Genomic DNA, 144,179 nt, shown 5'->3' on the forward strand with positions numbered 1-144,179 from the left:
AAAATGCAAAAAGGCAAAATGGTTGTCTGAGGAGGCCTTACAAAGAGCTGTGAAAAGAAGAGAAGCAAAAAGCAAAGGAGAAAAGGAAAGATACTCCCATTTGAATGCAGAGTTCCAAAGAATAGTCAGGAGAGATAAGAAAGCCTTCCTCGGTGATCAATGCAAAGAAACAGAGGAAAACAACAGAATGGGAAAGACTAGAGATCTCTTCAAGAAAATTAGAGATATCAAGGGAACATTTCATGCAAAAATGGGCTCAATAAAGGACAGAAATGGTAGGGACCTAACAGAAGCAGAAGATATTAAGAAGAGGTGACAAGAATACACAGAAGAACTGTGCAAAAAAGATCTTCACAAGCCAGATAATCACAATGGTGTGATCACTCACCTAGAGCCAGACATCCTGGAATGTGAAGTCAAGTGGGCCTTAGAAAGCATCACTATGAACAAAGCTAGTGGATGTGATGGAATTCCCACTGAGCTATTTCAAATCCTGAAAGATGATGCTGTGAAAGTGCTGCTCTCAATATGCCAGCAAATTTGGAAAACCAGCAGTGGCCACAGGACTGGAAAAGGTCCGTTTTCATTCCAATCCCAAAGAAAGGCAATCCCAAAGAATGCTCAAACTACCGCACAATTGCACTCATCTCACACGCTAGTAAAGTAATGCTCAAAATTCTCCAAGCCAGGCTTCAGCAATACGTGAACCGAGAACTTCCAGATGTTCAAGCTGGTTTTAGAAAAGGCAGAGGAACCAGAGATCAAATTGCCAACATCTGCTGGATCATCAAAAAAGCAAGAGAGTTCCAGAAAAACATCTATTTCTGCTTTATTGACTACACCAAAGCCTTCAACTGTGTGGATCACAATAAACTGTGGAAAATTCTAAAGGAGATGGGAATACCAGACCACCTGACCTGCCTCCTAAGAAACCTGTATGCAGGTCAGGAAGCAACAGTTAGAACTGGACATGGACCAACAGACTGCTTCCAAATAGGAAAAGGAGTACGTCAAAGTTGTATTTTATCATCCTGTTTATTTAACTTATATGCAGAGTACATCATGAGAAACGCTGGGCTGGAGGAAGCAGAAGCTGGAATCAAGATTGCCAGGAGAAATATCAATAACCTCAGATATGCAGATGATACCACCCTTATGGCAGAGAGTGAAGAGGAACTAAAAAGCCTCTTGATGAAAGTGAAAGAGGAGAGTGAAAAAGTTGGCTTAAAGCTTAATATTCAGAAAACTAAGATCATGGCATCTGGTCCCATCACCTCATGGCAAATAGATGGGGAGACAGTGGAAACAGTGTCAGACTTTATTTTTTTGGGCTCCAAAATCACTGCAGATGGTGACTGCAGCCATGAAATTAAAAGACGCTTACTCCTTGGAAGCAAAGTTATGACCAACCTAGACAGCATATTAAAAAGCAGAGACATTACTTTGCCAACAAAGGTCCATATAGTCAAGGCTATGGTTTTTCCAGTGGTCATGTTTGGATGTGAGAGTTGGACTGTGAAGAAAGCTGAGTGCCGAAAAATTGATGCTTTTGAGCTGTGGTGTTGGAGAAGACTCTTGAGAGTCCCTTGGACTGCAAGGAGATCCAACCAGTCCATCCTGAAGGAGATCAGTCCTGGGTGTTCATTGGAGGGACTGATGCTGAAGCTGAAACTCCAATACTTTGGCCACCTGATGCAAAGAGTTGACTCATTGGAAAAGACCCTGATGCTGGGAGGGATTGAGGGCAGGAGGAGAAGGGGATGACAGAGGATAAGATGGCTGGATGGCATCACCGACTCAATGGGCATGAGTTTGGGTAAACTCTGGGAGTTGGTGATGGACAGGGAGGCCTGGCCTGCTGCGGTCCATGGGGTCGCAAAGAGTCGGACACGACTGAGTGACTGAACAGAACTGAAGTGCAAAACACACACATATACACACACACAAGCTACCTACTTATGATTCCCTTTATCTGTCTGGAAAAAGCAAAACTATGGGAATGAAAAGAGAGCAGTAGTTTCCAGAATTTACGTTTATGAGGGAGTTGCCTACAAAGGGCAAAGGTTGACTCCAAAAGATAGCACAAAAGAATTTGGGAAGTGGGATGATGAAAGCATTCTGTTTCCTACTTGTAATGGTGAGCATAGGACTCCATGCATTTGTAAGTCTCTTAGACATGTATAACCCCCCAGAAGTGATTTTATTGATTTCAGTCCCACTTCCTTTTTTTCTTAATGGGTCTGGCTAATGGTTTATAAATTTTGTGTATCTGTTCAAAGAACCAGGTTTAGTTTCATTGATCTTTTCTTTTTTTTTCTTTTTTTTTTTTTTAGTCTATTTCATTTTTATTTTGCTCTAATCTTTATGATTTCTTTCTTTCTTCTAACTCTGGGTTTTGTTTATTCTTTTTTCTCTGATTATTTAGGTGTAAGGTTATGGTGTTTATTTGATATGTTATTTCCTGAGGTAAGCTTTTATCACTATAAACTTCCTTCTTAGAACTGCTTTTGCTGTGTCCCACAGATTTTGGATCGTCATGTTTTTGTTGTCATATCTCTAGGCAATTTCATCTTGCTTTCTTCAGTGATCCATTGGTAGTTTGGTAGCACATTGTTTGGCCTTCATGTGTTTGCTTTTTTTGCAGTTTTTTCTTGTAGCTGATTCAAAATTTCTAAGGAAACACAAAAGATCCTGCATAGCCAAAACAATCTTGACAAAGAAGAACAGAGATGAAGGAATCATGGTCCCTGACTTCAGACTTACTACAGAGCCACAGTAATCAAGTCAGAATGGTACTGCAACAAAGAGAGACACATAGATCACTTGCTGTTGTTCACTCACTAAGTCGTGTCTGACTCTTTGTGACTCTAGGGACTGCAGCACCCAGGGCTTCCGTGTCCTTCACTATCTCTTGGAGTTTTCTCAAACTCATGTCCACTGAGTCAGTGATGGCATCCAACCATCTCATCCTCTGTCATCCCCTTCTCCTACTGCCTTCAACCTTTCCCAGCTTTAGGGTCTTTTCCAATGAGTTGGCTCTTCATATAAGGTGGCCAAAGTATTGGAGCTTCAGCTTCAGCATCAGCCCTTTCAGTGAATATTCAGAACTGATTTCCTTTAGGATTGACTGGTTTGATCTTCTTTCTGTCCAAGGGACTCTCAGGAGTCTTCTCCAGGACCACAATTCAAAGCATCAGTTCTTTGGGGCTCAGCCTTCTTTATGGCCCAACTCTCACATCTGTACATGACTGTTGGAAAAACTTTGACTATACAGACCTTTGTCAGCAAAGTGATGTCTCTGCCTTTTAATAGGCTGTCTAGGTTGGTCATAGCTTTTCTTCCAGGGAGCAAGGGTCTTTTAATTTTGTGACTGCTGTCACCATCTGCAGTGATTTTGGAGCCCAAGGAAATAAAATCTGTTGCTGTTGCTACTTTTTCCCCATCTATTTGCCATGAAGTGATGGGACAAGATGCCATGATCCTAGCTTTTTGAATGTTGAATTTCAAGCCAGCTTTTTCACTTTCCTCTTTCACCCTCATCAAGAGGCTCTATAATTCCTCTTCACTTTCTGCCATTAGAGTGGCATCATCTGAATATTGGAGGTTATTGATATTTCTCTCAGCAATCTTGATTCTAGCTTGTGATTCACCCAGCCAGGCATTTCAAATGATGTACTCTGGGAGTTGGTGATGGACAGGGAAGCCTGGCATGATGCAGTCCATGGGGTCACAAAGAGCTGGACACAATTTAGCACTGAACTGACTCTGCATATAAGTTAAATAAGCTGGGTGACAATATATAGCCTTGATGTACTCTTTTCCCAATTTTGACCCAGTTCATTATTCCATGTCTAGTTCTAACAGTTGCTTCTTGACCTCCATACAGGTTTCTCAGGGTTTGATCCCTGGGTCAGGAAGATCCCCTGGAGAAGGGAATGGCTGTCCACTCCAGTATTCTTGCCCAGAGAATTCCATGGAGAGAGAAGCCTGGCTGACTACAGTCCATGGGCTCACAAAGAGCAGACATGACTGAGAGACTAATACTTTCACAGAGATAAATGGAACAGGATATAAAGTCCAGAAGTAAACTCACACACTTATGGTCAATTAATCGATGACAAGGATGGAAGAATAAACAATGGAGAAAGCACAGTCTGCTAAATAAGTGGTGCTGGGAAAACTGGACAGCTACATATAAGAGAATGAAATTAGAACATTCTCTAATATCATATACAAAAATAAACTCAAAATGGCTCAAAGACTAAATGTAAGAACAGATACTATAAAACTCCTGGAGGAAAACACAGCAGAAATAAATCACAGCAATTTAAATTTAAACACAGAGCAAAATAAATCACATATTTTTTTGGATTCATCTTCTAAAGTAAAGGAAATAAAAGAAAAAAATAAACAAACAGGACCTAATTAAACTTAAAAGTTTTTGCACAGCAAAGGAAACCATCAACAAGACAAAAAGACAACTTACTGAATGGGAGAAAACATCTGCAAATAATATGGCCAATAAGGGATTAATACCCAACATATATAAACAGCTCATACAACTCAACATCAAGAAAACAACCCAATTCAAAAAATGGGCAGAAGAAATGAATAGACATTTCTCCAAAGAGGAAATGAAGACGTTCAACAGGCACATGAATAAATGCTCAACATCTGCTAATCATCAGGGACATGCAAATCAAAACCACCATGAGATATCACTTCATTTTGACAGATGCCTGTCAAAATGGCTACCGTCCAAGTAACAATTGTTGGCAAGGATGTGGAGGAAAGGGAACCCTGTACATTGCTGATGGGAATATAAATTGGTAGAGACACTGTGGAAGATAGAAATGGAGGCTACTCAAAAAGCTTAAAATAGAATTACTAGATGACCAAGCAATTCCATTTCTGGGTGTAGGTATGAAAAAAAAAACCCTAATTTGAAAAGATGCATGCACTGCAGTGGAACCTGTTGTTGTTCAGTTGCTCAGTTGGGTCCGACTCTTTGTGAACCCTTGGACTGCGACACACCAGAGCTCCCTGTCCCTCACTCCCACTTCTGAAAAGCCATGAGCATCTCTAAGACAGAAACCTTCCAGAATTCCCATTCCTCTCCCTAACTTCTAGTATACTTGAGAATCATGGTGCACATAATGTGCTTTGCGTGTAAGAGGATGCTGCATCCCTGGCATGGAATAAGGACTCCATAAAAACGTGTTCGATGAATAGACGCTGACAGTTAGCGTTAGTTGTGTGACCCCTCTTTGTGACCCCACGGACTGTAGCCCACCAGTCTCCTCTGTCGGTGGAATTCTCCAGGCAAAAATACTGGAATGGGGTGCCATTTCCTTCTCTAGGGGATCTTCCTGACCCAGGGATTCAACCTGGGTCTCCCACATTGCAGGCAGATTCCTTACCATCTGAGCCACCAAGGAGCCAAATGCTGACAAAATACTATTTCAACTCTTGTGCTCTCTACTCACCACCTCCAAGGTGTAAGACTGGAGGGGGAGCTGAGTCAGGTTTCACTAGAAATTACTGTGTCGACATAGACATCTGTGAAACAAAGTCACATCACTATTCCCCTGCTTTCTCATTAGGGGATCTCAAAGCACTATACTAACCTCAATTTTCCTCAGTGACATTTTTCCCTTCAGTGTATCTCACAGTACATTCCACATGTTCAGACCACATGCAAAGCCTGAATACCCTTTACCTGTGGCTGTAAAAAGCCGTTAAATCAGATTGGATATAAGTTCCAGTAACAACCTACTACTCCCGGGCCTTGTTTTTTCTTCGAGGATTTGGTTTTTCTTCTCCTAGGTCCTGTTCATGCTCTAAGCACTCACCTGTGCCGCAGGAAGCCTGACTTTAAATGGCACCCCTCAAATGCAGGAGAGCCAGGTTCTACCCCCCGGGTTCAGTAAGATCCCCTGGGGAAGGGAATGGCACATCACTCCAGTATTCTTGCCTGGAGAATCCCCATGGACAGAGAGGCCTGGCGGGCTCCAGTCCATGGGATCACACACAATCGGACACAACTGAGCGACTAACACACACACACACACACACACACAGCAGGTAGTGCGCCCCCACATCCCCTCCTCCACGCCCCGTCTTCTCACTCCCCCTGATCCTACTAAGTAGATCTAATGCTGTTTGATCTCATCTCCAATTCTTTGCGGTTTAGGGAGCTGTGCAGCCTTGATGTACAAGACAAATACACACTGTAGCTCTGGGCTTACAAAATCATCTATCATCACCCTGCCTTTGAACGTGACCAGTACATTGTGTGTTTCACAGAAATTAATCTGGTGTTTCGGAGGAGAAAGGCATTTCGGAATCAGTCTGCGTGCAGAACCCTTCCCTACAGACCCTGCAGACGCAGTTTCAACGCCTTTCGCCCCTGCTCAGCAAGTCTCAAACTTGACCTTCGAGAGGATTTCAAGGGTAGCGCCTTCCTCCCTTTCCCCGGTAAGGCCTCCTTCTGGGAAGCAGCTGCCTGGTACCAGGGCTCTGAGAACTGCACATCCAGGCGCTCGGACAAGGCGGGGGAACCAGAAGAGGCGCGGGTGGGAGGTGGGGAGGGGACCGAATCGTGGGGGGCGGGGGAGGAGGGGGTGAGCTGGAGAGGATGGAGGGAGGAGGAAGATTATCTGCATATGCATGAGGCGCCCGGCACTGCCCTCGTCCCCCCGCAGCTGCCAGGGCGGGAGCGAAGGAGGGCGGGGGTGGAGAGCGGAAGAAAGAGGCGAGGGCGGGGCGCCTAGAGTAGCGGCTGAGGCCGACGCCTGTTTGGAGAACGGAAGAGGCCATTTGCATGGCGCCCAGTGATTGGCTGAGGGCGGAGGCTGGGCCTGAGAGGCGACTCCTGAATGGCTCAACGGACAAATCGCAGGATTCGTTTGGCCGCAGAGAAGCCGTAGAGGACCAGGTCTGCGCAATATGAAGCCTGGCCGCGAGGGGGCGCGATGTCCCACCTTTGTTCTCGGGAAAGGCTCCTTTTCTCGCCGCCTCCTCCCGCCCCCCGTCCGTGTCCCCACCCCCCACACATACAGACACGCAGAAAGTGCAGAGAAATCCTGTGATCCAGTCAACTGGCTCTGCCCCGTCTATTAAGAAAGATGAACACTCCTTTCTCTTCCATCTCCTTCATGGGAGACCACTTTTCATTTCAGATTATCACAGCAATAAATATTCTTCGAGGGATAAAAAAAAAAGGCACTTTGCCAAAAGATAAGAGAATATATATGAAGTGGGTGGGTTATAGAGAAAGACAATGCATGTAGGCAGGGAAATAGGCACACGTATGTATATATGCACATAATCACCCTAAGAACACAAAACATGAAGGGGGGGGTGCAGAGACATACAGGAGAGAATACACATCACTCACAAGATGCTCACAGGTTATACACACTCTCCCACACACCCACTAACCAACACACCACCACCACACACACACACGGACCTCAGAAAAGGCATCCCAGTGAATTCACACGCAGTGGAAAGACTGCCGATAAAATATGAGAAGAATTTAAATGGCTCATCCCCTCCCCCTCCTAAAAAAATACTCAAGCCGAATGGTTCTATTTGCATAATACTAATATACACAGGACGCTGGCAGGGGCAAAAAAAAAAAAAAAGGCTCCATTTGAGGCACACAGCAGAGAATGCGTGTATACACGCGTGCGCGCGCACGCACACGCCCGCGCAACTGTGGGCGGGACACACCCACAGCCTGTGTCCTCCGCCCACGGGCACAAGCAGAAGACAGATGCCATCAACAGCGCTCAGCACAGTTTTCCAGAAAACACTAAACGCGAGAAAAACGTAAAGAAACCACCCTGCTCAGCCACGGAAGCCCTATTAGTGAACCCACGTTTTCTAAATACACACACACACACACACACACACACACAGAGGCTTGTCAGACAGGAGATTTGGGTTCAAAGAACTAGTGGAAGCACAATAGATAACAGAGCTAGAGCATGTCATCAGGTTAAACAACACTTTGAAACCACTTCAGCCTGGGATGGCTTCCTGGGATGCTCCTGAAAAATCATATCCAAGAAAAACAAAACATTTTCATTTATCCTGCTTTTCCTTTTTTCCCCCTCCTGTCCTTGTTTTTAAGACTGTATAGAAGAATCTCCCTTCCCCAAAGGAGGATCGCCCTTCCCCCACACACACCCCCACCCCCAAGCCCCCGTTTTTGTTTTGCGAGCTTTTGAGCTGTCCTGTTGATTTGCCAGGGAGGAAGGTGCTAGGGAGCGGACTCCCAGGCAGACAGCACCACAAAAGGCATTATTACACATTCCAAATAACAAGGGCTGTCTATATATTTACAAATCTGTTCAAATATTTAACCTCTTAACTTGCTAAATATCCCCCTCTTCTCCCTTGCTTTCTCTCGAGCTCTCCTCTCTCCCCTTTGCCTCCCTCTATCCGTTCCTTTTCCTTTCTTTTTTCTAAATAGGTTGGAGGCAAGAAGTGCCCTTCTGGGGTCCAAAATGCAGCCAGGGGTGCTGGGCTTTACCTGACCCTCTTTGAATGCCAATTTCGTTTCCAGGAAATTGCTCCTTTGCCTGCCAAAAGACCGAGTTGGAACCACCAGAGCTACCTTTTTTTCTAAAGGAGAAGCTTTCATATTGTCTTTCAATTTTAAACTGCCTCCAAAAGCCATCTCCTAAACAGGAGGGATTTTCCTGACCCTTTAGGAGTGCCAGCGCCTCCAATCCGGGATGTTTTCTCTACACTGTACCTCCAACACATCCAGGAACTAGTTAGTTGAGGGGCAACTTGCACAACCGAGAACCTTCTAAAGACAGCCAGGGAGTCTGGACAGTATTTGGTGACCCAACCAAGGCCAGGGTTTAGGCACATGCCTACTGCAGGAACCAAATCGGAATGCCACCGTTGAGAATGTCTTAGCGCCCTAATCTTTGCTCGCAGGACTAATAAACTCACTCTGAAGGCCAATGTAAAATGTAAAGTTGCATAGCAGTGGGCCTTTAAAACATGCACCTTAGATTAATCCAGAATGGAAGGGTTCTCATTTTGATGCATGAAGGGAAAAGAAAAGTTGTGCATGAGCTCAGCGGGAAGGGAGGAGGCGACCTCCTGGGGCAGGGACTCTGCTCACGCCCACCTTCCAGGCGGGGTTCCAGGAAGGTTCCACCTTCCAGGGTAGGCTTGCCTTTGAACCACCCACAGGCAACCTCACTCTAGAGTCTTCTGGCTTCACCCAGAAGTCTGCTGTGTGATGCAATTTAAGGTTCCCTAAGGAGGCTTCCCTGCGCCACTCTAGTTTCCTTTGCGTCCAAGCAAAGAATTGCGAGGAAAATCGGGTGCCTTTCAAGTTGACACGGAAAGGGACCCTTCCTCTAGGCACGTTTCCTCTGGCCTCAAATAACTTAATGTGTTTTGTTTGTTTGGGGAGTAATGGCAAAAAGTGAAACTAGATGTATGTTCCATGTCAGATTTGCCCAGTGGACCATATTTCAACTTCACCACCTTCAGATGTCTGTTCTCCTTTGAGGCGCCCTACCCACCAGAATGGCCAGAGAGCACCTTAGACAAACCAGCCTTCGCCTAGGACCCAGGCCCTACAGACTCAAGTTGGGGATACACGTCTGCGTGGTCCAAGAACTCCCCAAGTATCTCCCAGTCGCTGGCTCTCCCGAGAAGCTGGAACGCGCCCGCCCGCGCGGTAATGACCTTTGCTCGCGGCTGTCGGGGCTGGCACGAAGCGCCAGGGGCGCTCAGGGCCGCCCAAGCTTTGGGCAATGGGAAGGCGGAGCGAGGGAGAAACTCAGGTCTACATATGTTTTAAAGAGGTGTACTGAAAACTTTTACAAATGCTAAAGAAGAGGAGAAGGCTAAGTGAGTTGCTGTTTTTTGTTTTTTCTTAAGTATGTTTACTCTTTGTGCCACGCCAAACCCGGAGGGAAACATTGGCACTGGCTTCTTATGCTATGTATTCTGTAAGATGCCGTCTATTTGCAGGATCTTGAAATGGTCAGGCCGTTTCTCCCCTATTGCACAAATCCCTTAGGAAAACTGTGTTTGAGTTCCCACTTTTACGCTGATCGCTGATCGGAAAAGATACTCATCCAGAGACATTCTCTAAATCTGCGAAAGAATGAGGGCTGCTTGTCATGCGTCCTTCGTCTCCAATAACGTGTGCCACCCGATTAGAAGCAATTTAAGCAATCAAGGCCGTTATGAGAAGGGGGTGTTAAAAATAGGTTTTCTATAGCCTCAGCACTCTAATTCGGAAGAAAATCTAAAATTACATATGTATCATTTCTTTATATGAAATACATAATCCCAGTGTCTCCTGTTCGCTCTTTTTTTCTCCATGGTCCCTCCCCCATCTCCTTCCTTGCTTTAGGAAATTCCTAACAGAAGCGAAGTGTAAGGCTCCGATGGATGGAAGGGACTAAGGTTCCTAAAAAGTCTTTCTGAGACCAAACGAGAGGGTTTGTGCGGTGCTTGGCCCAGCCTTTCCTGGGGCTCCTCGCTGTGGTAGCGCCCTTCATGGTGGTTGCTCTCTGACTTTGAATCCGTGGTGGGCGAAAAAAATCCCTCAAAAGTCATGCCCAGAGCGGGAGGACCCCACTCCTGGAATCGAGTTGTAGAACCCGAGGCTCCGGGGGTTCGAGGGCTGGCCGATCGAGGGGGTGGGCTCTGGTCACTCGAGGCAAATCGGGCTAACTGCTGACACACGCGTCCACCTTGGGCGTCAGGGGTGCAGAGGAAGGCCGAAGAGGATGTGTTGGGGAAAGAAAAACAGGTACATGCTTCCAAACGAAACGGGGAAAGTAGAAATAAAAAAAAAAAAAAAAAAGTAAATCAAAACAAGAGATAGACCGTAAAGCAATGTCCTCTAGCGGAAGCAAGAACGCCGTCCCCTCTTCCCCGGGTCCCACCGGGTCGGGGCGCGTGGTTGGAGGCCCGGACTCGGGGCCGAGGGCGGGCGTGCCTGACGCCCGCGCCTCTTCCCCAGGCACCGGGTCGGGCCCTCCCAGCCCTGCGATCAGAGAGGCAACTTGACCCTCCCCGGCTCTCCCTAGAGAGCTTCGGAGAACGGCTCGGGACAGGGAGCGACGCGAAGCTGTCCCAACTTCCAGGAAGTGGAGGGCCGGTCCCCGCGCTTCCTGCGGGCGACGGTCCGGAGTCTTTGATCCCGTTGGTCACACGGGCCCGAGTTCTCCGAGGCGAGTTGTACTCAAAGCCAAACGCCTGAAGCCCCAACCCTGAGAGCCCTGGCAAGGGCGTGGAGGGCGGAGAGCTCTGGGCCCAGAGTGGCGGGGGGCGTGGGGCTGGGGGCGCCCAGGGGGTGGTCCCTGCACGTACAAGTGGACCCCAGCTTTCTGCAGGCCTCCAGAGTGGGAATGCATCACCTTGCAGTAACACCCTCCCGAACCCAGTCTTCTGGAAGAAACTTCAGGTCCAAACAACATCGCCTCTTCCCAACCGCTGAGGATAGACCATGAATGAAGTTGGGGACGATTCTTGTCTCAGAAGTGCCCCTGTTTTCCAAAACAATAGCAATTCTAGACGAGGAAGCGATGCCCCAGCGGGACAAGCTGACAATCTAAGTCTGGGTTTCTCAGAGTGTGAGCCCCAGACGTACACCCAGAGCAGAGACCAGGGCCCCCTTCCACCTACAGGCGACTCCGCACAGAAGGTTCTCACACACAGCTATGAAAATGTTGCAACATTAAAATCCTTCCTAATAGCACCTAATTTATTTCCTATTTGTTCTGCTTGTTGGTGTCTGATTCATGGACTGGAAACCATTTGATTTTTAGCAAATTGATCAATTTAATAATTCAAAAATTATTTCTGTTTTCAAATAATCTTTCCTGGAAAGTGATGTCGAAATTGTTTCTTGAAGTTAAAGCTTCGTGAAAATTGCTTTGAAAATTCCTTGAAAAAATAAATATACTCTATTTTTACACTATTGAATTAGAAATTGATGACATTTAAAAATGTATCGATATTTGGAATATTTATGCTAATAAGGTTTTTTCTGATCTGACAAATAGAGTTTACAAGCATTTATTAATTTATTTCCTCATTTTGCTACATAATGCCCTAATATGTTGGGGTAGAAATCAGAATAGATATTATTGACAAGGAATGGTGCCCTTTCAAAAGTTAAATTTGTCCTTTAAATCTACTCTTTTCATAAAGCAGTCTGAAAGCTCAGTACACACACACACATATGCATAAAACATAAAATTTTCTGTGCTGTAAATTAGCTGGATGAACTCAAGTCTTTCATCCTTACTGGGGTCTTGGTCTTGTTAATTTTGGAGATCGAACTAAATAATCTACAGTTCAAACATTGTAGAATTTATGAAATATTTTACTTAAATGTAACTTGTGGTTATATAATAGCAAAATATTAATATAAAATAAATATTTTCCTATTTTACACAAATACCTATATTTAAACTGTCTACTCTATGCAATATTCTGTTCTAACAGTCTAAGACAACTTTCTAACATGATCCGTTACCCTTAACGGTCTAAGGGACCATGAATGTACAGGAAGGATCATAAAGAATTTTATATATTTATCAATATATCTGCATCCCAGGTGGCACAGTAGTAAAGAGTCCACCTGCAATGTAGGAGACACGGGTTTGACCCCTGGGTTGGGAAGATCCCCTGGAGTAGGAAATGGCAACCCACTCCAGTATTCTTGCTTGAAAAATTCTATGGACAGAGGAGCCTGTCCATAGACTGTCTATGGACAGTCCCTGGGGTCGCAAATAGTTGGACACAACTGAGCCTGCGCACGCATGCATATATCTACTCGTCTGTAAATGAGGCCATATCTTCCACTAAATTCCCAAAGAGATTCATGATTGTAAAAAGTTTAAGAATAACTCATCTACCCTGGAAGCATTCATAAGCAAAAACACAGCCACCACCGTCATTGCATTTGCATTCCTTTGCATGTATGAAAGTGTTGCTTTTTATAGTCATTGAAGAGCACCAAATGTTATGTGAACTTCTAAAATAGCACTCCATCTCATTGTAGAAACCATCTTGGGAATGGTGTTATCTCTAAGACTTGTATGCCCCTAAAAAGAGCTTAAATCTTTCCTCCAGCTATTGAAGTTAGTGAATTAATAATACCTTTGATAACTTTACAGCAATCTCTGGAAGACAGCTAGTTTATTAAAGCAATTATGAGAATCACAAACTACACAGAAACTACAGTCTCTAGAAAGATCTTAAAAGTTGTCTTTTTCTCTATCAATAATCTTTTCTCTTTTCTCTTCCTCCGCTTCCCCCATCTCTCCTCTATTCCCAACACCCAGTCCACACTTGGGCCCATTCTTCCAGGCTGACATGAGCTTATTTAATCTGAGCAGCATTTTCAGGACTCATCAGCAGCAAATTACACCAACGAGTTTCTGGTTTTTTTTTTCATTTGACCCCAAGTCTACGAAATTAATTTCTATGCCGACCATTACAAGACTTCCTTTGGAAATATCAGTGACTGCACAAGCCATAGACAGATCAAGTGTAGGTGCTCCATATTCTGAATGGGGTTGGGTTATGTTTTCAATTGGAACAAGGTATTAAGTGATTAAACTGTGCCAGGAGACATAGCACTTTTATCAAGCTCTTTTCTTTCCAAGCAGGCACAGAAATAGTCAATCTCTGGCCCTGAAAGTCTCTGAGGAAAACTTGGAATGCTTCAGGAAATCATGTTTGCAATTAAAGCACTGGCATTTTTGTCATCACAGAATAAAGGCTGAATACCATTTTTGAAACTTTACCCCCCTCCTTTTTTTTTTTTTTTTTTTTAATTTCAATAAGCTGCTTAAGATGCTCTTGCATTCATTGACAGGATTTTTGGCACCATTCTGCTACTTTAGTTCACAACCATTTAATTGTTAAATGTTAACAGATTACAAGTGACTTAACAGAGACACAGTCAGAATTCCAGTTACCATTCTCTTAAATCCTACCACTGCCAGATTCACACAAGACAGAAGATCAAATACTGATTTGGGCACTGTGTTTTGCCTGCCTTTTTGTTGACAGAGGTAGAACACTGGTATGTCTTCACCTTATTCCCATCACCATACCTGGCACGTGACTCAGAGAATAAGTGAAATTAGCAAAATTTTAAGGAATAAATGTGCAGGTCAAGCTACCTAATGTCTATTTGACTACTTGGAACCATAGGAGAAGTGGCAGCTTTTTAGTGATTCCTATTATGGGTCCTTTATTGTAAGTGCTCTCAAATGAAAAATACAAAAAGAACACAATAAAATACTAAATACATATCATAAATCTGAAATAAAATTGTTAAACAGTTCATTATAAAATTCTTTCTAAGTCTTCCTACTGATGGAAATGGGGTAAGTAAAATCTAAACTTCCTTGGGAAGATCAGAAGGTGATAGTGTCCAGCATTGTTCTTAGCGCTGTGGATTATCTCAATCTCCTGAGAAAACCCTCTGAGACATGGACTATTATGACCATTTTACAGGCCAGGAAATTGAAGCCTGTAGAGGCTAACTTACTGCTCGCATCATATGATACAGATGATTGGTCTATGTTGGAGCCGAGATTCAAAATAGAGGCACTTTAATTCTAGGGACAGAGCTCTTAGCAATTAGACAATACCTTGTTGAAAGAAATATACAAACATGAAAACTACATAAATACTCAGAAATAGCAGATACTTGCTTCCAAGAATCCAAGGATGACACTTACGGTAAGTAAGTAGGTAGGTAAGTATATAGATTGGCAGGAAGAGTAACATGGGCTGTGGAGGCAGGTGAGCTGGGTCTATATCTTTTTTTTCCTGCCCCACCATGCAACCTGCAGAATCTTTGTTCCCTGACCAGGTTTTGAACTCCGGCCCTAGGCAGTGAAAATGCTGATTCTTAATCACTAGACTGCCAGGGAAATCCCATAATACTTCAAATTTTTAATCAAAGTAAAGCATATACCTGGTTCTAAAAAACAGTACAGAATGACTTAAAATGAAAAGCCACCAGTCTCCTGCCCTAACTTACTCTACTTCCATTATAGTCCCCCATCAAGAGTTTCTTTAAATGTTTTAAACTGTTACCGGTTGTTCTTTTTCTGATGATTATCACCATACTGTTAAACAATATGTTTATATGTCTATCATGGGAAATGCAGACATGGGTTACCTATACCACTTCCCATACCTTTCCCCATTTTAGTTTCTACATTGCCTTTTAAATTCCAAATAATAAAATTTCACATATATTTCTTGATACAAGCACCTCAGATAATATCCTTTGATTTCACACTTTAGCTCTCCTTCCATCTTTCACTACCCAAAGTGAATTCTTTGTATTTTGCATTTCTCTTGCCAAAATGGATGACATTACCTTCTGCTTTTTTGTTATTTATAAACTTTTTATAAGTTGAATATAAAATTCAAAATCAAAAAAGTTTTTAAATCGTTGTGACAGTGTAAACATTATTAATTGTACAACCATAAGGATATTTCATCTTATTTTTGTTTATCTTGGAAGTTCTATTGTCTTTTTTCCTTCAATTATCTACTGCCTCCAAAAATTTTGCAGTATCTAAGATGGTATCATATCTTTGGAATCTACTCTGTCTAAAACCTCCCTCCATAAGCCTCTCCTTTTCTACTCCAATTTTGACAAATTTCCCTCCAAGTTTTCTGCACAATTGCCAGGCTAAGGTTAAGTAATTCTTTCATTACTTTGTGGGCTATAGCCAATGTTTTCTACATAGGAAGGCAAGTCATTCTTTTCGTATCACTCCTTCTTTTTGCTCAAAGTAACCTCCTCATTTTACCCCTCATTTTGCTCAAGTAACCTCCTAAGCTTGAGAATGCAGGAGGCAATTTTTCTGAGTCCTTTCCTGTGTGAAACTGTTCATTATTAAATAATGTATCAAATATGAGTTTGCATTTATTCATTGTTCTCAACATTCAGTGGATACTTTCATGGCCTTCTCATACTGTTCATGGGGTTCTCAAGGCAAGAATACTGAAGTGGTTTGCCATCCCCTTCTCCAGTGGACCACATTTTGTCAGAACTTTCCACCATGACCCATCCATCTTTGGTGGCTCTACACAGCATGGCTCATAGCTTCATTGAGTTAGACAAGGCTGTGGTCCACGTGATTAGACTGAGACATTGCCAACAAAGGTCCGTCTAGTCAAGGCTATGGTTTTTCCAGTAGTCATGTATGGATGTGAGAGTTGGTCGATAAAGAAAGCTGAGAGCTGAAGAACTGATGCTTTTGAACTGTGGTGTTGGAGAAGACTCTTGAGAGTTCCTTGGACAGCAAGGAGATCCAACCAGTCCATCCTAAAGGAGATCAGTCCTGAATATTCATTGGAAGGACTGATGTTGAAGCTGAAACTCCAGTACTTTGGCCACCTGATGCAAAAAGCTGACTCATTGGAAAAGATCCTGATGCTGGGAAAGATTGAAGGCAGGAGGAGAAGGGGATGACAGGGAATGAGATGGTTGGATGGCATCACCGACTCAATGGACATGAGTTTGGGTAAACTGTAGGAGCTGGTGAGGGATAGGGAGGCCTGGTGTGCTGCGGTTCATGGGGTCACAAAGAGTCGGACACGGCTGAGCAACTGAACTGAACTGAACTGACTCATGGCCTTCAATTCTAGCTCCTGTCCTTGTCTTTTTTCCTTTGTTTCTGAAATTCCTATTTTGGGGGAGTTGGTTTTTGAGATTAATTCTTTCTTCCTTGCATTTCTATTGTATTTTCCTACTTGGTTTACTTTCCTTTAAATTCACTTTATCTTGGGACTTCCCTGGTGGTGCAGTGGTTAAGACTGTGAGCTTTCACTGCAGAGGTCATGGGTTTGATCCTGGTCAGGAAACTAAGATCCTACATACTGTGCAGCAAAAAAAAAAAAAAAAAATTGCTAATTTTTAATGCTAATGTTCAACCAATTGATTTTTTAGTCTGATAATCACATTTTCAAATAATGAAAGCATTCAGTTTATGCATAATTTCTTTTTCATAGCATACTATTCTTTTTTATGGCATCTTGTTCTTATTTTATGGATGTATTATGTTTTCTAATCTTTCTGTGGTATGAATTAGAATGTTTAAGTTTTTGTGGCTGTTCTTCCGAGTTACCTGTTTCCTTCATATTATTGCCATTTCCCTGCCTGTTTCCCTTTTTTTTAATGACTGGTTTCCTTGGCCTTTTTCACTCATATTGCTCGCTTTTCTCAAGCGATTAGAGATACTTGTTTCTGTTTATAATTAGGAAATACTAAAGTGGCTCACTGGTAACTCTCTGAACACTAGTAGGATCCTGTTTACCAGCAGTTCAATAAGCGAGACGTGATTGGGAAGCTGGCCACTCTGTGGAAGCGCACACACCTGCCACAATAGACAGGCCTTGTTCTGGGGTGTCACTGCCTTGTTCTGGGGTGTCACAGCTTCCCTTAGGACTCTTAAGTTCTTTACTTTATACATTTAAAGTTGGTTTTCTATAATCTATTAATGTTTTAGGAGGGTCAGACTGCCACATTGAGTTGGATGTTTATGTTTAAACATTTTAAAGCCTTTTCATAGTTTATACTTATGTCATACTACACCTGATTTATTGCTTTTTATTGGCAGTTTACAATTAATCATGAACCTGAGTCTAATTTACAGTAGAAATTGGAAAGGAAGTTCTAAGAAACAAGCTTTGATGATTTAAGTGGCCAAACATAACTCTTTTTCAAATTTATGCTTTGTAATATAAAATGGATATGAATGTTTATTTCTAGGGGGTCCTATGTCAAGAGCCTAGAAAAGATAATGTTGGATTTATTGAAATCTATTTATACCACACATATTTTCAAAAGCTACTTAAAGAAACTAAAAATCCTACTTGTAGCAAAAGCATATATACCAACAACTGGCATACCATTACAAAACAGATGTAAATTTGCTTAGCAACATAAAATATTAAGATTCTTCCTCAAAAGTATCTTTAGTACCTTGACAATGATCACAGCATTTTACTTGATACTGCAAATGATACACACTCTTTGACCCTCATTCATTTATTCACTTCATAGATGAGCTCCGCAGAGGCTGTGGTCACATCTATTTTTCACCACTGCTTCTCCAGTGCCGAGCACAGTTCTTGCACACTGTGGTCAGTTGATAAACATGCATCAGGTAAATGCTGGATGAACTATGTGTCCAGACGAGGTTCTAAAACTGACAGTCAGGTTTGGGAAATTAGATGTATTAACATGTATTAGGAATAAGAGTCTGCAGTGTGTGATAAATGTCATAGGGGTCACCTGAGCAAGTGCAATAATAGGCATTCAAAGGAAGGAAAGATTGCTCTAAGCCAGGATGATTGCAATATCAAGCAGAAAATGAGGGATGAGATTTTGATAGGTAGAAAGAAGAAAGGAAGAGCTTTACATGGAATAAAAGGTTTAAGTCAAAATAATATCTAGCTTATAAAATGTTTGTAGTCATTCAATATATTTAACTTAAAAAACAAAACCCTGACTTATAGACTTCAGAAGTAGTAGTTTCATAAAGAAGCACTGAATTCAGGCAGATCAGATTTTCTTCCTTAGATCAAAGTTACTGACTAGACATTTATACATAATCATCTTGGTATACAAAACCACATTCTTGAGGCAAGGGGAAAGAACTTCATACCACATCTGCTTGGCTTTGGAGCTAAATTAAAATATACTGCTAATTCAGTATTCAAATGTCCCTTACTTGGCTGTTTTGTCCACTTTTTGGAAATAAAAACAAATATCTCTAAGTATTCATTATTTTACTAAATTTTGGCAGTTTCAGTTTATAACTCTTAAATTTTCTTAATAAAAACAGAATGCCAGGATGTTTTAATATTTGTCTACAAATATCTGGGTGCTTGCATTTTAATCAAATAAAACACCAACGGGGATCAGACAGAGCTAAATGAAACTGGATGAAAATCCCCAGTAAAGCACTGCCTGCAACAAACTGTGACATTCAGAGCAGGTGGGTACACACACTTGCCACAGTATTTATTATCTGGTGCCCCCTTTGGAGTATAGTTGAGAGTCACCATCAATTTCAATTTTTCTGATAAGAGAAAGTCACATGTCAAAAAGACAGGCATACACATGGCTGTTTGGGGCGGGGGGGAAACGTAAAGAAGGAAAGACGAGGAGGAAATAAGAAAACAAATAACAGAAAGGTAAAATAGTCAAGCATTCTAAGTTCTTTACATGTATAAATTCATTTAAGAAGGCAAGCAGAAAGAGGCGGAAAATAAACTTATTTTCCTAGAAAGCTCTGATCTTCAAACAACATACAGTCTTCCCACTCGTGTCCATAAGGCAGTGTGAGGAACTGGGCCCTGCCTTACCTGTACTGTCGTTCTGAAGTCTTGGAGCTTGTCAGAAATCAGTCCTGCTTCATATGTTCAACGATAAAAGAGGCAGAGATATTCACTGGAAATTCCACCAAGATGGATGCGAAGAAATACTTGGTGCCTTTAAATTTTGGGGTCATGGGCACTCAATTCTATGAATAAATCCCAATGCAAATTCTGTTTCTTACACATTAAAAACTAGAATAGCATGCTGCTTTAAAAAAAAATCTATTTATAAGCTATATTCTAACATGTTAAATCCTTTTCTGAAAGAGCTACCTCATGCTCTTAAATAGAATGAAGGATCAACGGCATGGTGGTAAAAAGCAGACTGGTGAGAGTATTGAAAATATGGCCTCTACCCTTAGCTTTGGTTAAGAATCACCTGTGTGAAGTTACCACGTGGAAAAGGCTTTTTCAAACACTTAGTGTTGCCAAATATTTGCATACTAAAGAGCTATTAAAGGCCCCCCTCCCCCCACCCCACTGTTGAATTGGGTACACTTTTAAACGGACTTCTCTGCGTTTAGCTCTGTCCTGATGTAAGATTATGCTCTTAATGAACTAGTTGAATTCTACAACTCTAGTTCTAAAGAAATTAAATGTTTATAGCCATCACATGGAGAAGTTATGTACTAAGCAGGACATCTCAGCGGCCTAACATGTTAAAGAGCAGAATAATCTGTGTGCTTTACTGGAACCCCACATTACAAGTCACTATCCAAAGCACCTGGTCATTTTAAACTTCAAAGATGATGCCTTATCTTCCCTATTTTCACATAAACAGGGCTTACTGACACTCTAAACATGCAAATTGAAGTCCACCAAAATAGTGCAAGTTAATGGCAACGCAGAAAAATATCGTTAAAACCTGCTATTATAAAGTTACCGACTCTCTCAAAAGTACTAGCTGTTTAAAAATGAGTCTCTGTGTCTCAAAGGACTAAAAGGTTATCTTCTCTCTTTTCAGTGTCTCGGCCACCGTGTCCACTCTTATCCCACTTGTTTTTCCACTCCTCATAAACCTACACTCATTCCGATACCAGTACTCCAGTAGTTTTTTACACCACCATTTTATAATTCTGGCAAAGCCAAACAGCAGAAGGCTGCTCTGGGGTTTGCAGCATCGCCGAAAGGACACCCATGTGTCAGCGCGTCTCCAGAACAGAAGCTGTTAGCAATACAGCATCTCTGAGCGGAACACTCGGCGCCCCTGCGTGTAAAGGAGCTCCACCTGGGAAGATTATGGGCGCATTTGGAGGCTGTGCATAGTACTAAAAGCTCTGCCGAATCGTTCCACTGCAGCTGTAGTCAGTAACAAATTGAAGCACTTTATAAAATTTGTCACTCTTCAATAATTTTGAATCACTTTAAAGTGCTCATGCTCCAAAACCATAAAGTCTTTCTTAACCATTGCAAACTTATAAAAGGCACATCATCAAAATGACAGTAATCAACTCCTTCAATTTTAGGTGTGAAACTGTTCTGTGTTTTTTTTCTCCTTGTTTTTGTTGTTCACCAAGTGGGGGGAAAAAGAAAGAGGTCATAAGGACACGATGTAAAAAAATTCTCAGTTTTTCAACAGCACCAAGTAATCAAAATTCTAAGATGTTCTCAGTCTTGATTTTAGGTAAGATTCCCCTAAGGGGAGAGAGAGAGAGTGTGTGTGTGTGTGTGTTACATCTGTCCAGGAACCTAAACAGAAAGAGGCCATTCACAGGTACAAAGAAGACTGTTGATGCAAGTTTTGGGGCATGACCCTGCAATAACATGCTGTGTGTTAGGGAAAGTAAGAGGCGAGATAGCAAAGGAAATGGGTTATGCACTTTACAGGGTATGAGTTTCTTTTTGAGTTAAAATTAATTTCCTGTGGCTTAAACCACTAACTGAAGAGCATTAAAAGTGTCACGTCAACACAATTTTCTAGTTTACTTTTGTCTTTAAATCCTGGAATGGATCCCATTCAGATTACGTCCTTCAAGATAATGGATATCAGCCCCAGTTCAAAGTTGTCCACCTCCAAACCAAATAAATCTGCACATTACTTTCTAAGTGAGGGTGTTGCACCAGACTAGTGTAATACTGTCTTCCATGTCCTGGGACAGCTGGAAATTATCTTAGTTCCCCGACCAGGGATTGAACCCATGCCCCCTGTGATGGGAGCATGGAATCTTCACCACTGGACTGCCAGGGAAGTCCCCATCACTAATTTTCTAAATCACACCAAGTGTTCATATAGAACTTACACTCGAGTCTAATATGATTTTTTTCAAACATAACATGTGTTAAACCTTATTTTTCCTTCCTTTGCTTATATAGTTGGTGGAACTAGGAGAAATTTTTTTTTTTTTTTGAGAATTTTTCCCCCGTCTAAACAAGAGCACAAATTCCTAAGGGCAAGACACAAGCAAGCTTTTACTCTTTTGAATCCCAATGTGCAATAGACTAAATATGTCCCCCAATTTATGCAGAAATCCTAACCACCAATGTGATAGGAAGTGGGAACTTTGGGAGGTGGTAATTAGGTCCTGAGAGTGGAACCCTCATGAACAGGATTAATGCCCTTATAAAAAAGATCCCCGAGAGCTCTCTCGCCGCTTTCCCCGCAAGCCTGTGCTAGGACACAGCTTTAGATGGCTGTTTGCAACTCAGTGGGCGGGCCCTCATCAGAACCCGATGATGTAGGCATCTGATCTCAAACTACCAACCTCCAGAACCATGAGAAATAAATCTGTTGTTTATACATAGCCACCCACTCTGTGGCATTCCGTATAGCAGCCCAAACGAACTAAGACACAGCAGGAAAGAAACAGAGGGCCAGCTGAAGGGCCTAGCTTCTTTCTACTGCGGGTTGGCTACTGTTCACACCAGTGGTGAGGAAGGGGGATGAACTCGTTCCACAGCCTGTGGCGCCTGGGGAAAATGTGACCCTTCCAGGTCCAGTCAGGGATGGAGTACTGCTTTTAGCACCTCAATAGGTACGACAGTCTTAGGCCACCCAGGAAAGAACTTTCTCTACGGATAAGCCTGCTAAGTGTAGCTCCGGCTCTTAACCAGAATTTGACTTGCCCAAACCCAAGTAATCTACCACTGCTCTGAAACTAGCTGACAAGCCAATGACGCACATTTTATATACAGTGTTGTGCTGTGGGCTTCTCAGGTGGCGCTAGTGTTAAAGATGTGAAAGTCACTCAGTCGTATCTGACTCTTTGCGAACCCACCTCCAGTGCAGGAGACCTAAGACACACAAGTTCAGTCCCTGAGTGAGGAAGATCCCCTGCAGGAGGGCATGGCCACCCACTCCAGTATTCTTGCCTGGAGAACCCCACGGACAGAGTAGCCTGGTGGACTATAGTCCATGGGGTTGCAGAGTTGGACACGACTGACTCAGCAGCAGCTGTGCTATGCTCAGTCGTATCTGATTCTCTGAGACTCCACGGACTGTAGCCCGCCAGGCTCCTCTGTCCACGGGATTCTCCAGGCAAGAATACTGGAGTGGATGGCCATGCCCTCCTCCAGGGGATCTTCCCAACTTGGGAACTGAACCCATGTCTCTTGCATCTCCTGCATTAGCAGGTGGATCATTGAGCACTGCAACACCTGGGAAGCCCCCTCTATATGGTATTGCGGCCTTAAACATTGATAACCTAGGTGTTTCAGGCAGGTTTGTGTTTATGGCTTGGCATACTTCTTAAGAGACATTTCGATAACAGAAGAAAACCTCTTTGGATTTGGGCCTCTGAAGCCCCCTCAAAAAATCAACAGAGGGCATTTACCAACCCAAAAGCATGTAATTTTTCTTGATCAAAAAAGAACATTGATTTTGACAAGGCTAACACACTCAATGTACAACCGACTGATGTAGTGGAACTGTTCCATGTGAGTTTCCATGTAAGTTAGTGTGAACCTAAGAATATAGCAGAAAACAGCTATTATACAAGCTGCAAAGAGCTCCAGGGGTTGTGGGAAGGGTGCCTTCCTAGGAAGCAGCTGGAAATGTGTAAGAGTTCTTTGTTTCTGCTCTTTAATTATCTCAAGTTTTTTTAGCAGGGGACCTTCAGTGGCAATAGTGAGTAGGGAGTCAGGGATACCAAATATCTTGCAGTGTGTGGGACAGTCCTACAGTAAAGCATTTCCTGCCAAAAATACTGAACTAAACACGTGCAACAACTTAGGATAAAAGAAATCAAGCAAGGACTCTATTATATTCTTCTTCCAATGAAGCAGAACTCTTCCTATCACATATCCGGAGAAATGCAGATCAGTCTGGAAAGAGATAAAACATATCAAGAGACTGGAGAAACTTGAAACAAAAGTTAGTAACATCTTACGTTAGTTTTTATTTTTATTTTTTTTTATCCCTTAGTCATGTCCAACTCTTTGCGACCCCATGGACTGTAGCCTACCAGGCAACTCCATCCATGGGATCCTCCAGCCAAGAATACTGGAGTGGGTTGCCATTTCCTTCTCCAGTTACGTTAGTTTTTAATTCAGACATTTAAAAAGTAATCTTTGATCCCTTCGTCTTCTCAAATGCAGTCTTACTGAACGAAGGCATCAGGTGGGCAGAGCAAGGTGGGCATCCATGCTGGCAAGAGGGGGAGCCCTGCCATTGTCAGTATATATTGATATATATTTATGGATATGAAAATAAATATGATTGCATATTATGTATGTATGTATGTTTTCAAGTGTTAATGTCCTCATACTCCTATATTTATAGCTCTATCCCTTGTCCACTGAGAGAGCTTGGGAACGATGACAATCCAAAAGCTAATGGTTTCCAAATACCATTTTCCACTAAAAGAAACCAGGAAGATCCCATATGCTGGGGGGCAACTAAGTCCATGAGCCACAACTGTTGAACATGTGCTCTAGAGGCTGGGGGCCACAACTGCTGAAGCCCATACGCCTGCGAGCTGGGTCTCTGCAACAAGAGAAGCCACTGCAATGAGAAGCCCATGTAGCAACAAACACCCAGCACAGGTGGGAAAAAAACCTAGCAGTAATAGTAATCTTTTTTTTTTTTTTATTAAGGGTTTGTTATAAACCAGGCTATTTGCTAAGTGCTAAGGATGCAGTAGCAGGAAAAAAATCTCAGTTTCCTGCCATTTAATGTTTCTAGGCTGGCAGGGAAAATAAGAGTTGAACAAGTAATTTTAAGTGCAAGAGAGGAAGCTGCTCAACCGCAGAGGTTGAAGGAAGGTCCCCCTAAGAAAGGGATTTTTATGTTAAGGATGTAATGATGGGCAGGATTAGCTGGGTGATGGGTGAATGAGAGTGTGTGTGTGCTGTGGTGCCTGGAGATGTTGGACTTTGGCAACAGGATATCGTTGATATGATAAAGCTGTGTAAAAATCACCAGACATGCAGCAAAACTGATTTTTTATGATATCCACCACTAACACCACAGGACTTTAAAGTGTAGACACCAATAATTTAAGCTTTTCAACAAATGATTAAAATGAATTTGAGATATTATTACTGTTTAAGAATAATGTAAGGGAAGTGAAGAAGTGAAGCGACTTAGTCGTGTCCGACTTTGCGACCCCATGGACTGTGGCCCACCGGGCTCTCTGTCCATGGGATTTTCCAGGCAAGAATACTGGAGTGGGTTGCCATTTCCTTCTCCAGGGAATCTTCCTGACCCAGGGATCGAACCAGGGTCTCCCACACTGCAGACACTCTCCTCACCATCTGAGCCACCAGGGATATAACACATGTGTAAAGAGTAGAATAAATTTTAAAAGGAAAATGTTATGACATCTTGATCTTACGTAGCTCCTGCTGTCAAAGGAATTCAACATATTTTCACGAATTAGTCAAATTTTAAGCATTATTGTTAGAGTGGTTTATGTCTACTATTTTACACTTGGGAACACTGAGGCAAATGACTTGCTCAATTTTCACATCATTTTTCAGTTGCAGGGCCAAGACTATGTCCTTAATTTTTAACCTCCCACTCCAATGCTTTTTAAAATTATTTGTGTTGAAAATATATCAGCCATATTATCATACAGGAAAAAGAGGAAATTATTTTCTACTCTTTTCATCATAGAACCAAATATATTTACAAATTAAGAACAGTATTAAATACTCAGTACAAATATATAAGTACTTTAATCAGTGTCCACCTCATTTTTTTTCCCCACTGTAAGCCTCTCTTCTGTCCCAGTTCTTTTTGATGACCATTCTAGAGAATTTCACACTTTTCCCTTTGCACCTCATTCTCAAACAGAAATGAGCTCCTACTTCAATGATTCTTAACCTATTTTTAGCCACAGATCTGAGAATTTGATAAAAAGTTACAAACTACTTTCTCATCAAAATGTTCACACCCAGAAACATTTGCATGAAATTTTAAGGAGTTTGCTGAGCACTCTCCCTTCTCAAGGTCATTCATGTACCTCACTACGAAGCCCTGATCTCCTACGTGTCAATCACTGATAATTTCATCTTTATTTTCTTAACAACCCTGCATCAAAGGTAATATTTTCTTCATAAAACAGATGAGGAAACTGGGCCATATGACCTGGTATTGCTGGGACAGGAATCAATGTGTCTTTCTTTCCCTAGGTCCTTTCACCTACATATTCTAACCTACAAAAATAGGCTTCAAAACTCACTCAACTGAATCTAAAGGCTTACACTGAGCCTTCATCCATCCAATCAGTGTCAGCATGCCAAACCATTTAACCATTTTTCTCACTCATCTGAGAAAAATCAAGTTGAGGAAAGCTGCTAGACCTCGCGGGAGGCTTACAGAATTATTATTCTAAGTTATCCTCGTGCTATGTGGTCTCTTGCGGCAGCTTCCTAAAAACCAGTCCAGCTTCTAGGTTTCTGGGAAGCTATTTTTAAAAGTTCCCAGTGAGGAAAGGTTCCTTTGTCCACAGTTCCCATTCATAACTACCACGCTGATGATAACTAGGGAAGTGTTGGGCTTGGCTTTCTCAGCACTCAGCCTCCTCCTTCTGCCCCATTAACCTCCTGGGTGACAAAGCGCCCCCATCTCTAGAACCATCCCTGCACCTTTCATCCTCTCTCAGTTCTAAACAAAGAAGGAGCTATAGTAGAATTCTGGAGTAACTGTCTACACATAACTGAAAGTCAATCAGGTGAAAACACTACTTCAACCAGGACTTTCTTTCCTTTTTAAAGATTTGTATGTCTAAATGTGAAATAAAAATTTTTACCTTGTATTTCTATGCTTTAGCAGGCAGATGGACAAATGATTGTTGTTTGATTGGTTGACTACTGGAGCAGAAGAGTAAATGGCTTGCAGTCCCATAGATAAATTTAACATGGGTAGGTTCAAGTTTTGTGGATTCTGAAGCATAAGCAATTTGGGGAACTCTCTTTAAGAAACATATAAAACTATGCATAGAAAATTAGGTTAAAAAGTGAAGTTATTGAGAATGAAAAATCACATCAAATCACTATTACAACCTTGAAAATAATACAAGTGCCCCCAAATCCAGAAAAATCATATTTCCATCAGGTGACATCCCTCTGGCTGACATCTCATGCTGGATGAGTCAGCATAGTAGGAGTTAGGAATATTCTAGAAGCCAGGCCTATAGATGGCCAGCAATAGCTGTGCATGAAACAGATAGAAAACCATGTAAACACCCCCCACTAAAGCTGAAGGGTGTATACCTATAATTCAACTTCCCCTTAACTGGATGTCCTAGCCAGGCTGACACCATTCAAACTCAGGTACAGTACAACCAAGGGAAGTCTGAGTCTGAGCCAGCCATCTTAAACAACTGCACATTTTGCAGAGAATGCTAACATTAAAGAGATACAGGAAAACAAGCTGCTACAACTTTCTTCTTTTTGTCTATTAGCAAATAACTGTCTTCATCTCGGGCTATCACATGATTTTTGCCTTGGCAATGAATGCAGAAAGAGGCTCTACAGTTAGATTGCTCCTCTCCTCTTCAGGGCTCTGCCTAGAGCCCACCTCTAGGCTCTATTAGCTTCGTCTCTGGACAAATGTATGCCCGGTACATTTAGTGTTTTTTGCTCTGTTTCCTTAGCAACTACAGAGAGATTTATTGACTCTTTTTCATGGAAATAGAATAAAAAAATCTAAATTCATATGGGGCCACAATAGACTCCTTTTCTTTCTTTCTTTTTGCCATGCCACAGAAGGTGGGAATCTTAGTTCCCCGACCAGGGATGGAACTTGCACCCCCTGCAGTGGAAACTTGGAGCCTTAACCACTGCACTGCCATGGATGTCCCTGAAAAACCCCTTTTCTGAGAAGAAAAAAAAAAAGCTGGAGGTATCATACTCATTGATTTCAAATTATATTACCAAGCTGTAGTACTCAAAACTGGCTTCCCTGGTGGCTCAGCCGTAAAGAATCCATCTGCAAGGCAGGAGACTCAGAGACACAGTTTCAATCCCTGGATCAGGAAAACCCCCTCGAGGAGGAAATGGCAACCCACTCCAGTAATCTTGCCCAGAAAATCCCATGGATGGAGGAGCCTGGCAGGCCACAGTCCATGGGGTTGCAAAGAGTTGGACACGACTGAGCGTCTAAACAACAACAGTACCCAGTACAGAATGGTACCGGCAGGAGGATGGACACACAGATAACAGACAGACTCAGAAATAAACCTACACATATACACTCAGTTAATCTGGGACAAAGGAACAAAGAAGATACAATGGAGAAACGATCACTTCTTCATAAACGGTAAGAGGAAAACTGGACAGCTATGTGCTTAAAGAATGAAACTACACCACTACTTATATACAGAAATTAATGCAAAGTGGTCTGAGACCTGAAATCATAAAACTATTAGACAAAAACACAGGCAGTACTCTCACTGACATTGGTCTCGGGCAAGGGAAACAAAAGCAAAAATAAGTGGGACTACATCAGATTAAAAAGGTTCTGCACAGCAAAGGAAACCATGAACAAAGCGAAAACCAACGTACTGAAAGAGAAAAGATACTTGCAAATCATATATCTGATAAGAACTTAATATCCAAAATATATAAAGACCTGATATAGCTCAACAACAAAAAAGCCAAACAACCTGATTAAGAGATGGGCAGAGGACCTGAAGAGGCATTTTCCCAGAGGAGATACACAGGTGCCCAAACACATACATGAAAAGATGTTAATATCATCAGAGAAATGAAAACCAAAACCACAATGAGATACCACCTCATGCCTTTTAGAATGACTATTATCAAAAAGGGAAGAAATAACAAGCATTGAAGAGAATGTGGAGAAAACGAGACCAACACACACTGTTGGTGAGAATGTAAACTGGTGCAGCCATTACGGAAAACAACATGGAGTCCTCAAAACATTAAGAATAGACCTACCATATGATCCAGGTGTTCCACTTCTGGCTTTTTATACAGAAGATATAAAAACACTAATTTGAAAGATATATGCACCCTTATGCTCAACACAGCATTATTTACCACAGCAAAGATACGCAACAGCATAAGTGCCCACTGAAGGGTGAATAAAAAAGATGTGGTATATAAGTATGCAATGCAGCACTACTCAGCTATAAGAAAAGATGAAAACTTTCCAACTGTGACAACGTGGATGAAACGTGAAGGTATTATTTTATACTACATATAACAAGTCAGACAGATTAAGACAAACATTACAAATTCACTCATGTGGACTAATAACATCAACAAAATTAAAAAAACAAAACAAACACATAGACACAGAGAACAAAGTAGTGATTACTAGTGGGGAAAGGGTGTTGGGGGAGGGTGAAGTGGTTAAAGGGGGTCCAGTGTATGGTGACAGATGGAAACTAAACTTTCAGGGGTGAACATGCTGCACTAAATAAATAGAAGTTGAAATAAAATGTCATCACACATGAAACTTACATAAGATTATAAACCAACTCTACCTCAATTGAAAAATAAATTAAAACAAAATAAACAAAACTGATAAATTAGGGAAAAAAAAAAAGTTTCAGGAGAGGGATTCTGAGATATATCATCTACTTTTTCCCCCCTTCATCTTATAAGCACTCCTGCTCAAAGCAGGAATTAATTCAGATTCCCAGACTTCTCTAAGAGTGGTTTAAATAGTATTTCATATTGCTATCCCTATCCCTGATTCTAGAATATATCTTTTCCTTTCAATATTATGCCAACTGCCAAGTTTGAGGTTTCAGCCTTGATTGCTCTTAACATTAAGAGAATTGATAACTCTTAACATCTTGATTTGCTTAACATTCAGCAATTTAGCCACACAAACTCTTTCAAGGCAGATTTTTGTCCTTCATGAAGTTTTCCCTAAAAATCAACCTTACACCAATCCTTAACAAAGCACTTGCCATCCTGTGGCAATCATGTCTTCCAACTAGATTAGGAGCCACTTCAAGGCAGAGACTGTATTGTTCATTTAAATGCACATCACACATTCCAGTGGAAAACAGTAACCACTGTATGTTTGCTGTGTAAACTAATACACAACTGAATTAGAGATACACGTCACAAACAACATACACTCGGCTTCTAGAGGTGTGACTATTAGTGACAACACCTGAAACCTTCCCTTGTTTAACTCCCTACTGCCACATAAGGAGGCTTAAATTATTTTCAGATAAACTCAAAAGACTAGTCAGTGGAACTTTCAACTCATGTAATCTAGGAAGAAAAAAAAAAATAAACAAACCAGGTCATTCCACCCTAAAACCCAGACTAAAAACCCATGATGAACGCTTCTGGGGTTTCATTATGGGGAGATTTCTACCACTCACCTTCTGAATCCATTGCCCCCAGATGACGTACTCTCCAGAGTCTTCATTTCCTGCCTCACTGAGAGGGAGTTGATAATGCTCTTTTCTTGGATTCTGAACTTTGGAAGATTCCGGTATTTCCTTTTACTGCTAGAGAACAGCTGAGATTGTGGGCACTCGGCTTTTATTTGGTTCTTCTGCTTTTAAATATCTCCTTTGCTCAAGAGTGCTAGAAAATGTCAGAAACCTATCTAGACTCTTAGAAGTATGTAGAGATAGATGTAAGAGAAACACCATAAAGTGAGAGTATTTTGGCTCAGTCCAGGAGGAGGAGCAAACTTCTGGAACAGTTTTCAGGAAATGAATTGATGAAGTTTATGACTCTCAGACTTGGGGACTAATAAACTTTTTATTGTGGTAGTATAGTAAGTAGACCAAATCCACTATCAGCATCATTTCAAAGCAAAAGATATTTTAACATCACAAACTCAAGAAACAATCTTAAAATAAATAAAAGTTCTTTAAATTTTAGCAATTCTGCTTCATGAAAAACATACTGCATCGTCAGTTACATTCTGAAACCTAACTGGGAGCTCTGATCTTACTCACTTGGCATTTCTGGAATCTAATATTTATGTTATTTTTAAACAAACATTTAAATTCTAGAGCAATTTTAGATTACAGAAAAATTTCAAAGATGATACAGAGAGCTCTATATACACTAAACCCAGTTGCTCCTACTATTAACATCTTACATTAGTATGGTAGATTTATCACAACTAATGAACCAATACTGTACACTGTAATTACCTAGTAAAGTCTAGACTTTGTTCAGATTTTATTAGTTTTTACCAACTGCCATTTTTCTTTTCCAGGATCCCAACCCGGAGAAGGCAATGGCACCCCACTCCAGTACTCTTGCCTGGAAAATCCCATGGACGGAGGAGCCTGGTAGGCTGCAGTCCATGGGGTCGCTAAGAATCGGACATGACTGAGCGACTTCACTTTCCCTTTTCACTTTCATGCATTGGAGAAGGAAATGGCAACCCACTCCATTGTTGTTACCTGGAGAATCCCAGGGACGGGGCAGCCTGGTGGGCTGCTGTCTATGGGGTCGCACAGAGTCGGACACAACTGAAGTGACTTAGCAGCAGCAGCAGTAGCAGCAGCCAGACCCCAACTAGGATACCACATTTCATTTGTTATGTCTCTTTAGTTTTTGCTTGGTTCTAAGTTTCTCATAATTTCCCTGGTTTTGGTATTCTTGACAGTTCTGAGACATACTGACTAGGTATTTTGTAGAACTCTCACTTGGGATTTCTATGATGTTATTCTCATGATTAGACTAGTATTAGAGATTTTAGAGAGGAAGACCGCAACGGTGAGGAGGCAGCTAGAAATTGTAGAAGAGTATCAGAATATCAGAGAGGAGAGCTGCAAAGAGAGCGAGCTCTAGAGCCTGGCAGAGTTCTTTCTCATCTTCATCTGAGTTGTGATCAATAGATTCATCTGAGGAAATCACTCAATGCTGGCAGAATAATCACCAGAAAGGAACAGGCAGAAAAATCCTTAGGACTCAAAGAGAGGTAGAAGTAGTTCCTGTTTCCATCAGACCAAAGTGAAAAAGCTTTGTAATACGTGGGGCATTGGTACAGTACTCAGCAGAGTACTTCCTCAGTAACGGGTAAAAATTATCACTAACTTAAAGGGTGCTCTCATTTTAAAAGTAAGTCTCAAAAGAATCAAACCATCTCCTAGGTTTCCAAGATCGTGGCTACATTCCAGAACAAAGCTCAGAAATATTTAAAGGAATATAAAAATATCCAGCACCCAACAAGACAAAATTCAGTGTCTGGCTTCCAGTCCAAGATTTTCAGGATGCAAACAAGCAAGAATATATGAACCCCAATGACAAGAAAAACCAATCAATAGATACAAGTTCCAGAGTGACACAGAAGATAACATTAGTAGACAAAGACACTGAATCAACTGTTATAAATATATTTTATATGTTCAAGAAAGTAAATATGAACATGTTAAAGGGAGACATGGAGAAAATAAAGATCCAAATTGAATCTCTAGAGATTAAAAAAAGTCTGAACCTGAGATAAAAAATACACTGGGTGAGTTAAATACCAGATTAGACACTGCAGGGGGGGGGCGGAAAAGTGAACTTCAAGACATAGCAATAAAAACTATCCAAAATAAAACAGAGGAGGAAAAACAAAACTAGAAAAAAATGAACAGGTAAGCAATGAGTTGTGATAAATTCAATGTTTTTAAATAACAGATTAAAAAATTATTCTTTTGCAAGCCAGTTAAGTACAAAAATGATACTTCCAAATTCTCAAATAAAGTGACAAGACCAGAGTCATCTTCCATTAAAATGCTAAAACTGAAATCTACTACTTCTGCCAAGAACTTTAATATTCTCAAGCAGAATCAATACTTTAAAAGGCAAAGAAAACTTATAAAATTTACTGCATATATTTGACCATGTAACTGAAAAGCCTTTTGTGGTTGAGCCAGGTAACTTTTAAAGATCTACCATATTTTTCTTTCAACACTTTTTTTCTGCAGAAAGAGCTATCAAAAAAATTATTGTAAAATCCAACAATGCAATGCAACTGCATTCCTACTTCTTTCCTCAGGATGGAAAAATTAAGTCAATTTTTAACTTGGCCTGAGATGAAAACCTAGTGATCTAAGAAGCTCAGTTGAACTCAGTGCAATAAATATAAGAAACTATAACAAGGGATCATATAAAAATTTCTACAGATTAAGTACTTTTTCATGTGCTTTTTGTTTAACTGTGAAGTTATCTATATTTCTTGCCCATTCTTTTTTTGTTAGTAGTTCATTTATCCTGAACATGAGTCCTTTGTCTAACGTTTTGCAAATATTTTACCAAACTATGACATGTCTACTTTCTTAACACATTTTTTTAATGAGCAGAAACTTAATCTCTATGAAATCTTACCATTAAACGTTCTGGTTAAAACTGTGTCCTAAGAAACCTCTACTTCTAAAATGATCTAATATTCTCTTATTTCCTTTAAAAACTTTATATTTTTTACAGTGGAAACTATGGTGCCTCTTAAATTAATTTTTGTGTGTAGACAGGGATTCATAAAATAAAACATTTTATTCATTTTTTTAATGTGGATACCCAGTTACTCTAGTGACAACAGTTAAAGTTCCATTGTTGCTCTTTGAAAACTTTACTATTAAATTAAAAATTGTTATTAAAATTTTTAAATAAATTTTTTGTTTATTTCTATAATTCAGTTCTTTCTGTAATAGGATACTCAGTTTCAACAGACTATTAAGTTGACAGGTTATCAACTTTAGACGTCAGTCACTTACCCAAAACAGGTACACAGACCATGTACTAGAATGATAGAAATTTAAACATGTGGGGAAAAAATTGCATTTCATGTTTTAAGGAACTGTTAAAAATAGAAAAGAAACAAGTATACACATATAAACAAAACACAATTACAGTAATTCCTAATCTTATCATTGTCACTTAATTAAAGTAAGCCAACTAACATGGTTTCATTTGTTTAGTCTTTTGGAATTCCCATTAAGTACAAATTGTTTCACTGTAGAAGCTCAGAAACAGAATACATTTCAAATAAACCAAATAGATGTTAAAAAATATATCTCCCTCATATTTAATTCTTTAGTAATGGGTACTTAATATATTCAAACTGTGCTGTATATTTAAAATGTTGATATTATTAATCCAAATTCATCATCAGCTATGTTACCTTTGTGTAACAGAGTATCTGACACTATGAACTATGGGTAAAATCTGTCATACACACATCATATTGTCTACTACCAAATGGACACATCTTCAACTCTTTAGAAACCCTTTGAGCTAAAAAGTTATACTGAAATAAAATGTTACAATGTCCAAATTAAGTTAAAAAGCATTTGACAGAAAAACTAGAAAAAGTAGACTCAGAAGATTATACTTATTGCATATTTTAGTTCATTAGTAAATAAGAGGCCTTTGATTAAATGGTTATAATCCTTCCTGTACCATGCACCAACTGAAAAGGGGAATATACAATATTGTTAATTTATTTTTTTTAACCAGTTAAAAATAAATTTATTGATCCAAACTTATTGCCAAAAGACTTAAGCTAAGCAAAAACTTTACTTAAGCTTAATGCTCTTTTTAACTCCTGCACCAATGCCAGAAAATTCACCAGTATAATGTTGCTCTTCCCTACGAACTTCACGAACCTGGCCTCTTGTGTGAATTTTGGCTTTTCTGAACTTCTCCCGGTGTTTCCCTCTGGGATGCCAACCAATCTTCTTTCTCCTAGGTGTAAGTCCCCTGTTTCTAGCAATCTGATAAGTAATGGCTCTCTTTGCATTTTGATCTTCAAGAGCCTGTTCTTCGGTACTATTTTCTCCTTTCTTTCTCTTTAATTTTTGTCTCTCTTCCATTTCTTTATAGTATTTCAGTGCAGCTTCTTCATCAAAATCAGAATCACCAGAAAGGTCTGTAACAGCCAAGGCAGCAAGCAGAAGTCTCTGAAACTGGTTTTGGCTTGGCCTCCATGGATTTTGCTTTTAAATTCAGTTCTTTCTTTCCAGCACCACCTTTAAGTGTGAGCAGATGAGGAACTTCAGAGGACAGCTTCTGATCCACAACTGGCAACTTGTTGATCAAATTTCGGTAGGTAACAAGCCTTTCAATGACAGGATGTCCATGTGCAGGGGCTCTCCTAGCTTTCAGGATCAGATAAAAACTAATGTTGGAGCAGTAGTTCAAATAGAGATTGTATTTGGTCCTCAGGTATTGGCTTCCTTTTCCAGGGAGGATGATCTGCTCCACTAACTGTAGCCGTGCCTCCAGCTCATCCTTCATCTCTGTCAACTTCACTTTCAAGTCGTCTATCAGCTCCAAGAGCTCTGGAGATTCCTTTCGCAGCATTTTCAGCTTCTCTTTCACGGAAACTTTCGCCAAATCCTTCACGACACGTGTCTCAGCCTCATTTACCTGAGGTACCGGTTTTGCAAAAGCCTCCACCCAGGTAACTCCAAAATCGTCCTCTTGCAGGGCTTGGGCTAAGCGCCGCTGAATGAGCTGTGCCTTCTCCTCTCCCCTCTTCCTCCACTTCTTGTTGCCTCTGCCGGCCTCGGGACTTGGAGCCATAGTCCGTGTCGTGGTAAAGTTTTGTCTCTGACCCCACGACAAACTGGGATCCACAGAAGCCTCAGTCTCACTCTGCACCGAGCTCCCACCATCCTCATCGTCACCCGCCTCACTTTCTCCATCTTCATCGTCCTCATCGGCAACACCTGGGGCAAGCACCTCCTGCTCCTCCTCGCCATCCTCCTCGTGCCCACTCTCTATGTCGCTCCAGCCCTTAGCCAAGGCGGCCCGAGATCGGGCCTCACGGAAATCATCTACCTTATCTTGGTAGTAGCTCAAGTTCCCCGGGGAGGGTGGAGATTCTAAGCCCTCTCCATTTTCGTCCGCTGGGCCGCGACGTGCCTCAGCTCGGACAGCTGCCCACTTGGCCGCTCCGCGCGCGCCGCCCGGATCTTCCCACCAGAGTTCGCGGTCTCAGCTTCTACACCGACTTCAGGCTTTCAGCCACCTGACCTCTGCGCAGGAGCCACGCTTCCAGCAACTCGCAGCTGTAACAGCCACGCGATCTCTCACCACGCTCCTCTTGCGGGCGCTCCAGTCAGATGCGACATTTTCATCTCCTTCCGGTCCCCAGGATCTGTTCATTTCTTAAAATATTTCTTGAGTGACCTCACACTTTGCAAAATCCAAGTAATCAGGATAGTTTGTTGACCAACGAACCACAGTGATATAAGAAAAACACTGTGATGGTGCTCATTTCCTTCAAAGCATTATTTAGAAATTTTCTTCTCAAGTGAGGCTTTCCCTCAAGACTCTTCAAAATGTAACCCCAACCCTCCAACTTCATATTCTCCTTTCCCTGACGCCCTAACCCCCTCACCAAACTCCTGCTCAGTAGCTCAGTGAGCTATCACTGTCTAACCTATCCCACACGTGATTCATATTCATCTTTGTTTATAAAAAATCTCCAAGAGGGCAAAAATTTTGATGTGCTGTTTACCGATGTACTTACGGCAGTTTCTGGAATACTACCCACTCAAGCCTTTGACTGTGTGGATCACAATAAACTGTGGAAAATTCTGAAAGAGATGGGAATGACTAGACCACTTGACCTGCCTCTTGAGAAACCTATATGCAGGTCAGGAAGCAACAGTTACAACTGGACATGGACCAACAGACTGGTTCCAAATGGGAAAAGGAGTACATCAAGGCTGTATATTGTCACCCTGCTTATTTAACTTATATGCAGAGTACATCATGAGAAATGCTGGGCTGGATGAAACACAAGCTGGAATCAACATTGCCAGGAGAATTATCAATAACGTCAGGTATGCAGATGACACCACCCTTATGGCAGAAAGTGAAGAAGAACTAAAGAGCCTCTTGATGAAAGTGAAAGAGGAGAGTGAAAAAGTTGGCTTAAAGCTCAGCATTCAGAAAACTAAGATCACGGCATCCGGTCCCATCACTTCATGGCAAATAGATACGGAAACAGTGGCTGACTTTATTTTTCTGGGCTCCAAAATCACTGCAGATGGTGATTGCAGCCATGAAATTAAAAGACGCTTACTCCTTGGAAGTAAAGTTATGACCAACCTAGATAGCATATGAAAAAGCAGAGACATTACTTTGCCAACAAAGGTCCATATAGTCAAGGCTATGGTTTTTCCAGTGGTCATGTATGGATGTGAGAGTTGGACTATAAAGAAAGCTGAGCACTGAAAAATTGATGCTTTTGAGCTGTGGTGTTGGAGAGGACTCTTGAGAGTCCGTTGGACTGCAAGGAGATCCAACCAGTCCATCCTAAAGGAGATCAGTCCTGGGTGTTCACTGGAAGGACTGATGTTGAAGCTGAAACTCCAATACTTTGGCCACCTGATGCGAAGAGCTGACTCACTGGAAAAGACCCTGATGTTGGGAAAGATTGAAGGCAGGAGAAGGGGATGACAGAGGATGAGATGGTTAGATGGTATCACCGACTCAATGGACACAAGTTTGGGTAGACTCCAGGAGTTGGTGAGACAGGGAGGCCTGGCGTGCTGCAGTTCATGGGGTCACCAAAGAGTTGGACACAACTGAGCAACCAAACTGAACTGAATACATATTTATTGAACAAAGAATTAAATGAGTACAAACCAAAATACTCCTGGAGACAATCTTCTTTGTAAAGTCATTCTCAAATAACAGTAAATGAATGTCTTCTAACTAATATGATGTGTAACCATTCCTGAAGCCAAAAGTAGTTAATTCATTTTTCTCATGCTAACATAAACAGAAGTCAATATCAGATTTGGAAATACACAGTTATATATTTAATGTAAACTATTTACTTTATTTAACGCGATTAACCTGAGGTTCTCCCTGGTGGCTCAGACAACAAAGGATCTGTCTGCAATAGAGGAGACCCGAGTTCGATCCCCTGGAGAAGGACATGGCAGTCCACTCCAGTATTCTTGCCTGGAGAATTCCATGGACTGAGAAGCCTGTCGGGCTACAGTCCGCAGAGTCGTAAAAAGTAGGACAAGACTGAGAGACTAATAAACACACACCCCTCTGAGGTCAACAGTGATGATAATTCAGTTTTATTTCATTAGTATGGATTGAATGCCTAATAAGTGGGGAAAAAAAAAAAAAAACCACTAATTGCAGGTAAAAATGGGATGTGAAGAAATGCTTCCTGATTCTAAGATCAACATTCTTGCTACAAAATCGTGCTACTTCATTTAATAAAATGGGTAGCCTTCCGCCAAATGGGAGAAAGGAGAGGAAAACTACATACAGGGAGTTTTAAAAGAAAGAAAAAACAGAACAACAGAATAGAAAAAATACAAACTCTCTGAATCATTAAAGATTAAAAAAAAAAAAAAAAAGAGGGGAAAGGTTGACATCAGCTGTTTGATCATCCTTAATGCTTAATGTCCATGTTGGAGTATTCATGGCATATAATCAGCTCAGCTATAAACTCAGAGTACAGATATAATGAGACAAATGGGAATTAGATGATGAGCATGTAGGACTATTTGAGACACTGGGTTCAAGCTCTAGGACTGTGTGCTTAAATCTGATTCTTTAAGCCACCTAAAGCTCTGTGAAGACACAGGATGATCGACATTCAAAAGTCACTTAGTTTTATTTTGCTGAATAGCCATATACCATGATAGAGCATTTTCAATTATAAGATAGCTCAGAAAGTGTGTATGAATTCAGAGAATGTTGAGATCCCAAGCATTGCAATACTGAGAATTTAATCTTTCATTTGAAAGAATAAAATCTACCCAGTTAAGTTCCCATTACAGACTTCATAATGAATTCTACTTATTGCTTCCTGGACCTATCAATTCTACTAACAGATGAATATCTCTTCTGAATCATAACTTAAGAAGAAATGTCACTATTTTACCAATGATATTTATATCAGGAACAATAAGACAATGAGCCCACACTGCAAGGATACATTGGTCATTGATGCGTTAACAACTGAAATTCTGGGGAAAATACCAAAGATAATCAAAATAAATATAATATTAAGATAGAATTATATGCTTTTCATTTTGGACAAATCAATGGGAGTAGAACAGAGCTCTAATTTTCACAGTGCAATGGGCAGGGGCTGGGGGGCAGGAACCAACAAACTGTCAAGTAACATTGTACAGATCATAGGAAGCAAGATTTTATGGGTTCCCAGTTAATCTGGAAAAGATATAAAATAAAAACAACTGATTTCTGAAGCATTTATACTGATTAGAGTCCAATGTAAAAAAACACTTCTATTGACCTAATTTGGGATATTCAAAAATATTACTTGCAGTCACTTTGCAACATATACATGTATCAAAAAACCATTGTTATATGATTATATCTTGACTTAAAAATACTACTCAGTTTACATAAAGTACAAACCCTTCAGCATTTAATATAATCCTTGATACAAAGACAACATGCTTAAATTGACCAGTTAGTAGTTATAATCATCTTTCTCTCAAAATTTGCTTTAAAAGGCTAAATAAACTAAGTCCACCACTTCAATTAACCAGTGGCTTCTATAAATTCATAGTATACTTAGGGAGAATTCCAGTTTAAAAAGAGTGAAATCAATAGTATTTCAGAAACACATGCTAGTCTATCTAATAATGAATTCTATTCCTTTCCCTCCATATAACTCCACTATACAATCTTTGAAAATCAAAATAACTTTAATTGTAACTTTCATAATATAATTTTTTAAATAAGAATGGTTATAAACGAGAGATTTTTCTTCCCAAGTCCAACATGTGAGAACTTTCATATACAAAATAAATGTCATACTTCACTGTAATCTTGTTATAAGATACTTATTTTAGTAATGCTGATATCTCAAGATATATTTGTTATGCTTCTTTTGGAAACACACATGAACTATCATTAGGCTATATTCACAATTCTTCAAAGACCTTTATCCAACTTAAGCACTTATTTTATTACTCAGTCTTATTCAAAATATCAGCTATTTTCAAAATATTTAATCTACACCAAAAGATAGGAATTTGCTATACTGAGATTATTCAAATGAATATGAACCACAAGGCTTGAAAATAATGCCAAAAGAAGGAAGAGTCTCAAAACCGCTTTCAGTAGTGACAATAGCACTGAAACATAATACACAGCCTCACAAGACAGTTAAATGCAAGAATATTTACCAATAAATTCTATACATTTGGTGGGGGAGGAACCTGTTTCTCTCTTATATTCATTCCCTATGTAAAAAAGCATTCAAAAAAATTTACTTTCCCCATTTTTTAAAATTTCTCAAATTACTTCAATTTCTGTCCTTTAAAGTAAAAACATTGCAAATAAAATCTCTAAAAAATTAAAACAAGTCCTATATAACATAGGTTTAAATGATACCAGATTTGTCTAGAGTGGGAAAGGTTCTAATTTTTTTTAATGACAGGAAAAGAATTTTAGTTGGGGAGCAATCACCTAAGTATTTATAAAATCGGAAGTACTCTCACACATGTGTGTGTTCTAAGTCGCTTCAGTTGTGTCCAACTCTTTGTGACCCTATGGACATTCTCCAGGCAAGACCATTTCCTTCTCTAGACTCTCACACACAGGCAACACAAATAAACTGCTTAACTCGGATGAATTTTCAAAATGTATTTTAATCTCATTCCAGGAAGAAAGAAAATTTCTAGATATAAACACATCTCATTCAATCACATTTTAACATACATTCAGCAACTTAAAATATTATAAGAATCCAATATTTTCATCTTTTATAATCTCAATATATTATATATTTAATATATAATATATATATATGTACAATACATACAGGTAGTCAGCAGGATTACAAAGTAATTTTTAAAAGTCTGATCAACATTGATAAATACTTTTAGACTATTAAAAAGAAATATACTTAGGATCATAGAATAAAATAAAATATGGGAGGTCCAAACCTAATGGCAAGACTGCAAATGTTCATATAGCCAATCATTTAAAAGATCCCTCAAGTTGGATAGAATGCATTTTAAAGCAATACTCTTGCTACTCTCAAGCAGCAGTACTTGTAAATATCAAGCATGTACATCTCCATTAAATTTAAAATTTCTATGCAGCTTTCTTTACTGTAATATACAGTAGCTATTTCTTCCTTTCTGTTGGATTTTGCCGTGGTTGCTGTTTGAAGAGTGACTGGTATATTACCAACAGAAGTGACTTTAACTCCCTTCCCTCCCCTAAAGCATGGCTCAGTTTGAAGATTGTTCTATAGGCAGCTACTACGAATATTAACAGTACCTTAATACCATTAACAGAACCAATCAATAACTGGAGTCATATGAGAAGTTTCAAAGACTGATGGAGGTTTCTGTAAACCAAGGTCATCGGAAGTATTATACCTGCAGATAGCCTCTCACATCCCTTAATGCAAGGAGTTAAAATTTCAATACCATAGTATAGCAGTTAACAATCTATTCTATAATTTAAAATATTAATACCATTAAACCACCCTGAGAATACAGAGGAAGTATTTAAAACAAGATATTCTGATATGGTTTCTTTCCTTTGTATTTGCTTTCTTCTGGTTTTCGTTGGCCCTTCAAGGGTACGATATTTGAATTCAAAGTGTGACTTTGATATCCGTTTTTGTTAACTGAGACTCATGCCACAGTGAGATACTGGTGATAGAAAAGCCCAAAAAGGCTTGTAGAAAAGAGACAAGCAGCAATCCACCAGGTCAGAAAAGACAGAAGTCCTCGAAAAAGCAGAGGAGTGAAAATGTTTTTTAAGCTGCTCAGTGCCACTGTTATTTGTGTAACAGTTACCTTCATCTTCCCATCAGCAGATGGTAATTCAGAATAAAGAGAACTGGAGGGTAGACTATTATCCACTGGCAAGGCAGACATAGATTCTGGATAAATCCCCCAGGAATGATTACCTAGAAAATTAAAGATGCAAATAAAATTTGAAGAGTAAGTAATTCCAAAGCTTCTTGTTAAAAAAAAAAAATTCCTTAACTTATATTTCAAATTAAGAACAAGAAATTTAGTGGCACAACAAATTATTTTATGTTGAAAATAAAATAATAAGCTTTCTACACACTTAGGGAAAATTCACTTAACTTGACCAGACTATAATCTAACCTTATCAGTAGAACTACACATAAAAACCAAAAACTAATTTACTTTTAATTAACTGCCTCAAAATCTGGTAAAATAACAAAAACATTCTCTTCCCTGTATAATCCATGAATCAACTACCTCTACCGGAGTGACAGAACAAATCCTGTAACTTCTTAGAATCTTTTCTACCTCTAGGATATCAGAGTAATTTCTTTCTCAGAAACTATCTATGAAGCCAATGTGAGAGACTATTAATAGCTTCCAGAAATTTTTTCATCATATACTTTCCTATGCTGATAGGTTATGAGTCATATAATTTACCACTGAGCTACTCTTATGTTCCAGAGATTCCTGAAAGATTATTTACATCTATCATCAGCTCTATAGTATCTATAAGTCTACCCAACAATGCTTTTAATTCTTTTGGGCTTCTAAAACCCCCACACTGGCAGACTGCCAGATCTAAGCAAAGAAATAATCAACTTGGTAATAGATAATTCTTGAGTAATACCACAGAGGGGCTTGATTGCTTAGTGAACAGACTTATAGAGGAACTTTGTTCTGCCATGGAGAAATCTTTATTCTATCCACGTAAGTTATCTGAACTCACCAAAAGATCCTACAATTCATAAATTTAAAAGTACCTCATAATAATTTAAACATTATGCACTAACACAATCTTAAAATACAAAATAATAAGATTAAAAAGTGCTCACTCAAGTTACTCGGAATTAACCGTTAGCAAACAATTCTTTTAACATTATAAAACCATAAGGGTCTGAGTTTTCAAAATCAAGAAGATAAATCAATGAATCAACTTCTAGAGCTGAAAGGCTCCCATGTTTCCTCATAAAACTTCTAAAGAGAGAATCAACTTTAAGAGGCATATTTCTTTGTAGGTATCAGAAAACATGATTAATTACAGGTAGAAAGTAGAGCAGTGAGCTTCCCAGTTGCCAGGATATGCCTACCTAGGGTTTTCAAAAGCAGGGTTGTGTGAAGCAGCATGACCAGGGGAGCCACATACTGCAGCGCGATGACGCAGAGGTAATAGAAGACTCGAGCGACCTGGAACGACAGCATTCGTAAAGTTTCTAACACAGCTGACGTGTTATGGACGAGTTAAACTTTCATATCAAACTGAATCATCAAACTGAATCGCTTAAAAGATAAATAATCCTTCCATGGGAAGAAAGCTAACTGGAAATAAATTTGTACTTCATTATAAATGCCCCCAAACTGACTTCAGAAAGGCTCTGTTTGAAGGTTCCTTAAAATACGAAAAAAGCATTAAATCCCTTAAAAATACTTAAGTGATTAATACAAATTGGAGAAACAAAATCACTGAAATTCAAATGGCAGATATTCACTTATTTCAAATATAAAACAAAATGCTAAAATCTCTGAAGACAAGACACCTAAAATATCAAAGTAAATAACAATAAATCATAAATAAACCCCTCATAAATAAAATTATTAATCCCTATTTACATTAGACTGAAGTAAAATTCAAAGTATGAAAATACATGAAAGGTAAAACATAAAAAGTTATCTGAATCTTGATAGATTCAAGATGAAATTCAAGAGTAAAAAACAAGAGGACCTGACACCACCTTTCTTTAAAAAGACTTGATCGGGTTGTGGGTCTAGTCCATTACAACGGTGGATGGATTCCTAGCACCTTCCTTCTCTGGAATCTCCATTAAGTTAAAATTTATGTTCCACATTCAAGTACTTGGATTAATGTTAAAAGGAATACATTTAGTCACTAAAACTAGTATTCCCTATTCTTTAAGTCACAAAAGCTATACAATATACTGTGATCAGTGATTTCAGATCAGTTAGGGGAGTCCCATTTAGCAAACGTAGATATACCACAGCTTTGTAACCCAAACTGCATGATACTTAAGGCAGGAAGGGGAACTGAGACCCTTTCTTCACCTAACACCAAAATCAGATTAATGTCTCTGACATCTGTCAGTTTAAGATTATTCTATCTGTTCATAATAAGAATATCATGGAATGAAACTACTACTGAAGGAAACCAAACACTTTTATTTTTGTGCATGTGGTACTAGTTGCTTCAGTCACGTCCGATCCTTTGCAACCCCATAACTGCAGCCTGCCAGGCTCCTCTGTTCATGGGATTCTCCAGGAAAGAACACTGGAGTGGGCTGCCATGCCCTCCTCTAGCGGATCGTCCCGACTCAGGTTTGAACCCGGATCTCCTGCATTGGCAGGTGGGTTCTTTACCGCTAGCGCCGTCAGTATTTGCTATTTTTCATTTTGACAACAGTGTAAAACTTACCATTTTCTGAAGCTCAACTGTGCTTATTCGCCCTGCTTCTTTCTTCATTTGATCCACACATTTCTGGGCTAAGTTTAAGTAAGCTTGCAGGTGACTACGCATCATGGCCAACCGCAAAGCACATAGCAGGATTATTAACCAGAGTCGCAGAGTATCGAAGGTAGCTTCTGTCATTCTACAGATCAAAAAGTTGATATGGTGCTCTCAAAGACCAAAAAATGCTGGCATGCTAGTTTTATGTGTTAATGTTCATTGGATAAGATGTTTAATACAAGGAAATCTAGACTTAGTTACAAATGAAGACATGATAAGTGTCCCATTCTATCTGAGACTTACAGGATACTTTCACTTGCATAACAAATGCATGAAGTACCAGAATAAGAAACAAAGAAGTACCAGATAAGTCAAAAAGAAAAAAAGGACAGCAATACTTGGGATTCCTTTCTCTATCCATCCTCCCAGCGTGGGGGTAGGGGAATGACTAAGCAAAAAGGGAAGCTGGGAGTTCTTAAACGGGAGACCACAAGAAAGAAGGAAGGAAACCCCAGGAGCTTGCCCATGAACTATCAAGTTAACAACCCATCTGTTTCTGGCTACAGTTTTGTTTGATCACATAAACACCTGAGTAGGATCTTTCAACTCTGCTCAATTCCTGACTGGGATCAAGAATTCTGATATAATACAATAAAATCAAATGTTCTTTAAAGGACTTTGGAAAGAAGAGGTAAATTCTGATGTCCTTTAGGGGTTTAACATTTATAAAAGACCATGGTTTCGGCTTTGATAAAAGATAACATTGTAATTTGAAGATAATGCTTACATGTGCCTGACTCTATTCAAATTTCTAGTACATATCAGGTAGTTAAATATATGACTGCTGAAATGTGTCTAGTGATCTGCCAGACAGGATGTGGAACTTAAAAGGGTCTCCCCCAAATTCTTAAAGACTATGAGGGTAGACTGGATGGCTATAAAGAAGAATGAGTGGGAAAAGATGTAAAACCAACACTTTGTTCCAAAATAGGCTCTATTATGACCCCCTTCTGTCCAGTGTAAGCACCTAGGAAAGGGACTAAAACTACAAGACAGAACTAGCTGCCTGTGGAAATAAAGCTGAAAACCAGCACAGGAAAATAGGAAAGGAGGAGAAGATGGGAAAGGACACAGTTCTGGTTGAACTATTTATGAAGTGGAGGTGATAGAGGGATGGAACAAAGGCTTTATTATGCATGCTGTTTTCTGGTTTCCTTTTTACAAGGCCATGAGAAATGCAGGTTGGTTAGGAAGCACAGAGGCAAACTTTTATCAATACACTTGCATTATAATGAACAGTAAGATTAAAGCATCAGTCATGTGAGAATGGGAGTACACAAAGATTTAGGACCAGCCGCGGCCTTGAACCCTTCCAGGGCCTGCAGACAACACTGCTCCCTGGTGTGGGGCAACCAGGGGGCTTGGGCGGTAGAGTTCTGAAGACAGCTAGTATATACACTTTGAGGATGCCAGGTAATAGAAATGAAGGGAATGCTACGAGGCAGTGAATCAAAAAATATCTGCCCTGTTTACGAGGAGTTCAGGATTTAGGTAACAGTCCTACTAATAGCTATCTAATTAGTACCTCTAATTCAGACTGCTTACTTAACTTCATAAGGATTTGGTAAATTGATATGATGGTGTATCTCAGGAAGGAGTATGAGCTGGGGCAAAATATGCAGGTAAAGAAAAGGCAGAAGAAATTTCTCCAAATTCTTGAAGCCATTCTAGGTTTCACTGTACATGTTCTCTTTTGGTTTTCTTAAGAGGTTATAAGCACACATGGACTCTGCCTGCATTTCACTTTTTGATGCCCAAGCAGAACACATGGATGGATGAATTTAAATACATTTCTGGGTTGAAACTACATTCTAACCATTTTTGCTTCTCACTACAAATAAAGGCCTTTGACCAACCATTTACTCCATGTGAAAGACAAAAGGACCTGGGTTAATGGGCAGCCATTCTTTCTCAATCTACCACATGGGCTTTGGATTTTAAACAAAAATCAAAAACCACTGCTGTCTAATCACTTAATATAATGATCTAACAAATAAAAAAGGAATAAAATGGAGCATAGATAAGACCATAATTTTGTTTCCATCATTTACCAAGCAAGAATACTGGAGTGGGTTGCCATTCCCTTCTCCAAGGGATTTTCCTGACCAAGGGATCAAACCTGGGTCATCCGCATTGCACTGCAAGCAGATTCTCTACCTTAGTCTAGAACCCTACGATCCTTAGGATTTACTTTTAAATACTCAGAGTGAACCTGTCAAGTTGAAATTACCATTAAAGCTTACTTATGTGGGGAAAAAATATTATGACTTCAAAGTATACTTTCTTAGTTCAATAAGGTTAAGTGTTAAAAAAAAAAAAAAAAAATCATGGTCATCACTGATTCTACACTTACTCCAACACAAATCTGTACCAGGATCTAAAAGAAATATATAATGTAAAATGCATACTGTGGAATCAATGACTAGTCAAGTTTTTCTATTTTAATTTTGATAAGGCAAAGCAGTGGAAGGAACATTTATTAAGCACTTACTTCTAGCCAGTTGCATTACATGTATTCTTTAATTCCAATGATAACCTTGTGAGGTAGATACTATTATCTTCATTTTCCAGATGGGGAAACAGAGGGTCAGTGAAGTTAAATAATCTCCCTCAAATGACAGTTTTAGTGAGGATCAGAACTGGGGTTTGAACCAGTTCTGCCTGAATCTTTTTATTACTCTAATATAGTTCCATAAGGCTAATGGGTTAACATATCAAGTATAGTTACTAACGCCTTTTAACAAACTGTTAGTTTCCTTCTTCTGTTAAAGTACAGCTGTCTAATTGAGGAATAGGACCTACTATTAGATAACAATGTTAAGGCTGTATTTTTAATTTTGATAGGTATGACAACACTGTCATGTAGACGAATATCTTTATTTTTTAGAGAGGCATACTGAAGTTCTTAGGGGTAAAAATGTTATGCTTCTGATTTACTTGAAAAGATACTTTATAAAAAAATAAAACAAAAAACAGTGAATGTGGAAAATATTAATAACTCTTAACGGGCTGAATATATGAACTTCCATTTATAAAATTTTTCCTCTATAATCTTCACAATTAAGGAAAAATAACAGAAATGTACAAAGTGTCTTAAAAACAAGCGCAAACAAAAAAAAATCTCAGATATCAACTGGACATCAAGTGAAAAAGCACAAAAACTTACAACTGTACAAGAGAATATAAGTGCAGAGTAATAAGAATTCACAGCCATTATTGAAGATCACAAAAAGTTTAAATGATGACCTGTAATTTCCATTTTATGATACATTTTTAAATATTTCTATTAATGTTTTAAAAAGTCTTAATATTATAATTAAAAACATGAACATAGTAAAAAACATTTTAGGAAAGTTTTGATTACATAATGAAATAAAAATTAGCCCCCAAATACCCATACTTACAAAGGAACACTTTCTTTACCCAGTGGTGGGTTCATAATGTAGTCTTTGGTGATGGGTTTTACCCAGAGCAGAACCATAAACAGAGGTGCCAAGAAGTTGATATGAAGTAATGTTCTGAAAGTATGTAAGAAATAAACATAAAAATCCAGAAGCAAAATACACTAATAAACTACAGAAACTTGGGACTTAAAAAATGAAGGTAGGAACTTATTTTCAGTATTCTATATTAAGGTATTGTTGCCACCATTATTTTATATTAATCATTATCACTCAACACTGATTTGAGCCCTTATAAAAACACCTCATAATTTTTAATGTTTCAGATGAGAATGTTTAGATTGAGGAAAGTTAAATGATTTGCACATGGTAATATTACAGGTAAGAAAGAGATCAAGCACTAAAATCTAAATCTGTTCACTCCCATTCTAGTGTTCTTTAACAATCTCCTACTGTATCCCCGATTTAATACACCGGTACTTAAAAGATTCTCTAAACAATCAATGAATCCAATGAATTTTCAGGATAGGAGTCATCTTTTGATATTTTTCAGTCCAGCAGACATAAAGTGGCTTCTGATTACTTACAAGTAAGAGACCTATTACAAGGTCCAAAATACCAGACAGGATAGGGCAGGTGGAAGCCACTGCATCAACTTATAAATGAGGAACCTTTCAATATGTAATGATCATGTAAAATGTTTTAATTAATTGTTAAAATCATAAATGATTCACATTTGTATTTCTTCTTGAAGAATTATGAACATATCTGAAATGAATTTCCCTATCCTACACAAACCAGGAGAAATTCACATTACTCCTACAAGACTATAATATACCCAATACAGCAAAAGGTTTCAGGTGTGAGATGTAATGTCATTGTTAACTGTTGCCCCAAGTCTGTACCCTACAGAGACAGATGACTGATAAAGACTGTCCTTGTTTCAGAAAGACGTTCTTCCGACTATTTTATTACCATGTTCTGTATTCATTACAAACCATGCAAGGAAGGAGGGTTTAAAATACACACACACACACTTTAAAATACCACTACAATGCACGTGATAGTGATTTCTGTGAGTAAACGGCTGGATCAGGAAACCATGAAGACCTCCCTGACCAGGGAGAGGAGGAACTCTGGTTCTAAGCTCTGGCCCTAAAGCAAGTACTGCTGCCTGGCCATGGGGGTGAGCAGAAGGCAGCTCTTTGTGCCACTCTGCGGCTCTCACTACAAAACTAGCGTGCCACACCCTGGATCTGGGCAGAGTGCTACAACACAATGTGTGTGTGTGTGTGTGTGAGGGGGCCGTTTGTAACACACGGAAAATAAAACTCCAGATTCCCAAAGGGAAAAATCGTAAGAAGCTACATTTTTCTGAGAAGGAAAAGAAAATGTGCCCCCCCCACCCTGCAACCAACCCTCAGTGTCTCCAATCCCAAACTACCACTAAATGCTTTAAATGTTTTTATAAAGTGATTCTTTCATCCCACAGCCTGGGTAAACCATCGGGTGCGGGGGAAGAAAGCAGCAGTATTAGGTATGCAGTGTTGCTAGGGAACACTCTAGTATCAAGGAGCAGCCCACAGCGGTTTCAGTAGCTGCTGAAGGGCTCCCCTCCACCCACCCTTTCAGCTTATTTAAATCATAACACTGGGGTTAGTGGACTGAAGTGTGTGTGTGTAGAGAGGAGGGGGAGAACCAGGTTTTGTTTTAAAAGAAGCCATTAGAGAGACGGATGGAGGGAGAAAAGCAGGATGTAGCCAAGAGCATGTTGAGTAAAAGGAGCGGAAAAAAGAGGAATGAAGGAGTGTGTACTAGGAGGTGAGAATAAGTAAACACACACAAAGCACATGCAGGAAAAAAGGGAGGAGAGGAAAAACACAGAAATATTTTCAAAATTAAAATAAAGGAAAATGACAGAGGTAGGAGAGAGAAGAGTGTGAAAAGACAGAGAATCAGCATCATTAAGTGTAGGTTTTTAAAGAGCAGAAATGTTAGGAAATATGACTATTCAGAGAAACTTAATGACTATAAATACATATGTCAAAATGGAATATTCTCAACTTGTGCTTCTACTGCAAAACAAAAAGAGGACTTGGAAACTTGAATCTGGATAAGAAATGAAGAAGATAAAAATCTGTTCCTCTGCCAAGGTGTCTACACCAAGAAAAGAATCTCTGACAATCACAAAGAATATAGTAAGTGGGCTCTGACTTATATGTAGAGATTCAAATACAATTTCTCTATAGTAAATTATAATTTAACACTATACAGTATTAGTAATCCCAAAGTAAAATAAGCTTACATATAAGTCAGTAATATAAGGAAAACAAACATTTCTTATGTACACAAATTTCAAAACATTTAAAAATAAAATGCTTTAAATAAAAAATCAAATTAAATCAAATCATTTACATAAAATTTAAATAGGTATTTATAGCTTGAAAATTCTAATTTAAAGAAATTCCCATAGATCCTCAGATCAGTGGTAGAAATTACGATATCATAAACATTGAACTCTGAGTTCAAAAGAACATAAATATTGATATTTCCATTTTAACAGGAAAAAAAGATATTTAATAATTAGTGTTTTTTCTTACACAGGACTTAAAGTTTAGAAAAGAATGGAAGAAACTTGCTTATAGTAGAAAGAGGAAGCAGTGTGACATCAAATGGTTATTAATTTTCAATACAATAATTTATTATTTCATTACAATAATATACCTTCATTAAGATGGAAAACATATATTTATCTGCATGTGCTTATGTACATTTTCCGCTTACTGTGTAATTTTTTCTGTTGCCAAATTCAGGGCATCCAGATGCATTTGAGCCAGCCGTAATCCAGGAAATGTCAAAAAAGCCCCAATGAGTGAACAGAAAATAGCCAGGAAAAATTTGAAAGTAAGTTTTGAAACAGGACCCCTAAAATTAAAATTTTTAAAAAAGCTTGTAAGTTTTTGAAGTGAACCTTCTAGAAGTTTCTTTTCTTCTAATTAATTACTTTATAAAACACAATAATACAAGTAATACAAAGTAAACTCTTACAGAAAGATAGCTCTTATTCTACCACTATCTATAAGGGATTTGGTGAATTATGAACGTAATCAGATATCTCTTAGGCAACAGTTTTAACAATCATAACTACATATTCAACAAAAAATAACATGTGACTCATGAATTTCATTTACTGTCTGAGGGAAGAGGAATTAAGTTAAATAACAGCAAATTCAAACCAGAATTCTATAAAAGATACTAAGTTTATACAAATGTAAAAAATATGAGGAGGGATATTGCTAAAACAGACAGTCCTACTTAAAAAATAACTCTTTTCACTGATTAAAGACAAAGAACTACTTACAGTAAGTGCTATTTTACTAAAAATGGAAACATTTAACTTGAATAATACTTAATTAAAAAAAAACTTACTGAGATTCTAAACCTTGCTTTTCAAGAAACTGCATCGCACTGTCTGAAAAATTTGTAAACCCTGTAGGGGGAAAAAAATTTACTCTTATCATAGGAGTAAAATACAGAATCTTTCTTTGGAAATAAAATGCTAGAGTATCTTAAATTCTGAAGTGACAAGACTAGCTCTTTCATGTGCTAATTAGTATGTCATAATGCAATAAATTTAGTTATTAGGAGAAATAGCCTTTGAAAACATCCCTTTGATATCTGTACATTCCATATAATTTGCATTAAAATCTGCATCTTTATCTATGTGAGTAAACATTAGCATTAGAAATAATTATTTAAGTTTAAGGAAAAAATGAGGAAGGGAGAGCATTTTTGGAAAAAGGTAGGAAAAACTTAGCTAAAAAAAAAGATCTTAAGAATAATAAATGTTAATTATTTAGAACATTTCAAAATATAAACCTAATTTTAAGAACCTGTAAGATATTAAATTATTACCTGTTTCAAGTCCAAATTCCAGATAGTTTTCTGTTACAATCAAGACAGCCATTGCTTTCACAAAGAAAAAAAATCCAAAGGTAACACAGACTGATCTTTCACCACCATCTTCTACTTTAAAATAGTGTGTAGTTAATGAAAATAGAACTTTGCTGCAAAAGGAAAAGTTCAGGAAAAACAACAAATAACTTTGTGGAAGTTAAACACAACCATCTTTACAGGACCTGAACTCCAATAAAATTTGACTACAACATTCATTTTGATTCTACAATATTTCTCTACAAGGTCCCTTTTGGAAGGAAGTGAAAAACTAATGAAAATCTGAATAGTCTTTCAGAAAATAGGACATAAAAACAAAGCAAATCTAAGAGAAGTTTATAACATTTTAAAATTAATAAAAAATGCACAAATACATACTACACTGTAATTAGGAAAAGAATGTATTTCCAGTTTCTCTAACTCAAATTCATTAGGTTATTACAATAATTTTACGAAATAGTGGGTGATACGAAAAGCATTGAGCTTTTTATTGGGCGTGATTGTCAAGTAGTTTATATTTAGAATTAAACACTCATCACAGGAATCATCTGTAAATCATCCACTAATTTAAACTTTGAAAATTACAACAAGTTTTTGTAACAGTCATTGGTAAGCTTTGGTACAAAAACTGAACATCTGGGATCACCATTTCACACTATGATGAAACAAAAAACAGGTCTTTGTTGAGTACTCAAAATCAACCAAAGACTCAACATGCTCACCTCTTTTAAAACATTTAAATTTTATATGAAAATACTAAATATTTTACCCGAACCCCCTCTTAATAATTAATCAAATCAAGATCAATCAGTGGAGGATCCATAGCTAGAATCCAGATTTCTGTTATATCAAATTGTTCTCCTGGAAAGCATAAACCCACCCAACAAAATAAGTTGTTTGGCCAAAAAATTTAGAAAGGCAACTTTTACGTAAATTATATGTCAAACATGGAAAATAATAACAGCTGTCATTTAGTACTTGCCAAGCGCCAAGCACTAGCAATTATTTCATTTCATCCTTCCATCAGCCAACTATTATCACTACTTTCCGGATTTAAAAAAATTGTGGCACAGACAGGTTCAGACGTCTCAGGTGGTGTCAGTGTAAAGAACCCGCCTGCCAATGCAGGAGACATAAGAGACAAGGGTTTGATCCCTGGGTCGGGAAGATTCCCTGGAAGAGGGCGTGGGAATCCATTCTAGTATTGTTTTTTGTTTTTTTTAACACCAAAAACATTTTGTATTGGTGTACAGCAGTTAACCCCAATTAATTATAGCATTATTACAAATAAACAATGTTGTGATAGTTTAAGGTGAACAGTGAAGGGACTCAGCCATACATACACATGTATCCATCTCCCTCCCATCCAGGCTGGCACTTAACACTGAGCAGAGTTCCATGTGTTATACCATAGGTTTTTGCTGGTTATCTATTTTAAATATAGCAGTGTGTATGCTACCTTTCCAAAGTCCTTAACTATGTCCTCACCCCAGCAACCATGAATTTGTTTTCTAAGTCCATGAGTCTGTTTTGTAAGTCAGTTCATTTGTATAATTTCTTTTTAGATTCCACATATAAAGGATGTCATATGATATTTCTCCTTCTCTGTCTTACTTCACTCAGTATGACACTCTCTAGGTCCATCCGTGTTGCTGCAAATGGCCTTATTTCATTCTTTTTAAGAGCTGAGTAATATTCCTCTGTGTGTGTGTGTGTGTGTGTGTGTGTGTGTGTGTGTTTACACACTACATCTTCTTCAGAACTACAACAAAAAATCTCAAAATCTGTATGGAGACAAAGAAGACCTTGAATAGTCAAAGCAATCTTGAAAAGGAAAACAGAGCTGGAGCAATCAGGCTCCCTGACTTCAGACTACAAAGCTACAACCATCAAAACAGTATGGTACTGGCACAAAAATAGAAATATGGGTCAATGGAACAGGATAGAACACCCAGAAATAAGCCCATGCACCAAAACAACCAACTAATCTATGACAAAGGAGGCAAGACTATACAAATGTGGGAAAGACAGTCTCTTCAACAAATGGTGCTGAGAAAACGGGACAGCCACATGTAAAAGAATGAAATTAAAACATTCCTAACTCCATACACAAAAATAAGCTCAAAATAGATTAAAGACCTAAACATTAGTTGGGCACTATAAAACTATTAGAGGAAAACATAGGCAGAACACTCTCAGACATAAATTACAGCAAAATCTTTTTTAATCCATCTTCCAGAATAATGGAAATAAAAGCAAAAATAAACAAATAGGACCTACTTAAACTGAAAAGCTTTTGCACAGCAAAGGAAACAATAAACAAAACAAAAAGACAACACACAGATTGGTAGAAAATATTTGCAAATGATGTGACTGATAAGGGATTAGCTTCGTGATCTTGGGCAAGTGCGTGCATGCATGCAAAGTCACATCAGTCAGGTCCTACTCTTTGTGATCCCATGGACAGAGGAATGGATAAAGAAGATGTGGTATATATATCCACTCCAGTATTCTTGCCTAGAGAATCTCATGGACAGAGGTGCCTGGTGGGCTACAGTCCATGGGGTCACAAAGAGTCAGACATGACTGATGTAACTGCATATGTATGCACGCATGCACACACTTGACCAAGATCATATAGCTAGATTAAAGGCAGCTGGGATTTAAATCTAGGTTGTCTGGATCCAGAGTACATTCAGTTAACGATTTTGTATACTGTGTCTATGGAAATGCTTACAGCACCTAAGGTACAGGACAGTTAAGCAATAACACATGAAATCATTTTAAAAACAGAGCTGCCTTGGCAGCAGTAAATGGTTTGTTCAAACATTCTCATAGTCAGAAGAATTCTTTTTTTTTTTCTTCCCGCCCCTAGAAGAATTCTTATTCAGGAACAGATAAGCAAAGATAAGGACCCTTGCCCTTCCACTTTATAAGGAAGCTGTCCTTTGATTCCTATTCAAAATATGCTAATGTAGTTACTACCCATTCTCTATTAGGATCCTACCTAGGATACTGGATATAAATGTAAATAGAGTCCCAGCTGCTCTAGCTATGGGCATCTACCCTAAGTAAGCCAACTTGAAGGTAATAAAGACAGGTGATTTTTTTGATCTTCCAAATGCAAGTTGAAATAAATCTCTGCTAGAATGTAAACTTCTATCAATAATTCTTGTCTCTTGTTCACTGATCAGATGGAGCACCAAAAAGTGACTGGCACATAGTAGGTACATCAGTTACTTCAGTTCAGTTCAGTTGCTCAGTCATGTCCGACTCTTTGTGAACCCATGAATCGCAGCACGCCAGGCCTCCCTGTCCATCACCAACTCCCAGAGTTTATTCCAACTCATGTCCATTGAGTCAGTGATGCCATACAACCATCTCATCTTCTGTCATCCCATTCTCCTCCCACCTTCAATCTTTCCCAGCATCAGGGTCTTTTCCAATGAGTCAGCTCTTCACATCAGGTGGCCAAAGTATTGGAGTTTCAGCTTCAACATCAGTCCTTCCAATGAAGAGTCAGGATTGATTTCCTTTAGGATTGACTGGTTGGATCTCCTTGCAGTTCAAGGGACTCTCAAGAGTCTTCTCTAATACCACAGTTCAAAAGCATCAATTCTTCTTGGCTCAGCTTTCTTTATCGACCAACTCTCATATCCATACATGACTACTGGAAAAACCATAGGCTTGACTAGACGGACCTTTGTTGGCAAAGTAATGTCTCTGCTTTTTAATAGGCTGTCTAGGTTGGCCATAACTTCTCTTCCAAGGAGTAAGTGTCTTTTAATTTCATGGCTGCAGTCACCATCTGCAGTGATTTTGGAGCCCCCCAAAATAAAGTAGGTACCTAAACAATAACAAATTTTGCCATAGAAATAATGTTTTACCTGGAAATCTAGGTAAGCTGAAACAGTATAAATTCTATGCTTTAATGGTAAACAGACCTTTAAATTGGAGATATCCAGGGTTCAAACACTTGACCATTTTACATATATATAACCTGAGTTATGGTGAACATAAGAATGTAAGAACAATAATTACCATTATTACAGCTCTTAGAGGGCTTCCCTGGTGGCTCAGACAGCAAAGAATCCACCTGCAATGCAGGAGACCTGGGTTCAATCCCTGGGTTGGGACGATCCCCTGGAGGAGGGTATGGTAACCCACTCCAATATTCTTGTCTGGAGAATCCCCATGGATAGAGGCACCTGGAGGGCTATAGTCTACAGGGTCACAAAGAGTCGGACACGACTGAGCAACGAAGCACACAGCACAGGGAACATTTCATCCAAGGATGGACATGCTAAAGGACAGAAAAGGTAAGGAACTAACAGAAGCAAAGGAGATTAAGAAGAGGTGGCAATAATACAAAGAACTATACTAAAAAGGTCTTAATGACCCAGATAACCACCATGTGGCCACTCATCTAGGACATTCTGGAGTGTGAAGTCAAAGTGGGCTTTAGGAAGCATTACTACGAAAAAAGCTAGTGGAGGTGACAGAATTCCAACTGAGCTATTCAAAATCCTAAAAGATGATAATGTTAACGTGCTGCACTCAGTATGTCAGCATATTTGGAAAACCCAGCAGTGGCCACAGGACTGGAAAAGGTCAGTTTTCATCCCAATCCCAAAGAAGGGCAATGTCAAAGAATGCTCAAACTACCGCACAATTGTGCTCACAAGATGCTAGCAATCCAGTCTCAACACTTAGTGGCAAACAGATGGAAAAAAAGTGAAAACAGTGACAGATTTTATTCTCTTGGGCTCCAAAATCACTGCAGATTGTGAATGCAGTCACGAAGCAGAGACATCACTTTGCCTACAAAGGTCTGCACAATGAAATTTATGGTTTTTCTAATAGTCATGTGCAGATGTGAGAGTTGGCTGAATGCAAAAGAATTGATGCTAGCGAACTGTGGTAATGTAGAAGACTTGAGAGTTCCTTGCACTGCAAGAAGATCAAAACCAGTCAATCCCAAAGGAAATCAACCCTGAATATTCACTGGAAGGACTGGTGCTGAAGCTGAAGCTCCACTACTCTGGCCACCTGATGTGAAGAGCCAACTAACTGGAAAAGACCCTATGCTGGGAGAGATTGAGGACAAGAGAAGGGGGCGACAGAGGATGAGACGGTTGGATGGCATCACTGACTCAATGGACATGAGTTTCAGCAAACCCTGGGAGAAATTGAAGGACAGAAGGGTCTGGTGTGCTGTGTAGTCCATGGGTCGCAAAGAGTCAGACACAACTGAGAGATTGAACAACGACAACAATAAAGACCAACAACTCTCTGGCATAATATACTCAAAGTGAAAAACAGTAAAGAAAAAGTTTTACTCTAAGATCTGTTTTCATCGGTGGTAATAACAAAAATGTAAATTATTTACCACTTGGGGTTATAAATTTAAAGGATGTTCTAAATTAAAAGGCTTAGGCTTTGTATTCTTAAGGCTTATTTAGAAGACAGTTCCCCCTTTTAAATGTCAAAAAAAAAAAAAAATGAAGTACAAGCATAGCTCACTTTTATCCATCTAGTCCTGGGGCAGTCAGCCCTTTAGAAGTGTGTGATGGGAAGTACCTCTAATACCACCCTAGTCACTTTTCAGGCAGTATTATCCCCCTTCCCAACTTTCACTGTTCACACCTCGGTTAATTCCACTCTAGCTAATCTTCCTTTCACATGAACCTCTCTTAACTTTCTCTCAGATACCATGACTCAAGATAAACACTTGAATTTATTTTCCTAACTACTTATTAGCAAAAGCATTATTTTCTTGGAGAAATAACGTGGTCGTATGTGCTAGTTACAGATCAAATCGACTTTCATGGGGTAATCTGGGAGGAAATGCCTTTTTAGCATTATTTTTCTTAAAAGATTATTTTATTTCCAAGCATTTCAGAATACAATCTACATGCAAGTTGAAGGTACCATCTAAAAACTGCTGTCTTAGCAATTTATCTGAACTCTTTTTTGGCTGTACCACATGGCATGTGGAACTTTCTGTACCAGGGACTGAACTCGCACCCTCTGCAGTGAAAGTGCAGAGTCTAAGCTACTGCAACCAAGTAGCCCTTATTTCAACTTTTTAATATATTTCCTTACAAACTATTACAAAGATATTAGTTATAGTGCTACATTCTATGAAGTACCTGATTTCCTTTTAAGACAAGAGAAAACCAAACATGAAAAGCTAGATGACAACCTCTGAACTTTTTGATTAAAAAGATCTCAACTTTGTCATATCAAATACATGTTTTAGGACACATATAATCAGAAACACATAAACTGTAGAGCTTCAGCATACATCTTCTGAAGACATTTACCAGGCACATTACTTTCATTCTAAATGTTTTATGTTCACCATAACTCAGGTTATATATATGTATAATGGTCAAGTATTTGAGTCAATTACTTCTTTAAAGTAAAAATTAAAACTAATAAACAGGCAAATACCATTGATTTACATTAGTTCCCTAACCAAACACTCAGCACCCTGACACAGTCTTGCTCAATTTAACTCTGCAATACTCTGGTTATAAACCAATACACAGATATCTCAAACTCTACTGAAGAGCTTAAACCACATAATAACAGATGTCAGTTTTTCTATGATACTGAACATTAGGAGAAAAGGGAAGCCAAATTATTTTCTAATAAGGGAAATACATTTTCAAGTCTTATATATCTGCAAAACTATCTTTGCAAATTACAGTAAGAATTTAAAGAGTGATATTTACACTCTAGTTCTTACTTTGTAATGTAGAATAATTCTGTGGTATTTCCATGTGCTGTTCCTTCAAAATGCTTTCTTAAGTCATCTTAACATTATTGTACAAGTTTTCCTAAACATAGTTGTCAATCCTCTTCCTATTTTGGCTAACAGCTACTAAATCATTTATAAGCACTAAGAGTATACTGCATCACTGTAGAAGTTGGCATGATTTTGTTACATTAAGCCTAAGCAAGGTTGTCAAATTGATAGGATGTTAATTTCAATTAAAATGATTAATGGGTATTTAACAAAGCCCATTTAGTTTCCATGTCATTTAAAGATGCAAGTGAACTTTTAAAACTTCTCTATAACTTAATCATGGCATACACATCCTATTACTATTTTTTCTCCTTTTCAATAAGAATATCATTCATTTCAGAGTTCTTACAGTTATGCTCGTACATGAAAGACATTGATAGTCTACAGTTGCTTAAAGTGGAAAGACTCTAGAGGGGGGAAAGATTAGGAAGATTAGGTATCCAGGAAGAAACTGAACACCAGTTCCAGTTAGAGGAGATAGAGGCAGGACCTGCCCCACCCTCAGTGCAAACCCAACCCATTAACCTGGGTGAAGATATATTGTTTGTAATGAAAGATGCTTCTGAGAGCATTTAGCTGTGAGTGCAGGTGGAAAAGAAGGCTACAAAGCATACTCGAAGCCCTCTTGCATAATCTAAGCTCTTAGAATAGTTTCCTATCCCAAATTTTCTAATTAACTAAAGTAATAAACACTGCAGTTCAAATTTACATTATGATTGACTTTTTAGTAATTCAATTAATAAAGAAAAACTACAAAGTTAAGACTTCCCTGGTTAATATTCTGAACTCCTTAGAGGAGATTATAAGAGTCTATACACAATTATTTTTAAAATTATGTAATTTTAAAGCACAACTTAATTTTATTTATGATTAAGAAGTGATATAAATCACTTCAGTAAGAGTTGAAGCCAGGTTAAGTGTAAAAAATATGAAAGCAAATAGCGAAGGGAAAATATCTGGTTTTTTAACAGAGGACTACTGGATCTTTTCCTCATGCAAACTGTAGCTTTTCTTATAATGAAGTAAAGTACCAAGTTTTCTAAGACAGCAAGTTAAGAACAATTTCACAACTCTTAAACTTCATGCAACTTTTAACATTCAAGATGGAGTCCTATGAAACATGAAACTCCGTTTACAAGTGGTGACACGGGATGTGCCTGGTGGTCCAGGGGTTAAGAATCCACCTTGCTGTGCCTGGCTGGGGAAGTACGATCCCTCACGCCAGCAGCAGAGCCTGCGGGCCACAACCACTGAGCCTGAACATCCTGGAGCCCACACCGCAATGAAGGACCCTGCACCATCAAACTAAGGTCCTGTGTGCTACAACGAAGGCCTGGCACAGCCAAGTAACTAATTTAAAAAATAAAAATAAAAAAGTGGTAAAGACATCCTAGAAAACAGATGCTCAAACTTTTCTCTCCAGGATATCCTGAATCCCATGCTCCTTATCTATCTCTTCGCCACAACTTAAAAATAAAACAAACAAAGCTACTGGTTCATTTTACTAGTATCAAACACTACAGGTCCACCTCTTTCTTGGCATTCTAAAGAAGGGCTTACATATTAGGAGATAATAAGGAAAAAGGAGCAATATTTAAAAACACAACATAAAAACTCCAAACACCACAAAAGAAATGCTTCTGAGACTTAGCTATGATTGCTCTCATTGCCTGGGGGGCCCCAAGTCCAGGTTGGAAAAACATTGCTTCATTTTTACTGAAAATGGATACTAGAGTCTCTAAAGACACAATTTCAAACTCCTTCACTTACACTAAAAAGCAAAATAACACCTTCAGCCAGAACTGATATCAAATGACCAAAAAGAAATTTCTCAAAGATTATACCTACTGCCAAATTTTGATACCACAGAATTATTAAATAAGTTACAAAGTATGTCAACACTAAAGGAAGAAAAAACAAAATTAGATGCAAATTCAAGTGTGAAGTATAATCATATATCATTAATACATTAATATAACCCTATACCACAAACACCTAAAATGTTATAATGCCTACATCCAGAACTCATACTAGATAAATCTCAAATACTAGACACATCTTAAAACCAATTACTTATTGAGCTCCATACTGGAACAAAACCTTTCCATAACCCATAATGTAAACACACAAATAATATTCTGATGTAAAATACCACGCTCTGGCTAGGGCCAATTGTTAAAGTATTCATTCAATAGTTCACAAGCTTCCACTTAAATCAGAACGGTATATTTATAATCTCCTAAGTGTAAAGCCTTTGACTGTGTGATCACTAAAAATTGTAGAAAATTATTAGAGATGGGAATACCCATCCAAATTACCTGTTTCCTAAGAAACCTGTATACAGGTTAAGAAGCAATACGTAAAAATAATAATAACAAATAAATAAATAAAAGAAGCAACACGTAGAACTGGACATAGAATTGCAGACTGGTTTAAAACTGGGAAAGGAGTACAGCAAGGCTGTGTATGGTCATTCTGCTTATTTAACTTCTATGTAGAACACATCATGGGAAATACCAGGCTGGAAGCAGCACAAGCCTGAATCAAGATTGCTGAGAGAGATCAATAACATCAAATATGCAGATGATACCACTAACGGCAGAAAGTGAAGAGGAACTAAAGAGCCTCTTAATTAACCCCTCAGTTCTACCTGAATGGAACACCTCCTTTATTTATTTTTTATTTATTTATTTTTTCACTTAATTAGTTGGAGGCTAATTACAATCGAACACATCCTTTAAATGCTAACTTATTTTGCTTTATAAGATCTCCATTTCTGAAATAGAGAGAATGTTCAGTTCAGTTGCTCAGTTGTGTCCGACTTTTTGCGACCCCATGAACTGCAGCATGCCAGGCCTCTCTGTCCATCACCAACTCCTGGAGTTCACCCAAACCCATGTCCATCGAGTCAGTGATGCCATCCAACCATCTCATTCTCTGTCGTCCCCTTCTCTTCCTACCCTCAATCTTTCCCAGCATCAGAGTCTTTTCAAATGAGTCAGCTCTTCGCATGAGATGGCCAAAGTATTGGAGTTTTGGCTTCAGCATCAGTCCTTCCAATGAACACCCAGGACGGATCTCCTTTAGGATGGGCTGGTTGGATCTCCTTGCAGTTCAAGGGACTCTCAAGAGTCTTCTTCAACACCCCAGTTCAAAAGCATCAGTTCTTTAGCACTCAGCTTTCTTCACAGTCCAACTCTCATATCCATATATGACCACTGGAAAAACCATAGCCTTGACTAGATGGACCTTTGTTGGCAAAGTAATGTCTCTGCTTTTTAATGTGCTGTCTAGGCTGGCCATAACTTCTCTTCCAAGGAGTAAGCATCTTTTAATTTCATGGCTGCAGTCAGCATCAGCAGTGATTTTGGAGCCCAAAAAAATAAAGGCAGGCACTGTTTCCACATTAATTTGCCATGAAGTGATGGGACCAGATGCCATATCTTAGTTTTCTGAATGTTGAACTTTAAGCCAATTTTTTCACTCTCCTCTTTCATTTTCATCAAGATGCTCCTTAGTTCTTCACTTTCTGCCATAAGGGTGGTGTCATCTGCACATCTGAGGTTATTGATATTTCTCCCGGCAATCTTGATTCCAGCTTGTGCTTTTTCCAGCCCAGTGTTTCTCATGATGTACTCTGCATATAAGTTAAATAAGCAGGGTGACAATATACAGCCTTGATGTACTCCTTTTCCTATTTGGAACCAGTCTGTTGTTCCATGTCTAGTTAAGGATGGAATAAATTTTTTCTATCATGTACTTGATATTTTTAAACTTCTAACTTAATGTCAACATTTTTCATACTGGAATTAGGCCATAATTTATAGATGCAGATACAAAAATCAGAACAGAAAAGAAAAATCAATGACAGGTTGGAAGATTTATTCAGTAGGAAGTATTTTAAATATACATATTTTTGAGCTGGAGATAAGAGCTTTCAAATAGCGAACAGGCTTAATTTTTTGTTATAAAAATGGCAAATTTCTCTCATCTAGGATAGCATCTTTAATAACATAGATGTGCCAAAGTACTACCATGTTTTAACTTCAAGACCCTATTCTCGGATTAAGAAAATGTATTCTACACCCTAACCTCATAAAATTATTCAACAATATGTTCAGATGCTCTTTTGAGAAGGAAAGAAATACATAGAAACATATTCTGATACAAAATGTTGCCAGTTTTTTTGCCAATACACAAATCTATTGCATAGTATTCTAAGGAATAAACAGAGGTTTTCATAGATGTTTCTCAAAAGTTTTTCACAAAATCTATGATTACCTTTTAAAAATAGATCACATTTCCACTCTAAGCAATTTGCATGTAAATGGAAAGTTTTTCTAATCTGTGAAAGATTATATTGTTTTGGGGAACACTAACAATAACCTAATGTTTTTTTTGTATTCAAATGATTAAACTTATCACATCTAGTTTTCCATAAGAAAAGGCAAACAAAATACTCAAAAATCACATCATACTTTGCATTCTTGCTGCAGAGAAATCTAGAAACTATACTAAAGTTCTGCTATAGAACAGCTATTAAAAACTAAATTAATAATCCTTAAGAGCTACCAAATAAAATCCCCTTAAAATAATCTGATCCTATCTTCAAATGTTTAAAAAATACCAACAAAATTTGGATAAATTTTTAACTAAAACATTTTTTCATATTTTCTTAGAGACAAAGCTTCAATTACTTTATTTTAAAGAGAAAAGAAATGAACCTAAACTTCTCTCAGATAAATAAATGCCAAAAACTATTATGCAACTTTAAACCCATCCTATAAAATAGTTTACACTCAGCCTCAACTTAACCAGACTGTGGAAAAATGATGACCAGATTTTTGAAAGCATAAAGATATTGGCTTTATTAAAAAAAAAAAGCAAACAACAAAAAACTACTAACTGATCTTCTGATTAAAATAAAGTAAAACAAGGAAAATTAGCATTATATTTTTAGATTCATAAGAAAAATTACCATTTCCTAGCTGAAAGAAAAAAGTCATACTTGACTATAAATTAATAAACAAAAAAACAGTCCTACCTCTCACTTAAGTTCCCTATATAATGCTAGGTTTCTGACCTAAAAGGTGAGTAATTTGACAGTATTACTGTCATAGAAGATCTCCAAAAGTTTGTTAAAGAATCAGGTTTTGACGTACTATGTATTGTCCAAATTTTCAAGACAAAACAAGTATCTTGGCTCAGATTCAACAGCCCTGAGTCTGTTCCTTTTTCACTGGGAAACATGATATCTTATACAGTTCACTTCAGGGTTTAGTGTTTCATTTTTCCTATTAATCTAAAGCAGAACATTTTTGTAAAGAATAATTTAGAATCGTTTAAGGAATTCAAAAGAGGTGACTAAGTCATGCTACTTTGCTGTAATTGTCTATTTCCTATAGCAAACAAGTACAGCATTTAATTTGCAGACCTTTAATTTACAAATCTACAAACAGAGCTGTATATTTAACACAGAAAACCTAAGAATTTATTTCAATTTAAACCATTCACAACTTTTTGATTTGTATAAAATCTGCATGTCTGGCAATCAAGGCAAATTAAATTTTAAAACACAGTCTTAAAAAATATATATAATGGGGTTTTGCACCTTAAACCATCCACACTGTAAAATACAAGCACTGTGGAAATGTGACTAACGATCCAGTTCTTTAACCAAATATAATAGAACCACTGAGAAGCTTTACCATTCTTTGTAGAACAGCTTTTTTCTCACTTAAATTCACGTAATTGACTCAGTATTATTCTGCAATACAGCTTATTCATAAGAAAAGGTTCTTTTAAAAAATCCATGAATTGTACAATATTTTTTAAAAAGTTTTATTTCTACCAAATCATCTCTGAATTTTGCAAGCACCATTTTTACCTTTATATTTTTATCTTATTCTTAAATGAAAATATATGCTTCATATTATGAAATCAGTGGACATTTCTCCAGTGACTAAAACTTCACGGGTCATCATATAGGAAAGACAATTACTAAAACTGCTCCATCCTCATTATAAGGCTTTCTTTACCCCTTATCGTCTACGTAACATAAACTTGGCATAAATGGAAGTAGAACATACAGACTTGGACAAATTGTGGTTAGAATTACAAATTGGCAAGAGAGTAGAGCTGAGAATTAATATGGGTTTTAGAGTAAGACTGGAAGCAGGTGTGACAGCTTAGATGCATGTACACCTCAGCTGAAGAAGAAAGCAGAGCCGACAACAAGAGATGAACCAGTTTTAAGTTCCAGGGTTCACGATTTGAGTGTCACATGTTTTAAAAAATCATTCTTGTGTTTTTCAAAACTTTCAAGATTCTGTAAATATTATAATTGTTGTCCAACACAAGAATGTCAAATAAAAACTGATGAGAAGGGAAATGAGCACAAAAGTAAGACAGTTTTCTTCCTCACTTTGAAGTGAACCAATTATTTAAGTTATATGTGTCTAATTTGCGGACCATTTTAACAAAGGCTATTTCATCAGTAACAACTGCAGAGAATTTCTGAATCGACTGATGTATGTGTGACTCTGGAATTAAGTGGAGCCATTGTCCTATGTAATCAATGGAGACATGTGTTTGACTAATAAGTAGGCACATACAATAAGAAAATAAAGAGAAGCCAGACAGAGGTCACTGCAGCTAGACTGTTCATAGGGTGTGAAAGGCATACCAGATACGTTATAACTAAGATAAAAGGCTATTAACAGACTCTTCTTTGGAGTTAATCTGGATATCAGGCATTTAATTCTGGTTTCCTGCATGCCATTGAAGGTAGCAGGTCATTTTCTCACATGCTACACATTCGAAAGAAAATCATGTACCCAAGCATATACACAATTCTACTTTCCTTCTTCTTCCCTACTCGCTTTGAGGAGGGTCAAAGTTGGCAGAAAATAGCTTGGATTACAAAGCCCTTCACCACTTTCTGTCCTCCCTGGGATGGAGAGACAGCCAGCGACTAGATCCCTGCAGGGATGCTATTGTTTGGTGCCTTCTACAAGTGCACTACTTCAAACTGAGTAGAGCCAGTTCAGTGCTGAAGACTGCTTAGGACCTTTGCTCTCACATTAGCAGGCATTACTGAGTGAAATGAAAGGTAAAAAATTTATTCACATAAACAATACTTTGAATAGCTATTAAGAAGTACGTTTTTCTAATTTTTCTGGTAAGTAGACATTAAAGGCTGTATCACACTAAATAAAACTGGGTATCAGGATACGCATTTTTACATAAATTTGTCATAGCTACAAAACAAAGAGAATGAAACAAAACCAAGAATATTTCATAACAAACAATATTTCAGAGAACATAAAAACTCACAGTTATGAAAAAAGTAATGACATATTCAGCTAGTGCTAATTATCAAGTTATAATATTTTCAGTATGTTTAATATGACAATGTCTAAGGATGCTGTTCATTCTGACTAAATGATTTTTCACTTATTTAATACTATAGAGCTAAATAGTAACACTGTAAACCCTTGAATTTAACCCGCTCTTCAATAAGTATACTACTGAATATCTGGGGGTCTTATTCAACTAACACACATGATCAGTATTTATACCCAGTACAATATAAATCTTGTGAGGATATCAACTCCTAAGGCTTTGTTCTGGCTATTCTACTCTAAATTATACCTAAATCAATCCAAAAGAGTCAACAGAAGGATAGCACAGTGGTGCTGAATATCAAATGGCATCATGTATTTTAAATGGTATCCCATAACAAGTTTAAAAGACAGTTCAATGGCCACTGGCTGAAATAAGAGATGGAAAACATCTATTAATTCTCTTACTCCCCAACTCTGACTAAATAAACCACACAAGGAAGAAAGCAGAACTCCCCAAAACAAAGAATAGGAAAAGAAATGACAATAGAAAAAAATTACAACAAATTTTGGAAGACATTAAGTAAATGCACAAGTAGTAACTAATTCAGGCTTCAATTTTCTCTACTGTGTGAGATGTACAAGGCAAGGAACCCAGTGAGATGAAAGCCAATTCTTTTATAAAACATGGTGCAAAAGTCAGGAACTAGAGACAGTGGGGGCCTCCAAACGCAGGGTTGCAAAACGTAGGAAAACAAGACGGTTGGTTGAATGACTGCATTAGTATAATTAGACTTTCCAGATCTTCTGTTTTGCCGACTTACAGAGATTAAGTGATGGCTTTCCCCCAGTTTTGGCAGAACCCAGAAGAATTAAATTTTAAAGATATTAAACCAGAAAAGACTGGGCTTGGGGGTATTAGGTGAAACTTCAGGTGACAATGAAGAGTTCAGCAGGGGCAGGGGGAGGACCCAGACATGCATTTAAATCAATGCCTGCACACCGAATGTTGAGTCTCTGAGCCTTCCCCAATCAGCTCTCCTAACACTAGTTGTCAGGCTTAGATCCCACATATGGGACAGTGCCAGACCTTCGCTCAATTAGCCACTGAAAAGCCTACCAGTCAACAAGCTCCAGCCACCTGCAAGAAACTTCCAATTTTTAACCCCTCCTTCCGAATATAAATGGATACTCAAAGACCATAAGACATTCCAGAACAATCTTGAACATGACAGTGATTAAAACAAAAAGGGAGGAAGATGGAGACTCAGAAAATAAAGAATGCAACGTGCAAATTTAAGCATAAAAGCTATTAATGTTCTTTAAAAGATATTACACAACCATGACACACAACTGCTATGAAAATGGAGCTTTCAAAGAAGTCTTCTTTAAGTTGACATAAAAATTTAACAAAAGGGTGAAAAGAGAAAAGTAAGAGAAAAATCAAGAAAACTGTATAAAATAAATGGAAAGGGAGAGATAAAAGTCAAAGAATCATTCAAAGAAATCTAACATCTCACTAACCAGTTTCTTTTTAACACTGTAGGGAGTCCTGGTCAGGGAACTAAGACCCTGCATGCCATGCAGCATGGCCAAAAAAAACCCCCAAAAAACACATACAGAAGACAAACTAGTGGTTATGAAAGGGGAGAAAAGAGGGGGAGAAAATTAGAGGCATGGGATTAAGAGATACAAGCAACTATTATGAACAAGACAGATAAGAAGGATACAGCTTTTAACCGAACACAGTTCAAGCCCACTCAAGGGCGCCTTTCACCCTTTGGGTTTCCCTGGCGGCTCAGGCTCAATGCAGGAGACCTGAGTTCAATCCCTGGGTTGGGAAGATACACTGGAGAGGGGAATGGCAATCCACTCCAGTATTCTTGCCTGGAGAATTTCATCAACAGAGGAGCCTGATAGGCTACAGTCCAGGGATTCACAGACAGTCGGACACGACTGAGTGACTAACACTAATCTAACTAACCTAAGGATGTATCACATGGCACCGGGAATCATAGCCATCACCTTATAATAACTTTTAATGGAGTATAATCTGTAAAAATACTGAATCACTATGCTATAAATATGAAACTAATATAATACTGCAGATCAGCTATACTTCAATTTAAAAAAAAAGAGATGTATCTGAACCACTAAGGTTTAGAATTCTAGAGTTTAAATTCTATACAATAAGAATAGAAAGTTGTTCAAGGAGGATAACAAGATACTACAATGCTTAACTATAAATAATATTTTCATCAGTGTAACTGAAAGCAACTACTGATTTAAGTAAAAAGTTGTCTCCTATGGTGGGACGAATGGACAGGGCAGCACAGAAGCACGTACATTACCACATGTAAAACAGACAGCTAATGGGAAGTTACTGGATAACACAGGGAGCTCCACCCAGTACTCTGTGATAATCTAGAGGGATGGGATGGGATGGGGAGTGGGAGAGAAGTTCAAGAGGAAGGGGACATATGTATACTTATGGCTGATTCATGTTGCTACATGGCAGAAAGCAACACAACATTGTGAAGTGATTATCCTCTAATTAAAAAAAAAAAAAGAAAAATGTATTATGTTAACTTGGATGCACATCTTGGTCTGAGAGGAGTCTAATATGACCAAGAAACCAAGCTACATGACATTATCAATCTGCCCAACTTCTTATTCTTAGAACATCTGTTAGGAATCCAAGTATTGTGAAGTTCTCAGTGTTATCAGTAAACCTAGAGCTTTTATTGAAAACTAAAAAATTTATTAAAAGTTTTTAGCAGGTCCAATCATGCCAAATATCCTCAGACACTAACTTCAACAATCCCAGAGTCAAGAAATGACCATACTTTTCCTCTATTTTGTTCATTTGACTTCCTAATTTCTTCTTCTATATGAATGTCCCAAGCACAAGCAACAAATTTCCCAAGCACCACTATTAGAATGATAACTTCTGTGTGTGTGTGTGTGTGTGTGTGTGTGTGTGTGTGTGTGTGTGTGTAAATAACTATTGGGCAAAACTTTTAAGTCCAAATAAAGTATATTTTCTGATTTCTTAAAAAAAAAAATTGTCTCCATATTTAGAAAGAAAAGAAGGAAGGAGGAAAGCAAAGGAGAAAGGTGCAATAATATTTAAAATTTAAAAAACACCATTATCATGTATTATTTAAACATGAGGAAGGAAATCTGCAAAGAACTACCTAAAAGAGGTAGAAGGGGCTCCCTCTGTGACATGAGTCAGATGGGAAAGGAAAGGCAGGGAATTGCTTTCTTTCCTTGTATTTCACCTTTTAAACTATCTACCTCCATTAAAAAATTTTTTTTCAAGTATATAAAGAGGATTTCAACAAAGAAACATTCTCTAATGAGCTAAAATCCTTTCTAAATCAGAGATGAGATCTAATAGTGTTAGCTGTAAAAGGAAAACAAATTCATAAATTAATATTAATGATGTTTTGAAGGATACATTGCAAAAGACAAAACAAGCAGGCACCAGACTAAGCTGATATTCATTTCCTGTGTGGGCTTCATAAAACTGTAGTAGACTTCAGTTACTAGATAGACAACTGTAGCAGCCACTGTGAAATCCACCAGCCACTGGTATTCTGGAAAGTAATGCAATGCTGAAAAATAAAGGTTTAAAAAAGAAAGTTTTACTTAAACTGAAAAACAGCTTTAGGAAGATTTATCTATAATTAACTCCAAACGTGAGATTTTATTGTTTGATGATTTACCATGTAAGGTGTGCAAATATGAGAATCTAAAAATGTGAGAAATAGACTGAGAATATTGGCATCCAAAACTAAACTTTAATACATTGTAAATTAAATAATAAAACTGAAATGATTAACAAAAGTTATTTAAATGGTTGTTAAAAATTTGATTGCAAAATGATTTGGTATTTTTTTAAATGATTAGCTTTCACAGAAATTATAAATCATTACTTAAAAAAATAAAGAATCTGAGTAATAATATTTCAGCTTTAGAATACAACTTGATAGAGTACTATACAGATTTACTTATATTCATTTCTGTGAAACAAGAGAGTTGGACTTCAAGTCACATATTACTAACCTTACTAACGGAGGATTAGTAATTTTGTGAGTTACTGCAGGCTAAAATAATAAATTAAGTAAATATACTTTTTATTCTCTAGAAGAAAAGTTCAAGAAATGCCTGTCAATTTTCCATAAAACCATACTCCTTCAACAAACTTAAATCCTTAAGGGTTGACATTAAAATTAACATTGTCTCAAAGTATAATTCCATTCCCTTTTCTTGGATATTCTGGTTTATTTCTGCCAGAGAATAGTCTCAAAGATCAACATCATTTTGCAAAAGACCTTCTAGAAATGTGGAAATATATCATGCACCAGAACACCATTTCCTATGTTCTCACTGGCACATAATAAAATGATCTATATTACTCTGGGAAAATTTTAGTTGTAAAATGTAACACCTGAGGATATTTTAAAATCAGAATTTTAAAAAAAAACCGCTTTTAAAAATAAAATACCACTCAAAATAAGACTTATTTAAATATGAAAATAAACTAACCAAACTTAAATCTTTACAAGGTGACAGCAAAACTTCCAATTCCTTTCATAATTAGATATATTCTTTATTCATGTCAATGTAACACACTTACTTTGCCTTCAAGCTATTTTAACTGCTTTAGGTTTTTTGTTGTAATAGACCTAATAACTTCTGAACATCAGTCTGAAAGATTTACCCTAAAGGAGTTGAAGAACTCTTACTCTGTAGAACCCTCTCCTCCCTTGTAGTCATTCAGTTGAACTTTTTAAATAACTTTCTGGAAGGACAGCAGAAAAATGGTTGGAACAGATAGACAAATACCTGTTTATCTGAAGATAAAGTTATTTCAGTTTATACTAATAAAAGTTAAAGTAAATGTTCTAATTTTTCATGTCTGCCCACATTCACACAGGCTTCCCCCCAGGGAACTCATTCACAGCAAACAGACAGGAGACATTCAAATGTTCTTATGTTCTTTAAGAGACTTGTCTAACAGATAGCTAATACAAACTGAAAGACTTTTAAGAAAGTTATTGGTCTATCAATAATACATACATTCAATAAAAGAATAAATTATATATATTCTTGGTTCTATATATAACTCAAGTATTACATTCTTCTTTCTGTATTCAATAATGTAATTATATACAAGCCTCTCAATAGAATATTGCACTAAAAACTGAGAATTCATCAATTCCAGTGATTTGTATTAGCCTCCTGAGAGCACCTAAAGGTCAGGTAGAAAGCCCTCTACTTTTACCTAAACAGAGACACAGAGCATGCATTCACAAATGATTACATAAATATAAACATAAATAACATTTCTCTGTTATTCTGATTAACTAGAATAATCTTGATGTTACATGATCAGTTATTTAACAAGCACAATTTGCAATTATTGCTCAAAATTGTAAAACAAAATACTGAATAAGCTGAAGCCACATTACCCCTAACTTCAATTTTTTACGTTAAGTAGCCTAATTCTCGCTAAATGTCTTTACCACATTCAGAGTTATTTAACTCCTCTATCTAACAAGTTGAAAAAAAGTCAGTAATAGTTACATACCTCATAGAACTGTGAGGGCAACATAATACAAATAAAGCACTTATAACAATGTCTGATAAGTAGTCAATTTAAACTATTATTAAGGTTGATTAGCTGATAATTATCCATTAAACATCAGTTATTAGTAAGAACAGCAAAATTCTGTTTTAGAAATCAGGAAATGTGTATAAGTATTCTTGTACAAGTACCCACACCTATCAGATTAACAAAACAAATGGGATAACTAATCAAAAAGTTCAAGTGCTTTTACATGTTTTAAATTTTGCATGAAAAATAGTTAAAAAGAAAAAAAAGGGGGATGAGGTAACCAGTCTCAATAATCTGAATAACACTAGACAAACTAATGTATATTGTTCATCACTGACACTTTGTAGGATTCCCTTTCCATATATATACACACACACATATATACAATCTTGTAAATGCAGCATCAACTTTCATATGTATTGAAGCCACCTTGTTTCACAAAGTAATTCTTTATGAGATGTGAAGTGACTCTACTAACATTTTTGTGTGGTGGTGTGATTCAATCCAAGAAGGACCAAATTACATAATGATACATTACACAGCATTATCAAAAATTACTTTTTAAATGTCATTTTAATTTTACTTATCATATAAAACTGTAGTTCTTAAACCTAGTCAAAATATCAGAACCATGTGGAACATTTTAAAAAATACAAATTCTCAGAAACCACTCTAGATTTACTGAATCATCAAGGGTAGGTATAAGAGAATCTTCATCTTTAAAGAGCTGCTTAAGTGGTTCTGATATACAGCCAGGTCTGAAAACTAGTGTTCTAAACAATATCACCTTAAATGCTTTTCTCTTCTAGGATTTGAATAATTTCATATAAATTTCACTTTAAATTTAAAATCATTATAGTTATTATATAATTTTAAACACTAATATACAGGGGGGAAATTGACTTATTCAGAGATATCCAATAAAATCTTGAATAAGTAAAGTTTTCTATTTCTAATCCAATCATCACTCTAAAACTATTTTCCTTTCTACTAAATATAACATAAAGTTGAATTGCTTTAAATATAGGTAGTTTAATACAAACATACAGATGCATTTCTACAAGCAACATTATAAAACATGTAAACTGATACAGATGGCAACTTAGAATCTGAGATAGTAAAAACTGTAATCTCAGCATATACAAAAACTGTGTAACAAACTTGCATAAGACAGCCTCTTCTGAAAAATGGGGAAAAATAAGGCTTACTATAAGTCAGGTGGATAGAAAAACAAATTCAATTCAGATGCAGTAATTTTGAGCTTCTTAGCTCTGAGAAAGATTTCATAGTCTGTATAATGGACTTAATGATTAGGAAAACAAAAGAATCTAACAACAAAAGATAAATTCAAGTACTTTCACTAGCATAATATAAAACTGAGATTTACAGAACACTTTACCCAGATTTCCCTTACCTAAAGTATCCACTTCTGTAACTGACTTTGTTTCTAGATGGAGATCAATATCCTTTGGAATGGTTAGTGGCTTACTTTCAATGTGACCATTATATTTCCTATAAAAATCAGACAAGTGACACAAAAAACAAGTTACCCTCACTGTTATTCAAGTGTTTGTATCAAACTAACTACAAATAAGGTTATAAATTTCACAGCGAAAAAGAGGCAGAAGTTCTAATATTTTATCAAAAAGGAGGTAAGGCACTAAAAAGTAGTTTTCAAAAGGGGAACTACAAAATATGGATGTAAATTATTAAGAGAACATACAGATTACCAGGAGAAGAGTTACCTATACTAGTGACAGAAACAAAACCTTGACTGCTAGCTTACCATTTCACCCCATTTTTCCTGCTCTCTTCTGGAGATTTAAAGACAGCCCTAACATCTCTTTCCTGAGGCACACAAGTAAAAGGAAATGAAGACAAAATGCATTTCACTTTGAAATTATACACGTACACACATACATACATATAAACAGACCTGTAGCTATAAACAAATCAGAACTGAAAAAATATATGAAGATTTATGTGCATGAGAAATTCAGAAATGTGCAAGACCAGTTCAGAGCTGCTGTTACAAAGAATCATGGGTTGAGGAAAACAACAGAATTCTTCAGGTGCATGTGTATTATTTCCAAATTTAATTTTTAAACACAAACATAAATCAAAAGCAATAAACTAAGTTTCCGTAACAATAATTATAATACCAAGAAATGACTTTGTATTTATCCTTAAATAAGTATAAACTGGGAAAACCCCAATAAAAATTGTAATTCATGTCAGTAAATCAAATAATTACTGCTACTAAAATAAGATAGTGTTGTTAATGTATCTTTTTGTAAATGTAAAGCATTTTCAACATATAAAAATTATTATAAAAATAAAAAAATTATTGGCTACAAGGCATATAATAAGAATTCAGATGCTTATAAAATAAGTACTATACTACCTAAGCTCACAAATGTTGACCATGGTAGTTGTGAAAGGCAAATGCAGAGTAGTTAAAAAGAAATGTAGAAACTAAAAATTGACCTGGATTAAAATCCTGACTCCTAATAAGTTATATGAACTTGAGTAACTCCTTTAACACCTCTAAGCAACACCTTTTTTATTAGGAAAATACAAATTAAATTAATAATGAATAGTTAGGGTTATTGCATGGATTAAATAAAGCTGTATAAAAGTGCTTTGAAAATTTTAATATTTGACAGAAATATTTTACTAAAGAATATAACCACTGGAATACAAAGAAGGAGGATTTACACTTAATATTCCAATGACCTTCAAGGTGTATTTGTAATGATAAGTGAAAAAGAAAATGGTGGCCAAATCAGAAAAGACAGACTTTTTAAACTTCTAATTTCATGTCAAATAATCATTAATGTTCAAAAAAACTTTTCAGTACCTATAAATCCATTCACCCACATTAATATAATTTTTATGATATACGTGAGGAATTGGTAATAATATGCTGTCACTGACATTTTACAATATATCAGAATCACAGATTCAGATCCTAGGAAGTTCTCCTCAGTTAAGGAAACTAAGGCCCATTTAGAGAGGCTAACTGACATGTATTTTCTATGAAGATTCAATATAAATAAGGACATAAAATTTTAAAGCTGGAAGAATCTTTCAAAATTACTATGTTTGGTCCTTCTCCTTCACAGATGAGGCTGCTGGAGTCTATTAAGTGAGGTTTATTTACAGGCAATTTTCTTCACAAACTTTAAATATAATATTTAAGAGCCTATACAGGATCTAAGAAGTTATACTGTTCACCCCTTTTATTAAAAAAACAAAAAAAAGAGAAAACAGAGGTAAAAAGCAAATAAATTTGCCCAATTTCTGAGTGGTAGCAAAATCTGGAAAAGAACCCAAACCAACTGCTATCTTTAAATGAGATGCAAAGACATAGGTTATGGGTCTCTCAACTCCCCACTAACAATTTCAAGTAGAATTTTCAGTTCTGTGCTTACATATTAGATTACTACATATTGGGTGCTCTTAAATGGCAAGTCAATATTATTTTATATCATGGATTTTGATTTCAGATTTTCCATTTATAGCATAATCCATATATGTTACTTTAACCAAAGTACCAAAATATATTTCCATAAATTATGTAAAATATTTTATTTAACACTTTACAAACTCAACCATATAACTTACCTGTCTTTTCTGCTTTTCCCTTTTTGCTGCTTTCCTGCAAGAATTCTTAATTCTTCTTCTGTAGGGTGTTGATACCATCTCAAACTAAGAAAAAAATTCTTTTTAAATAAAGAATTAAAACCACCAGAATTATTCACTTACTCTACATACATTTATTGAGTTTCTTAATTGGGAAGACACTGTAGGGAAATATCAGGTGAAAAAAATCTAACGTGAACAGATACAACTGCTTCAGCCTTAAAAGGTTTAGATTCAAATTCAGCAAACACCCACCAAGCACTTACTAGATGCCAGACTCTACAATGTTGTTTGTAGGTGTTTCTCTTACAACTGATACACTATTAAAATATAGTAAGATACTATTGTCTTACACGAACAATAAATGGGGTGTGAACTCTGCAGGCAAGCTTGCAGAAACACATTCAAATTCTCTACCCATCCTTCATTTACACAGAAGGAATTGTTATTTGTCTTAAAGAGTCCCCTGAATGCCCCCAAAACTACAAGTAGTCTTTGCTTTCTTTCCTTCCTTTAATTTAGCTAGAGAATTCTCAAACTTGACGTAAGAATTAGAGTGAATTGCTATATTAACAAAACCGTTTACTCTTAACCATATCTAACCCTCTTTGGTCAGGGCTCCAAAAACATCTGATTGTATTTACCTCTACTACCCAGTCAAAATATCCAGACAAGTCGTTTATTCCTTCCCAAGCACCCACCTGCTCATTTGCAATTTCCTGTCTCACCTGAACTTCCTATCTGTCAGCCACCTAAGTTTGACATTTGGGTTTTACCTTCAAAACGCCCTTTCCATATATTAGCAGTAATTCTGTTCTTTACCTCAAGTTCCAAACTTGCCTACTTCCTGAAAGGACCTCAGTTCAGCATATCTTCCTCTCTAGATGACTATGGCAAAACTCCTCTTCTTTTCCCCTAGGCTCTCTCCTAAATGCATTCTAATCCCACATTTATTTTTTTTCCATAATGCAAATCCTATCAAGGCATATATGCCGGCATAAATCCTTTCCAAGACTCCTCACAGAGTAAAGCAGTGAGTAAGGCAGCTAAGCAAAGACACCAACCAATGTCCTGTTGTGAAAAAGAAACAGACACCTCATATTGAAAGATCTTCAAATTTTTCAACCACAAAAATCTAGATTTTTAAAGTGAAATACCTCAATTTTTTAAAAATGCTACTGCTGATTTGCTGTTTTAAAAATATTGCTGAACTGGCAATGTGAGTAACGACCGAATATTTAGTGATATAAAGAAATTGTTAAAATTTTTAGCTGTGATAATGGGATTACAGTAACTTTTTAAAAGTTCATTTATTTTAGAGATATACACCAAAATATCTATGATGAAATAATAATAATAATATTTGCTACAAAATAATTTTGGTGGGAAGAGTTCAGATGAAACAAACTGGCCACCAGTTATTGCAATGAATACATGGGAGCTCATTATATTTGTTATATGTTCATGATATTATTCTGTCTGTTCTTTGTATATGTTTAAACATTTGCATTAAAGCTAAAATACACATTACAACGCCAAATATAGAGTTTGTGACCTCTTATTTTAATAGCCTTTCACAATCTACTGTCTATTTCATCAGACTCAAGAATTCCGTTTTTGGGGGTGGGAGGTGGGTAGGAGGTTCAAGAGGGAGGGGACATACGTACACCTAGGGCTGATCAATGCTGATGTAGGCAGAAACTAACATGATATTGTAGAGCAATTATCCTCCAATTAAAAAAAGAACCACCCTTTCAAACATGACCTTCTACCTAGCCTAAGTGACATTTATTCCACAAATTCTTTCATCCCTTGGCATTTTTGCATATATCCTTCCCTCTGCTTGAAATACCTGTGCCACTACTGGCAAACTTTTAATTTACCTTTGATGCTTTATGAGGCAATCTCTATACCTGGTTACTGGCCCACTTACAGCTTCAGGATGGAGGCGGGTGAGCAGAAATACCACCCAATTAGAACTGGAACTTTCAGCCAGCTGACCTCCAGGAATGGGAAGGCTGTTGAAGATTAAGTTTCAATCATGCAGCCAATGATTAAAATCATGCCTATGTAATGAAACTCCATAAAATCTCTAGACACCAAAGCTCCGAGGAGCTTCCTAGCTGTTAAACATACTGAAGTACCTGGAGGGTGACATGCCGATTCTGCAGGGAGAGGACATGGAAACGCTGTGCTCCTCCCCAAACCTCATCCAATGTGTAATCTTTATATTAATAAAACTGTGATCACTGCACTCTCTTTGGTCCTAGTTGTTATACAGAATTACTGAACCGAGGGGGTCATGAAAATGCTGGTTGTCAAAAGTATGGCCCAGGGATCCCAAGAACTTGCAGTTGGCATCCAAAGCCTATGCATTCTTATGAACGATTTTGCCTTTAACCGACGGAATCTGAACTAACTCCAGGTAGCCAGTGTCAAAATTGAACTGCAGTTGGTATCAGACTGACTGGGTTAAAATGGAATATTCCTCTAGCTGACAGATCTTTGGAGTAAAGATTTTGTAACTTACTTGTTCCTGTATACTTCAAAACTAGTACAGTTACTGGCATATAGTAAGTGCTCAAAAAGGATCAATGAATGAATGTTCTTCTCTTAAGGGTTTTAAAATAAAATATATATCCCAAACCAAAATGCCCTAAACTATACTTAACATGGGTAAGGAAGCACTTCCTGAAATTTCAGTCGAAGTCCAGAATTTTAACTTACAGTCGATTCTCGTTATTCGCGGTAGTTATGCTCTATAAAGTCGCCGCGAACACTGAACCATTGCTCCTAGGGGAAATACACTGTTAGGTTCCCACGAGCCTCCAGTCACAACATCTTCAATCAATCAGTATAAACCCTTGTTTTATGTGTGTTTCTGTTTAAAGATACCTTAATATATACTGTTGATTCATGAATATTAAATTCATGGTCAACAGTAATAAAACCCAGGTGTGAACAAAACTTATCTAATAACTGTAATCTTAAGTATAGTATTTTCCTGGTATCTGTGAATATTTCTAGTGAATTTTCTCCATAAGGCACATCATAATCTTCTAGAGCTTAGGAACACTCGACATCAAGCACTGCAGCACTATACTTGAGGGCCACTTTAAATGGCAAAGTCACCAAAAAAGCAAAAATGTGAAAACATGGACTAGTTAGACCACAAAAAGGACACCTGATTACAATATGAAACGTACAACAAGAAAGCTTCAGCTGGGAACCTAGGCCTCAACTGGAACCTAGGCCTCAGCTGGGAACAAGTCACTCAAATTTTTTACCACTCTGCATATATTTCTATAAATGACTTCAAAAGCACCACAAGTATGACTTTTGGGATTACAAATACATTTTAGCAATTAGGCACATCACAAGTACAGAATCAACAAATAATGAGGACTGAATATATAACATTCAGGAGAACACATAAGCAATAACTCATTTATAAAGACTAAAATTAGTTGTTTATTTCTTTGAGAAAATAATTCTCAGTGAAAGAATCTTAGTACTACAGGAAAACTTAAGTTACATTTAGAGTCCTACATTACTGAAATATTTTAAGACCCCTACATTTTCTAGGATCTGTTTTCTTCTAAAATATTCTGATTTAATTGTGTGAATCCATTTTTCTAAATATCTCTAATTTTGGTATTTAAACCAATATGCATTAATACAATCACCTAACAGGAAAATAAAACATGGTAGAAGGATAAACAGTTAATAAGGAAGTGGGAAAACTGAGTTTATGAGAACAAGTATGTAACAAATTTAGCACTGAAGGAAAAACAGGGAAATAAGCCAAACCTAAGGAATGGATATGGGAGGGGCTTTGTGATTTAAAAAGAAAGGGAGGCAGAGTTGTGACTCTTGTTTATTTGTTATTATTTTTAATGGGAAACATTTAAAAAATGTGTGTGTGTATTAATAGGAATAATCCTACAGAAATAAAGCAATTAATGGCACAGAAGACAGGAAATGGCCAAAGAAGCAAAGTCTGGGTGAAGGTTAGAGGTGATGGGGTACAGCCCACAAATGCAGGAATTGGGTCTTGATAGCAAGAGATTTCCTCCACAGGCCAAAATTAAAATATATAAACACTAAAAAACAAAAAACATAAGTGGCATGAAGATGAGAGGGAGAACAAAAATACAAAACAAAGAGAGGCTGCACATGCAACTAGGGCTGGGGGTTTGATGGCATGAAGATATGAGAGAGAGAGAGAGAGAGAGAGGTTCCGACTTTAAGAGTTCAGAGCGAGGCTGAGGCAGGAATGTGCAAATGAAGAGAGGTTTGGGCTGAAAAAGCTGGCTGAGAAGTACAACACACACAGACTTCCAGGCTGCATGGAGTAGCCATCTAAGGATGTGCAAAGGAAAACCTATTAATAAAGGTATAGTTACACACTTTTCTTCAACAGTCACTGCTTCGTAGAATTTGATTTCATATTATATGATTCCCATCTACCATACTTTAAGTTTTTGTCTCAATTTTTGGTCTTTTCCTTTGCAAAATAACTTGGAATCTGCTTCCTGTGATGCACTTTGTTGTTGTTCATCAGTTGTGAAGTCATGTCAGACTCTTTGTGACCCCATGAACAGCAGCATGCCAGGCTTCCCTGTCCCTCACCATCTCCCTGAGTTGGCTCAAAATCTTGTCTACTGAGTCAGTGACTCCATCCGACCATCTCATGAGGTTGCCCCCTTCTCCTCTCGCCCTCAATCTTTTCTAGCATTAGGGTCTTTTCCTCTTTCCATCAGGTGGCCAAAGTAGTGGAGCTTCAGCTTCAACACCAGTCCTTCCAATGAATATTCAGGGTTGATTTCCTTTAGGACTGACTGGTTTGATCTCTTTGCAATCTAAGGGACTCGCAGGAGTCTTCTCCAACACCATGGTTCAAAAGCATCAATTCTTCAGTGCTCAGCTTTCTTTATGGTACAACTCACATCCACACACAATTACTGGAAAAACCATAGCTTTGGCTATATGGACCTTTGTCAGCAAAGTAATGTTTTTCCTTTTTAATATACTATCTAGTTTTGTCATAGTTTTTCTTCCAAGGAGCAAGCATCTTTTAATTTCATGGCTGCAGTCACTACTGTCCGCAGTGATTTTGGAACCCAAGAAAATAAAATCTGTCACTGCTTCCACTATTTCCCCTTTTATTTGCCATGAAGTGATGAGACCAGATGCCATGATCTTAGTTTTTTGAATGCTGACTTTTAAGCCAGCTTTTTCACTCTCACTTTCATGAAGAGGCTCTTTAGTTCCTCTTCACTTTCTGCCATTAGAGAGGTATCACCTGCATATCTGAGGTTGTTGATATTTCTCTCAGGAATCTTGATTCCAGCTTGTGAGTCATACACCCCAGCATTTCATGCATCACCGACTCAACAGACATGAGTCTGAGTAAACTCCAGGAGTTGGGGATGGACAGCGTGGCCTGGCATGCTGCAGTCCATGGAGTCACAAAGAGTTGGACACACCTGAGCGACTGAACTGAATTCTGCATATAACTTAAATAGGCAGGGTGACAATATACAGCCTTGATATACTCCTTTCCCAATTTTGAACCAATCCGTTGTTCCATGTCCAGTTTTTTGTTACTTCCTGTCCTGCATATAGATTTCTCAGGAGGCAGGTAAGGTGGCCTGGCATCCCCATCTCATTAAGAATATTCCACACTTTGTTGTCATCCACACAGTCAAAGGAGAAGCAGATGCTTTTTTGGAATTCCCTTGCTTTTTCTATGATACAGCATATATATTGGCGCTTTGAGCTCTGGTTCCTTTGCTTTTTCTAAATCCAGATTGTACATCGGGAGTTCTCAGTTCATGTACTGCTGAAGCCTAGCTTGAAGGATTTTGAGCATAATCTTGCTAGTATGTGAAATGAGTGCAACTGTATGGTAATTTGAACATTCTTTGGCATGACCTTTGTTTAGGATTGGAATGAAAACGGACCTTTTCCAGTCCTGTGGCCACTGCTGAGTTTTCCAAATTTGCTGGCATACTGAGTGCAGAGTTTTACAACATCATCTTTTAAGATTTGGAATAGCTCAGCTGGAATTCCATCACCTCTGCTAGCTTTGTTCGTAGTAATACTTCCTAAGACCCACTTGACTTCACACTCCAGGATGTCTGGCTCTAGGTGAGTGATCACACCATCGTGGTTATCTGGGTCATGAAGATCTTTTTTGTACAGTTCTTCTGTGTATTCTTGCCACCTCTTAATCTCTTCTGCTTCTGTCAGGTCCTTGCCGGTTTTTGTCCTTTACTGTGCCTATCTTTGCATGAAATGTTTTCCCTTGGTTATCTCCAATTTTCTTAAAATGATCTCTAGAGTCTTCCCCATTCTATTGTTTACCTCTATTTATTTGCATTATTCACTTAAGAAGGCTTTCTGATCTCTTCTTGCTATTCTCTAAAACTCACATTGAGATGAATGCATCTTTCCTTTTTTTCTTTGCCTTTTGCTTCTCTTTTCTCAGCTATTGGTAAGCCCTCCTCAGACAGCCGCTTTGCCTTCTTGCATTTCTTTTTCCTTGGGATGGTTTTGGATACCACCTCCTGTACAATGTTATGAACCTCCATCCAGAGTTCTGCAGGCACTCTGTCTAGCAGATCTAATCCCCTGAGTCTATCCCTCACCCCCACTGTATAATCATAGTGTATGAACCTCCATCCAGAGTTCTGCAGGCACTCTGTCTAGCAGATCTAATCCCCTGAGTCTATTCCTCACCTCCACTGTATAATCATAGTGTTAGTCACTCAGTCGTGTTCAACGTTTTGCGATCCCATGGACTGCAGCCCACCAGGCCCCTCTGACATGGGATTCTCCAGGCGAAAATACTGCAATGGGTGGCCACTTCCTTCTCCAGGGGATCTTCCTGACCCAGGGATCAAACGCATGCCTTGTGCATTGAAGTCAGATTCTTCACTGTCTGGGCCACCAGGGAAGCCCAAGTATAATGTAAGCGCTATGTAAATAATTGAAGAAGAATGGAAGACTCAAGTTTCTTTTCTGGAACTTCACGGAATTTTTTTTTCAAATATTTTCCATCCTTTGGTTGAATTCATGGATATGCAGATACAAAGGGCTGACTGTACTTCCTTCTCTCCAAATATAAAATTCCTAGCAAATATATAACACCATATTTAGTTTCAAATTAAATTCACAGGTTTTTTTTTGCTTGTTTGTTTGATTTTCCTTTAACCTGTCATGTAACATACTGCCATGAGTCTTTGGATGTGGCATCTAACCAAAAAAAGCTTCATATGGTCACTCTCTGTATGAGAGGTTAAATGTCGTAGGAAACAACATTTTTATGGACTATTTTTAAAACATGATAAATGGCATTATCAACATCATTCAAGACTTAAATATTATGTATACATCACAGATCATCTCCATATCAACAATTTGTAAGGGGAATACTAGAAAATAAAAATATAAGGGATTTGATTTAGGTCATACCTGAATGACCTAGTGGTTTTCCCTACTTTCTTCAATCTAAGCCTGAATTTTGCAATAATTGGCCTGATGCACTAAGCCTTTCAAATATGGGCTTAGAAGAGAGATATAAAAGCTTATTAGTCTTACATTTGATGTTAAGAATAATGGTTACAAAAATACAATTAAAGACAAATGCTTCATGTTAAACAAAAGAAGCATGATGTAAAATTACACATAAAATAATCACATCCATGAGGGGAAAATATGAAAAGATTAGAAGGGAATACAACAAAATTTACATAGAGACTGTCTTTAGCTGAAAGGAATACAGTTTCTTATCTCTTATTTTTTCCTTCTTATTAATTTATTGTCTTTTTCTATATCACAAGCATGTATTGTGCTAATAAAAAAAAAAAAAAACAGAGTAAGTATTAATAGAATTTACAACAAAACTGAACCTTCTGCATTTAAGTTAAACGGTATCTTCTGACATTTACTTTGGCTACTTTCACTTTAATTCAAACAGTCAACACTGTCTCAGATAACAAAGCCAACTGTGTTAAACTCCACTAAATCACTGAAATAATTTTTCAGAAATTTTCTTACATAAACCTCTTACATAAAATAATATCAGGCTACAAACTTTCTTACTAAGGCAGTTTCAAGACCACTAAAAAAAAATACTAGAAAATACAGAATGTATTGACCTAGATTCATTAGGAAAAAAAAATTAAACAGTAATGCTATTTAAAGTGAACTACTTAAAAATTTTTTTAGAAGTAAAAATTCCAGAAATTTAAAATGAAAATCTAAATATGAACAAATATGGAAAAGCTGGGTACTGAGAGAAAGCTAAAAACAGCTTTAATACATAAATAATCATACAAAACTCTTTGACAAGATAGGTCATAACACAGTTTTGGTCTCTATATTCTAAATCTCAATAATTTAGACGTGAAAAAAAGACTTAAAACAAACACCACCTAAAACCTAGAAAATCTTTCAGTACAAGTAACTAAAATATTGTTTATTACATATAAATACATTCTCTTGTTACTTATTGGAAACTTTACTAGAACATCATGACATTCTGGAACGGATTAAGACAGCTAAGGCAGGAGAGCAAGGACTCAGGCATTCCGTAAGGGGAGTAGCTGAAGGTTTGAACCTTTCCCTTAGGTCATAGGTCCCACCTACTGTGCATTTGAATAGTAGGTTTCTCTCACCAAAGGGAATTTGGAAATTCTTGGATCAGGCAACATGCGAAAGACAACAGGCAAAAAGAATTAAGAGCAATTGAACAGGGTGTTATCACATCCTCTTTACCCAATAAAGGATGAGACAAAATCAGAATAAATCCAACCATAATATATTTTGAGTCAGGGACATATGAAGGGAAGTATCAGACCAAAGTGAGAGCCTAGGGGAATGAAGGGGCAGAGAAAAATGCATAAGGTTTGAGCTGAACAATCAGAACAGAAAGCAGGTTCAGCAAGGAAGCTATAAAGGACAAAAAGCCAAATCTTGCTCCTCATGCAAAACCCACTATTCAAATGTACAAAGAATGTAACCTACCACTTACCTCTCCATGAAAAGAGGGGCCAAGCAAACTTCAAAACAAAAAGGAACTTTAATTACAACAGAAACTAGAGAATACTGGCTACAAAGCAGTGGTATGCTGGACACGATAAAGAACTAACATCTGTAGGTGATCTGAGCAATGGTTAGAACAAATGTTTAGAGTACAGGTACAGAGAAACCAACTCCCCACAATCCTTCTTTCCTTTGAAGAGAAAGGGATGGGAAGAGCGACCTGAGCACCAGACTCCACATCTGAGTTCTTCAAGGTCAGTAATTTGCTCACAGGTAACAGTAAGAAAGATTTTGTTTCATAAATTCTTATTAAAGCAGGAATGCCTCAATAGTCTAATAAAAAGGCATGTAAAAACAGAATAACATTTTCTAGGAGAAAAACATTTTTCTATTATAAAAAAGTAGAAGGATGGAATACAAAATAATTATGACTTAGAAATGTGGAACACATTTAATCTCAAATGGTGAGGAGAGGTATAATTTTAACAGATGATATTTCTTAAACTCAACTTCACACTTAGCATGCTTTTGGTAATGAGAAAAATGCTGATGTGCCTTTAAATTTAGAATAAAAGATGACTATAGTCCTAGAGAAGCCAGAAGAGTAAGTAAAGACAAACCATATACTTCCTGTAACCTGAGGATATCTTCTAGAAGGCTAAGCACACTAGAAAAAAAGGTAGAAAAAAGAAAACCTGAAATAAATTACTCTGTAAACTGCCAGCAGAAGTCACAGTGGTTGTAGAAAAGTTTACCTCCACCAAATTCAAAATTCGGTGTAAGTACATTCCAGGACAAGGGTCTGGAGTTTGATGAATAACCATACATCAAATAATTACTAGACTATGAGTCAGACTTCCAGGGTAAGAGGCTGGATCTGTTTCACTTTTCAGTATGTGAACATGAGTAAAGCTACAATGTCTCATCTAAAAATGGAGACAATATTACCTACAACCAGGAAGGACTAGGCACTCACCAATCCTGCTTTTATTTCCCAAGCACAAGGAAAAGTATATCTCCCAGCCTGCCATGACTTTTGGTCTGAACCAGTCACAGGGCTCCAGACTACACAAAGTGGGCAGAAATGATGTATCTACTTCTAAGCCTGGCCCCGAGAATCTCCTGAAAAGACCACAGCCCATTCTCTCTTGCCAACTGGCACAGTTCAGTTCAATTCAGTCATTCAGTCGTGTCCGACTCTGCGACCCCATGGACTGCAACACGCCAGGCCTCCCTGTCCATCACCAACTCCCAGAGTTTACTCAAACTCATGTCCACTGAGTCGGTGATGCCATCCACCCACCTCATCCTCTGTCGTCCCCTTCTCCTCTCGCCTTCAATCTTTCCCAGCATCAGGGTCTTTTCAACGGGCACAGCATCTAATAAAAAGGACTCCAAAGTAGCAGAAGGAACAGAGGAGCCACAAGACAGAAGAAACAGCCTAGAATCCCTAAGTAACCCTTGAATCATCATTTTGTGAAGGAGCTACACGGAGAGTTGCCCTACCCCTCTCAGGTACCCTAATTTGACCTTGATTCCTGTCCTGTCTGTGACTGACAAACTTTTATTAAGTTCAGACACTGAGATTTCGGAGGTCATAAAATACCCCAATACATGTCTTCTTCCAGGTTCAGAATGTAGAGATGCAAATGGGGTAACAGAAATAAAAATTTTACCAATACAAAGTTTTTTAACATTGTAAAGGTAATATTAATGGAAATAAACCAAGCTAAAGATTATGCACTTTAAAAAAAAACACCTAGATACCCACAATATTAATTACAAAATAAAAATGTTATTTAACCAAGAGCCAGAAAACTAGTCAATTTTTTAATATAAAAAATAAACAGGCTAATATATAAGCAAAAACTGCAAATTTCTTCAAGGTACTGACTTCAGGAAATTAGCAGGCTTACTTGTTAAGTCAACATAATAGAAACAGGTGCCACTTCACACCTTCCATTCTAAAAGAGACAGAAGTTGATGAGAGATATAGACGGAAACTAATTAACATGATAAAGAGAAGCCATAACTTTTAAGAAAAACATGAATACTTACAATCTGAATATATGATAAAATATTAAGTCAATAGATATCAAAACTAAAGTTTCTTCTGTCATACTTGTGATTAAACTATCGTGGTATCTACACCATCTATTCACTTAAATCTCTTCACTAGAGCCACTCCCAAACCATCCCCTACACTATTCATAATTTTGAAAGTTCTCTCATAAGCTTCTCCCTTTAAATTTCTTCAAGCACTTTATAAATGACAAAGAACGCCCTCAGATTTTCTCTCCTTTCTCTTCCTTCAACTCAGCAACAACACATGGTTTAAAATGCAAACTGTCATTTCTGATCAAAATTTTTACATGAGCAATTTAGAAGAGATTTTAGATTTTCTTAATATTAAAAGTGTCATTTCATATCACAAAAGGTTTGTAAAACAGTAATTATTCCAAAATGATAAAATCAATATTCCTATTCAACAGAATTAGTCAACAACAGTCAGAATATAGCTTCATGACTTAAAATTTCAGATTTAATATTAAAGAAAAATATCAACAGATGATCTTAAGAATAAAGAGCAAAACAAAGAAAGAGGAAATGAAACTATAGCAGAAAAGAATCACTAGAAAATCCTGATTGGTATTCCTTGGAAACTGATTTGGAATTAGAGATAGCATTAATTAACACTAAAGTTAATCTATTTACAAAAGCAAATCAAAATCACAAAATTTATCAACTTCATGATTATTTTTGAAGGTTGAGCTCCTCTTCAAATTAGCAATATGTATACTTACATGACAGATAAACTGTCAGAAGAGCAGCAATTTTAAATATAATATATTGCTTCAAAATTAATAAAGAGAATCAGTTTTCAATCTCTGGAAGTTTTTGTTTTATAGAAACAAATGGGCTGCAGATTACCTATTAGAAAATAGAAACTGCCTAATGACTAAAAAGGGATAAGACTGCCAGGATCTTTAAAGCCAAAAGAGATAGGAAGGCTGCCTAGAGACTCACTGGAAACAAAACCAGAAATGTGCAATTCTCAATAGAAAATAAGCTACCTTAATATGTATTGTATCTAACTTATTAATTCAGATTCTATTTATTTAGAATTAATAATATTTGCCCAGCAGATATTCACCCTTTCATGATCTACAAAAAAGGGTTTTTGCTAAGCAAAACAAGTAAGCAAGACTACACAGGGCATAAACCTACAGAATTAAAACCTAGTCACTGATGATTTACTTTTTTTACTTATAAATATCTTTGATGAAGTTTTAACTTTACTGAAACTTTAGTCATTATTTACTTTGCTAATAAAAATAGATATTTTTAAACCACTGTTCTCTCACACTTTCCATACACATGCATGTGTGTGCATATCAGTGTTCAAAAAGCCTTTTTGGACAATCTAAATAGTATTTTCCTATATTTAAACACTGATACAGAACAAGCATAAAGCATGAAAGAATATACTTAAAACTGAAAAATAAATTAAGCTTTGTGGATAGAATGGCCTATTATTGGTCTTGCAGTATATGAAATCATTAGGCGGATAATAGCTGTCCATTGCTTTCTAACTTAAAGTGAAGGAAAAGTCGCTCAGTCGTGTCTGACTCTTTGCGACCCCATGAACTATACAGTCCATGGAATTCTCCAGGCCAGAGTACTGGAGTGGGTAGCCTTGCCCTTCTCCAGAGTTCTGACTTAAAAGGTCTAAACAACAGAAAACTGATATACCAGTCAATAACAGAATCTATGTATTTATTAGAGACAAATAACTGGAGTAAAACTATAGTCATGGTACCAAACCTATAATTTACCTTTCATAATTACCAAGATTGTGGCATGTATTTCTGTGTGCAGTCTTACTGCTTTTGCCTCATGATATCTCTGTTTAACTGTATTTAACTTCTGTACTGTTTATTTTATTCTTTAACTTTCAGCAAGGTAACTTAGTTCCTCTCCATGAGGGGACAGTAGTAGTAGTAAGCTTATAGTGCACTAAACAAAATTAAAAGCCTACAAAATAACTTCACGACCTCTTTGCTAAATTAAAATTTAAAATTATTTATTAACAGTAAAACAAAGAACTCCTAACTCTTATAAAACTCTCAACTAAGCCACCAATAATAGGGCAGGTGCTTTGAGTCATTTTTTCCAACAATGGTGAAAATTTAATTAAAAACTTCAATTTACAGTCTCTTCCTCTTGTTGACCAACTTTTTTTAAAGGTAACTAGAAAAGTCATGTGATAGTTCCAGTGGCCATGTTCAAAAAGCAATCGAGAAGGAAGAGACTAAATTCTTGACAATGATCATCCTATTATCTCTGTACTCAACAGATAAACTACTACTATCTCAAGTAAGAGTCTAAATAAGGAAGCTGGATTTTTCTTGTAATTTTCCTCTTTCATGTTTTTAGAAAACTGGAATTAGCACTTAACTTCTAGGAGGTTAATCAGTCTGGAAAACTAACAGAGAGGAAAGTGCCAGTCAGAATCAGCCTACCCTTGCCTTACCTGCCATTACAGAGTAGCCATCGAGCAAGAGAATAGTGAGGTAGGATCTTCTGCATGGCGCTGGCCATCACCATGGTAACGACCAGCTGAATACCTATCACACCCTGTGTAAAGAAACAAACAGATGAGTTTAACAATGAATGAATTTAGATTTGAGGAAACCACTGAAAAGCTTTCTATATGTTTTGAAAATTATACTTCATAAGAAAAATGGGTTTACTATCAAAATACCTATTATTCTGCCATACAGGATCTCACCTCATAATCCTCTACAAGTTATCCAAGGGTCACATCCATATTAACAAAAGTTAAATGACAGAGCATACACATTCAAAATCTATTTCCAAGAAATCTTCTCCATTACCTGAGTGTACCAAAATGAAGTAGAAAATAGTGATTTTTTTTTCCCCATCCTTCTCCAGATTTACTCTATTCAACACACTTAGAACACCAGCCTGGCTAGCTCTAAAAGCAGCATGCCTGTTTTTTAATTCTAGGGTGGCAGTGAACGACTCAAGAGCATTAACTATACTAAAGGTGGATGGTGGAAAGTCACAAGAAAAAAAATTTTACTTCATCCTACCATCACAAACTTTCAATGGGTGGGCTTTTAACAAGGTCCCAAAATGCCCAGTTTGTTCTCATCAATTCCTCTCTTGTTCTCTGCAAACCTAATTCAAACCTTCTCCCATTTTCCCACACCTCCAACCTCCCTCAAACTTCTTCCTTCTTAAAAAAAAAAAAATTATTGAAGTATAGTTGATTTACAATCATAGCAAAGTGATTCAGTTTCACACACATACATATACGTGTACTTTACACACATATTCTTTCCCATTACAGGTTATTACAATATATTGAATATAGATCCCTCTGCTATACCGTAGGACCTTGTTTTTAGCTTATTTTACATATAGCAATTTGCATCTGCTAATCCCAAACTCCTAATTTATCCACTCCCTCCAAAATTCTCTCAACTCAGTAGAGGACAGCTTCCAGTTCACAGAGAATAAAACAATCGCATCACGTGAGAACTCTCATTTGACACCAACAAGCTCACAACCACTGGTATCTGCACCTGTCTTCCTCCACACCCTCTAGAAACATAATAACAGAGTATCTTCAGAGTAAAGCAAACTCCTCAGTGCTTCAGAGCCCACCCTCTCACGGATTTTCAGGAACCCCACCCACTGAACAGCTTCCCTCTTGTTTCTGTTCAGTTGCTAAGTCGTGTCCAACTCTTTGCGACCCAGGGACTGCAGCACAGAAGGCTCCTCCGTCCTTCAGCACCTCCCGGAGCTTGTTCACTCACGTCCATAGAGTCAGGGATGCTATCTAACCATCACATCCACTGCCGCCCCTTCTCCTTTGTCTTCAATCTTTCCCGGCATCAGGGTCCTTTCCAATGAGTTGGCTCTTCGCATCAGATCTCTTCTCTACTTGAAACCTTCCTATTAGTATTTTAATACCTTTCACCTTTATACAAAAATAACAATAATTTCCCCTTATTCTTTATTTTCTCTTCCATAAAATGAAGCTAATAATTCAGCTGACCTACTAATCAAGCTGTGGTTAATAATTGTGCCTGTTTCAGAGAACGCAGCCAATACTTGTTATTGTCATAATTATCATTCCTATTAAGGGATAAGTTGTTTTTTTTTTTAATTTCAAGAAGAGAAGGTTTTTCAAAAAATAATCATTACTTCTATAAGAAATAAATTTAGAAAACAAAGCAAATGGAATCATGCCATAAAAAATAACATCAGTCTCCTAAGTGATAAAGGAACACTAAAAATTTTTTTGAAAAAATCATATTTCACTGATTTTAACAAACTGTTCAATCAACTGTACATCACTGTAACAAATGTACTATCATGATGTGGGATGCTCAAAGTGTGGGAGGTTGTGCACGTGGCAGGACAGGGGGTATCCAAGTCTCCATACTCTGATCCATTTTGCTGCAAACCGAAAAGTGCTCTAAAAACATGAGATTTTAAGAAAAATCAAAGCAAATTTATTCATAGAGAAAGAGTGTAAGTAGTGTCAAAATAATTGGAAAACACATTTGTAATTCATATCATAAAGGGATAATTTGTTGTTGTTTAGACTCTTTCGCAACTCCCTGGACTGGAGCCCACCAGGCTCCTCTGTCCATGGGATTTCCCAGGCAGGAATATCCAGTGGGTTGCCATTTCCTCCCCAGGGGATCTTCCTGACCCAGGGTCAAACCGGTGTTTCCTGCTCTGGCAGGTGGATTCTTTACCACTGAGCGACTTGGGAGGCCCAAAGATATTATTTACTTGTTAGGTATTATATAGAGTTCTTACAAGTCAATTAGTAAAAGAACAAATGCCTAATTTAAAAAGAACATATATGTACTGAGAGTTCTTTAAAAAAGGGAGCAAAATGGCTCTTAAACAGGACTGTTTTTAAAATGCCTTTGAAACCTGTCTCAATTCTGGTCTCACTGTGGATGTTTTAATGCCTTAAATTCTACCAATTGGGTTAAGGTTCAGACCACTTTTATATTCTCCTAACATCAAAGGTTTTTGAAGACATTTTTGTCTTTTTTCTTTCACATTTCCTATCATGTGCTTTTACTATCTTATTTTCTATATAGTTTGTGATAGAAGTTCTGCAATCTCCATACAGTGAATGCCATTACAAAGAACACTTTCAGGCAGAACAAGGCCAAGAAATATATTAGCAAGTATGCCAGAAGGTTAGTCTATTTGAGATTACAGACGTAAAAGCAAAAGATAATTTTTTTAGTCAGAGAATCAGGGAAAGTTTCGTGGACAAAGTGAACCTCCATCTAGCCTTCAAAGAAATCTGATAGTATCATAGAATCTTCAAGGTCATCTAGTACAATCTCTCACAAACATACATAACAATTTATTAGAGTGTAAGCTCCTTAATAGCAGAAAGTGTATCTCAGTCATATCTAATAAATGCTACAGGTATTAAATGGCATTTCAGAAAGACTGATCTGGAAGATATATGTGTGTATATATATACATGATGTATATATATATATACATGATGGACTGACTCATTGGAAAAGACCCTGATGCTGGGAGGGATTGGGGGCAGGAGAAGAAGGGGACGACAGAGGATGAGATGGCTGGATGGCATCACCGACTTGATGGACATGAGTTTGAGTAGACTCCGGGAGTTGGTAATGGACAGGGAGGCCTGGCATGCTGCAGTTCATGGGGTCACAAAGAGTCGGACACAACTGAGTGACTGAACTAAACTGAACGATGGACTGTGATGAACTGGGGATAAAAGGCATCTTACCAAACTCTCTCCTCTTATTCCAAATCACTAAGCATAATGAGACACTGCTGATAAACGCAGGACTAAAGAATGTAAACCATGTGAAGGCAAAAACAAATAAAAATCAGCAAACCGGACTGACTAGCATAAAAGCAACTAGGCTTCGGCAATGGGCAATGATCCACACCAAAAAAGATAACGATTTAAATTACAATGGTATCTCTGGTTGTAAGAAGAAAAATGTATTCTAAAGATATTGTTGAAGAATTCAGAGAATGATGGTATACTGAAGCAAATGAGGAACTAAAGAGATCAACCTCGTGAAAAGCAAACATCATTCTCAACGTTGAGCTAATGTTTTGACTAAAAAACATTCAAAAATGTAACTTCACTCTATTCACTTATCTTACTATGCCATTTCCATCTTTTTAAAATAAAGTTGAAAGTACTTTCTCAAAACCTCATCTGTTTACTGTTAAATATATAAGTTTTCTTTCAACTTTCTAACAGAAGTCAATCAACCTTTCCGAGAATGAATCAGCTGTTAGGTAACTAACTATATATGTGGACTGAAAGAAAATGTTGTTTTTTTCCCAATAGAAGAATCCACCTAATTTTTTTGAGAAATAGTTTTTAAATTATGTAGAAAATATGTCCCCAAAGTTAATACTTTTCATATTTATTTGGAAAAGAGTCCTTGGAATATATTTTCAAAATGACAACCATTTTACAGAATTATATATTATCAACTTAATATGTTGTTAGTACTAAACTTAGATCTACTTTTGAGACATCACCATGCAACTGACAATCACAGTGTACATGCCAGGGATTAACATATTAAGATATATTCAACTCATTAATTAAGAGACACAATTATGTGAAATTTAAAAACAAATTTTAATAATCTGCCTTCACTGACCAACTTAAGAGTCCATGTATATCTAAATTTGTACAAAACAGACTTTTTGAAATGTTTAGTTTAAAAACCAAATTCCCTGAATATCTTTCATTATTTTTAATTAAAAGCTAATGCTTAAGTAAATTTAACCATAAACAAACATAAACTTCACACAAAAAAACTATTAAACTGAGCAGATACGCACCGATACAATAAAGTCCATCATGGCTGAAGTTTCAAGCACACAACCTTATGGGTCATTGGCCAAGTGGCCTTAATGGTTTCATTAGGGCCTCAAAACAATAACTTGACCAAAGAGATGGCTTCTGTCCAGATTGGCTGCCCCTAGGCTCCAATTCTCTTGATAACTGGAACTGGGAAAAGTCATTTATGAAATAGCTCGTAAGCTCCCAAGAAGGGTGAAACATTGGAGCAACTTAGGTTTCAACCTTTCCACATCTATTAACCTGAGGCCATGAAGAGCAAGAAAAAGTTATTTGCCTTTAGTTTATAGAAGAATGATCATTTCAATTTTTGTTAGTAATCATTTCTGGGTAGGTTAAAAAAATTCTTACCAAGGAAAATTAAGCAATTCTCCAAGAAATAAAATATATCAAATAGCAGTATTTTATATTGCTTGACAATACTTATAATAAAACTCCCCAAACTTAAAGAAAAACATGTTGTAATTTTAAAATTCAAACTTGGAACAATATTATGTCAACCTCAGTGGAGCTGACATTTTGTTTCGTTTCACTAAACTAACTCTCCTGTTGACAAGCAGTTTTACAGAAAGCAAAGTATACACTGTTTACGATCAGAAGGCATATCAGCAACATACTTGAAGTCAAACCACCCCAAATGGTTTTATTGACCACTCACCCTCCAATAAATGAGAAGGGAAAAAAAAAAAGAAAGAGGATAGTATCCAATGACCTTCCCATTTTTGGTTTTTTAACTTTTTACATATTTTAGTGATAGCTAGACATGTTGAGACAGACTTCTTAGAGAGGTTCAAATAACTTATACTACAAAAGAAGGTGTGAACTTCGTTACTTCAATCTAGATTTACATAAAACTTAGAATCACACATTGAGCATTTAAGCAAACCATCTCCCAACAATTTACAAATGAGGTTATCAGGGTCCAAACAGCAAAGACCATAGAACTACCCAGTCACAAACTTATCCAGAACCCAGATTCCTAATCCAACCTAATGTTTTTTCCTCTAAGCTGTTTCAGTGCATTCAATGAACATTTACTGAGCAGCAAACTACATGCACTGAACCACTTGCACATAACAGGGAGAAACAGCACAGTCCCTGTCATCACTGAGAAGTCAGGCCAATAGTAGAGCAAACTGTTCTTGGTCAGTTGCTCAGTCTTGTCTAACTCTGCAATCCCATGGACTGCAGCACGCCAAGCTTCCCTATCCTTCACTATCTACCGGAGTTTGCGCAAACTCTTAATACAAAGTGATGAGAGGACAGGCAGAGCATTCTACCAGAATGCAGCGTGAGACAGCAAGCAGACGTACTAAGGGACAAGAGCTGTGAGATGGTATCATGGAAGGTAAAGGCTCAGTCAAGACTCCATGGGCTCAGCTTGGCGAACCACCAGTGATATCTGTTTCACACAGGATGCCAGTAGGCCAAAACCAGACACTGAAGGGCAAAAACCTACAGACTTAAGAATTCAACCTGAAAACAATAAAGAAATCCATGAAAGGTAATAGAACCAGATCAGAACTTAAGAAAAGTCACTCTGGATATCCTGTAAACACTAGTGAGGGCTAGCCCATCGGCACGAAGACAGCTGCTCAGGTACCGAAGAAGGATGTGCGCTAAGGGCAGTAGGAGCACTGCAGGGGGGAGGGGCGCAGACTCTCTTATTTTGGTGGTAGGAACTATCTAGAATCACTATTCATCATGTGACAAATGAGTCAGTCTCGACCAAACAATGCTAAAAATCTATAAATTCAAATTACATCACTACAGAAATTATTTGCATGTATAAACAAGAAAAGCAAACAACACTTTAATTAACAAATAAGGCTGTCTGCCTAATATACATCTAATATCTTGCTGGCTAGTATGAGAAACTTGCCAGAGGACTTTTGTGTCTCGCTGACTACTGTATCTCAAATACTCAGAGCAATGACATTTAGAATAATTCTAAGGCACATAGCATGGTTGAATGAATGAAGGACACTACTATAAAATAAACTGTCTTGACAGAACTTAAAACCCAAGATTATCATATTAGGTAACAACAAACACATTAAGACAATTTTGGAGCACAAAATTGCATAGTACTATAAACAAGGGTTCAGGGTTATATAAATTTAAAAAATTGGAGAGAAAAGTTTCAGAGTAGATGATTAAAATGAAACCAAGGAAGGTAATTCCAGGTTAAATGATAAATGGGAACAGAGTAACCATGGGACTCCTAAGAACTTAGTTCAACCAAAGCAGACATCAATATGTTACAAAAAACTGTGAGAAATCAGATGAAGACAGAATTTTAGATTGCTAAAAATCTTTAAAATCAAGAGGATGCATTGATCTGAGGTATTTGCATAGATCACAGTAGAAGGCTTTTAAGCAATCAAGGGTAAGAGAATAAAATATTTCAAGTAACATAGAAGGAAAATTAGACATAACAATATATTGAGCAATCAAAGAGAAAACCTAAGACTAATAAGGTAGAAACAGTGGAAACCAGGAAGGAAAGAACAAAGCTAAAAAGTATGTCAGTAGGAAACCAATCAACTTTGAGTATGACTGAACATGAAGAAAGAAAACAACTACAGAATAAAACAGGAATGTCTCAAAGGTTATTTAAGAAAATATTTTAGTTCTGGTGACTGGTAGAATCCTGGAGTCACTGACAGGAAAGTTGCAGACTCAAGGAAAACTCAAGGAAGTGGATTGACAAGCTTCCCACCGGCCTCCCACTTAGGCTTGTGCCCTCAGCCATTCAGAACACACACAAAACATGTTTCTCTGGCACAATCGATCTACATCAGACAGACTGGCAATCAGGTTTGTAAGAGTTCTAACAATTAATATACAGTGAAACATAAGTTACCAAGTGGATCAGATGTTCAAGTTCACTAACTGCGCCATTCCATTACTGTCTTAATGATACACTGGAAGTCAAATAATAAGCAGGCTGCTTGGTTAAGGAGTGATTTAGAGCAAAAGGCAGCACTGGGGGATATCTCATTCAGGCAATGATCAAGTCTGAAGAAATACACAGAACAGTCAGCTAGAGCATAAAATTCTCTCAACCCTAAACAGTTCTGGATAAGTTATGTCCAATTCTGATTCTTAAAACATATTTTTCTAGACTTTCAAATGACAAAACTACTTTCCAATCCTACTTCTTTAGACAAAACCCTATCTAAAATTTTGTCTATCTTTTGACATGTGAATATGATTGATTTGGCCACAATCTAGTCTAGCTTAAGTCTTGCAAACAATCCATATTTAAGTTCAAGGTGAGAGGACAACTTCTTCCATCACATGTTGATCTTATCAAGCTCTTAAAATGTTAACCACCCTTCACTGCCACCTACAAATAATATGTGATAAGTGATATGGTAGAGGTCAGTGCCCAGTATTACCGGTGCATTCCAACAAAGGGGGTGAATAAATCTACATGGGAGAGGTAGGAAAGACTTGTTCACAGAGGTGACATCTAAACTAATGTTACAAGGTTAGAGCAGTATCCCACTGTCAGAAAGGAAAGAAATACAAGTTCAGATACATCTATTTGTACCAAGGCTAGTGGAGGTGATGGAATTCCAGCTGAGCTATTTCAAATCCTAAAACACGATTCTGTTAAAGTGTTGCACTCAATATGCCAGCAAATCTGGAAAAATTAGCAGTGACCACAGAACTGGAAAAGATCAGTTTTCATTCCAATCTCAAACAAGGGCAATGCCAAAGAATGTTCAAACTACCACACAATTGCACTCATTTCACATGCAAGCAAAGTAATACTCAAAATCCTCTAAGCTAGACTTGAACAGTATGGGAACCAAAAACTTCCAGATGTTCCAGCTGGATTTAGAAAAGGCAGAGAAACCAGAGATCAAATTGCCAACATCTGTTGGCTCATAGAAAAAGCAAGAAAATCCCAGAAGAACATTTACTTCTGCTTCATTGACTTTGTTAAAGCCTACGATTGTGTGGATCTCAACAAACTGTGGGAGATTCTTCCAAAGATGGAATACAAGACTATCTTACCTGCCTCCTGAGAAACCTGTATGCAGGTCGAGAAACAACAGTTAAAACCAGATATGGAACAACGGACAGGTTCCAAATAGGAAAAGGAGTACGTCAAGGTTGTACATTGTCACCCTGCTTATTTAACTTATATGCAGAGTACATGATGCAAAATGCCAGGCTGGACAAAGCACAAGCTGGCATCAAGATTGCCGGAAGAATTATCAATAACCTCAGATATGCAGGTGATTCCACCCTTATGGCAGAAAGAGAAGAGGAACTAAAGAGCCTCTTGATGAAAGTGAAAGAGGAAAGTGAAAAAGTTGGCTTAAAACTCAACATTCAGAAAACTAAGATCATGGCATCCGGTCCCATCAGGTCCCATCACGCAATGGCAAACAGGTAGGGAAACAGTGACAGACTTTATTTTGGGGGTTCCAAAATCACTGCAGATGGTGACCGCAGCCATGAAATTAAAAGACGCTTGCTCTTGGAAGAAAAGCAATGACAAACCTAGACAGTGTTAAAAAGTAGAGACATCATTTGCTGACAAAGGTCCATCTAGTTAAAGCTAGATTTTTCCAGCAGTCATGTATGGGTGTGAGAGTTGGATCATAAAGAAGGCTGAGCACTGAAGAACTGATACTTTTGAACTGTGGTGTTGGAGAAGACTTTCAAGAGTCCCTTGGACTGCACGGAGACCAAACCAGTCAATCCTATAGGAAATCATTCCTGAATATTCAGTGGAAGGACTGACGCTGAAGCTGAAGTTCCAATATTCTGGCCACCTGATATGAAGAGCCAACTCACTGGAAAAGACCCTGATGCTGAGAAAGATTGAAAGCAGGAGGAGAAGGAGATGACAAAAGACGAGATGTTTGGACAGCATCACCAATTCAATGGACATGATTTTGAGCAAGCTCCGAGAGGTGATGGACAGGGGAAGCCTGGCGTGCTGAAGTCCATGGGGTCTCAGAGAGCTGGACAAGACTGAGTGACTAAACAACACCAACTACTTTGTACCAAGAATGTAAATGGCATGAGCTGAGTTACACATGGCTAGATTTTGGTATGGGCTGCACACAGTGGATTCTTCTGTAGGTACTTAGAAGTCCAGAATCCTAAGCCTGGAAGCAACTAAATCAAATATATTTTGGAAGAATAACTCTGCCACTACCGTGGAAAAGTAAAGAAGAGGTGAGTAAAAGTAACTGGAGGCAAAGAGCTAAATTATAAATCCACTGAAATAGTCCAACAAACATCATTAAAGCCTAAACTAAAACAACTTCAAAAACAAGAGCAAAATTAACATTTTTAAAGGGGGGGAAAAAAGGAAATAGGCATGACATTAACAGTTATCTCTGCAAGTAGGTAAAAATTACACTTAAGTGATGATGTAAAGATAAAATGCAAATAAAGGACATAATTATTCTTTGGAGAAATTAAGCAATAAGAGGAGAATCTGACAGTTACTAGAATGGCTCACATATAAAAAAATATATATATATATTTGTCATGGGGGAAATACACATGCATAAGGCAAGAGGGAAGGAACCAATATAAGGGGGCTGCTAAATAGTCTAATCAAGAGTTAACTGTGAGTATTGCTTAAGAATCAGAAATAGATGAGACCAAAGGCCTAAGCTGAAAGTAAAACTTCATGAGACCTTGTTCTACCTAATAGAAGCATACAAAAAAGGTAAACAGATGTATTAAATTTAAAAACCAAGGTCTTCAGAGTTTACATAAGTGGGGGGGGTGGGGTGGGGAGGAGTGCGGGGGTGGAAACCAGGTCAAGATTTTTGATGCCCTGCTTTCCAATGGATATAGTCACTTTGGAAAACTCATTATATATCATTTCAAAGTCCTCACATCATTCCCTAAAAACCACGAGGGATGGAGAGCTGATCTATAAAACAAAAGAGGGGAGGGAATTTTGTGAGAAATTCAAAGTCATGAGAATTTTGACAGAAATGTAACAGAAGAATTGAATGAATAATTGCCAAGCAACTTCGTCTTAAAGACGAAGCTTTAGGTACAACATCAGAGAAATAAAAGATCTGGAGTTAAAGGTTAAATCTGCAGGATAATTAAGTAGCTGGTCAAAAGAGCCAAAGAAAATCACCAAAGTAGACAAAGTTTGAGAGACCTTGAAAAATGACCACAACAAGGTCAGGATCTTGGCAATGTGACTGTGGGAAGGTTCAGAGACTTTAAAAAGTGGCTAAAGAATCTGAATAAAGTCACCTATTGATATTTAATACAGATTTACTGATTGAATCATATGAAATCAGATATTTAACTGTTTTGACCTACAAAACAGCAATTATTTCATATAGTTCAAACTGTTACTACAAACAGAATTATATATACATAATATATAGGTAAATGTAAAATGACAGAAAGGGAGTTAAAAAACACAATTATCAACAACTGTGACTTGAACTCAAACAACATGGGTTTTCAAATTTAAACATTTACAGAATAAGTTCAGTTTGCAAAATATCAATGTTTTGCGCCACAAAATATTTTTTAAATTTCTTTAAAGTAAAAAAGTAGCAGCAGAAATTTTTCTCTCCCAATTCAGAATAAGTCTAATGTACTTTAAAACTAAGGTCAAAACCCACAAACCAATAAAATGTCTAGGTAAATATCACACTAAATATCTTAGTGAGAACCACAACTTAGTAGAATGCATGAATTTCACATAACTATATTCAAAAACAGCAGCTCCAGACTTTCTGCTAAAAGTGATGATATAAAGCCATTTTTCAGAATTTGATTAAACTTAGAAAAAAACTTCAGATATTTTCCCAAGATACAAACTGATAAGGCAAAATGGAAGATCAACAACAAATAGAGGGCAAGGATAAAAATACTTTTTCACAAGAACAGAGGACACTCTAATTAAATATAATTTATAAAACATCTTAACATATTAGAGTTGAAATTAATAGTTGTTTATCTTAAAAGATCATTTTCCAGTTACAATAGGTTGAATAAATTATGTAATATTTCATATAAAGCAATACCATACAATCATTAAAATGCTGATGAAAAATGAAGTATTTATAAGAAGTTAGCAACTTTATCTCTAGCCAAAGGAGGCATAAATGTTTTATTATAATACTAATAAGTAACAAACAAAAGGTTCAATGGTAGAAGACATCCCTAAATTCTGCTACTCTTCCATAACCGTAAGAATACTTTCTGACAATATAAACAATATCCCTATGGATCTATATTCAAGAAACCTATTAGTCAAAACTAATAAATTTACATTTGACATTCACAAATCACCTTGCTTATTCAAACCAATTCTTTCTCATTCCTCAACATTCATTTCCTCCATAAAACCGTCCTTGCTACAAAAAAACAAAACGCGTAATTCCAAAACAGCCTTTATCATGCTCAGCTGTACTTTAAGGGTCTCTCCCCTTCTAGAACTACATTCATCTCATTTTCATTTCTTCAGCCCCAAACTCCAATCCTAGGAGATAAAGTAGAATATTTACTTTTTAGATGAAATAAAAGGATAAAGCATAATTTGCCCACAGTTCACTACATTCATGTTCCTATATGTGCCAAATACTGAACTTTAGTTTCAATAAAGAAGAAAATTATTTAAGATTGAAAGATATCATGTTTTCTGCATACCTCGGAGTAAGAGTTGCAGCAAAAGATAATCCTCTCAATTTAATGCAATATGTGTTGCAAATACTTCCTTTCAAACTTTTGTAAACACACTAATAAAGCTTTATTAAATTTAAAATAAAAATTTCAGCTTATCTCTAAATTCTAAGCAAAAAGAAAGTCAAGAAAACTTAATGTGCATCCTTAATGTTAACTGTTAGAAAATGCTTTCATTGTGAATATTTTAATATGTTGAGTAATGAAACATCACAATCCAGATAGTTCTGTCACTAACTGGGGATAGCACAGCAACCAGACAAGCCTTCTCTGGGACTCATTCCTTATCTACAAAAAGACAAGAGTTGGCAAATGATCTCCGAAACCCTGAAAGAGCTTACTGATGATGACTGCAATTACTTTAATTAAATAAACAATAGATTGTTTTCATTTCCATATTTACCATTGAGTCACCATCAAATCCTGTGATAGGCAGTCGTTCGCAATGGGAAAGAATAACTATTCTTTCCTCATGAAGAATTAAATGAGTTGCTATTTGTAGGAGAACTGAAAGGAAATCAGAGTTCCGTCTACGTTAATGTAAAGAAGTACACCTAGCCCACCGCCCAACATTCTTATCTCAACAAGCAGTTTGCAGTATTTCTCTTAGGAGACTTGTGAATGCCAAAAGTTCTAGTCTCTCTCTCTTTTTTTAATTTATCTCAGCTATGTGGTCAATTCTCTTTTATTAAATGTTTCATTTTCTTTATGACCTGAAAAAATTTTTAGGAACTATGATGATCTTAACAACTGCTGATGGGAATGACTGAGAAACTATCAAAATCAAACATCAGTGTTAGTTGAAATCCAATTAAAAAAACAGTTTTAAAGAATTAATATCACAGGTAAACTTACTACATATACTACAACAAATTTTAACCAAAGCTTTCTTTTCTGTCCCTCCTGACTGGAAAATTTATTTCTTTGACATTTAATTCTAATTGCAGTTATTTTAGATTCCTTTCGACTTCCTTTCTGTCTCAAAAATTGGATTAGGAAAAGATTAGTATATTCAACATGAAACAACTGACCTATCCAAACAACAAAACTGTCTAGGAATAAATGATACAGTGAGGCTTCACTGTCTTAATGTTAATTAAGAAAATAGGGAACAGAGCAGGAAGGCAGTAGGCACAAACTTAAATGGAAGTAAAATTCTACTAATGAATTAGCTATTAATAAAAGCAAAACTTTTGAGGAAAAAAAGGCATGGCTTCTCTTTTAAACAAGCCTGTGGCCAGAAATAAATGATTGTAATCACGGAACACTTAAACTTAAATATATATACCCATAAACCATAAAGAACTGGAACTATTTTCTAGTCAGTCATTTATACTCACCATAAAAATAGCCAAACTCTTCAGAAATGAGAAAAATACTTAATAAACACTCAAGTTAATGAAGTTTTGGTCGAGCAGAATCCTCCACTATGACTTTTCCTTTCAGGAAAAGAAAGCAGGAAACTATAGCACTGCTTTTTCTAAGCAGATCACTGCATGAAGGCAAACAGTGGCAATCAACAGTGAAAGATAACAAAAATCAGCGAACTACTGTGTAAAGGGCAGACATTAAAAACTATATATAAAAATAAGCAATTCAAGAGTGCTATTTCAAAGGGGTCTATTACTTATCAAAAAGATTAAAAGTATTAAGGTTATTTAAAAAGGAAAAAACAGCCATAGCCCTTGAAGTGCCTTATCTGTGACATTAACTGATGGCAGTGTATAATCATATATTTATACTATAGAGCTTACTGAACTTTCTTCTTCATAAGTAAATTCTATTGTTGGAGTAAAGTCTCCCAAGGCCCCTAAGTATTTCCATGTCATCCCTTCAAAATCCAAACCTCCCCACTCCCAAGAACTTATTGCAAAGATTGATCACTATCATCAAGGACTTCCATTTTTTCCCCTAAAGAATCTTTGTAATAGCTAGCTAGCTAGTTAACTAGTTTATGGTTAGTCCAAAGTTACATGGGGAGGTGACTTCTGCAAATTCTACTAGCAATAAAAACATTTACTAGAGTGTGCTCACTATAAATGGTGATTGCAGTCATGAAATTAAAAGACGCTTACTCCTTGGAAGGAAAGTTATGACCAACCTAGACAGCATATTAAAAAGCAGAGACATTATTTGCCAACAAAGGTCCATCTGGTCAAGGCCATCGTTTTTCCATTGGTCATGTATGGATGTGAGAGTTGGACTGTGAAGAAAGCTGAGTGCCGAAAAATTGATGCTTTTGAACCATGGTGTTGGAGAAGTCTCTTGAGAGTCCCTTGGACTGCAAGGAGATCCAACCAGTCCATCCTAAAGGAGATCAGTCCTCGGTGTTCATTGGAAGGACTGATGCTGAAGCTGAAACTCCAATACTTTGGCCACCTCATGCAAAGAGTTGACTCACTGGAAAAGACCCTGATGCTGGGAGGGATTGGGGGCAGGAGGAGAAGGGGACGACAGAGGATGAGATGGCTGGATGGCATCACCGACTCGATGGACATGGGTTTGAGTAGCCTCTGGGAGCTGCTGGTGGACAGGGAGGCCTGGCGTACTGCGATTCATGGGGTCGCAAAGAGTCGGACACGACTGAGCAACTGAACTGAACTGAACTGAAGAGTGTGCTGAACATCTGGGAAGGAAGGCAAGATAGATACTCTACAAGACTCTGTTCTTCTCTGCAACTCCGGGGGGAAACAAAGTTCTAGGTGCAAGCAGTAGGTAATCCAAGTGAAAAGAAACGGAACAAGCTAGTCCTGAGAGCCCTCAGGAAAAGTGGGCTGTGACACACGAGACACACCTGGAAGAAACTGAATACACTGCAGGCTTACACTGAAGAAATTCCAATTCACCAAAGGTCCTTATCCCCAGTCCTCTAATTGCTCCTCACTTTATCAGTGTTACTGGAAGTTCATCCCCAGGCCTAAGGGAAATTCATGCTCTGATGTGAAGAAGGAGTGCCAGTTAAGGTAAAAGGAATATGAAAGAATCCTTATTGTGACTTACTACAGCATAGTCAGATGTATTTAGCATCTAAGTTAGAAATGCCAATCATTACAGCTTTTATGACAGTAATAATTAATTTCTCTAATACCATGAGATGTGATACTAGGTAGTAAATAGGTTAGAAGGATTTCCTAGAACTATAATCACTAATTATAGTATTACTTCTATAGGAGAATGTTTTTGAAATTCAATCCTTTCATTAAGTTAAAATTTATCAAAGATAAACAGTAAGATTGGCACAACAGTACAGTGGTCAAATAGCCTGATTTAGAAGTCAAATTTCTGGATTTACCACCACTGGATATACAATTTTGGGTGAGTTACTCTAATCTCACTGTGCCTCCATTTCTGTATCTGTAAAGCAGCGGTTAAAAAAAAAAAAAGTAGGTAAAATATGGAGATTAAAAAAATAATAGGAGGTTAGGGGGAAAAAAAAGCACAAGAGTGATTACTTCATAAGTGTTTCGTTAAGTAGAGCAGATAAATATTAACTCTAAATAAACGTAGCTACTACTGCCATTGAGGAAAAGTACTTAAAATTCAGTTTCTTATCCACCCAACATACTTCTACTTACACTTAAAGACCTAGACCAATCGATCCTTTGTTAACTCCTTCTTAAACTCCATACAAACTGAATATTCCCTCCTTGGTCCCTCAATGTACACTCAACTAAAAGTACATCAATAATATTCACAAATCCACATATTGAGAGTCACAGACCTTGAAACAAACTATAGAGGTCATTTAGTTCTGGTTCAAGTAGACTTTCAAGGCCATATACTTATTGTACTCTTCCCAAAGTCATTTTTAAAGATATGAATGTTTGAGCAGTTGGTTTGTAACACAACTTTTAAAAAATAAATAAAACACTATAATCAACTATCAAGATTCTGAACTTCAATACTGAAGTATCAAAAGCTGACATTATTTCAGGTTTTTCTAAATCTTTTGTTTATGGTCAAAACACAAAATATATTTAATCTACTTTAACAATAGAATTACTAAGTCTGTTTAAGATACTCTGTAAGGTCAGAATACTTAAGAGTAAATAAGCTGGGAGGTGGGAGGGGGGATCGGGATGGGGAATATATGTAAATCCATGGCTGATTCATGTCAATGTATGATAAAAACCACTACAATATTGTAAAGTAATTAGCCTCCAACTAATAAAAATAAATAGAAAAAAAAAATTAGTACCCATGGAGTCAGAGACAATTGGGAAAAAAAAAAAAAAAGAGTAAATAAGCTGTATTCTCTTAAGATCTGTAACAACTTAAAAGACTAAAAATATGTGGCATAAAAAACATAATCTATTAAGTAAAATGTAATATCACCTACTAATACAAGATTATAAAAAACATTTCTATCATTTTTCTGTTCACTATATGGAAAGGTAATCATACATGACTTTACTGTAAGATTCATACTATAGTTAAAGACTCTATGAACTTTGTACCTGATACTACAACACTTCTTTGGGGTGCAATCATAAACAGATTTTCAAAAATAGCAGGTAAATATAACTCAGTGTGTACCAATGTCATCTTCTCATTGTGGCTTTCCCTGAATGCCCTATCTAAAATCACCACCTCAATCATTTCTTTAACTCTGTTCTATCTTTCCTTATTGTATTTACCACGACTAACAAACATTATGTCTCAACTGATTATCATCAGACTCTCAATAAAACCTAAGATCCACAAAGACAAGAAAGTCTCTGTTTTATAAAGTTATGTCTTTGTTGCCAAGATCAGTATGTGACATACAGATAGTGCTTAACCGACAATGAATGATTAAACAAATACTTCTGAAGTAAGAGCATGAATTTTAAGTGTTTGGTGAAACAAAAGGCACAATCATTTCAGTTAAAACCAAGAGAATGTTCATTTTACCGGGACTTTATAGAGATTTTCTTTTCCTGTAACTCAAGAGTAGGTAGTATACAAAGAGTAGGAGCGCAATTTACAAATAAAGTTTATGTCTTCAAAGTTCCTCTAGCTATAGTTTTTCCACTCGTCATGTATGGATGGGAGAGTTGGACCACAAAGAAGGCTGAGCACTAAAGAATTGATGCTTTTGAACTGTAGTGCTGGAGAAGACTTTTGAGAGGTCCTTGGACTGCAAGGATATAAAACGAGTCAATCCTAAAGGAAATCAGTCCTGAATATTCATTGGAAGGACTGACGCTGAAACTGAAATGCCAATACTTTGGCCACCTGAAGCACAGAGCCAACTGATTAGAAGAGACCCTAATGCTGGGAAAGATTGAAGGCAGGAGGAGAAGGGGACAACAGAGGATGAAACGGTTGGGTGGCATCACCGACTTGAAGGATATGAGTTTGAGCAAGCTCTGGGAGATGACGAAGGACAGGGAAGCCTGGGGTGCTGCAGTCCATGAGGTTGAGAAGAATCAGACACAACTGAGCGACTGAACAAGAACAGGGCAAGCTGGAGTTCAAAAATCATAACAGGAAAATAATAAAGTCTCTCTTAAAAAATGAACACTTTAGGTATGTTCTGATTTTCTAAGATCAACTATATTTAAGTTTTTATCCCAGAGCAAATAAATTAATTATCTAAAAAATGGAGAGACCAATGCATAAATCAGCCTCAAGAATCAACCTTCAACCAGCTAAATGTTAACCAAGAGAACAGTATCTACTATTATTTGAACTAAGCCTCTTTTGGAAAGGAGTGAAGTGGAAGAAAAGTCAGAGAATTGAGAAGAGACTCAAATCTCTGCCACTATGTGGCAAACGGATGAAACCTGACCAGAATCCACCCTTCAAACTGCACATTCTGAGTCATAAAACATTTAACAAATTTAAAAGGATAGAAATCATACAATGTCTGACCTCAGAGCAAAATGGTATTAAACTAGAAGCCAATAAGAGAAAATAACTGGAAAATCTCAAAACACACAGAGCCCAAACAACACATCTCTAGGTAACACATGGATCAAAGAAGAAATCAAGAGAAAATATGTGAACTAAATGAAAATGAAAACACAACTTATCAAATTTTATGGGATGCAGCAAAAGCTGTGCTTAAAGGAAAATTTATAGCACTGAATACATGTATTTGAAGAGATTTTAAATCACCTCAGGCGTCACCTTATGAAGCAAGAAAAAGGGCAAACTAAATCCAAAGTAAGCAAAAGAAAAGAAATAGTATGAATTATTTTCAATGGAATTGAAAAGAAGAAATCAACAGGGAAAAATCAATGAAACCAAAAGTTGGTTCTTTGAAAATAACTATAAAATCAGTAAGTTTCTAGCCCTATCAAGTAAGGAAAGAAGAGAGGACACAAATAACTAACATCAGAAATGACAGGGCAATATCACTATGGATCCATGGACATTAAAAAGGATAATAAAGAAGCACTATGGACAAGTTTATGCTCACAAATTTTATAACCTAGATGAAATGAACCAATTTCTGAAAGGTACAATTTGCCCAAACTTACACAAGAAATAGACAATCTGAACAGGCCTATACCTACTAAGAAATTGAATCAATAATAACCTTCCTAAACAAAAAGCATCAGGCCCATTAGGGTGCACTGGTGCTTCTATCAGACATTTCTTTAAGGAAGAAATTATACCAAGTCTCTACAATCTCCTTCATCAGACAGAAGCAGAGAGAAAACTTTCTAATTCATTCTATGAGGATTGCTCCAATACCAAAACCAAGCAAAGGTATTACAAGGAAAAACAAACAAAAAACTACAGACCAATATCTCTCATGAACATAGATGCAAAAATCCTAAACAAATACCAACAAATCAAATTCAACAATGTATGAGAAGAATTATACACAGCAACAAAGTGGAACTTATTCCACTTTTGAGGAATAGTATTTGAGGCTAGGTCAACAATCCAAAATCCATTAAAGTAATCCAACACATCAACAAACCACATGTATGATTATCACTCAGCACAAAAACCTCAATATCCCTATCAAAGTTTCTAATGGCTGCATTACAGTTCCTTCAAAGTGCTTTCAGGACCACAAGTTTCAGACTTAATTGTAAAACTCATTAAAAATTAAATTATGAGACTCTACTCCCTCAATAAGCCAGCCCAGATAAGCATTTTTATCAAGCATCACAGGTGAATCCTATGTGAACTTAAATTGAGAATTAGCTTCCTAATTATTAAGAATTAGTGTCCTTACTCCTTGGAAGGAAAGTTATGACCAACCTAGACAGCATATTAAAAAGCAGAGACATTACTTTGCCAGCAAAGGTCCATCTAGTCAAGGCTATGGTTTTTCCAGTGGTCATGTATGGATGTGAGAGTTGGACTATAAAGAAAGCTGAGCCCAGAAGAATTGATGCTTTTGAACTGTGGTGTTGGAGAAGACTCTTGAGAGTCCCTTGGACTGCAAGGAGATCCAACCAGTCCATCCTAAAGGAGATCAGTCCTGGGTGTTCATTGGAAGGACTGATATTGAAGCTGAAAACTCCCAATACTTTGGCCACCTGATGCGAAGAGCTGACTCATCTAAAAAGACCCCGATGCTGGGAAAGATTGAGGGCAGGAGGAGAAGGGGACGACAGAGGATGAGATGGTCGGATGGCATCACCGACTCAATGGACATGGGTTTGGGTAAACTCCGGGAGTTAGTGATGGACGGGGGGGCTGGCGTGCTGCAGTTCACGGGGTCGCAAAGAGTCGGACGCGACTGAGCGACTGGACTGAACTGAACTGAGTGTCCTAATTTAACTTTTCAAAACTCAGTTGAAGCCACCTATTATGTGTCTCCATCACCCCATCAGAATTTCTATCCCCTGTGTTAGTCATGTATTTCTAACTTTTACCACATTATCTCTTCCCAACAGCCTTCCCCATTTCCCAAAAAGAAACCTCTCTCAATAACTCCAATTAAGACAGAGATTCACAACTTTTTGTTTTAAACAACCAACATACTGAGCACAATCCCAGCAGTGAAGTTACTACAGGATGCTACATAGATCAAATAAGCCATGAGATTCCTACAATTCTAGGCATTTGATCTACTTTTCACCCACAAATCAACCTAAATGGTGTAAAAATCTATTTGATTAAAGTTGGTCTATAATATTCAAAAAGTATAATAAAAACATAGCTTCATTGCTTCAGTAAATTTTCTATGGACTCTTCATCATCATGCAAACCAAGAACTTTCAGATACCCAAGCTGGGTTTAGAAAAGGAAGAGGAACCAGAGATCAAATTCCAACATTCACTGGATCACAGAGAAAGTTAGGGAATTTCAGAAAAGCATATACCTCTGTTCTACCGACCACACCAAAGCCTTTGACTGTGTGGATCATAAAAAACTGTAGAAAGCTCTTAAAGAGATGGGAATACCAGACCATCTTACCTGTCTCCTGAGAAACCTGTATGCAGGTGAAGAAGCAACAGTCAGAACGCTGTATAGAACTGACTGCTTCAAGATTTAGAAAGAAGTACGATGGGGCTGTCTGCTGTCACCCTGCTTGTTTAATCTATATGCTGAGCACGTCATGAGAAATGAGTTACAAGCCAGAATTAAGACAGGTGGGAGAAAGATCAACAACCTCAGATATGTGGATGATACCACCCTAACGGCAGAAAGCGAACAGTAACTATAGAGCCTCTTGATGAGGGTGAAGGAGAGTGAAAGAGCCAGCTTAAAACTAAATATTAAAAAAACTAAGATCATGGCACCTGGCGCCATTACTTCATGACAAATAGAAGGGGAAAAGGTGGAAGCAATGACAGATTACAGGACTTCTCTGTAGCTCAGATGGTAAAGAATCTGCCCTGAATGCAGTAGACCCGGGTTCGATCCCTGGGTCGAGAAGATCCTCTGGAGAAGGGAATGGCAACCCACTCCAGTATTCTTGCCTGGAGAATCCCTTGGACAGAGAACCCTGGCAGGCTATAGTCCATGGGGTCACAAAGAGGGACACAGCTGAGTGACTAAGACTACTTACTACCATACTACACACTATACTACTAGTGACAGGTTCACTCTTCTTGGGCTCTAAAATCACTGCAGATGCTAACTGCAGCCACGCAATCGGAAGACGTTTGCTTCTTGGCAAGAAAGCTGTAATAGGCCTACACGCCTAGACTGTGTTAAAAAGCAGAGGCATTACTCTGCCAACAAAGGTCCATGCAGCCAAGGCTATGGTCTTCCTAGTGGTCATGTACAGTATGAGAGCTGGACTAAAGAAAGTGGAGCACTGAAGAACTGATGCCTTCAAACTATGGTGCTGGAAAAGACTCCTGAGAGTCCCCTTGACAGCAAGGAGATCAAACCAGTCAACCTTAAGAGAGATCAACACAGAATATTCATTGGAAGGACTGATGCTGAAGTTGAAACTCCAGTGTTTTGGTCATTTGATGTGAACAGCTGACTCACTGGAAAAGGCCCTAAAGCTGAGAAGGATTGAGGGCAGGAGAAGAGGGCATCAGAGGATGAGACAGCTGGATGGCATCACTGATGCAATCAACATGAACTTGGGCAAACTTTGAGAGATGGTGAGGGACAGAGAGGCCTGCTGTGCTGCAGGCCCCGGGGTCACAAAGAGTTGGACATGACGAGGCGACTGAACAACAATTCATTTTTACAACATAAAGAAAATTACGAGTCAACACTCAGTATTTTTGATCTGGATCACGAGTTTATATTGATTAAAACAAAAAATCAAGATGTAAAATAAAAAAGGCTCTGCTTTCCATTCTGTGGTTGTATTTAAGACAGTAGTAAAATATTTGACCAAACATATTGACAAAGATTCTAAGTGTTACCTACTTGATACGTTAAAAAATGAAAAACTGCCAAACTATTGCTACTTTAGGTAAATTGCTACTTTAGGTGATTTACCTAAATCTATCTAAATTTATCTGCCTCTTTCTAAAACTCAGATTTTTCCCTCTGTAAAACTGGGGGTTGGGGGGAGAGAGGAAGGTGGTTAGTCATTATTTTTGGTTCGTTCTAGTCCTTCTGTTCCTTATCTTTGTCTAATTTCATCGTACAACAGGAAGAAAAAAGAAAAAAACTCTTAATAATTACAAATTGTACCATTCACTGAGGTTTAAAGAATACACACTCACTACTGCCTCAAAAGAGTCAAGAGGTTAGCTGATAAGAGAGGATTAGGAACCACATTATTTTGAAGTTTCTTTGTTTCACAGTCCGTTACATTTCTCTAAGTCATTCAAAAGTGAATCACACACAACTGAACAATGTCAACATTTGATCACGAAAAAATACTGCAAACTCCAAATTCCAAGGCAGAACGTCCTCCAGAGGACACTGACAGGATTTGAAGTAACTTGACAATTTTGAACCAGACCCCTGTGATATTGGAAAACAGCAAAGGTTAAGAAATCCTTCCACCGCCACCTTTCTGGAAACAGCTTACTGCAAAGAACCAACAGTCTCCATAGACTTAGTGAAGCAAGATGCGGGAACTGGCTGCCTGGGTGCTTCGTGGCATTGGACTCTCTGCGGTTCCACGGCCTGGAGCCCACAGGGCTCCTCTATCCACGTGATTTTGCAGGCAATACTGGAGTGGGTTGCCATTTCCTCCTCCAGGGGATCTTCCTGACCCAGGGATCCAACCTGCATTCCCTGTACTGGCAAGCAGATTCTTTTACCACTGAGCCACCTGGGAAGCCCTGTAACAAGGCCAGACATAGTGCCTGCAAATTACCATTCTTTGCTTCAAAAATGACCAGCTGAACTGCTTGTCCCCATAGAGCAACTGGAGCAATATATTGCCCAAATTCTAAGATCTCTTCCCCCAGGTTCCTGAACTTTGGCCCACCCTCACTCTGAAACAGGATACACCTCCAACAGTTTTTCCTCAGAAGTCTGGTCTAGGGAGTAAAAGTTTCTCTGATTTACAGTCCAATCATACTACCATTTCATCTCACTTTCCCACACTCAGTTCTTTCTAGCCTTGCTTTCTCTTCCTCATAAAAGAAAACTCCTTTTGCCTAATAGTTGAGGCTCTTACAGACCTTACGGTCGGGGTACTCCCCGTTCTCCAACAGTTCTCTCGCGCACGCCCCTGAAACATTCCTTTCGAATCAAGACCCTCCTTATTCAGTCCAGACTTTTATCTTTGAGACCTTTTCCAATTTCCCAAGGGCCAAGTCTGAAAGATAAACTGCCTTGGCCGTTTCTTTAAGTGACACGTGTTGATCCTTTATAAGAAGGGGAGATACTGGCTCCACCGGGAAAGGCCAGGAGCATTTCTGAGATCTGAAGTTCTTGGCCACTGCCCTACAGCTGAGAGAAGGGAGGAGGTGAGCAACCGGACTAGGTCAACTCTGGGACCACCTGGCCCCACGGCCGTCCACAGTGAACGGGCCATGAATATTCTGACCACCTATTTCGAACTCCTGGACAGATCCAGCGGCTGGGCTGGACAGACGTCGCTTCCTCGGGGGCCCCAGCGCCCCGGGGCAGGTGGTAAGGTCCTGCCCTACCGCCCATCTCATTGCTCCCGCCCGCTCCATCCTCAGCTGGCCACCCGGCCGGCTTCCCTGCACAGGACTGACCTCCTGGCCCCGTCTTCCCCCCACTGCTCTCACTCCAGCCCTCACAGGAGGACTCACCATGGCGCCAAGGAAAGGTCGTGGGCCCGACGCCCAGGAGTTTACCGGGGTCGTCCCGGACCTCCCCTCCCAACCCCGCAGCCTGGAGCCACTCGACACCGCGAGGGAGAGGATCTTCCGGCTCGGCCGGAAGTTCTGCTCGGCGGGACAGGAACTCCCTCCCCTCTGCCGAACGCCGGCGACCCCACGCCACGCAGAGGTGAGGCGACGCAGGACGTCCTCTATTGCCACTTCCGTGGGTGCTAGGTTAGAGGCCGGGGGCGGTGCTGACCTTGAGAGCGCGCGGGGGGCAGGCGCAGGCGCAGCCCAGGTAGGTGGGCGCGCGGCGCGTTGGTGCGGCGCCTCCGAGGATCCGGAGGTAGATTGGGTGGTGTGGGCCCTACTAGGTGATGGAGATACAGGTTCGTGGACACGGAGAGAGCCGACTCCAGACCCAGCGGATTTCGCGCGGGAGAAAACCGCGGTTAAGCCGCGCTCTTGCGGAGACGACGTGGAAAATACCTTAGCTCAGCCACGCCCTTTCTTTCTCTTTCTACCTTCTCATTTTCTGGCCGTCCCTTCTGGGAGACTCCGAATCCTTACAGACCCGTCCCTGCGTCGTCTCTGCTCTCTGCTTTGCGGGTCCTCCATTTCTAGCCTTCCTCAGGGCAGTGGAATTTGATCGTGAGACGTTTCTGCATTGTTCAGATACCAGCTGAAGTCAGAACTGCATCTACCAAGAGCAGAGAAACTGGCAAGAGAATTCTTCCTATTTAATACATTCAAATATGGACGGTTTCCTTTTAGATTAAAACATATCTATCATCAGATGGGAAGAAAAGTCAAACTTTCGTATTCCTTGTAATATTGCCCCCCCCCCCAAGACAACTTCCATATACCTTCCAAATGTTGTGTTGTTAAGTGTACCTGTCAACTCTCTTTTTGTTTGTTTATACATAGTATTAGTGACAGACTTCAAATGGATATACAGAGTACTTTTAACCCAGAAATTTATCTCACCACTTAGGGGTCCTTGGTTAAGTCCTGACTGTATCTGCAGTTTCATCTGTGGGATGTCTTTTTGCCTTAGGGTGTAGTTTTGTCGGAAAAGCTGGAATTGGGACAGGAATCTAGGAGGCTTCAGAAGTTACAGTTGGGCTGGCAAGGGTGGTTAGAGACGTTAAGTCTCAACTTCCTTACCAAAGTCCCTGAAGAGCATGATATCCAACCTAAACATGGTCAAAAGATCCTGGGAATCATCAGAGTTAAGAGCCATCTAAAAGAACAGGCACAGAGCAGTTGCTTTATATTAGTTTTCACTTTAAATTCTGTTTTTTGGGGAATGCATAGTGTAACGGAGAAGATACAAAAATCGTAAGTACTAACATTGGAAACAGGTGGAGAGGGGCTGGAAAATAATTTGTGAAACAGGTCCTATTGAGGACGAATCCAGAACTTCTCGGAGGGTTCCGCTTCTGCTCGTTGGGACAAGGTTGTAAACAGACACGCCCCTGGGCATCTGCAGATGGTACCTGTGGGAGAGAGGAATTGGAGTCTGCCGGCTGGGGTGTCTGTGGAAAGTAGCTGCTATCCTTAGGGAAGAAAAGGTGGAGAAGGGAAGTGGCTATAAGTCTATCACTGACAACACATCCCATGAAGTCTTACTCTTATTTCTGACACCATGAGTCTTACTTACTGTGCTAGACCTGGCAGCCTCGTTGAGGTTCACAAAACATCACCTCCTATGTGGCAATAAGACAGAAATTATTAGGGTGGAATTTATTGCTGCCAGAGTAAAACCACGAAAGAAAATCACAGTCATTATTCATTATCTGTTAATCATTTTTAATAGATCATGTGACTATGTTCCTTATTTGGTGTAGGGCAAGTTGATAAATAACTTAGTTAATATCCTTGAATGTTCCTAATTCCCTTAGTGTGAAAAATCTGTAATAAGCAGTGTTTTTATAAGATTAAAATGCACGCATGTTTTAAGGTTGCAACAGTTATAATGTGTAAGGTTGCAAGCCTTGAAGAAGAAGAATTTACCTATTTCCATTACTTAAAATAGATGAGTCTTTGACAGAGGAACAAAAAAGGGAAGAATGAAAGAGGAAAAAAGATATGAATGATGGAGATTAAGGAGAAATTTGGTTGTTTTTGGCAAGGAAGTTAGGAGTCCAATCTTTGATTAAAAAAACCCAAGTTGCTCACTATTCAGGCTTCGTGATGAGTTGTCCTGAGTAAGAACTGTTCTCCAGTACTTAAGAACACCAACAGATAGTTATCACCTCCTTCAACACCTCCACCTGTCTGGAACATTTTCAAACATTAAGACCTATCACTTTTTCCAAGTCCAGCTCCGTATTCTTTGCAAAATGTTTTCCAGATTAGCTCCTCTAAGAAATTTCCACTGCTTTTTCTTTAATAAATATAATGATTTATGCTTATGCTGTCAGTGCCTTTGTAATCCCCACACCTCCCTGCAATGTATACTGTTTTCCTAATTAGAGATAAATGCCTAGGACCTTTTTGTGTTTCCCACCCTCTTCCCCTTGAGAAATACCATTTAAATGAATGTTGTAGACCAAAATCACTTCAGTTAAACTGCCCTTAAAATGATTTATGGACAAAAATGTTAGTTGTAGGAATACTAATCATGATTTTTTAAAAAATTGGAACAATCTTTGAAAATTAGAGATTGGTCAAACTCTGTCATATACATTTAGTGGTATGTTATCTAGCTATTTTTTAAAAGCCATTAAGCTTGTCTTTCTGATGGAAAATGTGACCAGTGTGACTGCTTTGATGTGAAGAACTGAGTATAAAACAAAGAGTAAAAAAGGAAGTAACCAAAATATATAAACCATCATAACTGGAATTACCACTCTAAAACAGTCCTTCTGTAAGAGGGTAATTTTTTTTTTATTCAATTTTTTTACTTGGGAGTAGATGAAAGGGGCTTCTCCCCCCTCCATAAAAAAGTTATGATTTGTAACATCCACCTATAATACTCACACCTTTCTAATGTGAGAAAAACATACAAACAAACATGTTCTTCAGAAGTGTATTGCAACTTTTTAGTAGTTCAGTAGCCTTCCTTTGAACCTTTTCTTTATTTACTTGTTATTATAGTTATATCTAAGACTATACTACATAGCTGACTTGTGGAAAAACTGCTGCAAATTTTACACTTTACATAGTGCATACTTTCAGGGGTCACCAATATACATAAATGGGATCTTGATATCATCTGATACCTTTTGGGATCAGGAAAGTCTTTAAACAGCCGGGGGCTTCCCTGGTGGCTCAGACGGTGAGGAATCCACCTGCAGTGCAGAAGACTGAGTTTTGATTCCTGGGTCAGCAAGAGCCCCTGGAGAAGGAAATGGCAACCCACTCCAGTAGTCTTGCCTGGAGAATTCCATGGACAGAGGAGTCTGACAGGTTCATGGGGCCGCAGAGAGTCAGACACGACAGTGAGTGACACTTTGATGCTTTAAACAGCCACCACCAAGAGCAATAAAACTGTAAGAAAGGTTTCAACCTAAACTAGCTTTATTCTGTAAGTATTTATTGAGTATCTACTATGTCCCAGTCATTGTTCTAGACTTGGGGAAACTGGTAAATAGAGCAGACATGGTCCGTGCTACATTTTAGTGATAACAGACCATAAATAAAGAAACAGAATATGAGATAGTGCTAGGTAGGGAGTTAAAGTAAATGAATATTTTAGAATAGGTGACTAAGGAAAACCTCTAAAAGAGTGTTACTTAAACTGCTACTTGAAAGGAAAATCCAGCTTTGCAGAAATTGGGGAAGCAAATGCTTGCAGAGGGGGCAAAAAATGCAAAACCCAGAGGCATGAACTATCTTAGAATATCTTAGGAGCCAAAAGGCCTGCCTGGTTGGAGCATAGTGACTACAAGAAGAGTAAGTTTGCAGGTAGGAAAGAGTAAAATTGAAAGCAACCATAATTTATATTTTATTCTAAGTGTTTTTACATTTTTTACTTGAGTTATATGCACAAATTTATTAATTTGATAATATTTTTGTAATTAAAGGGTTTAGTTGACTTATATGTAACACAATTACTAATATACATGGAATTAAATGTGTCATATTATTTGCTTTTGTCCCATCTTTCTTTTGTTGAGTTTCTCCTTTTTTTGCCTTCTTTTGGATTATTTTTTGTTATTCCATTTCTTCCACCCCATAAGCTTGACAGTTATGTATTATTTAGTAATTTATATTACACATCTCCCTGGACAATGTAAGGACCCAAGAACACATAATTTATTGCCCCACTGCATGTTATATACATTGTGTTTACTTAATATATATTTCCTAAATTCCTTAAAACATTATATGATTAATATATGTTTATATTTACTTGAATATTTACGTTGTACTTTATGACTCCTTGAGTTTCTAAGCTTCTATCTGGCATCTTATTTCTTCTTCCTGAAGAACAGGCTTTAGTACTTCCTTTGTACATGGGTGCTGGGGACAAATTCAATTTTTGTATCCTGAAACTATTTATTTCACCTCATTTTCAAATAACATTTTTGCTGAATTAGCAACTGTTGTATTTTATCATTTTGATGATATATTCCATTGCTTTTGGCTTCCAAAAAAATTTTTTTGAGAAATAATGTTGGTTTTATTTTTGCCCCTAAACTGAAACATTGACTTCAGTTATTATGTTTTTGGTTGTTATCAGTTCAAGCATTTCTTTGATTCTGTTTTATAGTTTCCTGTTAGCTATCCAGTAATCTATCTGTTTTTTCATTTGGCTGTTTATAAGATGTCCATCTTAAAATTGAAGCAGTTTTATTATGATGTAACTAAATGTTTTTGTCTCTTTTTTTTAATATAATTTGTTTTCTTTTTGAGTTTGTAATGCTTCTTGAAACTGGGGTCTCATGTCTTTTTTGTTTGGAAAGTTCTCAGCCCTTATCAGTTACTGTTTGTGCCCTACTCTGCGGTCTCCTTTCCTGGTCCTCCACTCAAATGTATACTTTAACATATTCGGTCATTTCAGTTTATCCCTTGTGTTCCATTTATTTGTCTCTGTGGTTCATTCTGGATAATTCTTACATGTCATTTCATTCTTCTCTAACAATCTCTAAACTCCTGTTAAACTTATTTGTTGAAACATTGACTTCAGTTATTATGTTTTTGGTTGTTATCAGTTCAAGCATTTCTTTGATTTTGTTTTCTAGTTTCCTGTTAGCTATCCAGTAATCTATCTCATTCTGATCTTTTATTTTCTCAAACATATTAAGCATAGCTACTTTAAAACTCATGTTGAGTAACATTGGGATCTGCTGTTACCTGAAGCTTCTTTGTTTCTTTGTTGTGTGTGTTGTTTATCATATCTTATTTACTTTTATGTATTTTTGTTTATATAAAGTTTTGTTAATTTATGTTACGTTGTTTTTGATTAAATACCAGAACTAGCAAATGAAACTATACTTTGAGGTCCAGGATGTTGATAGGAAGGATTTACGTCTCCTGGCAGCAGCTTTGGCCACTGGTAATCCAGAATCACCCTAGTGTGGTTAGATGATTGGAAGGTCTGCTTGTAGTTCACACTTTTGCCTCAGTGTAGACCTTTGAGATCTCAACTTGAAGCCTGTAGAGTTAACTAGGGCAGACCCTGAAATCTAGTTTTTGTCTGTTTAACTCACAGAGTTAGTCAGAAGCTCTGTTCAGCTTCTCAACCATCTTCTCAAGAATCAGCAGGCACCCCAGATAAGATGTTATAAATGCTAGATTCAACAACTCTAGGGTTTTCTTACTCTGGATCTACTACCTCATTAGCTCTCTCTGATGCCTTTAGATATGCGTATTATATTTTGTCCAGGTTTTCTAGTTCTCAGAAGAAGGACTATAGGTATACCTTGAAGATATTGTGGGTTCAGTTCCAGACTGCAATAAAGCAAATACCACAATAAAATGAACCACAGTATTTGTTTCTCAGTGGCTTAAAAGTTATGTTTACACTGTATTCTATTAAGTGTGAAATAGCATTATGTCTTAAAAAATAAAAAATAGTCTACAGTCCTTAGATTATTATTTATATTTAGTAATAATATTTATGAATATTAATAAATATCATTAATATTTAAATGAACAGTAATATTCCTTTAAAAATACTCTATTTGCTAAAAAATGCTAATCTTCATCTGAGCCTTCAAAGAGTTGTAATCTTTTAGCTGGTGGAGGGTTTGAAATATTTGGAGAATTCCCAAATTTGACACACAGACATGAAGTGAGCTTTTAGAATAATGGTACCAAGAGACTTGCTCAATGCAACATTGACACAAATCTTCCATTGTTGAAAAAGAAAAAGAAAAACATCATCTGTGAAGCACCATAAAGAATCAGTATTAGTTAACTATTTTTCTTGCCTGGATAATCCTAGACAGAGGAGCCTGACAGGCTACAGTCCATGGGGTCGCAAAGAGTCAGACATGACTGAGCACACGCACACACACTTAATACCATACAGAAAAAATCAGTTCCAGGTGAGTTAAAAGATTTAAATGTGAAAGGAAAACCTATTAAATCTTCAGAAGACAAGATGGTGAGATATCTTTATGCCCTTATAGTGTGTGTGTGCTTGGTCGCCAAGTCATGGCTGACTCCATGGACTGTAGCCTGCCAGGCTCCTCTGTCCATGGGATTTCCCAGGCAAGAATTCTGGAGTGGCTTGCCATTTCCTTCTTCAAGGGATCTTCCCAACCCAGAGGTCAAACCTGCATCTGCTGCACTGGCACGTGGGTCCTTTACCACTGAGCCACCAGGGAAGCACCATACCCTTCTGCTCAGTCACTCAGTCGTGTCCGACTCCTTGCGACCCCATGGACTGCAGCACACCAGGCCTCCCTGTCCATCACCAACTCCCAGAGCTTACTCAAACTCATGTCCATTGAGTTGGTGATGCCATCCAACCCTCTCATCATCTGTCGTCCCCTTCTCCTCCTGCCTTCAATCTTTCCCAGCATCAGGGTCTTTTCCAGTGACTCAGTTCTTTGCATCAGGTGGCCAAAGTTTTGGAGTTTCAGCTTCAGTCCTTTCAATGAATATTCAGGACTGATTTCCTTTAGGATTGTCTGATTTGATCTCCTTGCAGTCCAAGGGACTCTCAAGAGTTCTCCAAAACCACAGTTCAAAAGCCATGCCTTTATACTAGGTAAATGCAAAATCTATTTTAAAAAATTACTTTCAGATACATTTTAAAACCTCTGTTCAGGAGACCTCATAAGCCCTTGTAGTAGTAGTTAATTCTAGTTAGGTATAGGAAATGTACACAATGAGCCTGGAACATTTTGTTGTTCTATTTAAGAAGGAAGCTGTCATAGGCTACCAGGATCACATCAAATGATTCAGGAGCCAACTGAAAACATCCCTTTGGCCAGAGATGGAATGACTTTGAGGATCACTAAGGACACACAGGTTTATAGAAATTCTGAAATCCCCTTGAGTGTACACAGGAACATACCAAATTCAGTGGATTGGAATATCTGTAATTATCATATGTCCTCAAATTCATGAGTTCTTAATAATAAAACTAACAAAAAGCATCTGATTGGTCAACATTGAAGGATGTTACAGAATCATTCATTATTTTGAAAACCAATTTTTAAAAAGTCAATTATTTGTCCTGTCTTTCCTATATGAACTGTACCACAGGTAACCAAATAGTAAATGAGGGGAAGTTTTTCTATATAAATGTATTAATAAGTGAAGAGTGAATGATAAAATTAGAAGGTTTCAAGATTCCTAATGAATAAACAGGTTTATTCATTGTATCAACATATCAACAGCTACTAACATGACAAATAAGGAAACTGTATGCCTCTTAATGGAAAAACACACCATCACCTATTAAGAATTTTTGCCAAAAAAAGTCAAACCTGATAGCTAGGAAATACAGAGAATGTGTTAAACACAGTGACTGTGCAATCAGAAAAATTTCATCTATAGAAGTCATGGGACAGATTAACTTCAACAAATATGTTGCCAGAGGGAGAGAAGATGGGAAAAAATGTAGATTAAAAGAGACACACCTAACTCATACGAAGCAATGTGTGAACTTGTGTTAACTATTGTGGTGTAACAAGTTACCCCAAGATTTAACAGCTTAAAACTAGAAAGATGTATCGTTACAGAGTCTGAGAGTCAGGAATCCAGGAGTGGTTTAGCTTGGTCTCAAGGCCCAGGGTCTCATGAGTTTGCAGGCAAGCTGTTGGCTGGGCTGCAGTCTTCTGCAGACCTGACTGGTCATAGAGGATTCGCCTCCAGGATGGTTCATTGACAAGGCTACATGAGTGTCCTCACAGCATGGCACCTGGTCTTCCCCAGAGCAAGTAATCCAAGAGAGAGTGATCCAAGACAAGCTAAAAATCACTCAGAATGGTGTACCGTTCTTGTCAGATGATCCCTGAAACAGCATGCCTACCTGGAAGCTGTCTACCAGAATTTGACCTCTGAAGAGTCACATTCTTCCAGTATGCCAAATACACTCAACCTCCACCAAAGCTCCCCAAACTCATCCTATTACAGCATTAACTCAAAGTCTAGAAATGTAAATTCTAGGTGTGGATGAGGATTTTCAGGTGTACTTCCTAGAGTGCCTCTTGATCTGAAAGTGAAAGTGTTAGTTCCTTAGTCATATCCAACTCTTTGCAACCCCATGGGCTAGCCTGTCAAGGCTCCTCTGTCCATGGGATTCTCCAGGCAAGAATACTGGAGTGGATTGCCATTCCCTTCTCTAGGGGATCTTCCTGACCCAGGGATCGAACCCAAGTCTCCTGCATTACAGGCAGATTCTTTACCATCTGAGCCATCAGGGAATAAAGACACACAGTATCTGCCTCCACAACTTAAGATAAAATAGGATAACCACTACAGACGTGTGTTTAAAAGGAGGGAAGTTAGGTGCAGAAGTTAGGTCCACAGATTCACAGAAATTCTGAAATCCACCGAGGAACAGGTTGGCAGTTTCTTGATTAAGATTCAAGATGTCAGAGTAAATCTTCAGGACTGTTAACTACTTTCTGGTCCTCAGATCCACCCACTGAATTATCCTTCCTTTTCCATATTTACAGCTACATACTTGTGTGCCTGTAGAAGCTTGTATGTCCAAAAGTCTCTTAATTTGGTGCTCTATCCTTTTCAGTTCAGGCTGGCAAACAGCCGACTTATATAATTCTCTTTTAAGAATCTCTTAAAACATTATATTCTGCTGATATAATCCTTTTATAAACGTTGTGGATCTCCTGTGAATTTTATTTGAATTCTTGCCATTAGACAAAACAATGCCCATAAATATCTTGCATATAAACCCTTCTCTACTTTAGGCTTTTGATGCACCACACCCTTAAAATTCTTAGAAGCCCTATAATTTGAGAGGTTTTGTCAGACACACTCTTTATGTTAAATAAAACACTGAAGCCCCACACTAGATCTTTCTGAGCTCTTAAAGGGCTTTAAAACTACATCCCCAACTTCATATTTTCCTGTTAGTGCTCTGCATTTGTTCTTGTTCTGAGCCATTTACTAATTTTAACATCATTTGTCACCTACAGAGACTGGGAATCTTCAAATCCCCAAAGTTCTGGCTCCTTTTTGTTTAACGGGTCTCCCTTTAACTTATCTCTCCCCTCTCACATTTTACTATAAGCAACAATGAAAAACCAAGTGACATCTTCAACACTACTCTGGCTGGAAATTGCCTTAACCAGGTCACGCTGTTCATTAGGCATATTTTCTACCTTGTGCATAACTGCAGATGACAAGTCTGCTAAACTTTCTGCCACTTTGCTCTAATTTCCAATAAGATTTTTAAAATTTGTTAAGACCTCATCTGCAGCCTCCTCAAAGTTATTATGCATTTATAATTTCTTCAGACCTCTTCAAACTTTCACTAATGCCTTCCAAGTCCCTCCACCTTTTGCCCACTGTACTTTAAAGCCACTCCCTTTTTTTTTTTTTTTTTTTTCATCTCCACAAATGGCATGCAGGATCACATTTCTGCAACCAGGGATTGAACTTGTGTCCCTTACAGTGGAAGCACAGTCTTAACTACTGAACCATAGAAGTCCCAGCCACTATTATATCTTAGGTTTTTGTTATGTCAGAACCCCACTTTGAGGTACCCAAATCTTTGTTAGTTTTATATCACTTTCTAACAAACTACCCACAAAACATAACTTTTGAAGCAACAAACATTTGTGCAGTGTCTGAGGGTCAGAAATGCAGGAGTAGCTTAGCGGAGTGGTTCTGGCTCATGGTCTCTTATGATGTAACAGTCCGGCTGTCAGCTGGGGCAACAATCATTTAATGGCTTAAATAGTGCTAAATGTCCAAGATGGCTTACTCTCATTGGTAGGATGCTTCAGTTCTTTATTAGTTATTTAGCAGAATGCCTCAGTTTCTCACCATATACTTCTCCACAGAACAGCCTGGCTCCCCCTTAAGCAAGAAATCCAAAAGAAAGACGGAAGCCACCATGCCTTCTACGTTGAAGGAGTCATTGGATACCATTTTTGAAGCCTGCTACCACAGGACTTTATCTGGATCATGATTCAAACAAAGTTTAAAACACACACACACACTTAAGATGATTGGAAATTTGGAGGCTTAGTGAATACTCGATGATATTAGGGAAGTATTGTAAATTTTTTGTGTTATAGTAATTTTTAAAGATCCCTATTTTTTAGAGATGTATATGGAAATATTTAGAGATGTAATGATATAATATCTTGGATATACTTTAAATATTAAGAGAGAAAGTGAGCAGTAGTATAAATGAACCTGAATTGGTTATCAGCTGATAACTGTTGATGCTGGGTGGTAGGTAAGTCGGAGCTCATCACTCTACATACTTTTATACTACTATATATGCTTAAAGTTTTTCACAATAGAAAAATTTTTAAAAGACATCCTAAGTAGAGTAGAAGACAAGACACAAACTTTGTGATCTTTACAGCCCATATTACTGGCTTTAGTACTCAAATTGTGTAAAGGATTCCTACAATTTAAATTTTTTTAAAAATAGATAATGCTCTTAACTACCACACTATAAACCTAACTCATAAAGGAGGAAACCTGAAGACATGCTCAGCCACATGCTCGTTATTATTTCACACCCACCACATAAAAATTTTTTAAGTCTGACAATATTACCAGAACACTTATACATTACTGGCTGGAGAACAAATTGGTATATCCATTTGGAAAACAATTTGGCATTATCTAGTAAACATAAAAAAACACATGTTTTTTATAACTCAGGAGAAATGTGTGTCAGGATATATGAGCAAGAAAATTCCTAACAGTATTATAATAGTAAAAAATGGAAATGATCCAACTGTCTATCAATAGTGGAGTGGTCAAATGTCTTACATATACAGTGGAATACAACAGTGGGAAAAATGTATCACAAATCCATGGACATGGATGACTGTCTAACTGTTGAATAAAAAAGCAATTCACAAAAGAATAGCACAGTAGGATTTCACTTCTATAAATCAAAGAATCAATAAAAGTAAACAATATTTTGAGTACTAGCATAAGAAGTAAATCTATAAAGCAACAGAATGATAACCACAAAATCAAGGTAGTGATCTTCTCTAGCCACAGAAAGAAAAGAATGGACTAAGCAGGGGAATGCAAGGAATATAAAGGTAGTGTGATTATACATGTTGCTTTACTCATAACGGTCCTGTTTGCCTCTTTTCCTGGGGTGATAACTAATAGCACTCTTTCACTGTCAAAAGTGTCCTAGTTTGGATAATAAAATATATGTTCATCATTTTTAAAGTATCTTTTTTCCCTTTAACCTAGATGGAGGGTATTGTATAATTCTTCCTTATATCATACATGTATTTTACAAATATCCATTTGAAACTAGCCAGTATTTTATCATATAATTTAAAATTTTAGACAGTGACAACATAGTAAAAAAAGAAAATCTGTATGTAAAGTAAATGTAAATAGGATATGAATGAAACCCTTATCATCTGAGTAGATATGGAAATTAAGTAACATACTATATGCTTCGCATTATGTTAAGCACTTTACAGATATTACTTCATCTTCATATCAAGATCTTTAGGTAGGTATTATTATCTCCATTTTACACATGAAGAATCTGAGGCACAGAATGTATGTGTAACTTAGCCAAAGTTACAAACTTAGCCATGACAGAGCAGAATTTGAACCTAACCAATGTGACATCAGACTTCATACTCTAAACCACAATGCCAATCCATAATAGACATTCTTAATCATTTTTTGTGCCATGGATCATTTTGGCAGTCTGGTGAAGTCTGTTAAGCCCTTTTTCAAATCATGTTTTTGAGTGCATAATATAAGTATAGGATCATGAATGAAACCAATCATACTAAAATGTAGTAATCAAGTTACTCAACAAAAATGTACTGTACATGTGCTTCTTTATTAACAGGTTGAAAAAAAAAATCTAGCAGAGGGTCAAATAATACCCAATTTTAAAGTAGTGAACATTAATTACATCTTGAGATGTCTACAGCTATAGTAATGCAATGGGGAAATATTTGTGATTCTTATTGGTTAAAAAAAATTATTGGTACTTCTGCTAACACTGGTTTGTTGCCTATGTTCACAATTGAAAGAAATGCTAAATTTCACTTAGAGGTTTGCAAAAACTAAGTTATAATATTTTTGTCATCAAAATTCACAGCATTCAGTTTTATGACCTTAATTTGTAGACTTCCTGACATCTATTTTACTTCAGAGAGGTCATATTCCTTAGCCTCCCACTTTCTGGTTTGGGATTACACTCAAAACGAGATACAAAAACTAGTTTACTAGAAATAAAAAAATATTTCTCTATGTGATGAACTTGAGTCGGGAATGAGAAACAGGAATATGTTAGAATGACTAGGTATACACGGGACTAGACAATGGGAGCTCAGAACTGCTTTTGAGTGTTTTATTTAAGAGGCTCAAAACTGATTCCAAACATGTACTGCCACATGCAGTTATTCATAAAAGAATTCATTATTGATACCACAAAACCCTACATTATACTGTTTGTCAATACCTGCAGCAATGCAACAATCAAAAAAGAAAATTCAAATAGCTGGATACCTGAAAGTTTCATTGCCTAAAAGCAGAACATCTGACAACTTTTTGATTTGCCTTTCTCATGATTTGATGTCCCAGAAGAACAACTGGGGAACCTAATTCTGACCAACAAGGAAGAATTGCTTGGCTAATTGGAAGTGACAGAAACCTTGGGAGTAAACAACCACATACCAAGGATAATTATAAGAAGGTAACATGGGCCCTAAAATATAGTGTCAAGAAACCTGAAGCTCCCAAATGAAGTGAGACTTGCAAAAAAAAAAAAAAATTGCTAAGAGAAGGCAAAGAAGGGGCTTTTAAAAATTCTATTCAAAGGCAGAAGATCAAGAAAGGGAAAGCCCACTTACAGCTTCTGTTGTAAGGTTAGAGCTGAGAGAGAAAGCAGACTCCCCAAATATTGTTTTCTTCATTCTCTTTACAAAGGAAACTTGAGAAGCAGGTTGACATAGTAGAAAAAACTCTGTGTATTTGTGAGGTCAGGCAAACTTGGATATAATTTTCTGTTTCAATACTCAGTTATATTAACCTGGGTCTCCCTGTCTCCATCTGTAAAATGGAGATAAGTATATCTTTCTCATAAGATTGTTCTGAGTAATGGAAGTAACGCATTCAAAACACTGAGCCAGGCTCATAGTAGTGACTCAAGTAAATAGGAACTTACTAATATTACTCAAAAGAGTAGTATAAATAGTGACAGGAAATAATACGCTTCCCAAATAGAAGAAGGAATTGTAAGAAAGTACCTAACAGTTCCAATTTAGAATCCATCATCTAATATGAATTGCTTGTATTGCAGATTTGGGGAATGAAGGGCAAGGGGTGCAAATGAGACCTGAGAATTTTTCCCATCTTTGAGGAATTATGGAAAACAGAATATTGCTAGAATGACATGGGCAAATGTCTGCTTTCAGGGTGAAACGTGGAAATCTAAAACCTGGGATTTTGGGGGGTGTTTTTTCCCATTAGTGTAATATTCATTTGCCCAGGGAAGGGGGAATTAAAAAAAAAAAAGACAAACTGAACCAAAGGAGTAGATTGAATTTTCCAAAGAAGTGCACAATGTGAAGGCACAGTCTTCAAAGCTCAGGTGATGAAGAAAGAACAGATTTCTTGAATTTCCTCAAAACTTCAAGAGGTAAAATAAGAAGGAAAAAAATTGTATCCTTAAAGCAAGATGTGGTGGGTTGAATAGTAGAACCCAAAAAGATAATGCTGACGTCTCAAGCCCTGGAATGGTGTGAATGTTACCTTATTTAGAAAAAGGATCTTTGCAGATGTAATTAAGTTAAGGATCTGGAGATGACGAGATCAAATCACCCTGGACTGTCTGATGGCTGTAAGTTCAATGACGAGTATCTTTACGTGACAGACTGAAGAGAAGACACAGGGAAGGGGAGGCAATGTGACAGGCTAAGACTGGAGTAATACAGCCACAAGCGAAAAAATGCTGACATCTACCAGGCCTGGGAGAGGCAGAAATCAGATTCTCTCCTTAGTCCTCCAAAAGTGCATCCCTGCTGACACTTTAATTTCAGATTTCTGGCCTCAGAATGGTAAGAGAATACCTTTCTATGGTTTTAAGTCATCGGTGTGTGGTAATTTGTTACAGCAACCCTATGAAGTTAATCGGAGAAGGCAATGGCAACCCACTCCAGTACTCTTGCCTGGAAAATCCCATGGACGGAGGAGCCCGGTAGGCTGCAGTCCATGGGGTCGCTAAGAGTCAGACACGACTAAGCGACTTCACTTTCACTTTTCACTTTCATGCATTGGAGAAGGAAATGGCAACCCACTCCAGTGTTCTTGCCTGGAGAATCCCAGGGACGGGGGAGCCTGGTGGGCTGCCGTCTATGGGGTCGCACAGAGTCGGACACAACTGAAGCGACTTAGCAGCAGCAGCATGAAATTAATACAGAGAGTTTAAAGGGAATCTCAATATTAGTCTTACCTGGATTGGAGGGAATGGGGGGGTTGTGAAACGGATGCTGGAGGCTGAAGAAGGTCTAAGGGACTCCTTGGAGGAAATACATGAAGCAGGATGGAGTTAGCAAATTACAGATCCCACAGTCTGCTTTGACAGTGTGTGTCAGAGTTTGGAAGAGACCTGACAGAGTTCCCATGCTTTAATAGAACCAGAAAACCATGTGGCAGAATATTCTAATATTCAAAGAGTATTTCATGTCCTCAGACAGTTTGTTGGATTGACAAATGCTTCTCCCTCCCCACTCCCTTGATCTGTAGCATGAGTTACAGCTGTCTGTATGCCAATATTTTTCGCAATCGTGTACAAACTATTCATAGGAAAAGGTACTTTTTAATAGTCGCTGGCAGTCTCAAACCCTCAGAAATAGAGAAAAGATCATGGACAACTAAAGGAGTTCCAGTGATATAGAATGGAAATCCACATCATTTGGAAACCCTGCCTTCAATCTTTACTTGATTGGGACTTCATTCATTCAATTGAGAGTCCCTAACACCTTTAACCCTCCACCAGGAGTACTCTGATCTTAGGCAAGAATCTAAAAGGAATTAACAGGATGCTCCAGGAGCATCTATAAGAGAAAAAAGTGAAAGTGAAAGTTGCTCAGTCATGTACGACTCTTTGTGATCCCACGCACTAATATAGTCCATGGAATTCTCCAGGCCAGAACACTGGAGTGGGTAGCCTTCCCCTTCTCCAGGGGATCTTCCCTACCCAGGGATCGAACCCAGGTCTCCCACATTGCAGGTGGATTCTTTACTAGCTGAGCCAAAGGGGAAACCCAAGAATACTGGAGTGGGTAGCCTATCCCTTCTCCAGTGGATCTTTCCGACCCAGGAATTGAACCGAGGTCTCCTACATTGCAGGCAGATTCTTTACCAACTGAGCTATCAGGGAAGCCCATAAGAGAAGGCCGCAGTCAATCAGATACAATATGGGTTTATCAATCAGACTTTCTCTAATTTTATTTCCTTCCTAACTGGGTTTCTAGACCCATGCACCAATAAAATGCAGTACACTGTATTTATCTGTACCCAACAAGCATTATTGACATTTTTCATCATAAACTCACAAGTAAATTGGGGAGGAAACAGGGCTACATGATCGAACCTTCAGGCAGTGGCTTACTACCCAAAGGGTACTGACTTCTGGAGGCTCTCAGCCTCTCCAGAGGTTTTTATTGTAGAACTACTGTCCCTGTTTGGCTCAACACTGTATTTCACTGACTTGAGAAAACCCATACTTATCAAATTTTTATCCGATTCAAAGTTGGGAAGGGTAGGGGGTTTTAACAAACTTTAGAACAGCTTGATGTTAACTCTGGGCTAAATTCTAGATAGTCATAATTAGAATTTTTAAAATTGGGGGAATCCATAACAAACCCAGACCCAGCCAACCAATAGAAAGTTTTTAAGTTTATTTACTCATAGGGAACATTCTGGGACTTCTAGTGTGTGAAGTGGCTGAGACTCAGTGGCTAAGCTGTCCAGTAGCTAAGTCAGTGCTCCCATACAGGGGGCCCAGGTTCAATCCCCGGTCAAGGAACTAGGTCCCACATGCCACAACTGAGAGTTCACATGCTACAACTGAAAGATCCCACATGGCTGCAACTAAAGATCCTGCATGCTACAGCTAAGACCCAGTGCAGCCAAGTAAATACATTTGGGGAACATCTGATCTCTGTATATGTCTCCGTCAGGCTTTAGAAAGCTGATTAAGGTGTTGCCCTCGGATTACACTAGTTTGAAATCTGGTAGGCGAAACAGACTTGTAAAGAGATGAGATATATTACAATATAAATGTTCATTGTAAGGCCTGATGTTTAGGAAAAAATGTTTTTAAGTTAACTACATTTAATTGTTTGGGTTGGACTGGCATTAGCACCTGTAAAACACATCTAATAGTTTAATAAGATGGACAAAACAATATTTGTTAAATATCAATGGGCTGATACACATTCTAGCTCATACAAGTTTATCTTCTAAAAATTAGTGATGACTTAAACACCTAAGAAGGAAATACAAATAGCCAGTAGAGATGTGTGCATGCATGCTAAGTCACTTCCGTCGTGTGTGACTTTTTGTGACCTTATGGACTATAGCCCACCAGGTTTCTCTGTCCATGGGATTCTCCAGGCAAGAATACTGGAGTGGGTTCTCATTTCTTACTCCTAGGGATCTTCCCAACCCAATTATCGAACCTGCATCTCTTATGTTTCCTGCATTGGCAGGCAGGTTCTATAGCACTAGGAAATGTTTACCACTGGGAAGTCAATAGAGATATAAAAACATTAAAAAATTCATTCTCAATTAAAAGCAAATCAGGACAACAAATTTGAAAAAAATCAAGAAATGATAGTATTCCATGCTTGTAAAGGTGTGGTGAAATGGACACATAATCTGCTGGTGAATTTATAAATATTTTCAGTATATAAAATGGCAACTTTGTGGAAAGTTATAGTAAGACAAGTCATACTATGCAATGCAGCTATTTTCTTCTAGGAGTCTAATTTTAGAAATAATCTGAAATATATATGTAAAATATACATAAGGAAGCCCACAATAATATTAATAAAAAATTTTAATGTATAGTCATAAAATGGAATGTCATCATTAGAATCATGTCTTATGAGAATGTAATATTGATATTATGTTATTTTATATATCAATATTATATTATTTTATATAATATCAATATTACATTATATTCAACGAGGAGGCTAGGGATCATGACTTTTCACTGTAAACCTTCTTGTGTGCTAAGTCGCTTCAGTTGTGTCCAACTCTTTGTGACCCTATGGACCGTAGCCCACCAGGCTCCTCTGTCCATGGGATTCTCCAGGCAAGAATACTGCAGTACATTGCCATGCCCTCCTCCAGGGGATCTTCCAGACCCAGGGATTGAATCTGCATCTTTTAAGTCTCCTGCATTGGCAAATGAGTTCTTTACCACTCGCACCACCTGAGAAGCCCATAAACCTTCTTAAATATTTTGAATTTTGTGCCATATGTAACACATCCAAAAAAGAAACGATTTAAAAATGAAACTATTTAGCCTAAAATTTTAAAACTACACTTAAAATATTTCTAATGATGGAAGGAAATACACTGTGAAAAGCAAGAAAAATTTATTAAGTCTTGTAGTGAATTCAAATAATTGGAAAATGCCTATATAATTCTGGCTGTGTGACTAGAAACATTTTGTTCAGTATTTTTCACTCTAAGAAATCTGGGACCAGTTTACACACGAGCAAGGTTGGTAAGCAAGCTCATCTGAGAATGACTGGAGGAAAATGTGACTGTTTGGCCTGGAGTTTATGTGTGAGAGCACGATGGCTGTCTTCAAGTATCTGAAGTACTGTCACAGGAAAAGGGTCCATACTTCCCTAGGAATGTCTCAGAGGGTGAAACTAGACCCACTGACAAGAGCTATAGTAAGCCATTTCAGGTCAATGTCAAAACAGTAACAAACTTGTTTATTTGTTTATAGGCCATTTCAGCTCAATGTCAGGAAACACTTTCTAACAGAATGGGGCAAAAAATGAGTGAATTTCCAGTCACTTGAAGGATTCAAGCATAAATTGTCACCTACGTGACTGGACATTATGGAAGAGATTCAAGTGTCAGAAGTGTGGCTTTTGGTAAAATTCCCACTGTGTGAGAAGTCATTGAACCTTTCTGGGACAGTTCCCTGTAAAATGGGGAAGTTTGACTAAATTATCTCCATGTTCCTTTTGAGTTTCAAATTGCTTTGATTCTGCACTGGGGTAATTACATTTGACTGATTTTTCCAGATTTACTTTATATCAGCCTCTTATCACTTGAAATACATCACACTGTTCCTATGAGAATTAATTTAGGTGTTTAAAAAAAATTTATTAAAATGCAAAACTTTATGTAAGACATTATTGTAGTTCAACTTCATTGGCCAGTAGGAAAATGCATATTAACACCACAATGAAATAATGCTACACACCTATTAGAATGGCTAAAATAAAAAATACTGATTATACCAAGTGCTGACAAGACATGGACTAGCTATGTCTCTCATACTTTGCTGAGGGGAATGTAAAATGGGACAACCACCCTAGAAACAGTTGGTAGTTTTTTACAAAGTTAAATATATACTTATCATAAAACCCAGTAATCCAACTACTGGATATTTACTCTAGAGAAATGAAAACTTACATTCACTCAAGAATCTGTACATAAATGTTCAAATTAGCCTTATTTGTTAGAGCTAAAAACTGGAAACCACCCAATACTCTCCAATGGGTGAATTAATAAACTATGGTACATCCATATCATGGAAAACTATTCAGCCATAAAAAAAAAACAAATTTGGTACATGCAACAATTTGCAGGGATCTCAAGGCCATTGTGCTGATGAGAAATCAGTCTCAAAAAGTTACATGTGGTATGACTCCATTTATATAACATTCTCAGGATGGTAAAAGTACAGTGACAGGGAACAAATAGGTGGTGCCAGAATGTAGGATGGGGGGACGGTATGACTATGAAGGGGTAGTAGGAGGAAGTTACTTTGGGGTAGCAGAATAATTTTAAGAATTTCATATCCTAATTATGGTGATCACTATGTTAATCTATTACACATGATAAAGTTTTATACAACTATACACCAAAAAGAGAATTATGTTTATCTTTGCAGTTCTAGAAAGCAAGAAAATTTGTTTCATTTTCCAGTTTTTGTTTAAACTGATTTTTTATGTTTAGCTTTGGATTGTCTTATAACTAATAATATGAAATGGTTTTCATGTGAAACTTTTTTTTATTGACATGTGAACCGTGAACTTCCAGTTGTTCAAACTGGTTTTAGAAAAGGCAGAGGAACCAGAGATCAAATTGCCAACATCCGCTGGATCATAGAAAAAGCAAGAGAGTTCCAGAAAAACATCTATTTCTGCTTTATTGACTATGCCAAAGCTTTTGACTGTGTGGATCACAATAAACTGTGGAAAATTCTGAAAGAGTTGGAAATACCAGACCACCTGACCTGTCTCTTGAGAAACCTGTATGCAGGTCAGGAAGCAACAGTTAGAATTGGACATGGACCAACAGACTGGTTCCAAACAGGAAAAGGAGTATGTCAAGGCTGTATATTGTCACCCTGCTTATTTAACTTCTATGCAGAGTACATCATGAGAAACGCAGGGCTAGAGGAAGCACAAGCTGGAATCAAGATTGCCGAGAGAAATATCAATAACCTCAGATATGCAGACGACACCACCCTTATGGGAGAAAGTGAAGAGGAACTAAAAAAAAAAGCCTCTTGATGAAAGTGAACGAGGAGAGTGAAAAAGTTGGCTTAAAGCTCAACATTCAGAAAACTAAGATCATGGCATCTGGTCCCATCACTTCATGAGAAATAGATGGGGAAACAGTGGAAACAGTGTCAGACTTTATTTTGGGGGGCTCTAAAATCACTGCAGATGATGATTGCAGCCATGAAATTAAAAGATGCTCACTCCCTAGAAGGAAAGTTATGATCAACCTAGATAGCATATTTAAAAGCAGAGACATTACTTTGCCAACAAAGGTCCGACTAGTCAAGGATATGGTTTTCCCAGTGTTCATGTATGGATGTGAGAGTTGGACTGTGAAGAAAGCTGAGTGCCAAAAAAATTGATGCTTTTGCACTGTGGTGTTGGAGAAGACTCTTGAGAGTCCCTTGGACTGAAAGGAGATCCAACCAGTCCATCCTAAAGGAGATCAGTCCTGGGTGTTCATTGGAAGGACTGATGTTGAAGCTGAAACTCCAATACTTTGGCCACCTCATGCGAAGAGCTGACTCATTGGAAAAGACCCTGATGCTGGGAGGGCTTGGGGGCAGGAGGAGAAGGGGAAGACAGAGGATGAGATGGCTGGATGGCGTCACCGACTCGATGGACATGAGTTTGAGTAAACTCCAGGAGTTGGTGATGGACAAGGAGCCCTGGCGTGCTGCGGTTCATGGGGTTGCAAAGAGTCAGACAGGACTGAGCGACTGAACTGAACTGAACTGAACTGAAGTGCCATAGAAATAAAGGTGTGAGGTGTATTTCTGTTCAGTTCAGTCGCTCAGTCGTGTCTGACTTTTTGACCCTATGGTATTAAGTAAATTAATTATTTTCTTAATAGTACTTTTATTCTTTTTATTTAAAAGAATATGAAACATGAAAGTAAATTCAGGTAAAGCTCACTTTTATTTATATTTCATTCTTATTTTAAAATTTTACTATCTCATTTTTAAGGAAGCCTCTGAAAAAATATTTTCACATAAATTTTCACAGCTCACTCAAATGTGATCTGTATTTAAACTATTTATCTTATGATTTGAGAGACTGTTTACACCTTGCCAGGTTCTACTTTAGCTGCTAATTCTCTCTGTTTATACTGAACTAAATTTACTTCCAATCAAATTGTACACAGAATTCCAATCAAATAAACACAGAAGCTTAAAATTAATTCCTCTTCTAGGATAAGATCTACACAGAGAGTTTGTCCCAAGAGTGAATTTCTTGTGGATGTCTGTCAAACAGAAGGAAGTAAGTCAGAAAGAGAAAAATATATCTTGGATATTAATGCACATATGTGGGAAAATGGTACTAATGAACCTATTTGCAGGGCAGGTATAGAGACCAGACGTAGAGAATGGACTTGTGGACACAGTGGGGAAGGGGAGGGTGGGACAAACTGGGAGCGTAGCGTTGACACACATACACTACCGTGGAAAAGAGGTAGCTAGTGGGGAGCTGCTGCCACAGGGAACTCAGCTCAGTGCTCTGTGATGACCTAGAGTGAGTGAGAGGGAAACCACGAGAGCGGGGATATACATGTACACAAACAGCTGGTTCACTTCGTTGTACAGAAGATTTAACACAGCATTGTGAAGCAATTATACTCCAATAAAAAAAAATGAACAAAAAGTATAAAAAAATTTTTTAAAGGACCTAAAAATTATGTATGCTGTGACAGCATAATTATTTGTTTACATACAAATACATTTTAATATAACACAAAAACAATAAAAAAAAGACTAAATTTCTCTCATACAATGATCCTTATGGATACTAAAATATCAGTGTTTCTCAGTATAAGTGTGTTCTTGTGGCTAAAATTACCAGTGTTTAATATTAAAAAAATTTTTTTTTTGATATGTAAAAGGTTATATTTCTTAGTTCTAGAAAGTGAGGCAGGACTATGTGACTAGTTCTATCAATGAACAGTGACCGGAGGTGGTATGTTACTTCTAAACCAAAGCATTTACAAGTCAGCACATGATTCACCACGCTGTCTTTCCTGGCACAAAGAACCCTGAGGCATCATTAAGGAGGAGTTAGCAGAGAAAGGAAGCGATCTGGAATGTTGAGCCACTGCATAAAGCGCTGCCCTAGAGAAACTCCTGGACTCTTAGCAGATATGCCCAAGTAAGAAACTCTTATGTGAAATGCCTCTGAGATTCTGACATAGTTTACTACTGCAGCATTCCCTAGCCTAAACTAAAAAATAGAATCTGTATACTAACTTTGCCTATATTAAAGGTTGTCATGGCCTTTTCTGTTTTCCATACATCAGATAATAGTTATAAGTTACAGCTTTGCTAATAATATTTAATACAATTAGGCTTTTAATTAATAACTTATTCAATTAGTCTCTACCACCAACTTAGTGGCTCAGATGGTAAATAATTTGCCTGCAATGTAGAAGAATTGGATTCAGTCCCTGGCTTGGAAAGATCTGCTGGAGAAGGGAATGGCAACCTACTCCGGTATTCTTGCCTGGAGAATTCCACAGACAGAGGAGCCTGGTGGGCTACAGTTCACTGGGTTGCATAGAATCAGACACGACTGAGTGACTAATACTACCAACCTAAGATCACAAATTTCAAATCTAAATGAACAATGTTTTTAATTATATATACCTACTCAGCTGGTAAAGAATCCGCCTGCAATGCAGGAGACCCCAGTTAGATTCTTGGGTCGGGAAGTTCCCCTGGAGAAGGTATAGGCTACCCATCCAATATTCTTGGGCTTCCCTGGTGGCTCAGATGGTAAAGAAGCTGCCTGCAATGCAGGAGACCTGGGTTCAATCTCTGGGTTGGGAAGATCCCCTGGAGGAGGACATGGCAACCCACTCCAGTATTCTAGCCTGGAGAATCCCCATGGACAGAGGAGCCTGGTGGCTACAGTCCATGGGGTCACAAAGAGTCAGACACGACCATGCTACTAAGCATAGCACATATCTCAAACTTACACCTGTGCTAATGATTATCAACCAATAAAAAAGGATACATTTGCTTATGCAGTATTTTAATTCATTAAATAACCATCAATGCTTTTAGTCATGTTCCCTGGGAAGCAGTCCCTGAGACAGATTTGCATGCAGGAAGATTTATTAGGAGGTTCTCTTGGCATTAACACTTCTGGTGATATGCAGAATTGGATAGAGGGAGAAGATGGGCTGTGAAAGTTTTTAACAATTCCTAACCCAAAGCTATGGGTGGCTGTGAAGCTAGGGTGGCCCTCAGCAGTGTTCCAAGTTAAGGCAAGCATGCTCGGCCCTGGTATACCCTCCAACGGTCTGCCCCCTGGAAGTGGGTGTGACCTTGAGTAAGGCAATTTCTCGATAGAGCTGACATCTTGAGAGCTGTGAGACACAGCATTCCCAGCAGCTGGACAAACAACTCCCTTAGTCCTGAAGAGCAATATGGTGTCAGTGGACTCTATCCCAGTGTACAGTATACCTCATAATCATGAGGAGGCATTTATCTATCTGACATTGTTAGACAATCGCCATCACCATCATCTTGTCTTATTACTAACAATTTTACTACGTGCCCAGGTACATGTCTTAAGGGCTTTGAAACCGTTAACTCACATAATTCTCCAAATAACCCTGTAATAACTCATGTAATTCCCCAAATAACCCTACAATATAATCTTAAATGCTTTGTCTTCAAAATGAAAAATCAATATAGGTGCTTTCTGCAACATACCCTAATCCCAGAAATGCATCACTAATGACCAGTCATTTCCATTTTTAAGTTACTGTATCCAGGATGAGCAGTCTCATTCAGGAACTGTCACGGGCCAGGATAGTTACTCTTTTCATGGGCTGCACCTTCTAAATCATGGATGGTATCATGATGTTTGTAATTTACTTTAAAGTAATTGAGCATGGATAATGTGACACTATGTGTGAATATATATGTGTGTTGATTTAGGCTATGTCATAAGCGCTATTGCTTGCCCTAATTAGAAATTCACACTCCCAGGTATGGTCAGCTGCTATTTACCCACGAAGCCACATGCCAGAGAAAGCTACTGCAAATGCTTTCGTTATACTTATCTTGACCAACCCCAGAATTTTGCTAATTAGCATAATGAAATATTAACAACCAGTTTTCATTGGTGAAATTAGTGTTGTTCAAGGTATATGGTTTGGCTCATATACTTTAGACATCCCACTTTTGCTGAATAGGGTATAACAATCTAGCAAGCACCATAATCTGTATCTCTAGGAAAGGTACCAACCTGTATCTAACTATTGATTCATTGGATTCTGGTTGTCTGAATCCTGCCTCCAAATATTATTGCATCTACCTTAAGTGAACTTTTCATGCATGTTGTAGTCATATGTGGTACATTCATGCAGTTGTGTCTGACTCTTTGTGACCCCACGGACTGTAGCCCACCTCCTCTGTCCATAGGACTTTCCCAGCAAGAATACTGGAGTGGGTTGTCATTTCCTTTTCCAGGGGATCTTCCTGATCCAGGGGTTGAACCCACGATTCCTGCATCTCCTGCATTGATAGGAAGATTCTTTACTGCTGAGCCACTGGGGAAGCCCTCATTTGTGGTAGCCAGTCTTCAAATTGATCCTTAATGCCCTTAATATTATTGATTGTTAGTGTTTATCCCTTTGTGTAGTTCTCTCCACCCTCACACTGGAGAGAGATGACCTGTGTGATTAGGATATTCTGGAAATGAAGATAGTGCCTTACAAGGCTACGTCTTAAAAGATATTGCAGACTCTGCCTTTTTCTCTCTTGCATTATCTATTCTTGAGGAAGACAGGCACCATGCTGTGAAACTTACAGAGCCAGCTGCATGCGGAGGAACGTGGGCCCCTGCTGGTGGTCAGCACTATCTTGCCAGCTATAGAGTGAGCCATGGTGGAAGCAGACCCTTCAGGCCTAGTCAAGCCTTCAGGTAACAACGGCCCCAGCCAGCATCTGGACTCATAAGACACCCCAAACCAAAACTACCCGGCCAACTTGATTTATCCCTGATCTATGGAAACTATGAGTTAATAAATATTTATTGTTACTTTAGGTCATGAAGTCTTGAGGTAATTTGTAATGCAGCAATAGATACATCATACTATTAATACATAAAAGGACATAAAAGGGAGGTGGAACCTAATTGAATTTATAGAAGAGACTAGATGAACTATTGTACGTAAGCCTCCTTGCTAATAACTATTTATTTTAAAAGGTCTGTTTATATGCTAGAACTTGGTAAATACTTGCTTTCACTGTAATTGAGTAGCAGAGCTATGTCAGAGTAACCACCCTCTTCACTTACATCAAAAATTGGTGACTACTTCTAACTGTCAAAAAGAACGGAATAACGTACATGACCAAATTGACTTAGATAATTTTGCAAGACAGGCCTATTGATTTTTCTGCCTACTACAGCTTGGCTCTATCCATTTCTCTTTATCACCACCAACAACCCAGTCCAGACTACCTTCACCTTTCTCTCTGGACCACTACAACCAGCTTCTCACTCATCTAGTCATACCTGCATGTCCTCTTCTATCCCATTATCAACATTAGCCTTAGACTGGCCCTTTTAAAACACATATCTATTCAAGTAATTCTACCACCACCTCTTCCCCTATTTAAAATATTTTAGGACTCAGAAAAGATCACAGGGCAGAGATACAGCCTAACGTAGCCCTACCAAACTCCTGGCCGATCTGGTCCTCCTGACTGTTTGAGTGTTGCCTTGAACTCCTCTCTCCAGCTTTCTTTGATTGCCCACCACTGGCCTTCCTTCAATTATTCTTTTCCCGTTCCCACTCACAGCAGGGAATTTGCTTGTGGTGTTTCCTCTGCCTTGAAATCTCTTCCTTTTGCTCTTTGTATAGTTCATGTCTGCCTATCCTTCGTATCTGGTGAGTAAGTCAGTTCTTCAGCACAGCTTTCCCCAATCTCCCTGATTCACTCAGCCTCACACATTCCCTCCTTTGTGTACCTGTCACACTGCGGTTTTACATTTGTTTGTGTTACGAGTTGACTAATGTTTGTGTCTGCTGCTGTACATTCTGTAACAGCACATACCATATCTAATTTAACTCATTTATATATGCCGTGGAGCCCAAGAACACAGTGCATATTTGGTAAATATTTGATTAAAAAACGAATAACTGATTAACTAACTGAATGAACTCAGGTGGGTGTAAATGTTGCTTCAGAGCAGAGTGCCTAGGTTCAGATAAGGCAGTCCCTGACTGTGTAAGGCTAAAATTACATCACTGCGTTGTCCTCTCTAAACTGGGAATAGCAGTTACCTTGCAGGGCATTGCAAGGAATAAATGAGTACTGTATAGCAAGTGCAATCTTTATTACTATTGCTATTAACATGCTTAGTCATTTTGTCATGCTAGTTCATTTAGGCCATGGCTACTAGTTCCTTGGATAAATTCATTCTTTTTTTATACGTAACAAATTCCAAGTGTCTATGTAAACACAAGAAGCTGTATCAAAGACACTAAGTGAGGGCAGAGTTTCTAAATCTTTTTGAGCTGTCCTGTTTTGACTGAGGTATAAGGGCACTAATATTAATCCTCCTATCACGGTGTTTCTTTGGTAGTATGTTATTTATACAAAAAGACAAAGCAGTATTTGGATTATGAGAATTTCAAAGAGTTCTATAGCTATCTTTTACTAGGGCATAGTTAACGCATCAAAAAAATTGAGCCTACTATCTCTTTGAGTTTTCTGCATTGATTACCTCCTTGTACTTCAAATAATGGCAAGATATCAACATAATATGTATAAAAATACTACCAATCTCTTTGGATTATAAACCTTCCATACTTTGAAGCACTGACTTTAGAATGTTCAAGCTGCAGGTTTGTAACTTTTCAACACTGTATGTTATAAACAGTTGAAATGGTGTCCACTTACTTGACAGCGGAAATACTGACAGTCAGTGCTAAGGCAGCAATGGTTGGATCTTGTTTAGCAAATACTTCTCACAGAAGTTGTGAATGCTTGCGTTTTATTATATTCAGGGTCCCCACCTACGGATCCGTCTTTGTAAGCTGCCATTCATTTGGAGAACAGGTCATAAACTGAAGGGTTGTTTTAGGTAAGTGTTGCAAATGATGTGTTCTGTTCTTTGTTTACTAACAACCATGAAAAACATCACTGTACTTTCTAGAGAAACTGAGATCACCCAGTCCTTGCAACTTAGGTCATTTTAGCTTGGGAGGGAAAAGAAAAGAATTCTTTTCAACTCCTTGCCAGTTCCTCCTGGCTTTTTGAGAAGGCGATACCTCTGAAAGAAAATAGATCAAAGTTACACGGGACTAAGGGTGGATCAGATAGCTATACTTTGTAGTCTGCTGGAAACAGAGCTAGTTTTACTGGAAAAGAGATTATTATGTGTTAGAGTTACAAGGAGCAGAGGAAAGGTTAGAGGGGTTGCTAGACTAAAAAACCAACCTCCATTCCTCTGCCACCGTCTCAGAACTTAAAATTCCATCATTAGAAATTCATTTGTTTGCATTTTAAACAGTAATTCCTTCAAGCAGTTAACTGTGGAAGAAAAGTGAATTCCTTATCAATTCTTTTTCCTGAAAGTGAATTTTGAAAGCACCCAGCGAGGTAACACTAGCTCCTAAAAGCTCTGATTTGACTGTAGGACTGGTATGGAGAGAAAAGGTTGGAAGTGTACATTTTTTCATTTGTTGCTCTGAGCATCTATAATAGAAAAAAGAAAATACATCATGGTATGATGAGATACAATGAAAATGACACAGACAACATAGGAGAGTCCTGTCATGCCTAGAATGTGATGACAACTCCACTTTCTTAAATATCCTGGTCTTTACTACATGTAAAATAGATAGCCAGTGGGAATTTGCTACATGTCTCAGGAAACTCAAACAGGGGCTCTGTGTCAACCTAGAGGGGTGAGGTGGGGAGGGAGATGGGAGGGAGGGTCAAAAGGGAGGGGATATATGTATACCTATGGCTGATTCATGTTAGGTTTGACAGAAAACAAAATTCTGTAAAGCAATTATCCGTCAATTAAAAAATAAATACATTTTTAAAACGTCCTGGTCTTTAGCTTTTTTCTGACCATAATCATGCTAAATTCATCCCTCACTTATAGAGTGATTAGTAAATATAAAGCACCTAGAGGGTAGTACAAGAATTTTAAGTTTTCTTAAAGAAGTTTTCTTAAGTTTTCTCTAAGAAGCTGTCCATGTGTCCTCTCTCCAGTAATTCATCACCAGTGCATACACTGTTTCCCTGTTAAGCTGTGTATGTTAGATTGAGACCCTGTCCACTAATAAGTGAGGAAACACAGGTCGCTTTGTCTTGTAACAAGGAACCAAGGAATATACAAAAAGTAAAGGTAAGATGAATAGACAAGGAAGGAGGCTGGTACAGACATATACACTTAACAATTATTATGTGCTTGATATTTGCAAGTTGAACTAGAAAGGAAAAACTATGTGTGAGAAAATCTGTCTCCTTGTGATGAGCAGAGTTTGTGGCAGGATGAGCATTTGCTGGTGGGTGTAGGAAAGATGGAAATGGTAGCAAAGGAGTTGCCCTGATTTACACCAGCACTGTACAGGAGTAGTAGTATCTGTTTTCAAAAAATTTAGGGTGCAGTGGTATCTGATTAGGGTTTTAATTTACATTTCCCCCATAAATAATGATATTGAATCTTTGTCATATGCTTATTGATCATTTATATACCTAGATTTATGAAATGTATATTCAAATCTTCTGCCTCTTTTCAAAAAATTGAGTTATTTTTCTCTCTCTTATTGATATATAGTGGTGCCTTATATATTTTGGATGTAGGATCTTTGTCAATAGTTGTTTCATATTTTTCTTTTCTTATTCTGTGTATAATTTTTTCATCCTCTTAAAAATGTATTTTGATAAATGAAAGTTATTCATTTAATGAAGTCTATTTTATCAGTCTCTTTTTTTCATGGTTTGTGCTTTTGTATTTAAGAAAGCATTGCCTATCTTAAAGTCATGAAGATAGTTTCCTATGTTTTCTTCTAGAACTTTCATTGCTTTAGCCTTCACTTTATATCATTGGTCCATTTTGAGTTAATATTGTGTATAATGTGAAGAAGGGTCAGGGTTAAAAGTTTTACATATAAGTGTCCAGTTGATCCAGAACCATTTATTCAAAAGATTACCCTTTACTCCACTGACTTGCACCTTTGTCATAAATCACACAATTCTTAATGTGTGATGATTTAACCTAGATATTCTACTAAATGTATTATTTGAGTAAACAATACATTCAATTGATAAGAAAATCAAAACAAATTAATGAAGAAACTAAATTCAAAAGGGTACAAATATGCAAATGGTGAAGAGCAGAAGAAAATGTACCGTCTATCCTGTTCCTCCATACTCTATTTATTTCTCTAGAAGCAATGACAAGTGTCAGTGCTCAGATATGCAAACAATACTGCATAACTTTCTAGGGTCCTAAATAGAGAAACCCCTTTATCCCAAAGTCTACCTCCCTGATTCTAAAGAAATGGCATCTCTAGGTGATTCTGATATTGTTTCTAGGTAGTTCTGATACAAGTTTGTTCCAACATAATTTAAAACTCTACTTCCCTTTACTCTTAAAAAGCATATGACTAGATTTTATAAAGCCCAATTAGATAAACACTTTATTTTATTGTAGGTGTTCAACTTATTTATATTTACTGTGATTGTATTTATTCCTGCCATTTTATTTATGGTACTTTTTTTTTCTTTTTTGCCTTTTGTGGAATTAATGAAGCTTGCTTTTTTCTTATTTTAGTAGTTTAGATAGTATACATCTTATTTTTTATTCTGCTCCTAGATATTTTCAACTTTCATTTAATGTCTATTTGGTCTTAAAGTGTAGAATTAAGCAGCATCTGTATCCTGCCCTTGATCCTGCCTTTCTCTCGCACTTTCTCCTACAACTCACATAGGGAAAGATCCAGTTTTTTTGTAGAGCCAGAAGCTTATGCAATCTGGGGATCCTCTTTAAAATAATCTTAAATTCTAAATTTAAAAATTGAATCAGAAAGTGAATGTGTATTTAGAATGAGAAAAGAAGTCAGAACAAAAGATAAATTTTTGGATTTTACAAATTTACAAAATGATGGGCTTCTCTGGTGGCTTAGTGGGTAAAGAATCCACCTGCAATGAAGGAGACACAGGAGATGCAGTTTTGATCCTTGCATTGGGAAGATCCCTTGGAGAAGGAAAAGCAACCCACTTCAGTACTCTGGCCTGAAAAATCCTTTGGACAGAGGAGCCTGTCAGGATACAGTCAAAGGGTCACAAAGAGTCAGACATGACTGAGCAATTGAAGTATGCAGAAGCACAAATCTTTAAAGAATGATAGTTTCAAAAACATAACAGAATCCAGAAAATAACATAATATTTCCATTAACTGCCTAGGGCACCTCTATAGTGCTTTCCCCCTACATTTTCTCTTACAGTTGTGCATTTCTGATTATTCAGTTAAGCCACAAATTGTCTTCTAGCTGTGTACATTTCATGCTTGGTCCCTCTGTCCCCCCAACTATCTACAGAACTTATGGGTACTGTGTGATATACTTACATCACAATACATGCCTCAGTTCTATAGCTTTCAGCAGGTGAGTCAGCACAGTTGGAAGCAGGGTTCCTTAGACCTTTTCTACATTGAGGGCACTATGGAAAAAAGTTAACTATTCATAAATTGACCATGACCACCTTAATATATTCCCATAAATTTAAATTAAATTATTTTCTCAGTCCAATTCCCAAAATATCCATAGCTACGCGATACCATCTGTTTTAAGACGTGTAGCAGAGAGGAATTCAGAGAAGAAACAAGAAATGATCAAGTGGTTATTTTAGCAAGTAAATATATTTTAATCTTTTCAACTATTTTACATTTTAAGGACTTTTTAAAAAAAGGCTAGGCATATAAATCATATGATCATCTCAATAGACGCATAAAAAGCTTTTGGCAAAGTCTAACAGCGATATTGGAGATGGCAATGGCCTTCTTTGCTGCTGGCAAAGGCCACTCCGGTGCTCTTGCCTGGAAAATCCATGGGCAGAGGAGCCCGGTAGGCTGCAGTCCATGGGGTCGCTAAGAATCAGACACGACTGAGCGACTTCACTTTCACTTTTCACTTTCATGCATTGGAGAAGGAAATGGCAGCCCACTCCAGTGTTCTTGCCTGCAGAATCCCAGGGATGGAGGAGCCTGGTGGGCTGCCATCTATGGGGTTGCACAGAGTTGGACACGACTGAAGTGACATAGCAGCAGCAGCAATAACATCGATATATGATAAAAATTCTCAACAAAGTGCATATAGAGGGAGCATACTTCAACATGATAAAGTTTATATTAATATGTGATAAGCCCACGACTAACATCATACTCAAAAGTGAAAAGCTGAAAGTATTTCCTTTAAGATCAGGA

The 144,179-nt window shown here is 37.8% G+C and overlaps 1 protein-coding gene and 1 pseudogene across 8 annotated transcripts; both read right to left on the reverse strand.

Moving 5' to 3' along the window:
- Window positions 1-34,319: 34,319 nt before the first annotated feature.
- On the reverse strand, window positions 34,320-35,913 carry LOC133062914 (something about silencing protein 10-like; annotated as a pseudogene).
- A 4,476-nt stretch (window positions 35,914-40,389) lies between these two features.
- TMEM161B (transmembrane protein 161B) lies at window positions 40,390-112,474 on the reverse strand. Of its 8 annotated transcripts, none has more exons than XM_061151971.1 (12): window positions 112,342-112,474; window positions 88,640-88,743; window positions 75,037-75,120; window positions 72,824-72,921; window positions 69,247-69,403; window positions 51,588-51,739; window positions 51,102-51,162; window positions 50,457-50,597; window positions 47,676-47,789; window positions 44,179-44,353; window positions 42,842-42,938; window positions 40,390-41,686 (listed from the first exon to the last, which is right to left on the reverse strand). In XM_061151971.1, exons 1-12 carry the CDS (start codon window positions 112,342-112,344, stop codon window positions 41,409-41,411), a joined length of 1,464 nt encoding a protein of 487 aa, XP_061007954.1. In that variant the 5' UTR covers window positions 112,345-112,474; the 3' UTR covers window positions 40,390-41,408. The 8 variants fall into 8 exon arrangements, with proteins under 8 accessions (XP_061007954.1, XP_061007955.1, XP_061007956.1 ...); XM_061151972.1 differs by lacking the exon at window positions 112,342-112,474 and adding an exon at window positions 77,782-77,847; XM_061151973.1 differs by lacking the exon at window positions 112,342-112,474 and adding an exon at window positions 86,022-86,069.
- Between the last annotated feature and the right edge of the window lie 31,705 nt (window positions 112,475-144,179).

This window comes from Dama dama, chromosome 9, assembly GCF_033118175.1.
Source record: "Dama dama isolate Ldn47 chromosome 9, ASM3311817v1, whole genome shotgun sequence".
In the NCBI taxonomy this organism is placed as follows: Eukaryota; Metazoa; Chordata; class Mammalia; order Artiodactyla; family Cervidae; genus Dama; species Dama dama.

Excerpts from the sequence above, each read along its gene's own strand:
- TMEM161B (XM_061151971.1), bottom strand. Across the intron at positions 51,163-51,587 it reads GGAATTTGGACTTGAAACAG|GGTTTACAAATTTTTCAGAC; the intron begins GTAATAATTTAA and ends TTCCCCCTACAG. Across the intron at positions 41,687-42,841 it reads CCTGCTTTTGAAAACCCTAG|GTAATCATTCCTGGGGGATT; the intron begins GTAGGCATATCC and ends TTAATTTTCTAG.